Here is a 144,179-nt window from a genome sequence, read left to right as displayed (position 1 = left end):
GCGTGCTCAGCTCCCCCTGTACTCCCTGTTCACCCACGACTGCGTGGCCATGCACGCCCCCAACTCAACCATCACGTTTGCAGATGACACAGTAATAGGCTTAATTGCCGAGACAGCCTACAGGGAGAAGGTGAGGGCACTCGAAGTGTGGTGTCAGAAAAACGACCTCTCACTAAACTTCAAAAAAACAAAGGAGATGATCGTGGACTTCAGGATCATCCACATCCACATCGAAGGGATAGCAGAGGAGAAGGTGGAAAGTTTTAAGTTCCTCGACGTACACATCACAGACAAACTGAAAAAGGTGCAACAGCGCCTCTTCAACCTCAGGCGGCTGAGGAAATTTGGCTTGTCATCCAATACCCTGATAAACTTTTACAGATGCACAATCGAGAGCATCCTTTCAGGCTGTATCACAGCCTGGTATGGCAACTGCACCGGCCTCAACCGCAAGGCTCTCCAGAGGGTGGTGCGGTCTGCACAACGCATCACCGGGGCAAACTACCAGCCCTCCATGACACCTACAGCACCCGATGTCATAGGAAGGCCAAAAAGATCATCAAGGACAACAACCACCCGATTCACTGCCTGTTCACACCGCTACCATCCAGAAGGCGAGATCAGTACAGTTGCATCAAAGCTGGGACTGAGAGACTGAAAAACAGCATCTATCTCAAGTTCATCAGACTGCTAAACAGACATCATTAACTCAGAGAAGCTGCTGTCTACATTGAGACCCAATCACTGGCCACTCTAATAAATGGATCACTAGTCACTTTAAACAATGCCACTTTAAATAATGCCACTATAATAATGTTTTCATATCTTACATTACTCATATCACATGTATATACTGTATTTTATATAATCTATTGCACCTTGCCTATGCTGCTCGGTCATATACTTATACAGTGCCTTGCGAAAGTATTCGGCCCCCTTGAACTTTGCGACCTTTTGCCACATTTCAGGCTTCAAACATAAAGATATAAAACTGTATTTTTTTGTGAAGAATCAACAACAAGTGGGACACAATCATGAAGTGGAACGACATTTATTGGATATTTCAAACTGTTTTAACAAATCAAAAACTGAAAAATTGGGCGTGCAAAATTATTCAGCCCCTTTACTTTCAGTGCAGCAAACTCTCTCCAGAAGTTCAGTGAGGATCTCTGAATGATCCAATGTTGACCTAAATGACTAATGATGATAAATGCAATCCACCTGTGTGTAATCAAGTCTCCGTATAAATGCACCTGCACTGTGATAGTCTCAGTGGTCCGTTAAAAGCGCAGAGAGCATCATGAAGAACAAGGAACACACCAGGCAGGTCCGAGATACTGTTGTGAAGAAGTTTAAAGCCGGATTTGGATACAAAAAGATTTCCCAAGCTTTAAACATCCCAAGGAGCACTGTGCAAGCGATAATATTGAAATGGAAGGAGTATCAGACCACTGCAAATCTACCAAGACCTGGCCGTCCCTCTAAACTTTCAGCTCATACAAGGAGAAGACTGATCAGAGATGCAGCCAAGAGGCCCATGATCACTCTGGATGAACTGCAGAGATCTACAACTGAGGTGGGAGACTCTGTCCATAGGACAACAATCAGTCGTATATTGCACAAATCTGGCCTTTATGGAAGAGTGGCAAGAAGAAAGCCATTTCTTAAAGATATCCATAAAAAGTGTCATTTAAAGTTTGCCACACACCACCTGGGAGACACACCAAACGAAGAAGGTGCTCTGGTCAGATGAAACCAAAATTGAATGTTTGGCAACAATGCAAAATGTTATGTTTGGCGTAAAAGCAACACAGCCCATCACCCTGAACACACCATCCCCACTGTCAAACATGGTGGTGGCAGCATCATGGTTTGGGCCTGCTTTTCTTCAGCAGGGACAGGGAAGATGGTTAAAATTGATGGGAAGATGGATGGAGCCAAATACAGGACCATTCTGGAAGAAAACCTGATGGAGTCTGCAAAAGACCTGAGACTGGGACGGAGATTTGTCTTCCAACAAGACAATGATCCAAAACATAAAGCAAAATCTACAATGGAATGGTTCAAAAATAAATATATCCAGGTGTTAGAATGGCCAAGTCAAAGTCCAGACCTGAATCCAATCGAGAATCTGTGGAAAGAACTGAAAACTGCTGTTCACAAATGCTCTCCATCCAACCTCACTGAGCTTGAGCTGTTTTGCAAGGAGGAATGGGAAAGAATTTCAGTCTCTCGATGTGCAAAACTGATAGAGACATATCCCAAGCGACTTACAGCTGTAATCGCAGCAAAAGGTGGCGCTACAAAGTATTAACTTAAGGGGGCTGAATAATTTTGCACGCCCAATTTTTCAGTTTTTGATTTGTTAAAACAGTTTGAAATATCCAATAAATGTCGTTCCACTTCATGATTGTGTCCCACTTGTTGTTGATTCTTCACAAAAAAATACAGTTTTATATCTTTATGTTTGAAGCCTGAAATGTGGCAAAAGGTCGCAAAGTTCAAGGGGGCCGAATACTTTCGCAAGGCACTGTATGTACATATTCTCATTCACCCCTTTAGATTTGTGTGTATTAGGTAGTTGTTGGGGAATTGTTAGATTACTTGTTAGATATTGCTGCACTGTCGGAACTACAAGCACAAGCATTTCTCTACACTCGCATTAACATCTGCTAACGATGTGTATGTGACCAATAAAATTGGATTTGATTTGAATACAATTGTATTTTATGTGACAGATTGGTAAGAGCAAAAGTTACTCCTACACAGCATTCCCTCTTATTTGGCACCATTCCCATATGACTACTACTGGAAAGCTGTTTTGATTTGGGATTCATCCGTTGTGGCACCACATTACTGTATATAGAAGCTACTCAATGGGGTACGATTGGTCTTAGACACGGTAATCATGAGTGAGTGAGTGACTGCGTGAGTGACTGCGTAAGTGAGTGAGTGAGTGAGTAAGTGAGCGATTGACCGACTGACTGAACTAAAAGAAGATGGCCCAGAGGTATGTGTCTGTGGTGGCTAGGCAGCTCAGACAGACAGAGCTGTGCAGTACTGGTCCCTGCCCACTGATGGACATCAGGAAGCCTAATTGGTTAATGGCTCCTATAAGCCAAGAGGTAGTCAGCCAGCATCCTCCTGCAATGTGAGAGCTGCTGCCTGCTTTGTCAATGGACATTTTCAGGCCATGTGGCAATGAGGATAGAGGACACCGATCTCGAACATCTATTGGTCAACTTCCTCAGAGTAATGCAGTGTCTGAAGTTGTAACTCTGAGGTAAAATATTCTCTCCTCCAATACCGCTTTTGAAGATATTGAGAGCTGCAAATTCACAGGGTACTTTTGTGATATTAAGTAAGGACTGTGAAATGTTGAACCTTTAAACAAACCGTTCCTGCTGCCTTACTTCTATCATGACTAGAATTTGCAAACACCTGGTTGTTTTGCACTGTCATATAAACGGAGCACTGATGCCATTAACGTTTCTAAAGGGCCCACAGGGCCTACATTTGGCATGGGACACTGAACCCTGTCCAAATGTCAGAATAGGACAACAGCTGTGTGAGGAAATTAGCTCGGAGGCTAACATTTGTAATACCTTCATACTTAGGAGGAAGAGAAACCAAAACACACAAAGACCGATGTTATCAACAAGACCGATGTAATCTTACAGTAAATCAAACTGCAAAGCCGCCTTCCATTACAGAGTTAAACATTGCTGTAAAGCTGACCAGCACCAAACTGTCGTCATGAGAAATGCTTAAATGACAAACATAAATCCAAAACCATTTTTTTTATATATAAGATGATCCACGCCATCCTGTTGATAAACAAGTTAAGCACACAGTTGTCTCCTGATGCCTACACACCAGAGAGAGCCCCCCCCCAGGCCCCCACCCCCCTAAACAGATGCTGCACCTCGAGAGGCTCTCTCTGGGCTCTGGGAGACAGCAGCTGTTCCCCTGGCCCAATAAGATGGGTGCATTTGAAATTGATAGATCATTATTTATTTACACTGCAATATTGTCTTTGGTGGAGCTAATCAATTCTCCAAGCCATTCTTCCTACACTCTCCTAGCTCAGCATTATTGGTTACCTCAACATTCCTTTCAGGTTATTTTAGGGTTAGGATTAGCAGTTCCCTGTCTATTTCTATACACTTCCCATCGTAATTAAACAATCCTTGTATTTTTACAATAAGCAGTCCCTCAACATCCATCCATTGTCCAAAACTTCATAGGCATTGTATTAACCCTCGTGTCACAGGTGACACGAGTCGACTTTTCTCTCTACTTGGGGGGTTTTCATGATCTGGTTTCATTCCAGACACGCTACCCCTCAACTGTGAAGGAAAGGCTCCATGTTGGTGCAATAAGGAAAGGCTCCATGTTGGTGCAATAAGGAAGGGCTCCATGTTGGTGCAATAAGGAAGGGCTCCATTGGTGCAATAAGGAAGGGCTCCATGTTGGTGCAATAAGGAAGGGCTCCATGTTGGTGCAATAAGGAAGGGCTCCATGTTGGTGCAATAAGGAAGGGCTCCATGTTGGTGCATGTGTTGGTGCAATAAGGAAGGGCTCCATGTTGGTGCAATAAGGAAGTGCTCCATGTTGGTGCAATAAGGAAGGGCTCCATGTTGGTGCAATAAGGAAGGGCTCCATGTTCGTGAAATAAAGAAGGGATCCATGTTGGGGCAATAAAGAAGGGATCCATGTTGGTGCAATAAGAAAGGGCTCCATGTTGGTGCAATAAGGAAGGGATCCATGTTGGGGCAATAAAGAAGGGATCCATGTTGGTGCAATAAGGAAGGGCTCCATGTTGGTGCAATAAGGAAGGGCTCCATGTTGGGGCAATAAGGAAGGGATCCATGTTGGTGCAATAAGGAAGAGCTCTATGTTGGGGTGATAAGGAAGGGATCCATGTTGGTGCAATAAGGAAGGGCTCCATGTTGGTGCAATAAGGAAGGGCTCTATGTTGGGGCAATAAGGAAGGGCTCCATGTTGGTGCAATAAGGAAGGGCTCTATGTTGGGGCAATAAGGAAGGGCTCTATGTTGGGGGCGATAAGGAAGGGCTCCATGTTGGTGCAAAAATAAGGAAGGGCTCCATGTTGGTGCAATAAGGAAGGGCTCCATGTTGGAAGGGCTCCATGTTGGAACAAAAAGAAGGGCTCCATGTTGGTGTAAGGAAGGGCTCCATGTTGGTGCAATAAGGAAGGGCTCCATGTTGGAACAATAAAGAAGGGCTCCATGTTGGTGCAATAAGGAAGGGCTCCATGTTGGTGCAATAAGGAAGGGCTCCATGTTGGTGCAATAAGGAAGGGCTCTATGTTCATGAAATACGGAAGGGCTCCATGATGGGGCAATAAGGAAGGGATCCATGTTGTTGGGCAATAAGGAAGGGGGGGGTGATCCATGTTGGGGTCCAATAAGGAAGGGCTCCATGTTGGGGCAATAAGGAAGGGCTCCATGTTGGTGCAATAAGGAAGGGCTCCATGTTGGTGCAATAAGGAAGGGCTCCATGTTGGTGCAATAAGGAAGGGCTCCATGTTGGTGCAATAAGGAAGGGCTCCATGTTGGTGTTGGAACAATAAGGAAGGGCTCCATGTTGGTGCAATAAGGAAGGGCTCCATGTTGGTGCAATAAGGAAGGGCTCCATGTTGGTGCAATAAGGAAGGGCTCCATGTTGGTGCAATAAGGAAGGGCTCCATGTTGGTGGAAGGGCAATAAGGAAGGGCTCTATGTTGGGGCAATAAGGAAGGGCTCCATGTTGGTGCAATAAGGAAGGGCTCCATGTTGGTGCAATAAGGAAGGGCTCTATGTTGGTGCAAGGGCTCCATGTTGGTGCAATAAGGAAGGGCTCTACTGTTGGTGCAGGAAGGGCTCCATGTTGGTGCAATAAGGAAGGGCTCCATGTTGGTGCAATAAGGAAGGGCTCCATGTTGGTGCAATAAGGAAGGGCTCCATGTTGGTGCAATAAGGAAGGGCTCCATGTTGGGCAATCCATGTTGGTGCAATAAGGAAGGGCTCCATGTTGGTGCATGTTGGTGCAATAAGGAAGGGCTCCATGTTGGTGCAGGAAGGGCTCCATGTTGGTGCAATAAGGAAGGGCTCCATGTTGGTGCAATAAGGAAGGGCTCCATGTTGGTGCAATAAGGAAGGGCTCCATGTTGGTGCAATAAGGAAGGGCTCCATGTTGGTGCAATAAGGAAGGGCTCCATGTTGGTGCACAAGGAAGGGCTCCATGTTGGTGCAATGAAGGGCTCCATGTTGGTGCAATAAGGAAGGGCTCCATGTTGGTGCAATAAGGAAGGACTCTATGTTGGCGCAATAAGGAAGGGCTCCATGTTGGGGCAATAAGGAAGAGCTCTATGTTGGGGCAATAAGGAAGAGCTCTATGTTGGGGCAATATTTGGAAATATTTAGGACTAACATCATTCCAAAACTAACTGCAGCTCTTTGTTAAGCGTTACACTCATTTCAGTCGCTGTAGTAGCTGACGTGCACAGCGTTGAGTCATCCGCATACATAGACACATTGGCCTTACTCAAAGCCAGTGGCATGTCGTTGGTCCTGTGTGTGACCCCCACAGGACCAAACTGAAGAGGCACATGCCCCTGTGTCCCCCACAGGACCAATCTGAAGAGGCACATGCCCCCTGTGCCCCCTATGGGCATGATGCCTCTGCTGCCCGCATGTATTATCCTGTTTTCCATCATTGAGCTGTAGCCTTAATTTATGGCCCTGCACTTCCTAGTAGCCGCTTCCTTATTGCCCCATCATGGAGCCCTTCCTTATTGCGCCATCATGGAGCCCTTCCTTATTGCCCCATCATGGAGCCCTTCCTTATTGCGCCATCATGGAGCCCTTCCTTATTGCGCCATCATGGAGCCCTTCCTTATTGCGCCATCATGGAGCCCTTCCTTATTGCGCCATCATGGAGCCCTTCCTTATTGCCCCATCATGGAGCCCTTCCTTATTGCGCCATCATGGAGCCCTTCCTTATGCACCAACATGGAGCCCTTCCTTATTGCACCAACATGGAGCCCTTCCTTATTGCGCCATCATGGAGCCCTTCCTTATTGCACCAACATGGAGCCCTTCCTTATTGCATCATCATGGAGCCCTTCCTTATTGCCCCATCATGGAGCCCTTCCTTATTGCACTTTAAATCCATTTGACCAAATTTCTATCAGCATGTTAAATGTGCAACCAGAGGGAAAAAAACTTTGGACCACCTTTACTCCACACACAGAGACGCATACAAAGCTCTCCCTCACCCTCCATTTGGCAAACTTGACCATATTTCTATCCTCCTGATTCCTGCTTACAAGCAAAATTAAAGCAGGAAGCACCAGTGACTAGATCAATAAAAAAAATTGGTCAGATGAAGCAGATGCTAAGCTACAGGACTGTTTTGCTAGCACAGACTGGAATATGTTCCGGGATTCCTCAGATGGCATTGAGGAGTACACCACATCTGTCATTGGCTTCATCAATAAGTGTATCGATGACGTTGTCCCCAGAGTGACCGTACATACATATGTTGAGGATCAGCGTGGGGGACGTGTTGTTACCTACCCTTACCACCTGGGGGTGGGCCTTCAGGAAGTCCAGGATCCAGTTGAAGAGGGAGGTGTTTAGTCCCAGGATCCTTAGCTTAGTGATGAGCTTTGTGGACACTATGGTGTTGAACGCTGAGCTGTAGTCAGTGAACAGCATTTTCACAAAGGTGTTCCTTTTGTCCAGGTGGGAAAGGGCAGTGTGGAGTGCGATTGAGATGGACTCATCTGTGGATCTGTCGCAGCGGTATCCGAATTGGAGTGGTTCTAGGGATGATGGTGTTGATGTGTGCCATGAACAGCCTTTCAAAGCACTTCATGGCTACTGAAGTGAGTGCTACTGGGTGGTAGTCATTTAGGCAGGTTACCTCCTCTTTCTTGGGCACAGGGACTATGTTGGTCTTCATGTAGGTATCACAGACTCGGTCATGGAATGGTTGAAAATGTCAGTGAATACACTTGCTAGTTGGTCCGCGCATGCTCTGAGTACACGTCCTGGTAATCTGTCTGGCCCCGCGGCCTTGTGAATGTTGACCTGTTTAAAGGTCTTGCTCACATTGGTTACGGAGAGCGTGATGACACAGTTGTCCGAAATGACTGCTTTAAAACAACCATGGTAATGTGTGTTTACCTCCTGTGTGTGTAACTCTTGTGAGGCTGCCTTATTCCCCTCTGACTGAGGGCAAAGTCGTTGAGTCACAGACCAGCAAAAATGGTGAGTTGTCTGTTACAGAACTCATAGGGCACAAAGGTTTTCATGTCATTGTGTGTCGTTATTGAGGACATGGAGGGGGATATTGTGTACTCTGTTGAAAAGGCCTTCTTACAGACATTGCTTAAAAATGTATTTTACTTTGTTGCTTTGTTTTGCTTAGAATGGCAAATAGAGCTACAACAGACATTCTCTGTTGGCATCTGTGTCATGTAAAGAAACCAAACAAGTGTAAAAGAAAAAATGTACAAGATATGTACAAGACCTTATAGAGAACATTGACATGTAATTTACATTTACAAACAAATCAATAATATTTTTAGCATAATTTAATCATTTCTCATCATAAAAAAATGTATGTTGAATGTGACTACTACAGTGGGCATCGATCACTATTAAAAATGTTCTGCCTGTACTGTGACAGTCAGAGAGATGTGGAGCCCAAACATGGAATCCACAGTGACCCCAAGAGGAAGGAATGCAGAAGGAGAGTGTAACGGGATTCTTCTGTTGAAGGAGAGGCGGACCAAAACGCAGCGTGGTTATTGTGATACATCTTTAATAAAGATGAAAATAGAACAATATACAAAAAACAAGAAAACGTGAAAAACCAAAAACAGCTCTATCTGGTGTAACAAACACAGACAGGAACAATCACCCACAAAACCCCAACACCAAACAGGCTACCTAAATATGGTTCCCAATCAGAGACAATGACTAACACCTGCCTCTGATTGAGAACCATATCAGGCCAAACACAGAAACAGACAAACTAGACACACAACATAGAATGCCCACTCAGATCACACCCTGACCAAACAAAATATAGAAACATACAAAGCAAATTATGGTCAGGGTGTGACAGAGAGGCTGGTGTATAGTATATCACTGTAGAGACAGGCCTCTCTCTCTCGCTCTCTCTCGCTCTCTCTCTCTCTCTCTCTCAAAATGCAGAGAAATTAATTTGCTGCTGTATGTAAATATCCAACCTTATATTGACACATATACAAAGATAATAAATTATTTATTTCCAATAATATAATTGCAAAGAAATGCAATGCATTTGTGGAATGATTAATTGTCACATACATCATGTTGCTCAAAATTAAACTGGTGCATTTTCATCCTTTATATTGTTAGGATAAAAATGACTTTTCTCAATGTCCTTCACTGCTAAATGAAAAGGCATCTCTAAATGGGCAACATTTAGAAATCATATTTGACATTGGTTTTGAACAGAGAACTGCAGAAAGTACAATTTCAAAGATCTCTGTTTTTGGCACAAGTCTGTTCCAGCCCAGCATCTGTTGACTCAAAAATAATTTTGGGATCAAAAGGAGTTTTAAAGTAAAAATGTTTATGTAAATCACAGGGGCTTCTGAGTGATGGAGGAGCACAACACATTGGCGTCAGGTTTCAAACAGTGCTGTTGATAGCATCTGAATTGTACTGTACCTCTGACAATAACACACATTTCAGAAGTGAAAAAGTGAAACCTAAAGTATCAATAAGATCAGTCATCCATAAAGTCATCCATAATTGAAGCATTTATCAAAATAAATAGTAGGTTTTTTAAAACATTGTTCAAATATGTAGTGGGCATTTTCTCAATACCTGCTTGTTTTCAAAAATCTTCAGAAGATTTTATTCAGAAGCGGTTATTCAAATTGGGTACATAGACATATCATCACATAATTTGTTGTGATAATTACTCAGAGCTTTCCTTTATCAGAGAGAGCAACTACTGGATTGTAATCTGTTACAAACAATGCTGCTAACATTCACTCATTTGTCACATAATGAGGCCATTATGTGCATTTAAAGATGTAATGTATTTTTGATTAAATACTGTGAATCATTACTGTTTTTTGAACTCTATTAGTAACACCAATTAGTTTACTGGGACGAATTTAGGAATGTAAATGTCCAGACTGGATTTCCACTACAACCTCAACACAAGTAACCTGTTATTTGGTATTTATGTACATATGGAGCATCTGTAAGACATAACATCATACCACTTCGAAAATTCATGAAATACCTCTCAATAGGCCCATGTTAACTTTGGGGCCCCTATATCTTTGTTCGTGTGATTGTAGTCACAAACGGATTCTCTTGTTCTCCCGATTTACGGTCCTGCATGGGTAATCACTGCCCTGGCACTCGGTGCAACTTTTTACGTTGCTTACAAAACTGGATGCTCTAATGAAATGTCTCGAAATTGACTGAAGTTTGAACCTCCATATATAATACAGTATATAATGTTTTATAACGTGTTTATCATCTATAAGGTTCTCACCAAGTCTTAGAATATCTTGCCTATAAGATATAACCTAAACTCACATCAAAGGAGACATGCAACTTCAGCATAATGTTGTTCGTCTTTAAATGAAGTTATAGTGTTGTACAATATAACATATATTACAAATAGGAATACAAAGTAGCCTATTCGTTTGTAATTACATTAGGCTAATTATTGACGTGAGAGTGGACGTATTCGACATCAAATCAAGACATGGTTATTGTATGTCCCTGAGACACACTGTAATGAACAGAGACTTGGGCCATTAATTGTATGTGAATGAACCTGCTGATAGTTTAGCATAGTTTAGCCGACTATACTCCGTGATTTACTATGGAGTCGAATGCATCTGGCGTGGGCGGAAGGGTAATCCGACTTCACATAAAATTAAGTTTAGATGTATTTTTTTAAGCTACTGATTTCAGGTAGTTTTTCTTTGGTTGCTGACATTAGTAGTTTTTTTAAATGAAAAAGTACATTTTATGTGATGTCGGAGCTCCAGTCCGCACTCGCTAGTCACAGCACAACTCCAACGTAAATCATAAAGTTGAGTTTAGTCGGCTAAGCATTGTCTCATGATAGGACTATAGACATAGGAATACTATGATAGGCTAACCTATTCATCATGACATTATGCATAAACTATTTAATATTCTTGCAAAATCTATAGGCTATCCCATGGCAATAGGAAAATTACTAAAGCCAGAAAAAATTGCCTAGAAAGAAAATCACTTTATTCAAACCAATGAATGAACAATTGATTGTGCTACCTTGATGCATTCTGCTCGCTTCCAACGGAGTTATTTTACGCGTGAATTGCCTTATATTCGCAGACCTTTTCGTTGCAGTCCTCATTTTGTACCCGGTGACAAAAGTTTTATTTCAACAATATGAAGGTAGTGCACCTGTTCTTCCTCTCTATTGGTCGAAGCATGACTACAGTACCCACGAAACCCTGCGCTCAGCCTCTCGCTCACTCTGTGCTCTGCGCCAGTCTGTTCAGGGAACCAGTTCGCTTGGCCTTTTTTCTGCCTTCTCACTGTTGCCTGGTGTCAACCTACACCCAGTAGACATATCCCTCCCTCTTCAACGACTGCTTCCAATTTGCCTTCACTTTTCTTATCACAAGCACTATTGGCTTTTGCGCTGTCAGTCAGACGCCTCTACCGTAGCTGGAGTTTAGTAGCAACAGCTCGGAAACATCTGGCTGCCGCAGCCCTTCTCTCTCCGCTCGCTCGGTCCGTCTTTCCTGCCACTGCAGGTTGTTATGGACATTTGTTGAAAGTCAATCTAGTTATTTTTCAGTCTCAATAGGATTTGACGAAGGACGCAGGAAGACATTGGAGCTTGTTGTCTGTAAGTGCCTTTAATACCACAGTCCGAAAGGGTGATGAAAGGAGGTTAAAGAATGAAAGAGGAAAAAGTAATAATCCTTTCTAGCGACTGTTGTGTTCACATAATAGTTGCTATGTTAGCTCCTTCGTAGTGCCTGTCGGCATTGCATCGGGGCCTGCTACAGAACTGATATAGCCTACTACTGATCGAACGTGTACTTTTTTTTGTTAACCACCTTGGCTAGCTAGCTTGATTGCGTTAGTGTGTGCGCTCGAGAGATATTGTATTTGTAGTCTGGCGAATGTTCTGTTGTGTTGCTCGCGACAGTCTTCCATTCTGGAACCAGCAGCGCAGAGAAATGTTGGTAGCCAGACCCTGGAGGAGTAGCCTACAGAGGTTGACAGATACATTGATCATTTGCTTGTATCGGTAGTAGTGTGTCATGTCCGGTCTCAAGAAGTTTATGGAAGTAATGGCTCATTTATGACAGTTGTTTCCTGGCATTTGATCTTTTTGTAGACTAGGCTAATCCAAAGAAAGGCAATGGCAATGATACAATGTATATATTTGGATTAAGTGTTATGTGTTGCAAATTGTAATATTAATGTTGTAACATTGTTACCAATTACCCAAACACACTCTAGGGCTATTTAATGATACATGATATCCTTTTTTTTGTGTGTGAAAGGAATAGACTGTTCTGTGAAAGCCTCGGATCCTGAATCGGTAATATAGGCTAATTATTTAGGTGCAACTCCAATTTTTCCATTTGCGTGCAGCGTCACTGATTTGAAGGTAATGCAAAGATATATATGAATAACATAAGATATCTGGCCATAGGTTTGTTCTATAAGCCTACATATGGCCTATATATTCGTGTGTTTCTCCTCTTTCTAAAGTATAGGCTACACTCATTAGCATAAATTGCAATTCATTCCTAAAGGTTTTGATCTTGTACATTTTCATAACAAAACTTGAGAATTATATTACATCACTGAAGCTGGAGTCTTATATCTCCCGCACTAACTTAAAGCATCAGCTGTCAGAGCACCTTTCCGATCATTGCACCTGTACATAGCCCATCTGTACATAGCCCATCTGTAAATAGCCCATTCACCTACCTCATCCCCATATTGTTTTTTTGTTTTTTGCTCCTTTGCACCCCAGTATCTTTACTTGCACATTCATCTTCTGCACATCTATCACTCCAGTATTTAATTGCTAAATTGTTATTATTTTGCCCCTAATCTTACTACATTTGCACACACTGTATATAGATTTTTCTATTGTGTTATTGGCTGTACGTTTGTGTATGTTTGTGTAACTCTGTGTTGTTTGTGTCGCACTGCTTTGCTTTATCTTGGCCAGGTCGCAGTTGTAAATGAGAACTTGTTCTCAACTGGCCTACCTGGTTAAATAAAGGTGAAATAAAAAATAAAATACATTTAAGAAATGCCCCTTATGTCAACAGGAACATGTTGAATGTCTTGAATGTAAAGTTCACATCTATATAGGCTACACAAAAAAATGTTAATATATGATCAAATCAAATCAAAGTTTATTTGTCACGTGTGCCAAATACAACAGGTGTAGTAGACCTTACAGTGAAATGCTGACTTGCTAACCAATAGTGCAAAAAAGGTGTTACGTGAACAATAGGTAAGTAAAGAAATAAAACAACAGTAAAAAGACAGGCTATATACAGTAGCGAGGCTATAAAAGTAGTGAGGCTACATACAGACACCGGTTAGTCAGGCTGATTGAGGTAGTATGTACATGTAGATATGGTTAAAGTGACTATGCATATATGATGAACAGAGAGTAGCAGTAGCATAGAAGAGGGGGTGGTGGGTGGTGGGACACAATGCAGAGAGCCCGGTTAGCCAATGTACGGGAGCACTGGTTAGTCAGGCTGATTGAGGTAGTATGTACATGTAGATATAGTTAAAGTGACTATGCATATATGATAAACAGATAGTAGCAGCAGCGTAAAAGGGGGGTTGGGTGGTGGGACACAATGCAGATAGCCCGGTTAGCCAATGCAGATAGCCCGGTTAGCCAATGTACGGGAGCAGTCTATTGTTATTGTTTATTATTGTTATTGTTTCATATGAATAATAATGTGCTGCATATAGATGTGTGGCTGTGATCCATTCACATGGCAGATAAATGAATTCCTTGTGGAAAAAAAATACCCACTGAAATATTCACACGAAAGAGTGGAATACTTTCACAAAAGAAAGCAGAAGCTGTAGTCAGTTTTAGGCAGCCCATTAAGGAATAGTGTAGTTTTTGTTTCATTTAGAATATCACTCATGAGGTCAATACGATTGTTCCCATTGTTATTTTCTACATTTTTCTGTCAGTTGTCCAAAGGGTTAGGGAAATGATTTACGGTAATGGCAAGGGCAGTGAACCGTACAAAAGTTGAAAACAATATCAGCTGCGTGGATCTGTCAGTTGAAAATGTGCTGTGCTAGCATTTGTTTATGGTTACTGGAAGGAGAGCGGGCGGCAAAAAAAAAACACACAAAAACTTGAGGGTATTTAAATTCATTGCGCAGGAAACTAGGTTAGAACAAAAGTGTTGGTTTTCACACAGACCTATTTTCTTAAGTTATCCTTTAGAGTGAAGAGGTAGGGGGAAGTTGTCTAGTTTTCCACCCAAGCACCTCAATACATGTACCCCCTTTTTTTAGAGAGAGGAGAAAAAAAGAAACAAAGTTGTATAAAGGAGAGGCTGGTGGCAGAGTGTAGAGGAGTAGCATATGGCTGTAAAAGGAGCACAGCTGGAGGTAGCATTTCCATCTGAACATGATGTCAGAGCAGCTGACAGGCTGCCATCCCCCAGTCTTTTATTCTAATGCACAGACTGGGAGTTAGTGTGTGTGCGGATCTGTGTTCAGGAGGAGGTATCTCATTCCCCTCCAACATCTCCTCCGCTTTGCATCTGTCTTCCACAGTTTGCATTTTTTTTTTCTCCTACCCCCTCATTGTTTCTGCAAAAAAGCTGCAGCCGGCCCAGCTTTTCTACTACAGTGGACTTAATCAAGTTGATGCATACTGCAGGTACTGTGGGAAGGGGTCCGGGGCCCTGGGAGGGTTTTATTTTGTATGAGTAGCTCTGGCTTTTCCAGGGCTTTTCCCAGGGTCAGGCTACTTTTAGTCAGAGCTCTATGGAATAGGAAGTGAAGGATTTAGTCTACATGTTGTGTATGTGTACAGTAGTTGTTTACTGTAGCTAAGCAGGGGACTGGTGTAGTCAGGAAGAGCTTTCCTAGTTTTTCTCTGGTTTGTAGTGAGCAAGTTGGGCTTGGAGTTGAATGTTTGTTGAAATGATTGTCATTTGTTTCAACCAAAATACATTTCTTAATTTGTGTTTAACTAATGATTAAATGCAATTTAACATGTATTTATTGTCTGGTAAACCCAGTATTCATTTATCAGATCTGATCCAACAGATAACTGCTACTATCAAAATTGTACATCTTAATACTCATAAAGTTATTCTGGTTAAAACATCCACAAACAATGTAAAAAAATAAAATACAAATCTATAGGGTAATTTTTACTAAGAATAATTCAACCTTTCAAATCTAAATTTTGGGGCGGCAGGTAGCCTAGTGGTTAGAGCGTTGGGCCAGTAACCGAAAGGTTGCTGGATCGGATCCCGGATCCCAGAGCTGTCGTTCTGCCTCTGAATAAGGCAGTTAACTCACTGTTCCTCGGTAGGCCGTCATTGTAAATGAGAATTTGTTCTTAACTGACTTTCCTAGTTAAATAAAGGTTCAATAAACAATACAAAATAACTGTCTTTGAAATGACTTGAAAGCCTGATGTCCTCTTTCCCTGGCTTGTGTTCATTTTTTCTGTTGGTGGTGACTAATTTAGAAGTTGCAGATTTGAGCTGCCTGAATTGGCTAGACAGCTGTAATCGCACTCCTCCTAGTCTTAATCTCTTTATCTGGGCAGCAGCTGCCATATGGCCACAGTCAGCTGGATCAGATGTTTGTAAGCCTCCTTCTCCGTCCCTCTCTGTCCTGACAGACCCCTAATTTGATCGCTGCTACCTTGTGAGTTGTCCTACTATCTTTATTTTTAGCCATCTTAAGGATTAGGATGGCTGTAGACTACAGGGCACTTAAAGTGATTGTACTGTAAATCTTCAGTGCCGTTCTCTTTAGGGAGGATGTGCGGTTTCTAGAAAGATTTGAGGTGGGGGGAGCGTGGGGTGGTGGGAGTTGCCTGGGGGGTTGGACATCCCTGACCCTGTAAGCCTCCCATTAAGGAAAATCTGAACTCTGCTCCAGTGAGGGTTATCACACACTTGTTCACTCACATTCAAAAGGGTTTATTTAACTACTTAATGTTCAGGCTCATGTATTATTTCAGGCAAAAAAAAGATACTTGGTTTACAGGTGTGATCTTTTTTTTTTTCATTCAAAAGTATGAATCTCTATTATTCAAGTTTACTTAATGAAATGCTTTTCTGGAATAGGACTCTCTTTTTAGCAAATATAAATAGCAGTTGGAGTTGACAATAAAAGGCCTTTTGTAATTACCAACAAGACAACCTGTTTTTCAAACTCTTCAATTCCACGTGTACAGTCGTTATTCTCAGTATACTTACAGTAGGCCTTTGGAATCGGTAGCTTGTGTATGTGAGGATTGCATGTGTACCTGAAATCCTGTTACCTAAAGAGTCTGGCCAGGCCAATGTGGGTTATTAAAAATAACCTCACTAGGAGCTGGGAGAGTAAAGCGTGGAAGCAGTTCAGTTAGCAGGCGGGCGGGGAGACATCTGTGTGACCAGGAGGTTAGCTGCTGAAGCCTCTCTGTGATCATGTGGAGCAGCCATTGGTCGCAGTCTAGAGCAACACCTCTCCCAAATATCGTCCGGAAACATTTAGGTTTATGGAGCAATTAGACTCTACCTATTTTTATTTGGTGTTTGTGTGTCTGAACGTTGGAGTTTGTTGGTGGTAAAACATGTTAGCAGAATCTAAAAAGGAAAATGTGTCTTTGGTGATGTTTTAGTGACAGTTTTGTAAATGTATTTTAAAATGTCAAGGATTTCTTGTGTAGGCACATTTTTGTTCTCTTTTGGGTGAGTGAGAGAGAGGGTGAGTGAGAGAGAGGGTGAGTGAGTGAGAGGGTGAGTGAGTGAGTGAGTGAGTGAGAGAGAGGGTGAGTGAGAGAGAGGGTGAGTGAGAGAGAGGGTGAGTGAGAGAGAGGGTGAGTGAGAGAGAGGGTGAGTGAGAGAGAGGGTGAGTGAGTGAGAGAGAGGGTGAGTGAGTGAGAGAAAGAGGGTGAGTGAGTGAGAGAGCGGGTGAGTGAGTGAGAGAGAGGGTGAGTGAGTGAGTGGGTGAGTAGGTGAGAGGGTGAGTGAGTGAGTGAGTGAGTGAGTGAGTGAGTGAGAGGGTGGGTGAGTGAATGAGTGAGTGAGAGAGAGGGTGAGTGCGAGAGAGGGTGAATGAGTGAGTGAGTGGGTGAGTGAGAGAGTGGGTGGGTGGGTGGGTGAGTAAGAGAGAGTGGGTGAGTGAGTGAGTGAGTGAGTGAGTGAGTGAGTGAGTGAGTGAGTGAGTGAGAGAGAGGGTGAGTGAGTGAGAGAGTGGGTGAGTTAGTGAGAGAGTGGGTGGGTGAGTAAGAGAGAGTGGGTGAGTAAGAGAGAGTGTGAGTGAGAGAGTGGGTGGGTGGGTGAGTAAGTGAGAGAGTGAGTGAGAGAGTGGGTGGGTGGGTGAGTAAGTGAGAGAGTGGGTGAGTGCATGAGGTGAGAGAGTGGGTGAGTGGATCCAGACAGATTGTCTACAAGCTAAAACAAAAATAATGTACCTCTAACATCTTCTAAAATAATGTACCTCTAACATCTTCTAAAATAATGTACCTCTAACATCTTCTAAAATAATGTGCCTCTAACATCTGCTGTCTGTCCTAGGTTATGAAGACATCATGGAGTTCCCAGACCACAGCAGACATTTGCTACAGTGTCTGAGTGAGCAGAGGCATCAGGGTTTCCTTTGTGATTCCACTGTGCTGGTCGGCGATGCCCAGTTCCGGGCCCATCGAGCAGTGCTGGCTTCATGCAGCATGTACTTCCATCTCTTTTACAAGGACCAGCTGGACAAAAGGGACATTGTTCATCTGAACAGCGACATTGTTACAGCCCCGGCGTTCGCTCTCCTGCTGGAGTTCATGTACGAGGGGAAGCTCCAGTTCAAAGCCCTGCCCGTGGAGGACGTGCTGGCTGCTGCCAGCTTCCTCCACATGTACCACATTGTCAAGGTCTGCAAGAAGAAGCTGAAGCACAAAGCCACTGCGGAGGCAGACAGCACCAAGAAGGAGGAGGACGCTTCCAGCTGCTCTGACAAACTAGAGAGCTTCTCCGAGGGCAGCACGGGCCAACCAGCCACAGCTGACCTATTGCCCAGTGACGATGAGGACCTGGAGTCCAAGCAGGACCCCAGTAGCCTGTGGATAAGGCTACCCACTGACCGGGCTGGCACCCCGGCCACTGCCACCAGCCCAGGGGAAGATGACGCCCATGGCAGTCCCCCCAAGCTGCAATCCCCAACTGGCAGCCCCAGCAGCTCTATAGGCTCCCTGTCCCGGAGGTCTGTGGGCTCCCGTGGCTCCCGCAGAGTGTCGTCTGATGCAGACTGTGTCCTGGACTTGTCTGTGAAGTCCAGCCTGACTGGGCCCAGCGAGGCCTTGTCCAATAACCCTTACTTCTGTGATGTGGTGATGCCAGATAGCCTGCAGGGCACCCTGGTCCAAGTGAAGCAGGAGAAGAACACGGGCTCAGACCATGAGGACCTGGTGAGTGGTGACTACGAGATGGACCACAGTGGGCCCAAAGCCACCCCTCCCAGAACCAACGGAGGTCTGAACCACCACTTGGTCAGCAGCCATGCTCACAGACGCCTGGAGGCCCACCTGTCAGCCCTGCGTGATGCCACCCTGGCCAGTGAACTGGAGCGTGACGACAAGGTCAGCAATAATGACATGCTGGGCGGAGAGAGTGAGAGGGCCCAGGTTGAGACGGCCAGCATCGACAGCACCCTGCTGCCCTACGTGTCCAATATGCTGAACGCCCCTCACACTCAGATCTTCATGTGCCCGCTGTGCAACAAGGTGTTTCCCAGTCCGCACATCCTCCAGATCCACCTCAGCACACACTTTCGCGAGCAGGAAGGCGTGCGCGCCAAGCCCGCCAGCGACATCAACGTGCCCACCTGCTCCATCTGCGGCAAGACGTTCTCCTGCATGTACACCCTGAAGCGCCACGAGCGGACTCACTCTGGAGAGAAGCCGTACACATGCACCACGTGCGGTAAGAGCTTCCAGTACTCTCACAACCTGAGCCGGCACGCCGTGGTGCACACCCGAGAGAAGCCGCACGCCTGCAAGTGGTGTGAGCGGCGCTTCACCCAGTCCGGAGACCTGTACCGCCACATCCGCAAGTTCCACTGCGAACTGGTCAACTCGCTCTCTGTAAAGAGTGAAGGCCTCAACCTCCCCAACCTCCACAGGGACTGGGCCATAGAGGATAGTTCTCAAGAACTGTGGAAGTGAAGCCTGCTGAAATAATCAGGACTCCTTTGTTTTTAAGCTAAATGAGAGAGGTGTCAGTGAAGGTTGGGCAGAGAGGTAAGGGAGTTGGAGCACGGGTTGTGGGTAAGAGAGGGTTCTGATTTAGTCATGTTTCTTTTACGTACATTACAAAATCTGGTTAAATGGCACTTTATTAGAACATGAAGATGTTACTACTGTTTTCAGTTCCAGTCCCTTGTTCTGTTCTAATCTTTTATTTGTTCAGATTTAGTTCAATATAAAAAAACATGGGCGCTGGTATCAACAGCCAGTGTTATGTCATCTTCTTGTGTATAGTTACACTCCTTAATCTAAGGCACACCTTCAACGACAACCATATGAAGTGTTCAGGTAACACACTGATGTTGAAGATTATTAGAATACACTAAACGGGTACTGCTCAACAATTTATACCAGTACACATATGTGTGTGTGTATTAATATGTGTGTATATAGTGCACTATATTTTTATTATCAAATTTCATTGGTGTGTGTGTGCGTTTGCGTGTGTGTGTGTGTGTGTTTAAGGAAACTGGAAAGAGGTCTGCTCTAACAAGCTTCTGCTCCTTAAGCTCTTGACTGTTGAAAGAAGACATATGGCACTCATGCAATGTACAGCTTCCTTTTTCACATGAATTCAAGTATTTTCTAAAATTATACAATTTCTTAAATCTATCTGCTGCCTTTAAACATCCCTTTAATTTCATTTGGCTGTATCCTATAGGTTTCTGTAGTGATTATGGATTTATTTTTGGAAAATGGGATCTGATATTGCATGAAGTCCAACCTGTATATTTGAAATGTGAATTACTGTTTAACTGTACACTGTAATTGAGCAAATATAGAACAGACTATGTGAATATCCAAGGGTGCAGTCGGTTAAGAAACCCGGAATATTCCAGTTATGGAAAATGCATGAATATGATTTATCTTACATTTTCTTGTTGTTTTTTTTGTTATTTTTTTTGGGGGGGGGGGTGTATTCTAAATTAACTTATTTCATTCTTAAGTAGTTTATTTATTTTCTTTGCTCCTTTTGAGAGTCTGTCGGGACTCCTTTGAAATGTTCTTCTGGGCTGTGAAGATATTGTGTCAATGCACTGGTCTTGGGTTTGAGTTTGTGTAACGGAATGTGAGGTGAAGTTTGTCTTCAGACTGACAGAGGTGGCAGTGTGGGCTGAATGCCAGTAGTGACCTAACTAATCTACTGAAGATCTCCTCTACTGTGTTTGCCTCCCGCCCACACAGTACTTCATCACAGTCTACTCTGCTGCATGGTGGTCAAGGAGTTAAGGTTCCCAACTACTGTAGCTATATCCAGTTAACATTCTGCTTTGGTATTTTCTGCTTTCTCATCGACATTAAGTAAGCGTTGTGGGTAATTTATTTATATTTTTATTTGACACTTGTTTCTAACTGTGCGGCCAATGAGAAGGTTTCGCACTGATCTATGAGAGAGATGCTCACCTGCTCATACCTGAGTACTCCTGAAGGTTCTTTGTTTCAATAGTAAAGCCTGAGTACTCCTGAAGGTTATTTGTTTCAGTAGTAAAGCCTGAGTACTCCTGAAGGTTATTTGTTTCAATAGTAAAGCCTGAGTACTCCTGAAGGTTATTTGTTTCAATAGTAAAGCCTGAGTACTCCTGAAGGTTCTTTCTGTTTCAACAGTGAAGCCTGAGTACTCCTGGAGGTTCTTTCTGTTTCAACAGTAAAGCCTGAGTACTCCTGAAGGTTCTTTCTGTTTCAACAGTGAAGCCTGAGTACTCCTGAAGGTTATTTGTTTCAACAGTGAAGCCTGAGTACTCCTGAAGGTTCTTTCTGTTTCAACAGTAAAGCCTGAGTACTCCTGAAGGTTCTTTCTGTTTCAACAGTGAAGCCTGAGTACTCCTGAAGGTTCTTTCTGTTTCAACAGTGAAGCCTGAGTACTCCTGAAGGTTATTTGTTTCAACAGTGAAGCCTGAGTACTCCTGAAGGTTCTTTCTGTTTCAACAGTAAAGCCTGAGTACTCCTGAAGGTTCTTTCTGTTTCAACAGTGAAGCCTGAGTACTCCTGAAGGTTCTTTCTGTTTCAACAGTGAAGCCTGAGTACTCCTGAAGGTTCTTTCTGTTTCAACAGTGAAGCCTGAGTACTCCTGAAGGTTCTTTCTGTTTCAACAGTGAAGCCTGAGTACTCCTGAAGGTTCTTTCTGTTTCAACAGTGAAGCCTGAGTACTCCTGAAGGTTCTTTCTGTTTCAACAGTGAAGCCTGAGTACTCCTGGAGGTTCTTTCTGTTTTAAATGGTAAAAGCTGAAGAATCAGAGAGCAGTACTACACGCTCCTAATTTGAATGTCTGCGTGTATCTGTTTGAGTGCTCCTATGTACGTACTGTATGTATGTACACGTGCGTGTTTTCTACTGAAAGCGTAATCCTTACTTTTGAAGGGGGAGAATTGGCATGCTTGATTGCACCATTAAAGCTTATTTAACTGAGATTTATTGCTGAAAATATGCCTTTATGAAAATTACAGTTATAAATTATAGATTCACGAAATCATGGATACTATTACATTCAAGAGGAGATGTATTTAATCGTGAAATGATTGAGTTAACCTTAATATTATAATATCTCATTTTCATTTGAACTGTTCTTTATTTCAATATTTTATTTAGGATTTTTCACATTTTTAGGAATGTGAACATTCTGAGAAAAAATCTGCACTCAAAAAATGTTTGTGCACAAAAATCATGGAATCAATCAATCGAACAAAAGCAAAAGTTGAACTCTACACAAACTCAGTTGTTATTAGGATGGTTATGAATGTCTGCACATTGGCATGTCTGGCATGTCCACTCTGGTCCGGGGGTTTGGTTTGCTCTTCAGTGGACGTGGTGGTGGCAGCATCAGCTGGTGACATGGGTGCTCCTTGCCAACTGCACACACTCATGGCATTTTGCACAGTGGTAATTGATCTCTGCATCCATGGAAAATATATCATATGTGAGTTAGCTCTCTGTTTGAAGACTTATTTACAATTATTGCTGACTTCTTATTGTACTTGACCGCCTTAAACTACTGTAAACAGCTTGGTTTATTTTCACGTTATCTCTGGAACACTGAAAGTCTGTGTAACTGGACTCTCTATTGACCTTTTTGAAATGGAAAGGAAGCTGTGAAATGATCCAATAAGCATCTCCGTTTACATCAATCCAACTTTGGTTACTTGAAAACAGGAAAGGGCCAATGGGGGAAAAAACGTTCAAATGTAGACGACAATGAAGAGAGGGGAGGGGGGAAATAGAAAGAAATTGGTTGAAAAGGACAATCACTGTCTGAAAAATAAGCAGATTTTGATTCAAATATATTTGCTTCCCTGTGAGATTTGGTTTATTTTTCTGGATTTAAGCATTTAGCTTTGACAATCATAGTATGTTTTTTTTTTCTCAAGGGGAGTAAATTCTAAGGCTGTTTAGTTTTGTACTTTTTTGGTGTGCTGTTGTTGAAATTTTTAAATTGTGTGCAAACTGCAATAAATTATAAGAACCTTAAAACTCAACTCCAATGTAAATGTGTGTGTTTAATTTGTCACATAAAGAGTGAATAACATGGGTACCATTCAGTCGGCACAAAACTACCGCACATTTAGAGGATTAGTTAAATGCTTATTATACTTATTAATACAGCTTAGAGCCACAGTCATATTTTAACAGAAGGAAGATGTCATCTGCTGAAATTATTGTAATATACATTTTTTTCTTAATTTAATTTCATAAGTGTTTAAACCGACTGGACTTCTCAGAGGCCTGTATGTATTAGATACAAGCTCAATCAAATGTTACAATTACCAATGTTGGGGAAGCTACTCTGAAAATATAGTTTACCAAGCTACCTTTTACTTCACACTGGAGGAAGTTAAGCTACACTAAAGCTACACTTAAAAATATATAGTTTACCTAACTAAAGTTACTTTGAAAAAGTAGTTCACTACATCCAAATTACTTTGTGAAAAATTATCATCTGTAAATATCAGATTACAAATTGCAAGAACAGATATTAACATAATGTCTAATTTAGCCTATTAATCACACAAACAATGTTTCAAGTGAGAATTAGGAAGGTCTGATGCCAAAAAATAAAGTAAATTCTTGCCTACTTCACCCATATTTTATTTTTGCAAATAGTAGTGTGTAGTTCCAGTAGTTGGCTACACCACTACATGGTAAAACAGTAGTGTGTAGTTCCAGTATTTGGCTACACCGCTACATGGTAAAACAGTAGTGTGTAGTTCCAGTAGTTGGCTACACCACTACATGGTAAAACGGTAGTGTGTAGTTCCAGTAGTTGGCTACACCACTACATGGTAAAACGGTAGTGTGTAGTTCAGTAGTTGGCTAAACTACATGGTAAAACGTGTGTGTAGTTCCAGTAGTTGGCTACACCGCTACATGGTAAAACAGTAGTGTGTAGTTCCAGTAGTTGGCTACACCACTACATGGTAAAACAGTAGTGTGTAGTTCCAGTAGTTGGCTACACCGCTACATGGTAAAACAGTAGTGTGTAGTTCCAGTAGTTGGCTACACCACTAAATGGTAAAACGGTAGTGTGTAGTTCCAGTAGTTAGCTACACTGCTACATGGTAAAACAGTAATGTGTAGTTCCAGTAGTTGGCTACACCGCTACATGGTAAAACGGTAGTGTGTAGTTCCAGTAGTTAGCTAAACCGCTACATGGTAAAACAGTAGTGTGTAGTTCCAGTAGTTAGCTACACTGCTACATGGTAAAACAGTACTGTGTAGTTCCAGTAGTTGGCTACACCGCTACATGGTAAAACAGTAGTGTGTAGTTCCAGTAGTTGGCTACACTGCTACATGGTAAAACAGTAGTGTGTAGTTCCAGTAGTTGGCTATACCGCTACATGGTAAAACGGTAGTGTGTAGTTCCAGTAGTTGGCTACACCACTACATGGTAAAACGGTAGTGTGTAGTTCCAGTAGTTGGCTACACCGCTACATGGTAAAACGGTAGTGTGTAGTTCCAGTAGTTGGCTACACCACTACATGGTAAAACAGTAGTGTGTAGTTCCAGTAGTTGGCTACACCGCTACATGGTAAAACAGTAGTGTGTAGTTCCAGTAGTTGGCTACACCGCTACATGGTAAAACAGTAGTGTGTAGTTCCAGTAGTTGGCTACACCACTACATGGTAAAACAGTAGTGTGTAGTTCCAGTAGTTGGCTACACCACTACATGGCTAAAAGTAATTAACTACTGAAAACATAACCTTGACTTGAATTTAGTTAAACTACCACCAAGCTACTGCAAAATGTAGTTTAGTTACTTGTTGTTCACTGCTCCCCAACACTGACAATTACACACAACCCTAAGTGTGTATCATTTAATGCGATATATTAGCTATACTTACACATCTGAGTAATAGGAGCCCTTGTATCATGGCCAGTGTGTGGGCCCTAGTTGCATGGCCAGTATGCATGGCCAGTGTGTGTGTGGAGAGGCTGTGGATCTAGATTGGGCATATTCTAGCATTGCTCTTCAGAACTAACTATAGTGACTGTGATTCTGTACTTAGTGTATAATCATAATAGATATAGTGTTTTCATATCTTTCAGCAATGAAGGTAAGGGAAGCCTTGGCATCATTCATTTTTCTATGCCATGTTGTGTGTGTCTGTGTGTGTGGGGAGAGGCTGTGGATTGGGCCACTGTAGTTGCATGGCCAGTATGTGTGTGTGGGGAGAGGCTGTAGATTGGGCCACTGTAGTTGCATGGCCAGTATGTGTGTGTGGGGATAGGCTGTGGATCTAGATTGAGCCCCTGTATTTGCATGGCCAGTGTGTGTGTCAGGAGAGGCTCTAGATTGGAACACTGTAGTTGCATGGCCAGCATGTGTGGGTCAGGAGAGGTTGTGGATCTAGATTGGGCCCCTGTAGTTGCATGGCCAGTGTGTGTGTCAGGAGAGGCTCTAGATTGGGCCACTGTAGTTGCATGACCAGTATGTGTGTGTGGGGATAGGCTGTGGATCTAGATTGGGCCCCTGTAGTTGCATGGCCTGTATGTGTGTGTGGGAAGAGGCTGTGGATCTAGATTTGGCCCCTGTAGTTGCATAGCCAGTGTCTGTGTGTGTGTGTGTGGGGGGGGGCTGTTGATCTAGATTGGGCCCCTGTAGTTGCATGGCCAGTGTGTGTGTCAGGAGAGGCTCTAGATTGGGCCACTGTAGTTGCATGGCCAGTATGTGTGTGTATGGGATAGGCTGTGGATCTAGATTGAGCCCCTCTAGTTGCATTGCCAGTGTGTGTGTCAGGAGAGGCTCTAGATTGGGCCACTGTAGTTGCATGGCCAGTATGTGTGTGAATGTGGAGAGGCTGGGGATCTAGATTGAGCCCTTGTAGTTGCATGGCCAGTGTGTGTGTGTCAGGAGAGACCCTAGATTGGAACACTGTAGTTGCATGGCCAGTATGTGTGTGTCAGGAGAGGTTGTGGATCTAGATTGGGCCCCTGTAGTTGCATAGCCAGTAGTCTGTGTGCCAGTATGTGTGTCTGTGTGTGTGTGGGGGGGGCTGTGGATCTAGATTGGGCCCCTGTAGTTGCATGGCCAGTGTGTGTGTGTGGAGAGAGGCTGTGGATCTAGATTGGGCCCCTGTAGTTGCATGGCCAGTGTGTGTGTCAGGAGAGGCTCTAGATTGGGCCACTGTAGTTGCATGGCCAGTATGTGTGTGTGGGGATAGGCTGTGGATCTAGATTGGGCCCCTGTATTTGCATGGCCAGTGTGTGTGTCAGGAGAGGCTCTAGATTGGAACACTGTAGTTACATGGCCAGTATGTGTGTGTGGGGAGAGGCTGTGGATCTAGATTGAGCCCCTGTAGTTGCATGGCCAGTATGTGTGTGTGGGGAGAGGCTGTGGATCTAGATTGGGCCCCTGTAGTTGCATGGCCAGTGTGTGTGTCAGGAGAGGCTCTAGATTGGAACACTGTAGTTGCATGGCCAGTATGTGTGTGTGGGGATAGGCTGTGGATCTAGATTGGGCCCCTGTATTGTGCATGGCCAGTATATGTCTGTATGGGGAGAGGCTGCATGGCCAGTATGTGTCTGTATGGGGAGAGGCTGGGGATCTAGATTGAGCCCTTGTATTTGCATGGCCAGTGTGTGTGTGTCAGGAGAGGCTCTAGATTGGAACACTGTAGTTGCATGGCCAGTATGTGTGTGGAGAGAGGCTGTGGATCTAGATTGGGCCCCTGTAGTTGCATGGCCAGTGTGTGTGTCACGAGAGGCTCTAGATTGGGCCACTGTAGTTGGATGGCCAGTATGTGTGTGTGGGGAGAGGCTGTGGATCTAGATTGGGCCCCTGTAGTTGCATGGCCAGTGTGTGTGTCAGGAGAGGCTCTAGATTGGAACACTGTAGTTGCATGGCCAGTATGTGTGTGTATGGGATAGGCTGTGGATCTAGATTGAGCCCCTCTAGTTGCATTGCCAGTGTGTGTGTCAGGAGAGGCTCTAGATTGGGCCACTGTAGTTGCATGGCCAGTATGTGTGTGAATGTGGAGAGGCTGGGGATCTAGATTGAGCCCTTGTAGTTGCATGGCCAGTGTGTGTGTGTCAGGAGAGGCTCTAGATTGGAACACTGTAGTTGCATGGCCAGTATGTGTGTGGAGAGAGGCTGTGGATCTAGATTGGGCCCCTGTCGTTGCATGGCCAGTGTGTGTGTCAGGAGAGGCTCTAGATTGGGCCACTGTAGTTGCATGGCCAGTATGTGTGTGTGGGGAGAGGCTGTGGATCTAGATTGGGCCCCTGTAGTTGCATGGCCAGTGTGTGTGTCAGGAGAGGCTCTAGATTGGAACACTGTAGTTGCATGGCCAGTATGTGTGTGTGGGGAGAGGCTGTGGATCTAGATTGGGCCCCTGTAGATCCATGGCCAGTGTGCGTGTTAGGAGAGGCTCTAGATTGGAACACTGTAGTTGCATGGCCAGTATGTGTGTGTCAGGAGAGGTTGTGGATCTAGATTGGGCCCCTGTAGTTGCATGGCCAGTGTGTGTGAAGGGGGGGGCTGTGGATCTAAATTGGGGTGTGTTGCAGGGCCAGTGTGTGTGTTGCAGGGCCAGTGTGTGTGTGTGTGTGTGTGTGTGTGTGTGTGTGTATACATCTGGCTGGCTCAGGCATGGGCTGGAACTGAGAAAATGTGCAGCAGCTTGTCGAGAACCCCCCCCCCACAATACACACACACACTCACTCACACATCCTCCTGCCAAAGCTCCTCAAGTACAGTTTTCCAAGAAACAAATCAGCTTTATCTAATGTCTAGCTGTTCTGCAAACCTGGCCTTGCAGATGCATTAAGGACTGACCACAGTGAGAGTTATGCATTAGGGCATTACTACAGATGGTCATATGCTGTAAGCCACCCCCCTTCACCAGCAACACTTAACACCCCCATCTCCCAATCACTGGAATATTTCACAGGCATGATATTGTTTATGAAACATGTAAGTGTTTGTAACTCGTAGATGTATTCATGTTGACTATTCAGAGGCATCATAATAACTACATCCAGGCATCATAATATTATTTCTAAATATTCATTACACCTTTATTTTTACATCAGTTTTAACTATGTCCATTGCAATATTATCACATGTGCACCTTTTTCATTATTTCATTTATTGAATTCCACTCCTTAGACAGGAGCAATGACATCAAGTTGACACTATGGATTTTCTTTAAGTCCCAAAAATAGTCATTAGAAAGACAAAAATATCACCACTATTAATGACCCTAAGTAACTATGTATTGTTTGAAAGTGTCATGAAACATAATGAACCTTTACCTACTTCATTATTGCTAGCTACACTAGGCTCCTGAACATCTGCTTGAAGAATACAATTTGCTCTCAGATGGAGCTGGGTGTATTTAGGTCATTCATTTGTATCTGTCCTTTGTTTACGTAAGAAACAGGGACAAAATGGCAGCTGCAGAAACATTTCTCTGTGCCGAAGGGTAGTGGGCTCAACATGTTGGAATCGGCGACCAGCTTGTAGCTACAACACAGAAGTTTGTGTGAGCCAGTTCTCTACCAAGCTGTGAGCGCCTGGGCAGGGGAGAGACAATCACATGCTTCCACAAGGCCAGCTATGGCAGTGAAGTTACAAACATTCATACTGAATAGGACTGCACTAAGTGTCCTGCTTCATATGAAAAATGCATCCTAACACCCCCACAAACAAAAGGCTGATTTGCTTGAGATGACTGTTGCTGTTGAAGAATTAGAAGTCTTGCAGTACATTCTCAAGAAGCCATAGGGGATACTGTTGCATCAGACACACAAGTTAAGTATACCTTTGCAGAACAATTTTAATTCAGGTCAAATATCTAGAGAGCAAATATTCTACATAGGAGGTAATAAAAATGTCTAACCAATAACCACATAACTCTAAACTTGCTGATATTTCAATGCCAAACATTAAATGTTTGCAGTTGTGCAGTGGAATTAAAATGGATTGAATGAAGCATTAAGTCTGAAGAAAAAAGGGAGAAGTGTACAAGGGCAGAGCTTTTAAAAGGTTACGATAACAGACAGGAGGGAGGAATTTGTCTTTCTTTTGATTGTCTGCGTATTTAAAAAGCATCCCACCGTCAAGCACTCAGCATACAAAGACAGAAGGCTAGCAACAAGCACCTTGTCTCCACCCAGACAAAGCAGTTGTCTCGAACTTGAATGTCAGTGTCTCTGTTAGAGGGGCCCAGACCATACCCCTCACACACACACACCATACCCCTTGCACACACACACCATACCCCTCGCACACACACACCCTCCCCCAGGAACTTTTGGGGGGGCTTGTATGGTATGAGATCACACTCCCAACAGCTCTTTTGTGTGAGTCTTTCGGGGAGTGGGAAAAAATCATGTAGCTCCACAACTTAGAAAGACTGGGCTGTATGGATGGTAAGAGGAAAGAGTGGGCTGTATGGATGGTAAGAGGAAAGAGAGGGCTGTATGGATGGTAAGAAGAAAGAGTGGGCTGTATGGATGGTAAGAAGAAAGAGTGGGCTGTATGGATGGTAAGAGGAAAGAGAGGGCTCTATGGATGGTAAGAAGAAAGAGTGGGCTGTATGGATGGTAAGAGGAAAGAGAGGGCTGTATGGATGGTAAGAAGAAAGAGTGGGCTGTATGGATGGTAAGAGGAAAGAGTGGGCTGTATGGATGGTAAGAGGAAAGAGTGGGCTGTATGGATGGTAAGAGGAAAGAGTGGGCTGTATGGATGGTAAGAGGAAAGAGTGGGCTGTATGGATGGTGGGCTGTATGGATGGTAAAAGAAAGAGAGGGGCTGGATATGGATGGTAAAAAGAAAGAGTGGGCTGTATGGATGGTAAGAGGAAAGAGTGGGCTGTATGGATGGTAAGAAGAAAGAGTGGGCTGTATGGATGGTAAGAAGAAAGAGTGGGCTGTATGGATGGTAAGAGGAAAGAGTGGGCTGTATGGATGGTAAGAAGAAAGAGTGGGCTGTATGGATGGTAAGAAGAAAGAGTGGGCTGTATGGATGGTAAGAGGAAAGAGTAGGCTGTATGGATGGTAAGAGGAAAGAGTGGGCTGTATGGATGGTAAGAAGAAAGAGTGGGCTCTATGGATGGTAAGAGGAAAGAGTAGGCTATATGGATGGTAAGAAAAAGAAATGGATGGTAAGAGGCTGGGCTCTATGAATGGTAAGAAGAAAGAGTGGGCTCTATGGATGGTAAGAGGAAAGAGTGGGCTCTATGGATGGTAAGAGGAAAGAGTAGGCTGAATGGATGGTAAGAGGAAATGGTAAGAGGAAAGAGTAGGCTGAATGGATGGTAAGAGGAAAGAGTAGGCTCTATGGATGGTAAGAGGAAAGAGTAGGCTGAATGGATGGTAAGAGGAAAGAGTAGGCTCTATGGATGGTAAGAGGAAAGAGTAGGCTGAATGGATGGTAAGAGGAAAGAGTAGGCTGAATGGATGGTAAGAGGAAAGAGTAGGCTCTATGGATGGTAAGAGGAAAGAGTAGGCTGAATGGATGGTAAGAGGAAAGAGTAGGCTCTATGGATGGTAAGAGGAAAGAGTAGGCTGAATGGATGGTAAGAAGAAAGAGTGGGCTCTAAGAAAGAAGAGGATGGATGGTAAGAGGAAAGAGTGGGCTCTATGGATGGTAAGAAGAAAGAGTGGGCTCTATGGATGGTAAGAGGAAAGAGTGGGCTCTATGGATGGTAAGAGGAAAGAGTGGGCTCTATGGATGGTAAGAGGAAAGAGTGGGCTCTATGGATGGTAAGAGGAAAGAGTGGGCTCTATGGATGGTAAGAGGAAAGAGTGGGCTCTATGGATGGTAAGAGGCACGAGTGGGCTCTATGGATGGTAAGAGGAAAGAGTAGGCTGAATGGATGGTAAGAGGCAAGAGTGGGCAGTATGGAAGGTAAGAGGCACGAGTGGTCTTGTAATGACGATAAGACTAAAGAGTGGGCTGTATGGATGGTAAGAAGAAAGAGTGGGCTGTATGGATGGTAAGAGGAAAGAGTGGGCTGTATGGATGGTGAGAAGAAAGAGTGGGCTCTATGGATGGTAAGAGGAAAGAGTGGGCTCTGTGGATGGTAAGAGGAAAGAGTGGGCTCTATGGATGGTAAGAAGAAAGAGTGGGCTCTATGGATGGTAAGAGGAAAGAGTGGGCTCTATGGATGGTAAGAGGAAAGAGTGGGCTCTATGGATGGTAAGAGGAAAGAGTGGGCTCTATGGATGGTAAGAGGAAAGAGTAGGCTGAATGGATGGTAAGAGGCACGAGTGGTCTTGTAATGACGATAAGACTAAAGAGTGGGCTGTATGGATGGTAAGAGGTATGGAAGCCTGCTGTACAGATGACTATGACAGAGATAGAGTTAGTATCGAGACCTGCTGTACAGATGACTATGACAGAGAGAGAGTTAGTTAGCCATCGGTACAGCATGTTTCCATACTAACTCTCTCTCTCTGTCATAGCCATCGGTACAGCAGGTTTCCATACTAACTCTCTCTCTCTGTCATAGCCATCGGTACAGCAGGTTTCCATACTAACTCTCTCTCTCTGTCATAGTCATCGGTACAGCAGGTTTCCATACTAACTCTCTCTCTCTGTCATAGTCATCGGTACAGCAGGTTTCCATACTAACTCTCTCTCTGTCATAGCCACCGGTACGGTACAGCATGTTTCCATACTAACTTTCTCTCTCTCTCTGTCATAGTCATCGGTACAGCATGTTTCTATACTAACTGTTTCTAACTCTCTCTCTGTCATAGCCATCGGTACAGCATGTTTCCAGACTAACTCTCTCTCTCTCATAGTCATCGTCATAGCCATCGGTACAGCATGTTTCCATACTAACTCTCTCTCTGTCATAGTCATGTCATAGCCATCGGTACAGCAGGTTTCCATACTAACTCTCTCTCTCTGTCATAGCCATCGGTACAGCATGTTTCCAGACTAACTCTCTCTCTCTCTGTCATAGCCATCGGTACAGCATGTTTCCATACTAACTCTCTTTCTCTCTCTCTGTCATAGCCATCGGTACAGCAGGTTTCCATACTAACTCTCTCTCTCTGTCATAGCCATCGGTACAGCATTTCCATACTTTCTCAGACTAAGCTCTCTCTCTCTCTGTCATAGCCATCGGTACAGCATGTTTCCATACTAACTCTCTCTCTCTCTGTCATAGTCATCGGTACAGCATGTTTCCAGACATGTTTCCATACTAACTCTCTCTCTCTCTCTCTGTCATAGCCATCGGTACAGCATGTTTCCATACTAACTCTCTCTCTCTCTGTCATAGTCATCGGTACAGCATGTTTCTATACTAACTCTCTCTCTCTGTCATAGTCATCGGTACAGCAGGTTTCCATACTAACTCTCTCTCTCTGTCATAGCCATCGGTACAGCAGGTTTCCATACTAACTCTCTCTCTCTGTCATAGCCATCGGTACAGCAGGTTTCTATACTAACTCTCTCTCTGTCATAGTCATCGGTACAGCAGGTTTCCATACTAACTCTCTCTGTCATAGCCATCGGTACAGCAGGTTTCCATACTAACTCTCTCTCTCTCTGTCATAGTCATCGGTACAGCATGTTTCCATACTGTACCGATGAGTACAGTATTTAGACTCCATAGTAAACAGTAAGTAGTACAGTATTTAGACTCCGTAGTAAACAGTACATAATACAGTATTTAAACTCCGTAGTAAACAGTAAGTAGTACAGTATTTAGACTCATAAGTAAACAGTACATAATACAGTATTTAGACTCCGTAGTAAACAGTACGTAGTACAGTATTTAGACTCCATAGTAAACAGTACGTAATACAGTATTTAGACTCCTTAGTAAACAGTAAGTAGTACAGTATTTAGACTCATTAGTAAACAGTAAGTAATACAGTATTTAGACTCATTAGTAAACAGTACGTAGTACAGTATTTAGACTCCGTAGTAAACAGTCAGTAATACAGTATTTAGACTCAGGCCATACGTACGTCAATGTGGAGTAGGCAGACTATCTCTACCTAACCAATCAGAGCTGTTGTGTTGTGGACGCCCTTGGTGTTGAGGCACTGATTACTTCCAGATCGGTTCTGTGTGTGTGTGTGTGTGTAGAGAGGTTTGGACAGGCTGCCATGAGAAAGCCCCCCTGCACGCTTCAGTCTGTTCCAGACCGCTCCGGCACCTGCCTGCTGCAGAGGTGAGTCAGGAGGCAACACACACACACACACGGAGAAGAAGGCAACACCCCCACACAGAGCCACATGTGGGCGAGCCAAGACAGAGGGCGCCTCCAGGGAGCAGGCAGACAGCTGTGGGAGTTGAGGAATCCAACTTTCCTCCCAGTCGCATATTATTCACCATACCTTTACAGATCACTTAGGACTGGGACAATAATATTTTGTCCATGGCAAAAATGAAATCACGTAGCAGATCAAACCCTTTAGTCCTTTAAAAACCTGCTGTAATATATTGTGTGCTACAGCTTGATAAATAAATACATGTGACTCTGGATGACAACATAATGTCTGTTTCCAACATTAGGACTGCTTTCCTAAAGGAGTTAAATCCGCTTTGTGTTATGCTTCCTTGCCACACTACCAAGGAGTATTGCGATACTGGTATCATCCCGGCCCTAAAATCACTAGCAATGTGACAGCTACAGTAGGCAGGTGCATCTAAATTCCTTCATTATGGCCAAACAGTTCTATTTTTGTTTCATCAGACCAGAAGACATTTCTCCAAAAAGTACGATCTTTGTCCCCATGTGCAGTTGCAACCGTAGTCTGGCTTTTTTATGGCGGTTTAGGAGCAGTGGCTTCTTCCTTGCTGAGCGGACTTTCAGGTTATGTCGATATAGGACTCGTTTTACTGTGGATATAGATACTTTTGTACCTGTTTCCTCCAGCATCTTCACAAGGTCCTTTGCTGTTGCTCTGGGATTGATTTGCACTTTTCGCACCAAAGTACGTTCATCTCTAGGGGACAGAAGGCGTCTCCTTCCTGAGCAGTATGATGGCTGCGTGGTCCCATGGTGTTTATACTTGAGTACTATTGTTTGTACAGATGAACGTGGTATCTTCAGGTGTTTGGAAAGTGCTCCCAAGGATGAACCAGACTTGTGGGGGTCTACAATTTTTTTCTGAGGTCTTTGCTGATTCCTTTTGATCTTCCAATGATGTTAGGCAAAGAGGCACAGAGTTTGAAGGAGACCTTGAAATACATCCACAGGTACACCTCCAATTGACTCAAATTATGTAAATTAGCTTATCAGAAGCTTCTAAAGCCATGACATCATTTTCTGGAATTTTCCAAGCTGTTTAAAGGCACAGTAAACTTAGTCTATGTACACTTCTAACCGACTGGAATTGTGATAAGGTCAATTATAAGTGAAATAATCTTGTGATACAGTCAATTATAAGTGAAATAATCTGTCTGTAAACAATTGTTGAAAAAATTACTTGTGTCATGCACAAAGTAGATGTCCTAACCGACTTGCCAAAACTATAGTTTGTTAACAAGAAATGTGTGGAGTGGTTGAAAAACAAGTTTTAATGACTCCAACCTAAGTGTATGTAAACTTCCGACTTCAACTGTAGGTGTTCCTTTTGTCCAGGTGGGAAAGGGCAGTGTTGAGTGCAATAGAGATTGCATCATCTGTGGATCTGTTGAGGCGGTATGCAAATTGGAGTGGGTCTAGGGTTTTTGGAATAATGGTGTTGATCTGAGCCATGACCAGCCTTTCAAAGCACTTCATGGATACAGACGTGAGTGCTATGGGTCAGTAGTCATTTAGGCAGGTTACCTTAGTGTTCTTGGGCATCGGGACTATGGTGGTCTGCTTGAAACATGTTGGTATTACAGACTCAGTAAGGGACAGGTTGAAAATGTCAGTGAAGACACTTGCCAGTTGGTCAGGGCATGCTCGGAGTACACGTCCTGGTATTCCGTCTGGCCCTGTGGCCTTGTGAATGTTGACCTGTTTAAAGGTCTTACTCACATCGGCTTCGGAGAGCGTGACCACACAGTCGTCTGGAACACCGCCTGGTATGGCAACTGCACCGCCCGCAACCCAGAGGGTGGTGCACTCTGCCCAACGCATCATTACTGCTTTACTCAGACGTATATACTGTATTCCATTCTAATGTATTTTGTCAATGCCACTCCAGCATTGCTCATGCTAATAGTTATCTATTTCTTAATTCCATTTTTTTGCTTTTAGATTTGTGTGTATTTTTAGATACTGCTGCACTGTTGTGTGTGACCAATAAAATTAGATTTGATATTCAGACTGTAGCACTGTGATACACCGAACAGAGATACTTGGAGTGGTATATTCAGAGTGTAGCATGCTTGTGTGCGAGAAGTAAGCCCATAATTCCTGTAGCCTATGTATCCTTGCATAGTGTTTGAGCATGTGTGGATGCTGCCTGCGTGGTTCAAGCCTGGTTTAGCGCAGGAACAGGAGTGTCACTGTGTTCTCTCACCCTGAGATGCCAACCTCTCCACACCCTCCTAGCTCTGGAGTAGCAAGCCCCATCTGTCGCCTCCCTCTCTCCCCACCAACCTGCAGCAGTGCTGGGGTGGCCCCAGGCCCTCTCCCAGGATTAATGCTTGCATCCTGATCTGGGTTAGAGAGGGAGAGACATGGGTCCAGCCTGTGGGACCTGGCACAGGCAACACATTCTGCTGTCTTATTTAAGGCAACATAATACTATCAGTCGGATATCAAAGAGAGCTGTTGAAACGTGACATGGGGAGATTTGTCCAATATCAGGTTGCATTGGCATTGTGCAACACAGGTACTGTATGTCAAATCAAATTGTATTTGTCACATGCACCAAATGCTTACTTTACAAGCCCTTAACAAACAAAGCAGTTCAAGAAAGAGTTAAGAAAATATTCACTAAATAAAGTAAAACATTTAATAAAAACGAACAATAAAAGAACAAATACAAGGCTATATACAAAGGGTACCAGTACCAAGTCAATGTGCGGGGGTACAGGTTAGTTGAGGTAATTTGTACATGTAGGTTGGGGTAAAGTGACTATGCATAAATAATAAACAGTCCAGGTGGCCATATGATTAATTGTTCAGCAGGCTTATGGCTTGGGAGTAGAAGCTGTTAAGGAGCCTTTTGGACCTACACTTGGTGCTCCGGTACCTCTTCCCGTGTGGTAGCAGAGAGAACAGTCTATGACCATTTTTTGGGCCTTCCTCTGACACCGCCTAGTGTATACACTACTGTTCAAAAGTTGAGTCACTTAGAAATGTCCTCTTTTTTAAAAAGTGCATTTTTTGTCCATTAAAATAGCATCAAATTGATCAGAAATACAGTGTAAACATTGTTAATGTTGTAAATGAGCAGTGAGAGGCCCCGGTGCACAACTGAGCAAGAGGACAAGTACATTAGAGTGTCTAGTTTGAGAAACACACACCTCACAAGTCCTGAACTGGCAGCTTCATTAAATAGTACCTGCAAAATACCAGTCTCAACATCAACAGTGAAGAGGCGCCCCCGGGATGTTGGCCTCCCACTCTTTCTATTCTGGTTAGGGCCAGTTTGCGCTGTTCTATGAAGGGAGTAGTACACAGCGTTGTACGAGCTCTTCAGTTTCTTGGCAATTTCTCGCATGGAATAGCCTTCATTTCTCAGAACAAGAATAGACTGACGCGTTTCAGAAGAAAGTTCTTTGTTTCTGGACATTTTGAGCCTCTAATCGAACCCACAAATGCTGATGAACCAGATACTCAACTAGTCTAAAAAAGGGCAGTTTTATTCCTTCTTTAATCAGGACGACCGTTTTCAGCTGTGCTAACATAATTGCAAAATGGTTTTCTAATGATCAATTAGCCTTTTAAAATGATAAACTTGGATTAGCTAACACATCGTGCCATTGGAACACAGGAGTGATGATTGCTGATAATGGGCCTCTGTACGCCTATGTAGATATTCCATACAAAAATCTGCCGTTTCCAGCTACAATAGTCATTTACAATATGAACAATGTCTACACTATATTTCTGAATAATTTGATGTTATTTTAATGGACAAAAAAAATTGCTTTTCTTTCAAAAACAAGGACATTTCTAAGTGACCCCAAACTTTTGAACAACAGTGTACTGGGCCGTACGCGGTACCCTCTGTAGCACCTTGCGGTCAGAGGCTGAGCAGTTGCCATACCAGGCAGTGATGCAACCCGTCAGGATGCTCTCGATGGTGCAGCTGTATAACTTTTTGAGGATCTGGGGAACCATGGCAAATCTGTTCAGTCTCCTGAGATGGAAAAGGTGTTGTCGTGCCCTCTTCACAACTGTCTTGGTGTGTTTGGACCATGATAGTTTGTTGGTGATGTGGACACCAAGGAACTTGAAACTCTTGACCTGCTCCACTACAACCCCGTCAATGCATGTTGTCCATTAGGTCTTATACATGCTTTGTACATAGCATTCCATTGGAAGTGGAAGATATATATTGATATCACTGCAATAGTGTAAAATAAGAAATCAGAGCTGAACCTTCACCTCCTATAGGTAATGTTGACCTATTCAGACTCCTCTAGTTTAACTTACTATGCACTAGTGTTCACCGCTTGGGACAATTAGCATGTCTAACTAGACGCTTCTGGCAACAGATGTGCAAAGAGTCCTCTCAGGGAAACCATGCCATGGTAATGCCCCTTGGATCATCACTTACTAAACAAACAACTCCAACTCAGAACAGAAAAGTTGGAACCAAATCCCATGCCTCAGTCTTAGTCTCTCTGTTACACCTGCACAACTGTGATGTGGAAGCCCCAGAGGAGTGTTTTTTCCTACAGAAGGTCAACTCTGAGCAGGCTGGACAGCATCTATCATGATGTGAGGAGGAACGGGGCACTGTAGCCGACTGTGTGAGTTAACGACGGCCCCCTTTCCCTGAACACATCTGCACATTGCATTATCATTAGAGCTCCCACATCTCTCAGGATCACTGACAAAGTGAACAATACCAACATTCAGCTGCAACCATATGGGGGAAGTAAAAAGAAACAAGTGTACTAGCATCTGTTTGGCAGTATTCAGAAGCTACGTTTCAAGATGAATTTCACTGTGTTAACTAAGTTTTTCTCCCCTCGAACCCCCTCTCTTTCTCTCTGACACTAAAATGTATTGCTAGGTGCACTCCATTCTGCTGTATCTTGCAATTACCAGCAGTCCCTTAATGTGGCATCTTAATGGGGCTGTGGGTTGTCTGCCGTCCCAGATGGTAGAACAAGGTGCTTTCCGCAACTCCCTCAGAGACTTTGAATCCAGCTGGATTAAGTTTTTCCTCGAGATCAGCACTGGAATTCTACCTTTTGGCTGTGATTAGCTGTAAGCCCAGTCTTTAGTCTCTTTCTACCTCTTGGCTGTGATTAGCTGTAAACCCAGCCTTTAGTCTCTTTCTACCTCTTGGCTGTGATTAGCTGTAAACCCAGCCTTTAGTCTCTTTCTACCTCTTGGCTGTGATTAGCTGTAAACCCAGCCCTCTTTCTACCTCTTGGCTGTGATTAGCTGTAAACCCAGCCTTTAGTCTCTTTCTACCTCTTGGCTGTGATTAGCTGTAAACCCAGCCTTTAGTCTCTTTCTACCTCTTGGCTGTGATTAGCTGTAAACCCAGCCTTTAGTCTCTTTCTACCTCTTGGCTGTGATTAGCTGTAAACCCAGCCTTTAGTCTCTTTCTACCTCTTGGCTGTGATTAGCTGTAAACCCAGCCTTTAGTCTCTTTCTACCTCTTGGCTGTGATTAGCTGTAAACCCAGCCTTTAGTCTCTTTCTACCTCTTGGCTGTGATTAGCTGTAAACCCAGCCTTTAGTCTCTTTCTACCTCTTGGCTGTGATTAGCTGTGATTAGCTGTAAAAACCCAGCCGTTAGTCTTTTCTACCTCTTGGCTCTGTAAACCCAGCCTTTAGTCTCTTTCTACCTCTTGGCTGTGATTAGTAAACCCAGCCTTTAGTCTCTTTCTACCTCTTGGCTGTGATTAGCTGTAAACCCAGCCTTTAGTCTCTTTCTACCTCTTGGCTGTGATTAGCTGTAAACCCAGCCTTTAGTCTCTTTCTACCTCTTGGCTGTGATTAGCTGTAAACCCAGCCTTTAGTCTCTTTCTACCTCTTGGCTGTGATTAGCTGTAAACCCAGCCTTTAGTCTCTTTCTACCTCTTGGCTGTGATTAGCTGTAAACCCAGCCTTTAGTCTCTTTCTACCTCTTGGCTGTGATTAGCTGTAAACCCAGCCTTTAGTCTCTTTCTACCTGTGATTAGCTGTAAACCCAGCCTTTAGTCTCTTTCTACCTCTTGGCTGTGATTAGCTGTAAACCCAGCCGTTAGTCTCTTTCTACCTCTTGGCTGTGATTAGCTGTAAACCCAGCCTTTAGTCTCTTTCTACCTCTTGGCTGTGATTAGCTGTAAACCCAGCCTTTAGTCTCTTTCTACCTCTTGGCTGTGATTAGCTGTAAACCCAGCCTTTAGTCCTTTGGCTGTGATTAGTGTAAACCCAGCCTTTAGTCTCTTTCTACCTCTTGGCTGTGATTAGCTGTAAACCCAGCCTTTAGTCTCTTTCTACCTCTTGGCTGTGATTAGCTGTAAACCCAGCCTTTAGTCTCTTTCTACCTCTTGGCTGTGATTAGCTGTAAACCCAGCCTTTAGTCTCTTTCTACCTCTTGGCTGTGATTAGCTGTAAACCCAGCCTTTAGTCTCTTTCTACCTCTTGGCTGTGATTAGCTGTAAACCCAGCCTTTAGTCTCTTTCTACCTCTTGGCTGTGATTAGCTGTAAACCCAGCCGTTAGTCTCTTTCTACCTCTTGGCTGTGATTAGCTGTAAACCCAGCCTTTAGTCTCTTTCTACCTCTTGGCTGTGATTAGCTGTAAACCCAGCCTTTAGTCTCTTTCTACCTCTTGGCTGTGATTAGCTGTAAACCCAGCCGTTAGTCTCTTTCTACCTCTTGGCTGTGATTAGCTGTAAACCCAGCCTTTAGTCTCTTTCTACCTTTTCTCTGATGGCATACTATACGGACTAAATTAAAAGACTTCAATAATGCCTTGAAAAACAGCCAAAAGAAGATTAGAGGTCACCTTCATAGTTGTTTAGGATGTTTGAGGGATTTTGAACAAGGTGTGAATGGGGATTATGTGAAGAGAAATATACTGAGAGTCAAGTGTTATGGAAGGAGAATTTTCACACTATAAACTGATAAAGACTATTATTGGCAGTGGAATTCAGGCCTTTATATTACCTTTAACCCAAGCGTTACTGTACATCCACTCTGCTGATTAACTTCACATTGACAGATTATTATATATATATATTTTTTTACAATGTTTGTGGAGATATGCTCTGAAGGTCGACAGACCGAAAGGTCGACTGATCGAAAGCTTAGCCTCTATTAAAAGAGAAGTGTGCAGTTTCTCCCCCCCCCCAAAGAATTACAATAATTCAAACTATTGGAACAAAATAATCATTGTACTAAATGTGATGATATTACATGGTAAATTCAGACTATTGGGTGTTACATCTCCCCCTGTCCCACAATATCAATATGTCCTCCAAGCCTTCTAAAGTTCCAATGTTCTCCAAGCCTCATAATGTTCCAAAATGTCCTCCAAGCCTCCAAATGTTCCAAAATGTCCTCCAAGCCTCCAAATGTTCCAAAATGTCCGCCAAGCCTCCTAATGTTACAAAATGTCCTCCAAGCCTTCTAAAGTTCCAATGTTCTCCAAGCCTCATAATGTTCCAAAATGTCCTCCAAGCCTCCAAATGTTCCAAAATGTCCTCCAAGCCTCCAAATGTTCCAAAATGTCCTCCAAGCCTCCAAATGTTCCAAAATGTCCTCCAAGCCTCCAAATGTTCCAAAATGTCCTCCAAGCCTCCTAATGTTACAAAATGTCTCCAAGCCTTCTAAAGTTCCGATGTTCTCCAAGCCTCATAATGTTACAAAATGTCCTCCAAGCCTCCAAATGTTCCAAAATGTCCTCCAAGCCTCCTAATGTTACAAAATGTCTTCCAAGCCTTCTAAAGTTCCAATGTTCTCCAAGCCTCCTAATGTTACAAAATGTCCTCCAAGCCTCCTAATGTTACAAAATGTCCTCCAAGCCTTCTAAAGTTCCAATGTTCTCCAAGCCTCCTAATGTTACAAAATGTCTTCCAAGCCTTCTAAAGTTCCAATGTTCTCCAAGCCTCATAATGTTCCAAAATGTCCTCCAAGCCTCCTAATGTTACAAAATGTCCTCCAAGCCTCAAAATAATGTTACAAAATGTCTTCAAATGTTACAAAATGTCTTCTAAAGTTCCAATGTTCTCCAAGCCTCCTAATGTTACAAAATGTCCTCCAAGCCTCCTAATGTTACAAAATGTCCTCCAAGCCTCTAAAGTTCCAATGTTACAAAATGTCTTCCAAGCCTTCTAAAGTTCCAATGTTCTCCAAGCCTCATAATGTTCCAAAATGTCCTCCAAGCCTCCTAATGTTACAAAATGTCCTCCAAGCCTCATAATGTTACAAAATGTCTTCCAAGCCTTCTAAAGTTCCAATGTTCTCCAAGCCTCCTAATGTTACAAAATGTCCTCCAAGCCTCATAATGTTACAAAATGTCCTCCAAGCCTTCTAATGTTACAAAATGTCCTCCAAGCCTTCTAAAGTTCCAATGTTCTCCAAGCCTCCTAATGTTACAAAATGTCCCCAAGCCTTCTAAAGTTCCAATGTTCTCCAAGCCTCATAATGTTACAAAATGTCCTCCAAGCCTCATAATGTTACAAAATGTCCTCCAAGCCTCATAATGTTACTAAAAAGTTCCAATGTTCTCCAAGCCTCATAATGTTACAAAATGTCCTCCAAGCCTCCTAATGTTACAAAATGTCTTCCAAGCCTTCTAAAGTTCCAATGTTCTCCAAGCCTCATAATGTTACAAAATGTCCTCCAAGCCTCCTAATGTTACAAAATGTCCTCCAAGCCTCATAATGTTACAAAATGTCCTCCAAGCCTTCTAAAGTTCCAATGTTCTCCAAGCCTCCTAATGTTTCAAAATGTCCTCCAAGCCTTCTAAAGTTCCAATGTTCTCCAAGCCTCATAATGTTACAAAATGTCCTCCAAGCCTCATGTTACAAAATGTCCTCCAAGCCTCATAATGTTACAAAATGTCCTCCAAGCCTCATAATGTTACAAAATGTCCTCCAAGCCTCATAATGTTACAAAATGTCTTCCAAGCCTCCTAATGTTACAAAATGTTTTCCAAGCCTTCTAAAGTTCCAATGTTCTCCAAGCCTCATAATGTTACAAAATGTCCTCCAAGCCTTCTAAAGTTCCAATGTTCTCCAAGCCTCATAATGTTACAAAATGTCCTCCAAGCCTTCTAAAGTTCCAATGTTCTCCAAGCCTCCTAATGTTACAAAATGTCCTCCAAGCCTCATAATGTTACAAAATGTCTTCCAAGCCTTCTAAAGTTCCAATGTCCTCCAAGCCTTCTAAAGTTCCAATGTTCTCCAAGCCTCCTAATGTTACAAAATGTCCTCCAAGCCTTCTAAAGTTCCAATGTTCTCCAAGCCTCCTAATGTTACAAAATGTCCTCCAAGCCTTCTAAAGTTCCAATGTTCTCCAAGCCTTCTAAAGTTCCAATGTCCTCCAAGCCTTCTAATGTTACAAAATGTCCTCCAAGCCTTCTAAAGTTCCAATGTTCTCCAAGCCTCATAATGTTACAAAATTTCCTCCAAGCCTTCTAAAGTTCCAATGTTCTCCAAGCCTCATAATGTTAATGTTACAAAAAAAATGTTAATGTTAATTTTACAAAAAATGTTAATGTTACAAAATGTCCTCCAAGCCTCATAATGTTACAAAATGTCCTCCAAGCCTCATAATGTTACAAAATGTCCTCCAAGCCTTCTAAAGTTCCAATGTTCTCCAAGCCTCATAATGTTACAAAATGTCCTCCAAGCCTCCTAATGTTACAAAATGTCCTCCAAGCCTCATAATGTTACAAAATGTCCTCCAAGCCTCCTACTGTTACAAAATGTCCTCCAAGCCTCATAATGTTACAAAATGTCCTCCAAGCCTCCTACTGTAACAAAATGTCCTCCAAGCCTCAAAGTAATGTTACAAAATGTCCTCCAAGCCTTCTAAAGTTCCAATGTTCTCCAAGCCTCAAATGTTCCAAAATGTCCTCCAAGCCTTCTAAAGTTCCAATGTTCTCCAAGCCTCATAATGTTACAAAATGTCCTCCAAGCCTTCTGAAGTTCCAATGTTCTCCAAGCCTCCTAATGTTTCAAAATGTCCTCCAAGCCTTCTAAAGTTCCAATGTTCTCCAAGCCTCATAATGTTACAAAATGTCCTCCAAGCCTCATAATGTTACAAAATGTCCTCCAAGCCTCATAATGTTACAAAATGTCCTCCAAGCCTCATAATGTTACAAAATGTCTTCCAAGCCTCCTAATGTTACAAAATGTCTTCCAAGCCTTCTAAAGTTCCAATGTTCTCCAAGCCTCATAATGTTACAAAATGTCCTCCAAGCCTTCTAAAGTTCCAATGTTCTCCAAGCCTCATAATGTTACAAAATGTCCTCCAAGCCTTCTAAAGTTCCAATGTTCTCCAAGCCTCCTAATGTTACAAAATGTCCTCCAAGCCTCATAATGTTACAAAATGTCTTCCAAGCCTTCTAAAGTTCCAATGTTCTCCAAGCCTCCTAATGTTACAAAATGTCCTCCAAGCCTCATAATGTTAGTTACAAAATGTCCTCCAAGCCTCATAATGTTACAAAATGTCTTCCAAGCCTCCTAATGTTACAAAATGTCTTCCAAGCCTTCTAAAGTTCCAATGTTCTCCAAGCCTCATAATGTTACAAAATGTCCTCCAAGCCTTCTAAAGTTCCAATGTTCTCCAAGCCTCATAATGTTACAAAATGTCCTCCAAGCCTTCTAAAGTTCCAATGTTCTCCAAGCCTCATAATGTTACAAAATGTCCTCCAAGCCTTCTAAAGTTCCAATGTTCTCCAAGCCTCCTAATGTTACAAAATGTCCTCCAAGCCTCATAATGTTACAAAATGTCTTCCAAGCCTTCTAAAGTTCCAATGTCCTCCAAGCCTTCTAAAGTTCCAATGTTCTCCAAGCCTCCTAATGTTACAAAATGTCCTCCAAGCCTTCTAAAGTTCCAATGTTCTCCAAGCCTCCTAATGTTACAAAATGTCCTCCAAGCCTTCTAAAGTTCCAATGTTCTCCAAGCCTTCTAAAGTTCCAATGTCCTCCAAGCCTTCTAATGTTACAAAATGTCCTCCAAGCCTTCTAAAGTTCCAATGTTCTCCAAGCCTCCTAATGTTACAAAATGTCCTCCAAGCCTCATAATGTTACAAAATGTCCTCCAAGCCTCATAATGTTACAAAATGTCCTCCAAGCCTTCTAAAGTTCCAATGTTCTCCAAGCCTCATAATGTTACAAAATGTCCGCCAAGCCTCCTAATGTTACAAAATGTCCTCCAAGCCTCATAATGTTACAAAATGTCCTCCAAGCCTCATAATGTTACAAAATGTCCTCCAAGCCTTCTAAAGTTCCAATGTTCTCCAAGCCTCATAATGTTACAAAATGTCCTCCAAGCCTCATAATGTTACAAAATGTCCTCCAAGCCTTCTAAAGTTCCAATGTTCTCCAAGCCTCATAATGTTACAAAATGTCCGCCAAGCCTCCTAATGTTACAAAATGTCCTCCAAGCCTCATAATGTTACAAAATGTCCGCCAAGCCTCCTAATGTTACAAAATGTCCTCCAAGCCTCATAATGTTACAAAATGTCCTCCAAGCCTCCTACTGTTACAAAATGTCCTCCAAGCCTCATAATGTTACAAAATGTCCTCCAAGCCTCCTACTGTAACAAAATGTCCTCCAAGCCTCATAATGTTACAAAATGTCCTCCAAGCCTCCTACTGTAACAAAATGTCCTCCAAGCCTCCTAACATTCCAAAATGGACTTCCAAAGACTTTGGCAATTTGTTTTCCCCAAACACCCTGCCATGGTGTCAAGTCAAACACCCTGCCATGGTGTCAAGTCAAACACCCTGCCATGGTGTCAAGTCAAACACCCTGCCATGGTGTCAAGTCAAACACCCTTCCATGGTGTCAAGTCAAACACCCTGCCATGGTGTCAAGTCAAACACCCTGCCATGGTGTCAAGTCAAACACCCTGCCATGGTGTCAAGTCAAACACCCTTCCATGGTGTCAAGTCAAACACCCTGCCATGGTGTCAAGTCAAACACCCTGCCATGGTGTCAAGTCAAACACCCTGCCATGGTGTCAAGTCAAACACCCTGCCATGGTGTCAAGTCAAACACCCTGCCATGGTGTCAAGTCAAACACCCTGCCATGGTGTCAAGTCAAACACCCTGCCATGGTGTCAAGTCAAACACCCTGCCATGGTGTCAAGTCAAACACCCTGCCATGGTGTCAAGTCAAACACCCTTCCATGGTGTCAAGTCAAACACCCTGCCATGGTGTCAAGTCAAACACCCTTCCATGGTGTCAAGTCAAACACCCTGCCATGGTGTCAAGTCAAACACCCTGCCATGGTGTCAAGTCAAACACCCTGCCATGGTGTCAAGTCAAACACCCTGCCATGGTGTCAAGTCAAACACCCTGCCATGGTGTCAAGTCAAACACCCTTCCATGGTGTCAAGTCAAACACCCTGCCATGGTGTCAAGTCAAACACCCTTCCATGGTGTCAAGTCAAACACCCTTCCATGGTGTCAAGTCAAACACCCTGCCATGGTGTCAAGTCAAACACCCTGCCATGGTGTCAAGTCAAACACCCTGCCATGGTGTCAAGTCAAACACCCTTCCATGGTGTCAAGTCAAACACCCTTCCATGGTGTCAAGTCAAACACCCTGCCATGGTGTCAAGTCAAACACCCTGCCATGGTGTCAAGTCAAACACCCTTCCATGGTGTCAAGTCAAACACCCTTCCATGGTGTCAAGTCAAACACCCTGCCATGGTGTCAAGTCAAACACCCTGCCATGGTGTCAAGTCAAACACCCTGCCATGGTGTCAAGTCAAACACCCTGCCATGGTGTCAAGTCAAACACCCTTCCATGGTGTCAAGTCAAACACCCTGCCATGGTGTCAAGTCAAACACCCTGCCATGGTGTCAAGTCAAACACCCTTCCATGGTGTCAAGTCAAACACCCTGCCATGGTGTCAAGTCAAACACCCTGCCATGGTGTCAAGTCAAGTCAACTGTCTAAGTATCTTCTGTAGGTCATGCTGATAAGCCACCCAGCTCTTTTCAACCCCATGCCCAAACAGGGCTGTCCCTCCTGGGCAAATCAAATATTTAAATTAACAACAGCCCAGGCGCCATAAAGCTGATGGGTGGTGACACTACATCTGTCAGGGTGGGGGAGGGGTGTGTGGTTGCAGCAGCTGCCGGAACGAGTCTGGACACTACTGGCGACGACACTTGTCCGTTCTGGAGACACAGGGCCGGCAAATGTCCATCCACATGCATCTACAGTCTAACAGCCATGTTGCTACTGTTACTCAAGACTGTTTCTGGCCAATGAAAACCACCACTGAGTCACAATATATGGAGATTAGAGGGGCAAGGCACTAATTGTAAATCAATCTGGATAACAGCAACATTTTGGGAAAAACTGATTTTTGTTCTGAATCTGTAATGTTGTTTGTTTGTTGTACAGTTTGTTTTATTTACCATAAAATGTATATATTCAATTTACCCGAGTGGCGCAGCGGTCTAAGGCATTGCATTGCAGAGCTTGAGGCGTCACTACAGACCCGGGTTACAATCCCAAGGTGTGTCACAGCCGGCCGTGACCGGAAGACCCATGAAGTGGCGCCTAATTGGCCCATCGTCGTACGGAGTTAAGGGAGGGTTTGGCCGGCCGTGATGTCCGTGTCCCATCACGCTCTAGCAACTCCTTGTGGTGGGCCGGGCGCCTGCAAGCTGAGGCTTGGCAGAGTCGTGTTTCGGAGGATGCATGGCTCTCGACCTTCACCTCACAGTCCGTAGGGGAGTTGCAGCAACGGAATAAGACTGTAACTACCAATTGGATATCATGAAATTGGGGAGAAGAGGGGGTAAAATATACACTCACGTAGTATATATTGACTTCAGAGATTGCATCAGGTAGTGTTTCAAAGCTACTGTTGTCCTGTCCACATACATAGAGATGGAAAGCCCATGATCATTACCTATGTATCTGTCTCATTATCATCCACACAAAACAAACAGATACACACATTTAATGACTAATGGAAACTTCAAGTCACAAAAACTCAAAAAGAACGTTTTCACTCCCAGGCCGTTTGCCCTTGTGTTTACTGTCTGAGACCCTGCTGAGACCCAAGCTGAGACCCTGCCCGGACCCTAGCCGAGACCCTGCTGAGAACCTACTGTAGCCGAGACCCTGCTGAGACCCTACTGTAGCTGAGAACCTGCTGAGACTCTGCTGAGACCCCAGCTGAGACCCCAGATGAGACTCTGCTGAGACTCTGCTGAGACCCCAACTGAGACCTCAGATGAGACTCTGCTGAGACCCTAGCTGAGACCCTGCTGAGACCCTATTGTAGCTGAAACCCTGCTGAGACCCTACTGTAGCTGATAACCTATCTGAGACCCTAGCTGTGACCCTGCTGAGAACCTGCTGAGACCCTAGCTGAGACCCTGCTGAGACCCTACTGTAGCTGAGAACCTGCTGAGACCCTGCTGAGACCCCAGCTGAGACCCCGATTAGACACTGCTGTAGCTGAGAACCTGCTGAGACCCCAGCTGAGACTCTGCTAAGACCCTAGCTGAAACCCTGCTGTGGCCCTAGCTGAGACCCTGCTGAGACCCAGCTGAGACCCTAGCTGAGACCCTAGCTGAGACCCTAGCTGAGACCTTGATGAGACCCTGCCTGGAACCTAGCTGAGACCCCAGCTGAGACCCTGCTGAGACCCTGTTGAGACCCTAGCTGAGACCCTGTTGAGACCCTGTTGAGACCCTAGCTGAGACCCTGCTGAGACCCCAGCTGAGACTCTGCTGAGAACCTGCTGAGACCCTAGCTGAGACCCTGCTGAGACCCTACTGTAGCTGTGACCCTGCTGAGACCCCAGCTGAGACCCTGCTGAGAACCTGCTGAGACCCTAGCTGAGACCCTGCTGAGACCCTACTGTAGCTGAGAACCTGCTGAGACCCTGCTGAGATCCCAGCTGAGACCCTGCTGAGACCCTGTTGAGACCCTAGCTGAGACACTGTTGAGACCCTGTTGAGACCCTGTTGAGACCCTAGCTGAGACCCTGTTGAGACCCTAGCTGAGACCCTAGCTGAGACCCTGTTGAGACCCTAGCTGAGACCCTAGTTGAGACCCTAGCTGAGACCCTACTCTTGCTGAGACCCAAGCTGAGACCCTGCTGAGGCCCTAGCTGAGACCCTGCTGAGACCCTGCTGAGGACCGAGCTGAGACCCCAGCTGAGACCGCGCTGAGACTCTGCAGAGACCGTAGCTGAGACCCCACTTAGACCCTACTGTAGCGGAGAACCTGCTGAGACCCCAGCTGAGACCCTGCTGAGACTCCAGCTGAGACCCTGCTTAGACCCTGCTGAGAAACTGCTGAGACCCTAGCTGAGACCCTAGCTGAGACCCTGCTGAGAACTTAGCTGAGACCCTGCTGAGACCCCAATTGAGACCCTCCTGAGACCCTAATTGAGACCCTAGCTGAGACCCTAGCTGAGACCCCAGCTGAGACCCCAGCTGAGACCCTAGCTGAGACCCTTTGATACCCTGTTGAGACCCTTGCTGAGACCCTGCTGAGAACCTGCTGAGACCCCTGCTGAGACCCTTTGAGACCCTGTTGAGGCCCTAGCTGAGACCCAAGCTGAGAACCTACTGTAACTAAGAACATGCTGTTGCTGAGAACCTGCTGTAGCTGAGACCATTTGAGACCCTGTTGAAACCCTGTTGAGGCCCTAGCTGAGACCCTGTTGAGGCCCTAGCTGAGACCCTGCTGAGGCCCCAGCTGAGACCCTAGCAGAGACCCTGCTGAGGCCCTAGATGAGACCCTGCTGAGACCCCAGCTGAGACCCTACTATAGCTGAGACCCCAGCTGAGACCCTAGCTGAGACCCAAGCAGAGACCCAAGCAGAGACCCTGTTGAGACTCTGCTGAGACCCTGCTGAGACCCTACTGTAGCTGAGAACCTGCTGTAGTTTAGAACCTGCTGAGACCCTGCTGAGAGCATAGCTGAGACCCTGCTAATACCCCAGCTGAGACCCTGCTGAGACACTAGCTGAGACCCTGCTTAGACCCTACTGTAACTGAGACCCCAGCTGAGGCCCGAGCTGAAACCCTAGCTGAGACCCCAGCTGAGACCGTGCTGAGAATCTGCTGAGACCCTAGCTGAGACCGTGCTGAGACTATGCTGAGACCCTAGCTGAGACCCTGCTGAGGCCCTAGCTGAGACCCTGCTGAGACCGTGCTGAGAACCCAGCTGAGACACTGCTGAGACCCCAGCAGAACCTGAACCCCTGCTGAGACCCTTGCTGAGACCCTGCTGAGAACCTGCTGAGACCCCTGCTGAGAACCTACTGTAACTGAGAACATGCTGTAGCTGAGAACCTGCTGTAGCTGAGACCATTTGAGACCCTGTTGAAACCCTGTTGAGGCCCTAGCTGAGACCCTGCTGAGACCCTGCTGAGGCCCGAGCTGAGACCCCAGCTGAGACCGCGCTGAGACTCTGCTGAGACCGTAGCTGAGACCCCGCTTAGACCCTACTGTAGCGGAGAGAACCTGCTGAGACCCCAGCTGAGACCCTGCTGAGACTCCAGCTGAGACCCTGCTTAGACCCTGCTTAGAAACTGCTGAGACCCCAGCTGAGACCCTAGCTGAGACCCTGCTGAGAACTTAGCTGAGACCCTGCTGAGACCCCAATTGAGACCCCAGCTGAGACCCTAGCTGAGACCCTTTGAGACCCCAGCTGACCCTAGCTGTTGAGACCCTTGCTGAGACCCTGCTGAGAACCTGCTGAGACCCCTGCTGAGACCCTTTGAGACCCTGTTGAGGCCCTAGCTGAGACCCAAGCTGAGAACCTACTGTAACTAAGAACATGCTGTTGCTGAGAACCTGCTGTAGCTGAGACCATTTGAGACCCTGTTGAAACCCTGTTGAGGCCCTAGCTGAGACCCTGTTGAGGCCCTAGCTGAGACCCTGCTGAGGCCCCAGCTGAGACCCTGTTGAGGCCCTAGCTGAGACCCAAGCTGAGAACCTACTGTAACTGAGAACATGCTGTAGCTGAGAACCTGCTGTAGCTGAGACCATTTGAGACCCTGTTGAAACCCTGTTGAGGCCCTAGCTGAGACCCTGCTGAGACCCTGCTGAGGCCCTAGCTGAGACCCTGCTGAGACCCTGCTGAGGACCGAGCTGAGACCCCAGCTGAGACCGCGCTGAGACTCTGCAGAGACCGTAGCTGAGACCCCACTTAGACCCTACTGTAGCGGAGAACCTGCTGAGACCCCAGCTGAGACCCTGCTGAGACTCCAGCTGAGACCCTGCTTAGACCCTGCTTAGAAACTGCTGAGACCCCAGCTGAGACCCTAGCTGAGACCCTGCTGAGAACTTAGCTGAGACCCTGCTGAGACCCCAATTGAGACCCTCCTGAGACCCTAATTGAGACCCTAGCTGAGACCCTAGCTGAAACCCCAGCTGAGACCCCAGCTGAGACCCTAGCTGAGACCCTTTGATACCCTGTTGAGACCCTTGCTGAGACCCTGCTGAGAACCTGCTGAGACCCCTGCTGAGACCCTTTGAGACCCTGTTGAGGCCCTAGCTGAGACCCAAGCTGAGAACCTACTGTAACTAAGAACATGCTGTTGCTGAGAACCTGCTGTAGCTGAGACCATTTGAGACCCTGTTGAAACCCTGTTGAGGCCCTAGCTGAGACCCTGTTGAGGCCCTAGCTGAGACCCTGCTGAGGCCCCAGCTGAGACCCTGTTGAGACCCTAGCAGAGACCCTGCTGAGGCCCTAGCTGAGACCCTGCTGAGACCCTAGCTGAGACCCTAGCTGAGACCCCAGCTGAGACCCTACTATAGCTGAGACCCCAGCTGAGACCCTAGCTGATACCCTGCTGAGACCCCAGCTGAGTTCCTAGCTGAGACCCTAGCTGAGACCCCAGCTGAGACCGTGCTGAGAATCTGCTGAGACCCTAGCTGAGACCGTGCTGAGACTATGCTGAGACCCTAGCTGAGACCCCGCTTAGACCCTAGCTGAGACCCCGCTTAGACCCTGCTGTAGCCCTAGCTGAGGAGAGCGGAGCTGCTGAGACCCCAGCTGAGACTCTGCTGAGACCCTAGCTGAGACCCTGCTGAGGCCCTAGCTGAGACCCTGCTGAGACCGTGCTGAGAACCCAGCTGAGACCCTTTGAGACCCTGTTGAGGCCCTAGCTGAGACCCAAGCTGAGAACCTACTGTAACTGAGAACATGCTGTAGCTGAGAACCTGCTGTAGCTGAGACCATTTGAGACCCTGTTGAAACCCTGTTGAGGCCCTAGCTGAGACCCTGCTGAGACCCTGCTGAGGCCCGAGCTGAGACCCCAGCTGAGACCGCGCTGAGACTCTGCTGAGACCGTAGCTGAGACCCCGCTTAGACCCTACTGTAGCGGAGAACCTGCTGAGACCCCAAGACCCTTGAGACCCTCCTGAGACCCTAGATGAGACCCTAGCTGAGACCCCAGCTGAGACCCTAGCTGAGACCCCAGCTGAGACCCTAGCTGAGACCCTTTGATACCCTGTTGAGACCCTTGCTGAGACCCTGCTGAGAACCTGCTGAGACCCCTGCTGAGAACCTACTGTAACTGAGAACATGCTGTAGCTGAGAACCTGCTGTAGCTGAGACCATTTGAGACCCTGTTGAAACCCTGTTGAGGCCCTAGCTGAGACCCTGCTGAGACCCTGCTGAGGCCCCAGCTGAGACCCTGTTGAGACTCTAACAGAGACCCTGCTGAGGCCCTAGCTGAGACCCTGCTGAGACCCTAGCTGAGACCCTAGCTGAGACCCCAGCTGAGACCCTACTATAGCTGAGACCCCAGCTGAGACCCTATCTGATACCCTGCTGAGACCCCAGCTGAGTTCCTAGCTGAGACCCAAGCAGAGACCCAAGCAGAGACCCTGTTGAGACTCTGCTGAGACCCTGCTGAGACCCTACTGTAGCTGAGAACCTGCTGTAGTTTAGAACCTGCTGAGACCCTGCTGAGAGCATAGCTGAGACCCTGCTAATACCCCAGCTGAGACCCTGCTGAGACACTAGCTGAGACCCTGCTTAGACCCTACTGTAACTGAGACCCCAGCTGAGGCCCGAGCTGAGACCCTAGCTGAGACCGTGCTGAGAATCTGCTGAGACCCTAGCTGAGACCGTGCTGAGACTATGCTGAGACCCTAGCTGAGACCCCTGAGACCCTTAGACCCTAGCTGAGACCCCGCTTAGACCCTGCTGTAGCGGAGAACCTGCTGAGACCCCAGCTGAGACTCTGCTGAGACCCTAGCTGAGACCCTGCTGAGGCCCTAGCTAAGACCCTGCTGAGACCGTGCTGAGAACCCAGCTGAGACACTGCTGAGACCCCAGCTGAGAACCTGCTGAGACCCCTGCTGAGACCCCTGCTGAGACCCTTTGAGACCCTGTTGAGGCCCTAGCTGAGACCCAAGCTGAGAACCTACTGTAACTGAGAACATGCTGTAGCTGAGAACCTGCTGTAGCTGAGACCATTTGAGACCCTGTTGAAACCCTGTTGAGGCCCTAGCTGAGACCCTGCTGAGACCCTGCTGAGGCCCGAGCTGAGACCCCAGCTGAGACCGCGCTGAGACTCTGCTGAGACCGTAGCTGAGACCCCACTTAGACCCTACTGTAGCGGAGAACCTGCTGAGACCCCAGCTGAGACCCTGCTGAGACCGCTGAGACTCTGCTGAGACCGTAGCTGAGACCCCGCTTAGACCCTACTGTAGCTGAGAACCTGCTGAGACCCTGCTGAGACCCCAGCTGAGACCCCGATTAGACCCTGCTGTAGCTGAGAACCTGCTGAGACCCCAGCTGAGACTCTGCTAAGACCCTAGCTGAAACCCTGCTGTGGCCCTAGCTGAGACCCTGCTGAGACCCAGCTGAGACCCTAGCTGAGACCCTAGCTGAGACCCTAGCTGAGACCATGATGAGACCCTGCCTGGAACCTAGCTGAGACCCTGCTGAGACCCCAGCTGAGACCCTGCTGAGACCCTGTTGAGACCCTAGCTGAGACCCTGTTGAGACCCTGTTGAGACCCTAGCTGAGACCCTGCTGAGACCCCAGCTGAGACTCTGCTGAGACCCTAGCTGAGACCCTGCTGAGACCCTACTGTAGCTGTGACCCTGCTGAGACCCCAGCTGAGACCCTGCTGAGAACCTGCTGAGACCCTAGCTGAGACCCCAGCTGAGACCGTGCTGAGACTCTGCTGAGAGCATAGCTGAGACCCTGCTAATACCCCAGCTGAGACCCTGCTGAGACACTAGCTGAGACCCTGCTTAGACCCTACTGTATCTGAGACCCCAGCTGAGGCCCGAGCTGAGACCCTAGCTGAGACCTCAGCTGAGACCGTGCTGAGACTCTGCTGAAACCCTAGCTGAGACCGTGCTGAGACTATGCTGAGACCCCGCTTAGACCCTGCTGTAGCGGAGAACCTGCTGAGACCCCAGCTGCTGAGACCCTGCTGAGGCCCTAGCTGAGACCCTGCTGAGGCCCTAGCTGAGACCCTGCTGAGGCCCTAGCTGAGACCCTGGCTGAGACCCTGCTGAGGCCCTAGCTGAGACCCTGCTGAGGCCCTAGCTGTGACCCTGCTGAGACCCCAGCTGAGACCCTAGCTGAGACCCTGCTCAGACTCTAGCTGAGACCCTGCCGAGACCCTAGATGAGACCCTGCTGAGACCCTGCTGAGGCCCTAGCTGAGACCCTGCTGAGGCCCTAGCTGAGACCCCAGCTGAGACCCTGCTGAGACCCTAGCTGAGACTCTGCTGAGACCCTACTGTAGCTGAGAACCTACTGAGACTGAGACCCCAGCTGAGACCCTGCGCTGAGACCCCAGCTGAGACCTTGCTGAGACCCATACTCCCCCCTTCATACGTCCAACCAACTAACTCTTTCAACCCAGTCTGAGCAACAACCACTACTACTACCCCCTCGTAAATTCCCCCTTCCACCACACCTCACCCTAGCCAGACCAACCCCTCCTCTGACCGACCCCATCTGCTGCCTCCCTACCCCCATCAGTGAGATTCAGGGATCAGGCAGGCATTGGCCTAGGCCCCCCCTTGGTGAACAGCTGCTGGGCTTCTCAGGCCAATGGAAGGTGCAGAGGAAGGGGAGGGCAGAGACAGCAACACAGTAGACAGTCACAGCATCAGCCTCACATCTGCTCTAATGAGGCTGTTATGGGTCACCTGGCAGGTCTGGTATGGCCCAGGCTGCAGGGCTACCAGCTTGCCCAATCGCCGCCCCGGCAATGGCTCATTTATGACCTAGCTTCCCAATCCGTGTGCTGACCAGAGCACCCGGCCAGAGAGAGAGACCCCTATGTGTGCATTCAGAGCAGGGGAGTTGGGTAAGTTACTATCTAAATGTAATCTATTAGTTACTAGTTACCTGTCCAAAATTGTAATCAGTAACGTAATTTCGGATTCCCCAAACTCAGTAACCTAATCTGATTTCTTTCCCCTTAAGATCCATTAGAAGAAGATAAAAAGGATCCATCAAATGCATTTGGTGTGTCATCAGACTCTTAAACAGTCACCACTAGCCGGCCTTTGCCCAGTACCCTGCGTTGAACATTAGTCACTGTCACTAGTCAGCTAACACCCGGTACTCTACCCTGCACCTTAGAGACTGCTGCCCTATGGACATAGTCATTAAACACTGGTCACTTTAATAATGTTTACATACTGTTTTACCCACTTACATTTTAGTCATAAAGCAAAAGCTCTTATCTAGAACGACTTATAGTAGTGAGTGCATACATTTATTCATACTGGTCCCCCATGGGAATCAAACCCACAACCCTGGCGTTGCAAGCACAATACTCTAACTGAGCTACAACTGAGCTGTTGTGACCACTTCATATGTATACAGTGCCTTCGTAAAGTATTCAGACCCCTTCACTTTTTACACATTTTTTTAGGCTACACACAATATCCCATAAAGAAATATTTCTCAAATAAAAAAGGAAATACTACATTTAGATAAGTATTCAGAACCTTTACTCGGTACTTTGTTGTCGGTACAAGTCTTCTTGGGTTTAATGCTACAAGCTTGGCAAACCTCTGTTTGGGGAGTTTCTCCCATTGTTCTCTGCAGATCCTCTCAAGCTCTGTCAGGATGGATGTCAATCAGGTTTAAGTCCGGGCTCTAGCTGTGCCACTCAAGCACATTCAAAGACTTGTCCCGAAGCCACTCCTGCTTTGTCTTGGCTGTGTGCTCAGGGTCGTTGTCCTGTTGGAAGGTGAACCTTTGCCCCGGTCTGAGGTCCTGAGCACTCTGGAGCAGGTTTTCATCAAGGCTCTCTGTACTTTGCAGTTTATCTTTGCCTCGATCCTGGCTAGTCTGTCAGTCCCTCCCACTGAAAAACAGCCCCACAGCATGATGCTGCCACCACCATGCTTCACCGTAGGGAATGTGTCAGGTTTCTGTAGACGTGTCACTTGACATTCAGGCCAATAGTTAAATATTGGTTTCATCAGACCAGATAATCTTGTTTCTCATGGTCTGAGAGTCTTTACGTGCCTTTTGGCAAACTCCAAGTGGGCTGTCATGTGCCTTTTACTGAAGAGTGGCTTCTGTCTGGCCACTCTACCATAAAGGCCTGATTGGTAGAGTGCTGCAGAGATGGTTGTCCTTCTGGAAGGTTCTCCCATCTCCACAGAGGAACTCAGGAGCTCTGTCACAGTGACCATTGGGTTCTTGTTCACCTCCCTGACCAAGGCCCTTCTCCCCCGATTGCTCAGTTTGGCCGGTCGGCCAGCTCTAGGAAGAGTCTTGGTGGTTCAAAACTTCTTCCATTTAAGAATGATGGAGGCCCCTGTGTTCTTGGGGACCTTCAATGCTGCATAAATGTTTTAGTACCCTTCCCCAGATCTGTGCCTTGACACAATCCTGTCTCAGAGCTCTACAGACAATTCCTTCGACCTCATGGCTTGGTTTTTGCTATGACTTGCACTGTCAACTGTGGGACCTTATATAGGCAGGTGTGTGGCTTTCCAAATCATGTCCAATCAATTGAATTTACCACAGGTGGACTCCAATCAAGTTGTAGAAACATCTCAAGGGTGATCAATGGAAACAAGATGCACCAGAGCTCAATCTTGAGTCTCATAGCAAAGGGTCTGAATAATTATGTAAATCAGGTATTTCTGTTCTTACATTTTTATAAATTTGCAAAAATGTCTAAATACCTGTCTTCACTTTGTCATTGTGGGGTATTTTGTGTAGATTGCTGAGGATTTTTATTAATTTAATCAAATTTAGAATAGGCTGTTGCATAACAGTCAAGGGGTCTGAATACTTTCCGAAGGCACTGTATATTGTATTCTAGTCATGTTAGGTGTTACAGCACTGTTGGAGCTAGAAACACAAGCATTTCCCTGCACCTGCGAAAACATCTGCAAATCTGTGTACGCAACCAATAAACGTTGATCATAGGTGTCTCTGACTTGAGGTCAGACTTGCTCAGGTGAAACAAACTTAAACATTTTGCCAACATCCTTTCTGAATTTAAAAGTAATTAAATAAGTAATCATCTAGTTATTCAAAAGTATCTGTAATCTGATGACAATATTTTAGCTGGTAACCTAACTGATTTGTTTTTTTGTAATCAAATGACATGTAACTGATTTCATGTAATCAATTACTCCCCAACCCTGCTCCTGGATGGGTGTGCTTTTTACATCAAGGGGATGTGGTGGGAATGGATGTAGTCCAAAGTGTGGAGGTCATAACCTCAAACCACATTCAAGTAGGAGCTGTCTACTCTACAGTACATCCCCAATGCTTCTACCGTGTCCTGTGTGTCCAGGCTGCAGGTGAGAGGCATGCCTGGTTCCTGCAGCACTTATTTGGATGTCTATAGAATTTCCTTTCCTCTCTAGTATAATACAGTGGTTGCTGGCAAACAGAGGCCATACAAGAGGATTTAAATATGAAGGGCAAACAAAGTGGAGAGCCCTGGACAGTGGCCACAACACTGAGGTTAGACGCAAATACTTAACATCCAAACCGGAAAGAGAAGCAACAGCCTTGGCCAGGCCACTGTGTGATGTGGTCTACCTGGGACTGCTCATACAATCCAGCTGCTTGTTTTATGAAGGGGATACATACATGCTTGTCAAGTGGCATTTGGTATATTTGTGGGCAATGATCAGCTGTTCTTATCTATTTCCCTGGAATCACAAACAATGGTTGGAGTTTCATCATCCTTCAGCTTCAACCATGACTGGAATAAATGTGGTTTTACTTAGATGTAGTCAACTATCAGAGGAAGCTTGGTAAAACAAGGGAAATGAGCCAGGAGTCATAAGGTCGACTAAATACACTGGACAAAAAAAAAGGTATTTGGTAGGTATTCAGACCCCTTAACTTTTTCCATATTTTTTACATTACAGCCTAAACTGCATTAAATAAAACATTCTCAGCAATCTACACACAATACCCTATAATGGCGGCTTCGGGACAAGTCTCAATGTCCCTGAGTCTCAATGTCCCTGAGTGGCCCACCCAGAGCCAGGACTTAAACCTGATCGAACATCTCTGGAGAGACCTGAAAATAGCTGTAGAGCGACACTCCCATCCATCCAACCTGACAGAGCTTGAGAGGATCTGCAGGGAAGAATCTCTCCGAATAGAGGTGCCAACCTTGTGGCACCATACCCAAGAAGACTCGAGGCTGTAAATACTGCCAAAGGTACTTCAAAAGTATTGAGTAAAGTTTCTGAATACTTACGTAAATGTCCCTTCATTTTTTACATTTTTATAAATTTGCTTTGTCATTATGGGGTAGTGTGTAGATTGATGAGGGGGAAAAACAATTTAATCAGTTTTAGAAATGGCTGTAACATAACAAAATGTGGAAAATTCAAGGGGTCTGAATACATTCCAAATGCATTGTAAACACAACACTTTAAAATAAAAGATCCCAGAAATGTCCATAAAAGCTAATCTCTCATATTTTGTGCAATTAGTTTTCATCCCCATTAGTGAGCATTTCTCATTTCCAAACTAATTCATCCACCTGACAGGTGTGGCATATCAATAATCTGATTAAACAGCATGATCATTATACAGGTGCACCTTGTGCTGGGGACAAAAGTCCACTAAATTTTGCAGTTATCACAATGCCACAGATGTCTCAAGTTGAGGGGCCATGCAATTGGCATGCTGCCTGCAGAAATGTACACCAGAGCTGTTGCCAGAGAATGTTCATTTCTCTAACATAAGCCGCCTCGAATGTTGTTTTAGAGAATTTGGCAGTACGTCCAAGCAGCCTCACAACCACAGACCACGTGTAACCACGCCAGCTTAGGAGCTCTACATCCATTTTCCTCACCTGCGGGACAGTCAGACGAGCCACCCAGACAGCTTATGAAACTCTGGGTTTGCAAAACCCAAGAATTTCTGCACAAATGTCAGAAACAGTCTCAGGGAAGCTCGTCTGCATGCTCGTCGTCCTCACCAGTGTCTTGAACGGACCTTAGTGGACAAATGCTCACGTTCGATGGCCGTTAGCATGCCCGAGAAGTGTGCTCATCACAGATTAATTACTATTTCAACTGTACTGGGCAGATGGCAGACAGCGTGTGTGGGCCAGCGGTTTGCTGATGTCAATGTTGTGAACAGAGTGCCCCATGGTGGCGGTGGGGCTATGGTACGGGCAGGCATACGCTTTGAATGCAGATACCATTTGATCCTTAGGCCCATTGTTGTGCCATTAATCCGCCGCCATCACCTCATGTTTCAGCATGATAATGCCCAGCTCCATGTTGCAAGGATCTGTACACAATTCCTTGAAGCTGAAAATGTTCAAATTCTGTGGTCTGCACACTCAGATATGTCACCCATTGAGCCTGTTTGGGAAGCTCTGGAACAACATGTACAGCAGTGTGTTCCAGTTTATGCCAATATCCAGTAATGTCGCACAGCCATTGTGGGACAACAGTCATATGCCACAAACAGTCTGATCAACAAAATCATTTGTTTTCCCAGTCATGTGAAATCCATAAAGAACAAATTTATTTATATTGACTGATTTCCTTATATAAACTGAGTCAATTCTTAGAAATTGTTGCATGTATCTTTTTGTTCAGAGTAGTATTTTAATTCTCAGCCAGTACCATGTATTCCTAGCCGTAACAATGAGTATTCAAAGGTAAACAACTCCCTCTGGTGGCCCTGTAACAAAGTACACAGGCAAATCTAACAATGAATGTAGTTGTGTTAAGATAGCTAGGTGAGACAGATAGCTTGGCGGATTCTGACCCTGGTGGTGGTGGGGGGGTACCATGAGAGTTAAGCTGCTCTTCAAAGACAGTTGAGAAAGAGAAAACATTTGACCCCCCTAGAACAGACATCGATGAATTTGAAATGTAAAAAAAAAAAACAGATGTTTCTCATGTTTAATTTATTAGTTTAGCAACACATTGCAGAACTGAAAGTAGGTAAATAGTTTCAAAACAAAAGACCAAATATGTTAACATATGTGCAATGTTCAAATGAAAACAGGATAAAAAGTGGAGTTAGATTAAAACCTAGTCATCAAGCCAAATAATGTTTCTTTTAAAATGGCACTAATTATTATTACTGAGTTTAGTGACTTTGGAAGGTAGTGCTGGGAAGAAAACACACTGTACAGCAAACATCTAACAAAATCTGGATTTTTCACCTGGATCAGGATCCACTGTACTCTACATTTCATCCCTTTGTCTCAAAGCATCAAAAACTCATTTTGCACCCCACACATTTGTTTTTGGCTGAAGGAGGCTCGTTGTCAATTCATTTTACACATTGCTCCTCAAAGCCTAATTAACTGACAAAGTTGTTTGGATCCAACTCAAACAACAATGTTAAGCATGCCATGTTGAGCTGATGTGGTGGGATAGAGAACACAATACTAAGCCACCTTCAAGACACTACACAGAGAGGGTAAGACCTGGACCCTGTTTTGACTATTTATAAAATACACCCTTCCTTCCTTGAGGACATCAAAGTAGTGTAGGTGAAAGCTTTGGTGTAGCCTTCTTTTGACCTATCCACTCCAGACGAGCCTCAGGGTAGAAAAGAAAGATGCCTGAATACCTCTGACATACAAGGCCCAGGTTAACATTTAAGGCCACTAAAATAACATATCTTAAAATCCACATGGAACAATGAAAACAGACTTTACCAGTGAACATAAGCTAAGCGATCACCGTTTTCAGTAGAGCAGTTATGCAAGAATGTACCCGACACTAACTAAAGTGCATTCGGAAAGTATTCAGACGCCTCAACATTGTTACTTTAAAGCCCTATTCTAAAAACTGATTTATAGGTGTGTCTCCCCCCCTCATCAAGCTACACAATGCCCCATAATGACAAAGCAACAGGTTTAGAATTGTAAATATTACATTTACATAAGTATTCAGGCCCTTTACTCAGTACTTTGTTGAAGCACCTTTGGCAGCCATTACAGCCTCGAGTCTTCTTGGGTTTGATGCTACAAGGTTGGCACCATTCTTCTCTGCAGATCCTCTCAAGCCATGTTAGGTTGGATGGGGAGTGTCGTTGCAGTTATTTTTAGGTCTCGCCAGAGATGTTTGATCGGGTTCAAGTCCAGGCCACTCAAGGACATTGAGACTTGTCCCGAAGCCACTCCTGCATTGTCTTGGCTGTGGGCTTAGAGTCGTTGTACTGTTGGAAGGTGAACCTTCACCCCAGTCTGAGGTCCTGAGCACGCGTTAATCAAGGACATCTGTACTTTGCTCCGTTCAACTTTCCCTCGATCCTGACTAGTCTCCCACTCCCTGCTGCTGAGAACATCTTCACAGCATGATGCTGCCACCACCATGCTTCACCCTAGGGATGGTGCCAGGTTTCCTCCAGACGTGACGCTTGGCATTCAGGCCAAAGAGTTCAATCTTGGTTTCATCAGACCAGATAATCTTGTTTCTCATGGTCTGAGAGTCCTTTAGGTGCCTTTTGGCAAACGCCAAGCGGGTGGTCATGTGAATTTAACTGAAGAGTAGCTTCCGCTTGGCCACTCTACCAGAAAGGCCTGGTTGGTGGAGTGCTGCAGAGATGGTTGTCCTTCTGGAAAGTACACCCATCTCCACAGAGAAACTCTGGAGCTCTGTCAGAGTGACCATCGGATTCTCGGTCACCTCCCTGACCAAGGTCCTTCTCCACCGATTGCCCAGTTTGGCTGGGCAGCCAGCTCTAGGAAGAGTCTTGGTGGTTTCCAAACTTCTTCCATTTAAGAACAATGGAGGCCACTGTTCTTGGGACCTTAAATGATGCAAATCTGTGCCTCGACACAATCCTGTCTCGAGCTCTACGGCCAATTCCTTCAACCTCATGGCTTGGTTTTTGCACTGACAACTGTGGGACCTTAGACAGGCGTGTGCACCTTTCCAAATCATGTCCAATCAATTGAATTTACCACAGGTACAATCAAGTTGTAGAAACATCTCAGGGGTGATCAATGGAAACAGGATGCACGTGAGCTCAATTTGGAGTCTCATAGCAAAGGGTCTGAACACTTATGTAGAGAAGGTATTTATTTTGTATAAATGTGCAAAATTTCTAATAACCTGTTTTCACGTAGTCATTATGGGGTATTGTGTGTAGATTGAGGAAAACATTGAATTTAATCCTTATTAGAATAAGGCTGTAACAAACAAAAAAAACATTCCTGTGGAAAAGGGGTCTGACACTAGTCTGACACATCCACATATAAAAAAAGAGAAAGCACTCCACCACCAATGTAGAAAGCCCTTTCACAGCAGTCTACACCCATCTCTGTAGAGACCTGCAGATAAAGGCAAACTCATTTTTTAGCAATGTCCCATTCTACATGAATAGGCACCTCATATACAGGGTTGAACTTGAACACATGCCTCTCCCCATAACTATTTTTATTTCATAATTGAGCCATTGAGGTTTATATATTCAATCCATATGTAAACAGGCAAGATCATTTAATGTCTTTCATTTTAAATATTTAGATAGTTCTATTTCAATCACTAATATACAAACGGGAAACACGTGTTAGTGTTCACTGAGTCAGGAGACAATCTGCTGTCTAATACACTACATCTGCAGAAACACCCACACGTCTAATAGTAGCAGAACAGAATCAACCATACCTAGCCCTAGAAATAAAATATACACTGATATGATCGTGTAGAAGTCCTGAGACTAGAGTTTAGCATATCTACATCGTGTTTGCGTTGGAGCTTAAATTTAGGATTGCATTCATGAGTCATTTCAAATGTGGAGTTTGATAGCAAGATGACCCATCAACATGCTAACTGACCTAAACTGCTCACTGTTTAGTAGTACAACTTTTTACTGCTTTGAAATTAGACATTTCTAGTCAACTGGGGAAATGAAGAGGTTGTTTGATTGCGACACCTCCAAAAGGCCCATTTAAGATTGTAATGGAACCTAAATATATTTTCTTGCATAATGGCTTCGTTCCAGTTATGTTGCAGGGAACAAGGTCTTTGTAACAACAAACAGATTCTACATTTTCTGCAATTTGAATACAGAGACTGGTATTGTCAGGGACCGTTGTCCATGCAGAACACATGGAATCTGTAGTTGCTAGAGGGCCGTTTCATGGCCATGGGCTCATGCTAGGTATAAAGAATACATCTACACAAACGGGCACAAGTGACTTCATCACAGTACAGCCACAAAATATCTGTTAATGAATCAACCAAGTTCCACTGCAGCTCTGTACACATGGTCATACTGAACAGTCTGACATTGGCTTGTAGACGGGTCAATGACTGTCACACATCTGGATCAGAGGTTGGAATGTGGGGATATTGAATGGATAGGAGTGTGTATGTAGTGCATGTGCAAGTGTGGCAGAAGAGCAGATCCAGAAAGGCCAGAAGAGGGGGCTTTCTCACAAGCCATACATGGGGAGTAACAGGTGTAGGCTGGCAAGCAACTGAAGTGTACTTCCATCTTAACAACCAGAGGGGCAATTTTGAAGAGTCTCCAATGGGGGGTGGGGGTCATGCAGCATAGACCACCTTCCCAGGCCACAGGCCCCTGGAACCAGGCAGCCATCCGGAGGTAGGGAGAGGGGACTGAGGGTGTGATCTGGAGGAGAAGGTCTTAAAAGATCTGGATCATGGACTCCCGAGATTTTCCGACTCCAATCCATTTCACTGCAGGTGAAGAGGAGTTATTGAAAAGCTTTATCAATAAAAACACCAAATGTCCCCAGATATACCTATGACCTCTACAACTGGACATGAAGGTGGTAAGGAGGGGGTTCTTACCGGGCACACCGAGGTGCTCCTCAATGTAGCGGACATATTTCTGGGCGTTCTCTGGCAGCTCATCGAACGTTCTGATGGCAGAGGTGTCACTGTTCCAACCTGGCAGGGTGGCATACTGAACCTCAACACTTTGTAAGACTTCCTGGTTGGCTGGGGAGAGGTGGGGACAATGTCAGACCATAAACGTCTTAAGATCAGACTTGGTGGCAGCTGAGCAGGGTATTGGCAGGTAGCCTAGCGGTTAGAGCGTAGGGCCAGTGACCGAAAGGTTACTAGTTCAAATACCCGAGCTGACAAGGTGAAAAATCAGTCTGTGCGCTCTTGAGCAAGGCACTTATCCCTAATTGGTTCCAGGAGCACCATATATTAAGCAAGTTGAGACTAAACTGCTTGGATTAACCCTGGATTGTAAACAGTCATGGTCAAAACATATTGATAGTAGCTAAGATGGGAAGAGGCATGTCCATAATAAATGCACAGCTCTGCCTTCTTAACACTATCAACAAGGCAGGCCCTACATGCCCTAGTTGTCACACCTGGACTACTTTTCAGTCATGTGGTCAGGTGCCACAAAGAGGGACTAAGGAAAATTGCATTTGGCTCAGAATGTGTTCTTAACTGACTTGCCTGGTTAAATAAAGGTTAAAAAAAAGAAAAAAAAAGGGAAGCACGGCTGGCCCTTGGATGTACACAGAGCTAACAATAATATGCATGTCAATCTCTCCTGGCTCAAAGCGGAAGAGAGATTCACAAAAACAACTAGTGATGAAGTCAGAGGTATTGACATGTCGAAAGCACCGAGGTGTCTTTAAACTACTAGCACACAGCGCCGACACCCAGCATACCCCACAAGACATGCCACCCGAGGTCTCTTCACAGTCCCCAAGTCCAGAACAGACTATGGGAGGTGCACAGTACTACAAATAGCCATGACTACATGGAACTCTATTCCACATCAGGTAACTGATGCAAGCAGCATAATCAGATTGAACAAAAATTACAATACGCCTTATGGAACCTCGTGGACTGTGAAGAGACACACATGATAAGACACGCAATCTACACACACACACACATATATATAGTGATTGTAGATGTGATAGTAGAGTAGTGGCCTGAGACAACACAATGTGTTGTGAAATGTAATGTATTAAATGTGTTAACTGCCTTAATGTTGCTGGACCCAGGGAAGAGTAGCTGCTGATTTGGCAGGAACTACATGGGGATCCTTATTAAATACAAATACTACTATGGCCGACCATGTAAAACACATTTCACATTTATGTGACAATAAAGCATTGTTTTTTGGGGGAATAATGCAATTAGGTATATAATATGCCCCCTTATCTGGTTCACTTCATCCAGCCTACCTGGAAAATTAGGTATATTTTCACCATCCACAGAGTATGACACACCAACTTTGATCTCAGGGAGCACATCCAAGATGTCTAGCTTGGTGAGAGCTAAGCTGAACAGGAGGACAACAGAACATTGGGAGGTTAGCAGGCATGTTACCAACACCCAAATGCAGGATCTGTACAACGCTGATAAGGTCTATTCAAGTATACTGAGACCGTAGGTAAAAAGCGGGAGATGTGGTGATGGACAGTACAGAGTTGAGGGACTCACGCAGTGAAGCCGTTAATCATGTGGGCATATTTGATGAGCACGAGGTCCAGCCAACCGCATCTCCTTTTACGGCCCGTGGTCACACCCACTTCTTTTCCCCTCGTCTGCAGGAGCTCCCCAACGTCCTTCAAGAAGGAAAGACGCACTCAATAATCACTTTAAGATCACTAACAACGTAAACCATGGCGATGTCAAGTCTTAAAATGTCGCCATTCTCTGTCCTGTCCAGGTGAAGAAACGGGTAGTTCCGTTATTCTATGGATTATTTCACAAGCTCCACCAGAGGGAGCTGTTTAACAACCAACTATCGTTCCCAAAACTGTTTGAAACCCACACAGTCGCATGTCTCTGCCTGTGATGTTCTCAGAACACACACTGGATTTCAGAACTCTGATGACTCAATCAGCAACTATGCCATACCCCCCCACATTGACACTACAGTCTACTCACACTGGATACAGAGAGCAGGAAACACAGCCATGTGAACCAATATGACTGTAGCCTGCAGCGGTCAAAGACATTAAGGCCTGGCTTCCCTCAAGGTAGACAGGCTGACATTCTTACATTGAACTGCTCAGAGGGAAAGGCTCCGATGCCAACCCGGGTGGTATAGGCCTTGACCACGCCGTACACCTCACCCACGTTCTGCGGCGGCATGCCTAGGCCCGTGCACACCCCGCCTACTGTGCAGTTAGACGAGGTCACGAAAGGGTACGTTCCTGAAACCAACATGCCAAAGGGATACAACACCATCTTATTTCCTTCGGTCTTCCTCAGATAAGACATGACAATGCATTGGTGCTGCAGTCAAGTTACAGCAGATGATTATCATAGCACAATGACTGTATTAACATACAGTACCAGTATTATCTACATTGCCAAATAGTGAAGACATCAAAACTTTGAAACAGATGGAATCAAGTGGTAACCAAAACAAAAAGTGTTAAACAAATCAAAAATGTATTTTATATTTGAGATTCTTCAAAGTAGCCACCCTTTTTGCCCTGACAGCGTTGCACACTCTTGGCATGCGCTCAACCAGCTTCACCTGGAATGCTTTGTCAGTCTTGAAGGAGTTCCCACATATGTGGAGCACTTGTTGACTGCTTTTCCCTCACACTGTGGTCTAACTCATCCCAACTGGGTTGAGGTCAGGTGATTGTGGAGGCCAGGTCATCAGATGCAGCACTCCATCACTCTCCTTCTTGATCAAATAGCCCTTACACAGCCTGGAGGTGTGTTGGGTCATTGTCCTGTTGAAAAACAAATGATAGCCTCACAATGCGCAAACCAGATGGGAAGGTGTATCGCTGCAGAATGCTGTGGTAGTCATGCTGGTTAAGTATCCCTTGAATTCTAAATAAATCCCAGTGTCACCAGCAAAGCACCCCCACACCGCCTCCTCCAAGCTTCACGGTGGGAACCACACATGCAGAGATCATCCGTTCACCTACTTCGCGTCTCACAAAAACACGGCGGTTAGAACCAAAACTCAAATTTGTACTCATTGGACCAAAAGGACAGATTTCCACTGGACTAAATGTCCATTGCACGTGTTTCCTGGCCCAAGCAAGTCTTTTTTTTCTTATTGGTATATGTGCTTTAGTAGTGGTTTCTTGGCAGCAATTCAACCATGAAGGCCTGATTTGCACAGTCTCCTCTGAACAGTTGATGTTGAGATGTGTTTGTTACTAGAACTCTATGCAATTTCTGAGGCTGGTAACTCTAATGAACGTATCCTCTCCAGCAGAGGTAACTGGGTCTTCCATTCCTGTGGTGGTCCTCATGAGAGACAGTTTCATCATAGTGCTTGGTTTTACTTGAAATTTTCCAGATTGACTGATCTTCATGTTTTAAATGAATGATGGACTGTCATTTATTTGTTTATTTGAGCTGTTCTTGCCATAATATGGACTTGGTCTTTTACCAAACAGGGATATCGTCAGTATACCACCCCTACCTTGTCACAACAACTGATTGGCGCAAATGCATTAAGGAAAGAAATTCTGCAAATTCACAAGGTACACCTGTTCATTGAAATGCATTCCAGGTGACTACCTTATGAAGCTAGTTGAGAGAATGCCCAGAGTGTGCAAAGCTATCATCAAGGCAAAGGGTGGCTATTTGAAGAATCTCAAATATATTTGATTTGTTTAAGCTTTCTTGGTTACTACACAATTCCATGTGTTATTTAATAGTTGATGTCTTCACTATTATTCTACAATGTAGAAAATAGTCAAAATAAACACTCTTGAATGAGTAGGTGTGTCCAAACTTTTGACTGGTACTATAGCTTGTAATACAAGTAAAGGAAACTAAATGCTTCAGTCTTAACATGACATGCAAACAATCTCCCTGTCAGATGTGCTTAAACAGAGGTGGATTTTCCAGTCCAAATTAGTGGGCCTTTCAGATCAGAGGGGTTGAGTAATCCCACCCATAAATGTCTGCACAGGTGCAAAAACAAAAAACATTCTCCTTTATGCAAAACATTAGCAAAGCCATATGATACCTCCTTTCACCTACTACCATTGTGTCAAGGAAAAAGAAAATGGTGACCGTCAGTAAATAGCAACCCTCTCCTTCAGCAGTTGTGTTTATGGACTATGGCATGCTTTGTGACAGAAATATCTGAAAGTGACACTAGACAGCATAGCTCAGAGTCATGCACGGTATAAGAGTGCTCTCTGGTGTTCGGAGCAGTGAACAGGTTGTTCCAATCCTTATGACAGCTCCGATACAACTGTTTCAGTAGAGTTAACTCACCAGTAAAAACGGCTTGAATTTCCAGCCCACTTCTTGAAGACCATCCGTTTGTTAGCTTGATCAGTTCAATGGGGGTTAATTGGCAATTGACACAGTGAAAGGGGTTAATTGACATTATGACAGTGGGGGATACTCACCAAAGTCAATATCTAAGAGGGCAGCGTTGGCTCCTTCTACCAGGATCTTTTTGGGAGGTCCATGTAGGGCCTCGTACATGTAGAAGACGCCATCTTTCACCATATGCTTTAACTTCTCCACGTAATCCTGGACAAGAACACCACACACACGTAACCCTAAAAATACACTGAAATGTAGGAAGGACATAATGTATCCAGTGATCTGTTTATTCAACTGATATGGAGGACCTGATTCTGACCTTCAACTTGCACAACTCTCCATCGATGTCAATCTCCAGGGTCGGGTACATAGACTGATACTGCGAGGCTAAGACTTTAAATCTACAGAGGATAGACATCAATACAGTTCTATTTGAATCTTACCAGAGCTAGTTGTACTCTGACTAACAGGAGGATAGCCATTATTGGCCATATGAGGACAAGGCCACACCCTCACCTTTCAGAGAACTGCGTGAAGTCAGACATGAGGTCACATATCCGGAGGCCGCTGCGGGCTGCTTTGGCTGAGTACACTGGGCCAATCCCCTTTTTCGTTGTTCCGAGGCTGGGTGTGGAATACAGGGAACAATACAGAGTCCTTCAACATGTATTTGTGTGTGACTGTGTAAGGTCAGACGTGATGGAGTTGTAGGGAAGTAGCTACTATTCTAAGTAGTGTTTATGGGTCTGGAACATCGCCTGCTGCTGACTGAAACAATGGCGCTGCCGTGAGGGTTGGAGAGCATCATCACAGTCACATGGTGCTGCTAGGGGATGTCTGGTGACGTAACGTCCCTGGTCTGATGTGGGGATGACTTCTCATGTGAGAAAGACCCTATCAGTGAGGATATAAGTGGTCTTCTGGAGCAGAGACAGGGTATCATGAGTACGAAACCCTCCAGCAAGACAGAAAAATAACAGGTCCACCACGAGACTCCTGGAACAAGTCATGCTGTTACTGCAGGAGATCTAATCTAAGCATCTGTTCTCCGAGGTAAGAGTGAAGTTGTAAAGCCTTGTGGAATTTCAACACCATAACTGGTAATATAAGCCTATATAAGCCTGTTTTACACAAGAACTCAAAATCAGGACAGTGTGCTTATTTTGATCCTGAACAAAAGCTTAAAATGCCCTGTATATCAGAGTGCTGTCCTGTATCTAAGCTGTCCTTCCTAACCTCTTCTCAGAACCAGATTGGGTGTCTCTATCACATGACTAACAGGTAACAGTAGTAACCTGCAATAGCTACATTAGTGTAGGATTTGTTTGCTATTCCTGAATATGGAATAAACCCCAGACTACAGTATGAGAGAAATTTGGCTAATCACAGCCAATTCTTTCAGGCAGAACGAACAAGGCAAAACTGTTAAAACCGCTCCACAACACCGGTGCAGAGAACAATGTTGGGATATTTCATATTTGACATCTTTGGAGACTTCAGTCAGTTGAGGTTGTTCCAGTACTTATGGTAGCTAGACTTTATGCTGAAAAGGTTTATACTGCGTATCAGTCATAGGAAGGGAATCTTGTTTTTCAGCTCTGCTTCAAGCTGGAGCCAGTTATGGTTGTTTCATCTTACAAGGCTGGACGCATGGAAGGGCTAATATACTACACATTCAACCCCCCAAAATGATGTTTTACAGCACTGCTGCAAGCTGAACCATTACTGAGCCATAAACCAGGAGAATGACAGGTGGCGGGGTTCTTACTTCTTGCCCGCTTGCTCTTGTCTCTGCTGCTCTTGCACACCGTCGACCGCTTGATGGAAATCAAACACTGTGGGAGGAGGTAGAGAAGGGCAAACTCACAATCCTGGTCACCTCACCCCCGCTTCTCTGCTCCTCACTAAAACCTAGCGTAGTATCCCAATTACCTCCCCGGAAGTGTTCCCTTGTGCACTCGACACCCATTTAAAAAGGCATTGGATTGGTTGGAGATCCACAACAGTTCTAACATCAATCCTTCATTTTAAAATCCATGAAGGGAAGTGAGCAGTAGTGTCTGTTGCTCTCTTCCAGTCAGAAATGGCCCCTGTGAGAAAGAGGGGTCATATGATAGATTTCTTTTGCCCAATTCCCTTTTTTTTGCTTAGTAGAGCCTTCGCAAGGCCGCTTTTGGGACTACAGTATCGTATAAATTCAGCATTTTCTCCATTTAGTTTCAGGTTTTTCGCCCTCACAACTCACTTTTTTGATAGAAAAACTCATTTGGATTTCTAAGTACACAGCAATGCTTAAACCACATCAGGAGATTACTTTTGAGGTCTGAGGGAATTTCTTTTTTTGCTTAGTTACCCTTTAATTCCACTGTGCACCAGCAAGAGGCTGTTTTTAGGGGTGTTTTGTAGCACACGTGATGGTAGTTTGCAAAACAAATATTTACTGAACAGATAAAAATAATGATATCATTCTGCCAGGTAAGCATAGGCTAATTTGTAGTTAATATTTCATTGAGAAGGTTTTTAGGAAAGCCTTTCCAGCTACCAGAAGACTTTATTAACATCGTCGCTAACGGCTACACAACGTGGTAAACAAGCCCACTGCACATAGACAGGGAATTCTCATGGTCTCTTCAGAAAGTTGCAGGAAATACAAATCACTGATTCATTTGTTCATGTCTTATGATAAACTTGGGCAAACTAATACATGTTCAATAAATTTAGTGGATTCCCTACTATGCATTTCAGAATTTTGTTGGGCCCTATAGTCCCTAAAGCTAAGGCACTACTGAGCAAAAACGGTTTATAAGTGGGGTCCTTTTTGGGGAATTTCTTGCTGCGCTGACTGGACAGTTTGGCACTTCTGACACTGAGCACACGGACAAAACATCTAAAGGCTCTCTGAACAACAAGTCTAGTGGAGTAGAGTTTACCACTTAAAGGGTAAACCAAACAGGCTCAAAGGACAGATAATGCAACAAACAATTGTCATTTCTGTGTGTAAAAAACTAATTTCCCTTTTCCCTCCACACCTCTTTATAGAATAAAATGGACCAAGGTTGGGCTAAGGGGGGGGAGAAGACTGAATAATGTAGCCTAATAAAAGTCTAAGAGTCTAAGACATTCTGCTTTTCACAACAAAAAAGCTTAAGTCAGAGTGAACAAGATTTATGTAACATTTGATTTAAAACAGGTCTTCGGAGTGCGTCTTTGGTCAAATCAACCCCTCCTTATAGCTACTTTGGGAAAAAATCAACTTACCATGACTGATATGTGGTTGTCCCACCTAGCCATCTTAAGAATGCACTAAGTCACTCTGGATAAGAGAATCTGCTAAATGACTCTATGTACAAAATACAAAAGGTTCCTTAAACAGCTAAGCTAATCAATTGGCCACCTTCACCCTCCCCCAAATAACAGAAACATGTTCTCCATGAAAGCCTCCAAGTCACACAGCATTGTTGGATCTCTTCTGGGCAGCAGCTTTGCACAGACTCTGGCAGTGGTATTCACTAACTAAGAGCCCAACTTTTGAATAAAAAATTTAAAAAGTAACTAGGCAAGCCAGATAAGAACAAATTCTTATTTACAATGACGGCCTACCCCGGACGGCGCTGGGCCAATTGTGTGCCGGCCCCTATGGGATAAAGTATGATAAGCTCTGCTTTTCAAAATCTGACAATTGGAATGCATTTATGATGAAAATAAAAACATTGACAGAAAAGAGATAAAGCTGACTCATTATTCCCATGAACTGTAGTCCTGTAACGTTCTATATAGTAGAGTATAGAGCAGGGGTGTCAAACATTGTGAGGGGATCCAATCCAGGCCAGCAAGTGGAACAAACTCAAGATACTTTAAAATGACTAAAACCAAATAAAAACTGTGTAGAAATGGACCCACATTCATACAGTTTATTGACTGTATCTAGCTAATAAATCACTGAAATGAAAGCTAGACAGTCAGGGAGCATAGAAAATTCCCAAAATGATGGCATGGAATGGATGGACAGCAATGAAATAACACATTCAGTCCAGTCCTCCAAACGTCGTTGAAGACCGAATGCGGCCCCCGGGACAACATTAGTTTGACACCTTTAGTATAGAGTATGGGGCTCCCGAGTGGCACAGTGGTCTAAGACACTGCATCTCAGTGCAAGAGGCATCACTGCAGTACCTGGTTCAAATCCAGGCTGCATCATGGCAGAGTCCCATAGGGCAGCACACAATTGGCCCGGTATTGTCAGTGTTTGGCTGGGGTAGGCAGTCATTGTAAATAAGAATTTGTTCTTAACTGACTAGCCTAGTTTAAAAAAACATGTTTTATTTTTTTTAATAAATAGAGCTTATAATGCAGCTGAAGTTGTAATGTAAAGGCCCTTAAAGAAAAGCCTGAGGCAGGGCTTACCAATGTGTGCTCGGTCTGAAATGATCAGCCTCTTGTCCCAGCCCACCAAACCTGAAAACACACAAGACATCTGACAGTAGCACCTTTAAGCAATACGGCAATCTTCCAGGCATCAGAGTATAAGGGAATATTAAAACAGGATAGCTCCTTCATACTCACTTTTGCCTTTGCGCATATTCTTCTCAGCCTCCTCAAAGAGGCCAGGCAGGTGGATCACTACCCCATTACCTGCGGAACAGACACAGGCAACATGGAAGATGTGGAGAAAGTGATGCATCAGTAACCAAACAGGGAAGTCAACAAAAGTACTTTCCCATGAAGAGCTAAATACACATACTTAGTCAATAAAAGTTGATCTTAGAAAAACAGGTCTGCTCTTCCACTGAGCAATCATTAAGGCCACACGTTAAATAAATGAGGAGCGTGCCATAATAACCTTTTCTGCACATAGAAAGTCTTATTCAAGATGACTTTTTCCTCATGGCAAACAGTGCTCCGAATTCTTTTTTGCCCTCTGAAAGCCTGCCTGTAGAGTTCAACTAGAGAGCAATAGTAGGGAGTGTGCAAGTTAACATTCTATATGTTCAACTGCTGACGAGTCATGGTTAAGAGCCAGAGGACATCTTTGTTACGTGTCACCAAAATAGACTAGACCAGTGGTCACCAACCTTTGAGTCAATATGCATGCAGAAACCTACTGCTCTGATTTTTTATTAACATGACTAAAAAAAACGTAAGCCTACGCATCATTAACCAATTAAAAACAATACTGCAGCAATGAGGTTTGTGCAGTACGCTATAGACCAATGCATTATCACCACATACTGGCTTTGCATGAATTTACCTGCCAATGCATTGTTGTTCGGGACATTAAAAAAAATAGATATTTCAAAATGATGACACTGGTAATAGATCCATTGTTGTATTACTTGTGAGGCACATCTGAGTGAGCATACATTGAACATATCTGGCGTTTATTTTACTGGGCTGATGGTGCGTGCATCTGATGGTCAGTCTCAGCGGAGGGAGAGAGCAGCAGATTGAGGGTCCGTCTCGCAACATCCCTCCGCTCTCCCTTCCCTCCACTGACCAAAAAGGGACACAGTCTTCCAGCTGATGGTGAAACTCTAGTCGCACCACATTATTTCTGTCTCATGCACAAATTCATGTTGTTACGCCCATGAACAGAGTTTTGGATTCAGGGTTAAACTTGGAACATTGTTATACTGAAAAGTATAGGAACATTATGGCACCCCTCATGTCTCTTTTGTAACTAATGAAGTTTGGGAGGGGCTGAGTGCAGGGGAAACAATTGCATGTGACAGTACTGAAGGGGAGAAACCATTGAAGGCTCATATCACTTAGTTCCCTGCTTAGCAAGAATGATGGTATGAATACCACCACGGGGGAAGCCATGTCTGTGTTACAGTTGTATCGACCCTTTGGGAAGGATTAAACTTGGTTAAGCTTCTCTAGCGTTCGTGAGTTAGTTAGACAAAATTAGAACCTAACAAGAGAAAGTGAAATATTCCTCAATATAAATAAAGACCCACGCCACTAACAACGCAAACCTTTCAATACAATTTCCTACTCATTCATTACTGCTGCACTGCATGTTGTAGCGCTGAGTGGAAATAGGAAGAACACACATTTTATGGCTTATAAAAGTGTTGAATACAAAGTGTTGACAGAGCTGAGAAAGAACTTGAACATGAATTCAGTCATAAAAACAGCAGCTCTTTGCTGTATTTGTTGACAGTCTCTACTCATGGCTTTAAACCTTTTGAAATATCAGTATCAATTTTGTCATGGATTTCTTTATTGCCTGCTACGTCACTGCAGACATCTGACTGGCCAGTGGTCGCATAGTGCACTTGATTTCCTCTCCAGGCCCATCAGGAAGGCAGAGTTTGTACTTTCAGACACATGAAATGGCAACAGTTTGCCTACCCGGCACAGCTATATATATATATATTACACTTATATTACACCCGGCACTTATATATATATATATATATATAGGTGACCATTGGACTAGACAGTCAGCCCATTAGCGAAATGTTACTGCAGATAAAATGTGACCTGTAGCAATGGGACCTGTGGCTCCCAGTCAAGTCAAACACATTGTGTGGCATTAGAATATAATACAGATTGGCTATATTTGGGGAGAAGTCATTCATTTTAGCTGCTAGCATATGAAAGTGTGGATGCAAACTGCACAGGAGATTCAATAAACAGAAAGCTGTATGAACAAAAGACTAGAGAACTAACCATAGTAAACCATTAGCATTTCTTCATAGCTCAATTCTTGTGAAATCAGCCATTTGTCCTGTTCAGTCCTCAGTCCAGTAAATAGGGGACCAGAGGCGGAGTTCTACTCACCAATGAAAGCAGTAACCTTAGGGTTGATAATGCCGCTGGGTAGAAGGTGGAAGTCATACTCGACAGAGTCCACCACCACCGTGTGTCCTGCATTGTTACCACCCTGCAGAGAGGGACAGAGGGAGAGTCAGAAAGACAAGACATCCAACATTATGAAACAAATCACCACACCACCATAAGCAATGTGAAAGGCCTTGCTTTTCACGACTCAATATTGGACATACAGCAGAAGCACGTCAACCTTTCACCCATATTTGTACCATTTGATAATAGTACAGATAATGTGGTTTGGCCTCTAGTCTCCGACCCTGGAACTCAGACTCAGATATCAGAAGAGCCCATTCAGACACTGACAACCTAGCGCCCATTGACGATAATAAAACTGGCCAGAAGATGCTAAGAGGCCCGATGCATGCTCTAAACATTAACATGCATCGCTTATGGTAGGGTTTCAAAAACATAAGAAAAGTATCTTTCATATCAGCGAGAATGAATTGTCACAAACAAAAAAATTGTAAAATTATTACACACCTTTATATGGTTCCCACACAGCCATATTACATTGATTCTAGAGCCAATTGGCCTCTAAATAGAACATACAGTGCATTCGGAACATATTCTCACCCCTTTAAAATTTCAGTTACGTTACAAACTTACCCTAAAATGGATTAAATCGGACCTCCTGATTTGCGCAGCAGTCTAAGGCACTGCATTGCTTAAGGCGTCACTAGAGACCCGGGTTCAATCCCAGGATGTGTCACAACAATCCGTGACTCCCATAGGGCAGTGCACAATTGGACCAGCATCGTCCGGGTTGGGGAGGGTTTCATTGGCATACGGGGGGAGAAGCAAGGTTTGGTGGGTCATGTTTGAGGAAGCATGACCTGCCTCTCGAGCCCGTTGGAAAGTTGCAGCGATAAGATCGAGGTAAAATACAAAAAAAAAAGTTCAAGCAAAAACCGGGTGTAGATTTCTTTTGCAAATGTATTGCAAATAAAATAAATACCTAATTTACATAAGTAATCAGACCCTTTGCTATGAGACTCCAAATTGAGCTCAGGCACTTCCTGTTTCCATTAATCCTTGAGATGCTTCTACAACTTGGAGTACACCTGTGGTAAATTAAACTGATTGGGGAAGGGTACCAAAACATTTCTGCAGCATTGAAGGTCCTGAAGAACAGTGGCATGCATCATTCTTAAATGGAAGAAGTTTGAAACCACCAAGACTCTTCCTAGAGCTGGACGCCCAGTCAAACTGGGCAATCGGGGGAGAAGGTCCTTGGTCATGAAGGTGACCAAGAACCAGATGGTCAATCTGACAGAGCTCCTCTGTGGAGATGGGAGAATCTTCCAAAAAGGACACCGGCGCTACAGGACCACCAATCAGGCCTTTATGGTAGAGTGGCCAGACGGAAGCTACTCCTCAGTAAAAGGCACATGGCATCACGCTCGAGAGTTTGCCAAAAAGGCACCTAAAGACTGACATTGAGAAAGAAGATTCTCTGGTCTGATGAAACCAAGATTGAACTCTTTGGCCTGAATGCCAAGTGTCACATCTGGAGGAAACCTGGCACCATCCCTACAGTGAAGCATGGTGGTGGCAGAATCATGCAGTGGGGCTGTTTTTCAGCGGCGGGATTGGGAGACTAGTCAGGATCAAGGCAAAGATGAACAGAGCAAAGTACTGAGAGGTCCTTGATGAAAACCTGCTCCAGAGCACTCTGGACCTCAGAAGGTGAACCTCCACCCCAGTCTAACAGGACAATGACCTTAAGCACACAGCCAAGACAACGCAGGAGTGGGTTCGGGACAAGTCTGACTATCCTTGAGTGGCCCAGCCAGAGACGGGACTTGAACATCTCTGGCGAGATCTGACAATAGCTGAGCTCCCCATCCAACCTGAGAGCTTGAGAGGACCTGCAGAGAAGTATGGGAGAAACTCCCAAATACAGGTGTGCCAAGCTTGAAGCGTCATATCCAAGAAGACTCGAGTATGTAATTGCTACAAAAGGCACTTCAGCAAAGTACTGAGTAAAGAGCCTGAATTATGTAAATGTCATGTTTATTTTTTTTAATAAATTTGCAAAAATGTCTAAAAACCTGTTTTTGCTTTGTCATTATGGGGTATTGTGTGTAGATTAAGTTGTTTTCCTCTAATCAATCTTAGAAATCGTAGTAACCTAACAAAATGTGGAAAACGGCAACGGGTCTGAATACTTTCTGAATGCACTGCATCTACCGCAATTACCTTATGATCTATCCTGATGCCTAGTCACTTTACCATGCTTTCATGTGCATATCTACCTTAAATACCTCAACCCTGCACATTGATCTGGTACTCCCTGCATGCACCGTGCATAAAACATGCTCTTTCAATGACAGCTTTCACCTGGTAAGTCTATGATCCCCTATTGATATCACTTGTAGATGAAGCACAGGAGACTGATTAAAAATCCTTCATTAACCTTTGAGACATGATTGTGTATATGTGCAATTCAGAGGGTGAATGGTCAAGAGAACACATTTAAGTTCCTTTGAAAGGGGTACGGTAGTAGGTGCCAGGCACACCGGTTTGTGTCACAGTTCACACTCAGTTTCCTGTGTGTATCACGTAAGGAACGCTGTCGACACCTTGTAGAGTCCACGCCTCGACGAATTGAGGCCATTCGAAGGGCCAAAGGTCACAACTCAATATTAGGAAGGCGTTCTTAAAAACTTCCAAGGATTGGACCCTTTCAATTTGCACCTAAAATGACATACCCAAATCCAACTGCCTGTAGCCCAGGACTTCAAGCAAGGATATGCATAATTCTATATACAAATGGAAAGGAAATATTTAAAAAATATATATATAAAAAAAACACTGGAAGTTTGTGGAAATGTGAAATATAGGGGAACATAACATTAGATCTGGTAAAATATACAGGGATGGGTGTTCAAAAATTAGAACCCAGTTCCTACATTTGAATATAACAATGTATTTCATCAACCAAAACTATGCTACATTTTATCTCTGGGACCCTGAGAATGACAAATCAGAGCAAGAGTAAGTAAATTCACCTTCAGAAGTGAATGTATCAAACCAGTTGCCATGGTAAGTTTGTTGTGCACTCTTCAAACAGCATGGTATGTTTTCACTGTAATAGCTACTGTAAATTGGACAGTGCAGTTAGATAAACAAGAATTGTTTAACAAATCAAGGCTATGCCATTGCACAGCCTTCTACAAGCAAGTGCCACACGGCTGAGGTTACTACCCTTTTGAAGATTGTGCTCCATGATATAATTTAAATAGTTGATATTACTGTTTCAATAAATTAATCTTAAAATGGCACATCCGTGATGTATGCTAAATTGCCTCATTATTTACGTTATCTGTAACGGTTATCATAAATTAGGCATTGATGCTCAAAGTTGGCATATAGATAAACATGTTTAAAATATGTACCGGTGCTGCCCTTGTTCTAGCATTTTTTTTTTTTTACAGCTTTATGTTTTACATTGAGTACTTGGCAGAAAAAAAATGGTAGTACCAGAACAGTCAAAAAAGCTCAAATACCTATCCCTATCATAAGCTTCCTAGGGCTGCCTGAATAAATAATTAACTTAGGTTGTTTAATAGCTCATAATGGCAGTGGAGGAAAGGGTACCATGTCGTGCAGCCCTAATAACAGCTACGTTAGGTGTTTACCATTCACATCGATGGGGTTGTAATAGAGAGCATCGAGAGCTTCAAGTTCCTTCTTGTCCACATTACTAAGGACCTATCATTATCTAAACACACCAACATAGTCTTGAAGAAGGCAAGAAGGTCTCTTCCCCCTCAGGAAGCTGAAAAGATTTGGCATGGGGCCTTAGATCCTCAAAGTTATACAGCTGCATCCCTGGTGTGTATGGCAACTGCTTGAACCATTCATCAAGTGGCTACCCGGACTATTAGCATTGACGCCCTTTGTTTTTTGCACAGATTCTCTTGAAGCTACCTCGTACCTCTGCACATTGACTCAGTACCGGTACTCCTTGTATATAGCCTCATTGTGATTGTATTGTGTTACCATTTCCTTTCTTTGACTCTGCATTGTTGGGAAAGGGCTCATAAGTAAGAATGTCATGTTTAATTCAGAGCATGTGACTTTGTCAAAGTAAAACTGAAAACAGTCTGAATTCAGGCTACACAAGGTCGACGCCATGGTTGTGGTAATCACTCAACCCATAGGCTTAGCTAGGTGGCTTGCCAATATATAGTATCTTTATTGACAGCCAAATCTAACTTGCATAGACATGATTAAACTTGTCAGATGCATCAACTGCTGTCTTCAGACATTCCATCATGCTTTTGATACTTCAACGGCAAGTGAGAAGGTACATAAAAAGCACTTGCTCGCATATACAGTACTAGGAGTTTGAATCACCTTGCAATGCCAGACTGTACCAACAAGACATGGTAAGACCAGGCTCTGGTATTAGGGTTGTGTAATATGAATGTATATTGAACAAAATATAAACATGCAACAATTGCAAATATTTTGTTACGTTATAAGAACTGTAAGGAAATCAGTAAATTTAAATAAAATTAGGCCCCACAAATGGGCTTTATTACATACAGAAATACACCCCCACATCTGTGGCATTGTGTTGTGTGACAAAACAGCACATTTTAGAGAGGGCTCTTATTGTCCACAGCACAGGGTGTGTAATGATCATGCTGCTTCTTGATATGCCACAGCCATCAGGTGGATGGATTATCTTGGCAAAAGAGTAATGCTCACTAACAGGAATGTAAACAAATTTGTGCACAGAATGAGAAAAATAAGCTTTTGTACATATGGGACATTTTGGGAACCTTTTATTTCAACTCATGAAACATGGGACCAGCACTTCACATGACGCATTTATATTTGTGTTCAGTGTAGCTAGCTGGCTATTAGGGATGGGGGGGTCGTTAGTTACATATCGATTTCTTTATGATATATCGTTTTGACAACGAAATATGTTTGCACTAGTTGACTGCACAAGAAATCATTTTTTCGACATATTTTTAAAATAGGGAGCCAATTTGTTTTCAGCTCTTAATTCCATGACTGATCAAAACTCGTTCTCATGGCTCTCTTGTCCCTTCCCAGCGCTATGATGCTTTAGAATTCAATGTGACATTAGCAATACAGTGCAGAGTTAAATTGTCAATGCTGAAGGTCTATTGGGTTGCTCGAGTAGCTAACCACACCAATTTAATTAATGTTAGTTTACCAATTGGGTCATTCATGAAACCATTAAAATACCATGGCAGTAATGATTTTAAATCTAAAACATGTAATTTAGTACTATAACAAAACATAAAGATAAGTGTCCTCTACCTTGCACAAAGAGTAATTTCAACATAGGAATGTATTATTTTTGGTAAAAATAAATGGATGTTCTACTTGATGTCATTTGAAAACAAATTAACTGAATATTCATGTATGATAATGAAAACAAATATTGGAAAAATTAAGTGTCTGAACATTTTTGAAGGACTTTACACGCCGATAATTTTAAATAAAGTTTGATTTTGAATGAAGCAACACAACTGCCAGTACCTTCAAGATGGCTACCAGGTAAGCAGATCTCTATATTTCTCCAGTTAAAACCTTTTAAGGTATAGGGGGCAGCATTTTCACTTTTGGATAAATAGCGTGCCCAATTTCAACTTCCTGCTACTCATGCCAGGAATATAAGATATGCATATTATTAGTAGATGTGGATAGAAAACACTGAAGTTTCTAAAACTGTTTGAATCATGTCTGTGAGTATAACAGAACTTATGTAGCAGGCACAACCCCGAGGACTAACTGTTCATAATTTTTTTAATTTTTTTTGCCTCCAACTGCTCCCTCAGTTGTCTTTGCCAAGGGATATTAGATAGGAACCATTTTTCAGTTCCTACCACTTCCACTGGATGTCAGTCGTTGGAAATTGGTTGAGGTTATTCATTTGTGCAACAAAGAAGAAGCACACAGTAGAAGACAGACACACAGTAAGCCATTCAGTCTAGTATAGGATGACATTTCCATAACAGTAAGATTTTCCCCATGTTTTGGTACATGCTCATTTCATGCTTCCTTTCCATTTCAGATATCAAAAACAAAAGCAATATTGTAAAATCAAGAAAACTCTAGATCTGACAAAGCAACGTGAAAAGAAAAAGCAGTGCCGGGAAATTCAAAGGTATCACAGAAGAAGATGATAGACTTCAACATGTTCAAGAAGCAAAATTAAAATTAAGAAGTTCAAAATCATCAAGAAGACACAGCCTCCAAGAGAACAGCCATTCTCACCTCAGCAGGTGAATGGCCCTGCCATCAACTCCTAAAATAAGAGACATCTCTACAGATACCAGGACCAATGAAGACATCTAACCCAAAGGAATCACCCAAAAAGAGGAACAGAAGAAAGAAAACTATCAAAATTGAGGTCAGTTGCACTACACAGAAGAGAATCTGCTGAAGAGGACCAAAGAGATGTTCAACCTAAAGACTTGAGATGGCCAAGAGGAAGCAGGTAATTGTCAACATGGAAGGCAGAGGTCCAGAAGAAAACTACAAAGTCAGTGAAAATTACTCAATAACAGCCAGAGAAGACTAATGCACAAACTTGTTAGCCACTTCCTTCATCAAGATGAAGTCTCCACTGTAATAAATGGGAAATCCAGAGATAGTCGGAGAAAGGGCCAGATATTCCATAAGAGAGCCCTAACAGACACTATGGTAAATCTTCAGAAGATGTGTGTCCGAGAATCCAAGGAACAACCTTTCCAAGGCTCAATTCTTTAAACTTGAGCCATTTTGGATTGGCCAGCGAAGAGTCAGACAGAGAAACATGTGCTTGCAAACGCATGAAAAGTTTGGCTTTACTTTAAAGAAGCTGCACCAGCTTGGGGTCATAGGAACATCATCCCCAAGGGACACTGTACAGGCCTGTGTGTGTAGTGACAATGACATGTGCTGTTAATGTTTTTGTTTAGCTTCTTTATTTTTAGCATATGTACTTTTGAAGCACTGCAAAATTAAATTGATTGAACTTGAATCCATGATTGTGCCAATATTCTCTCATTTATTTCCTACATTAAATGTTATGTTTTTAACCATACCTCAGTCATAAATACTTATTCTCATTACCGAAATCAACATAATTTTACATACGTTTTTGAAATTACCACAACGGGTGATACTTTTATGAAAGTAAAAATAGTGGTTCTCTTTTAAATACAGGCTTGCCACCATTTTGAAATATATGTCAGGTTTCAATGGAATATGAAAAATATTAGGTGTTAGATTGCGGAAGGTGTTGTAGTAATGAGATCAGTCAAAATCAACAACAAAAAATATTTAAAAATATATATTATTTCAGAGTTAAGTAACTGTGCATGACTTAATAAAATAGGTCTTGACGTTCAGACCATTGCGGTAGATTTTTAAGGACTTGTTTTGGAAAATATGTTCAAAAATGTGTTACATTTTCAGTAAATGTTGTAAAAATTAATGCTCAAACACTTCAGACCTTGTTATTAGTGCATAAAAGGGAAATTGGTTGATGCAAGTATTTTTTAAGATGTCTTATTTGAAATCTTTGAAACCAAGGTTTCGTGAGAATCACCCAATTACAAAAACAGATTTAGCTAACTAACCAGCCAACACTAGCCTAAGCGGCTAACTAGCAACGCAAGTTGCACAAACACACAAGTTCACGAGCTAGTGTTTGCTAGTTAATACGTTTTGGAATTACAACAAAAACAGATTTAGCTAACGTTAGTTAAACAACACCAGAGAGGGATAAGAATCTCTGGCACTACAATTAAGCCTTTGGGGCTAGTTTTTTTGCAACACACTGACTGTCACAACCTTGGCTCGCTAACTTGTTAGCTTAGTTATATAACTAGCTAGGTAATGTTAGCTACATTATTTACAATTACATGTCCTTCAGCAAGCTTATTAGCTAGCATACGTTTAGCCCATTCAGACGGTAAAGTGGCTCTGTAATTTACCTGGCATCTGCAAACAATATCGGCGTCCTGAGCGAGCAGGTCCACAACTTTCCCTTTGCCCTCGTCGCCCCATTGAGCCCCTAGCACTACAGTCACCCTGTTGCCAACATTTGGTCTGGCCACGTGTGGCTCTGTACTAGTGCTATGGGCTGCACCGTTTTGCGCAGCATCTTTTCTCCGGCTCTCCGACATGTCCGTCTCGTTCTTCGCTGCAGTCTGGCTTTGGTAGTAGTGGTTTACAAACCAGCCCTGCGCGCGGTCTGAAATACAGTTTATTTTAAACCGACACGCCCACTAGCTCCATTAATCGACAACAACAGCCAGGGTGTGAGGGGATTGGATTAATGCTCCGGCCCTGCGTTGTCCCCGACACATCGAGATGGAAGTGTATTCCATCTAGCCACAAGCATACAAACATCATAACACCGGACAACAGCATTTGATTTGTCGTATGGGATATGTGGGGGCCATAATGTTTGGGAGCCAAATTAACGTATATTTTAGGTGAACAGAGAAAAAAATATCAGGCTCCCCAAAAAACTGAATGCCCATCACTATATTATTTGTATTTGGTAAATATCCGATACAATGTGATTCGTCTCAGATCTGCACAAATACAGAATGATTTCTAACGTTCCATAAACTCCATCACGTGACTGCATAATATGGTGTGTTTGAAAAATTCCCTGTGGAGTGCCAAAGTGCTCTCTCCGCGTTCGCAAAATCTGACGTTGTCAGATTGTCCGTTTGAAAAATCTAGAGCTTTCGCTCTAGGAGCGTTCAGAGCGCACACCGGAAGCTCTGGCCGATGAGTAGGGTTGATCCGAGCGTTCTGACCTCACAACAGCAGTCAAACTCCCAAGCTAACTGGTTAAATTGGCTAGCTACTTCCAGACACAAATGAGATAACACCTCACTCTGACCATTTTACTCGCCTTAGCAGAGCTGGTTAGACTGTTTTCATGTTATCTAAAGCGTTGGAGACTGTAACTGATGCTGGCAATAATTTCATAACGTTTTTTTCCCCCGACGTTAACGTACACAGGTCACATTTGACGGGTGTTGTGTATTTGTAAATCCATCTGTGTTATTCTGTGCTCTGGCACACTCAGATGAGGGCGCTCTGAAATCGGAATAGATAGACTCAGAGTGAATTTACGAAAGCACCCATAATTAGTTTGGCTGTCTGGAACGCAGCCACAACGCACAAAAAAAGAGCGAGCCAAATTCTTTTATCCGCCTCTTTGAGCTTGCAAGTGGCTAAATATCAAGCTAGACAGGATGAGGGGGTTACCTTTTTTTCTGTCACTCCTTGTACTTCTGAAAATCGAATTAATCGTTGGAGTATGGAGGTAATTAAACTAACTACCCATTCTTCCCAAAATAAATGATCCAGCTAGATAACATGGGCGAAAGTTATTAGCAAGTTCACGTAGCCTCTTCGTATCTTTTTAGCAAGCTAACTAAGCTTACAAAAAGGGGAGTATCAAGTAGATAACAATGTGTTCATGTAAATATAATACATTCATTTATTTTATAGATACAATAATATTTTGGAGGATGAAAACTTATTTACACTACAAAATGCGGTAAGTACTCTTAACTTCTAACTATTAGCAAAGACACTAGCTAACGCTAATGCTGGCTAGCTATATAGCCAACAGGATACTAGATTGGTTCCACTAACAATTAATTAAAACAATTCAGGTGCATGGGAAGAATATGCATATGTTTGGAAGGAATATATATTTGATTATTGTTAAATATATCAAATTAGTTACACACTCTTTTCATATTATAACCCCAAGTATAAGGTTGTAATAGCTACTCAGACTTCAGTGTGTTTAAAACTAGTTTTATATTTAGGTTTTCCTCAAGTATGATGGATCTGACTTTGTTGAATGGGAGTATCCAGAGTGTTGTAATGTCAACAACAAAAGGTAAAGGAAAAATATGATGAAACAGTCACACTACATCTGCAGATGCCAAATGGTATGTAATTATTGAACAATAGTTTACAGTTCCTCATTGGTTTTAAAGGATACCTTCATTGGCTTGACTTCTATCTGGTACTATTGTTTTTATTGTGAACTCCACCTAGCTCCCCAAATGCCATCATGAAATGCACTTCTCCTGGTTTCCAAATGGTAAAGCCATTGGTGTCTGTAAGTAGCTTCTTCATTTTAACTGAATATTAACAAAAAATGTAACTGAATGTTAACAAAAAAATATTTATTTGTAATACTTTCTATTGCATGATTTGAACAGTCACCAGAGGAAGAAGAGGCACGATATCTTTTCATCAGTGATTCATTTTTCAGTTTTATCTGGTATGCTGTAGTGCCTATTGACAGGTAAAATACTATTCTCTGTATTTTTGTAGAATATGGATTCTAGCTTTTGTGTGTTTTAATAATGACCGTTTTAAATTGTTCTCCTTTAGAGGTTCAGCAGAAACAAGCTCCAAGGTAAAATGTATTTTACAACACAAAGATTTAGTAATGAATGGCAGCTTAACAGGAAGATTATTAACCTTTTCAGCAATGTAAATGGTCTGTTTTTATATCAGCAAGTGAGAATGTGGATCATTGATCCAGAGCAAGCAGACCCTGCTGAAATTAACAACACTGCACTTGTACCCTCAACGGTGAGACCAGTTCTGGCATCGTCATCTCTGTCAGAAATTCATAAAAAAGTATCTAAATTGTACCTATGATTTTCAGTTGCATTCTTGTCCCTCAGCAATCCAGATATATCACTAAGCACTTCTACAATAACGGACAGTACCCAGTGATCAAGTTAAAATCTAAGCAGACTCACTTGGGGCATTTCCAGAAAGATGGGTAAGCATACCACCCTAAGCCATATCATAAAAAACTAATTCTGACGTACAAATAATACACAATATATACCCTCTACTATAGGTACTGGGAAGCAGTCATCCCTGGTGATGAAAGATTCAACGATTTTCACATTTATGGTCAGCCAATCAGTTTCCAGCATCGCTTTGTCATAGACGGTCAGCACACATTCTACTGGCCAGAACCTGCAGAGCCCAATGGGGAGAGGGAGGTGTCTTTGCGTCTGGCCCCAGGAAGCCCTTTATCCCTGGTGTGGGGCACCTGTGAGCTCTACCGCGGCCTGCTCCTCTCCGACACAGGCACCCTCATAACCAAGAATGCTTTCCTCACCTCTGAGGAGCTGAAGGTGGACCCAGGAACTTTACCTGTCCCTCCCGAGGGATATTTCACTGTGGACCAAGCTGCTCTTCTTGAGGACGGCATCATATTTAGAATAGATGGCGCCCTCTACTGGAGGGACAACCAGGATCGTGTGCTGACAGAACATCCTCAACTTCCCACAAGTGGAGTGATGGGCCTCTATCAAAGAACGTGCTGCGCTAGTAACTACCCTGTTCAGGTAAGCATCAGCTCATCCTAAAGGGATTCAATGTGGTTAAATGTGAAAATTGAATTAAATATGAAAATCAAAGGTGTAGTCCTTCCATCTCCACATTTAATCACTTGTAAATAACATAGGTTTAGTCCAAATAAGACAAGTCATATATTGTTTCTCAGTGCATTTTCTTCTGCGTTTTCAGGATGTGGAACTGAGCTCTTTAATTGTGTGGAAAGAAAATTTGTTGCTTGTGGGTCCAAAGAAATTTAAAAACCCGGGTAGGGAGAATTTCCTAAAAATTGTGTTGAAGGTTCCTCCAAGAGTCACCTATTTAACAGCATCATTCGGTTCCCACCCGGCCTCCCTGGCCACTCTGGTGATGTACTCCGTCCCAGGCGCTATCTCACGCAACTTCCTCACCAGTTACAATGAACTGGTCCCTAGTTGGATAACCAGCACATTCATGACCAAGTTTAAGCTGAAGGACATCCCTAAAGGTCCATTTGAAATGCGCTTCCTGGAATCAGCCGATGCATCCCTGCTGCTGTGGAACAAAGAGACCATCCTCTATAGCTTTCACAATGACAACGAGTGGGGCGAGATCAGACCCTTCAACGCATCACATCTCAGTGCTGCAGCCTTTGGCAGTAAGATTCACCAAGTGACCTTGGGTAAGATCTGAATCTTTTTGGTCAATTCAAAGACCTGCTGTGATTCTATTGGACTAAGTTGTATAATTGTTTTTTTATTTAAACTACACTAAACAAAAATATAAATGCAACATGCAACAATTTCAAAGATTTGACTGAGTTTGTTCATATAAGGAAATCAGTCAATTAAAATGAATTAATCAGGCCCTAATCTATGGATTTCTCATGCCTGGGTGTACAGATATGCATCTGTTGGTCACATATGTTTTAACAAAAGGTAGGGGGGTGGATCAGAAAACCAGTCAGTATCTGGTATGACCACCATTTGCCTCATGCAGCGCAACACATCTTCGCATAGAGTTGATCAGGCTGTTGATTGTGACCTGTGGAATGTTGTCCCACTCCTCTTCAATGGCTGCGCGAAGTTGCTGGATATTTGCGGGAACTGGAACATGACACATGTGCTTCGCGAGGCTGCAGAAAGGTTTGCAGCATGGAGAAGGTCATTTTCGCTGTCTGGGTTCCCTGCCCTGTTCGACCAAAGCCCTGATTGTTACTGGGAACTCCATGCTAAAAATGCTGAATGGAGACACATTGTCAATATTATTGGATTCCTTGGTCAGTTGAATGTGAAATAATTAGCTGGAAAGTGGAAGCTAGGTGCTGGCAATTTCTTAGCTAAGCTGTCTAGCAAAGGGATTAGCTTTGTAATTAGATAGCTAGCTAACTGGCTTGACTGTTTATGATCTTCTGTTTGTACCACTGCACGGTAAAGCAACACTCCAGTTAAAAATATTGAACGCATGCGGAACACAGAACGCACTGCAGCCTAGTGCAGCATCTCCAACGCATCGTTGCGGACAGCCCCATTAACAATGATTGACCTCCGTCAGAACGTAAAGAGTTTGACATGACATGAGGCTGGAGGCGGCTTTTGGTAGAGAAATTAACATTTCATTCTCTGGCAACAGCTCTGGTGGACATTCCTGCAGAGGATTCCAATTGCACCCTGACTCAAAACGTGCGTGTGTGCATTGTGTTGTGTGACAAAACTGCACATTTTAGAGTGACCTTATATTGTCCCCAGCACAAGGTGCACCTGTGTAATGATCATGCTGTTTAATCAGCTTCTTGATATGCCACACCTGTCAGGTGGAAGGATTATCATGGCAAAGGAGAAACAGATTTTTGTACGGAAAATATTTTAGAAATAAGCTTTTTGTGCTTATGGAACATTTCTGTGATCTTTATTTCAGCTCATGAAAGATGGGACCAACACTTAACATGTTGCGTTTATATTTTTATTCAGTATAGATGGTAATTTTCCATGAAGAAAAATTGCTTTAGTATTAGTATTTTTGTGGTAGTGGAAGAACTGGTGAATGGAGGGATGAAAGGAGGTTAAGTTGGACTGATTGGTGTGATAAAGGAATATGGATGTGTCGTGTCTTTGGCTATGCCGGATTAAGTGATATGACATGCTATTCTATAAAATCCTTTCTCTGTAATTAATATTACCCGATTGCGCTAATCATGTAAATGTAATTAACTAGAAAGTCGGGCACCACAAAATAATATGTATAGAGCTGTTATCTTCCGAATAAACTCTTAAAGACCTAGTAATATTTTACATCAATAGCAGTCAATATTAATCGTCATCTTATTTCAGTCTCATCTGAAAGTAGTAAATTATTGGTTATCTTCACGAACCCTGGCTAACAAGTTGAATCAGCAATACAAAATTGGGTTTAATTATTTATTTACTAAATACCTAACTAATCACATAGAATTACATATACACAGAATGAATCATACATTGATTACAAATTGTTAGAAAGGAAAACTTCCCTAGTGGACGGAACAGATGTGACAGCTGCTTACACAAAGAACGGGGGTTGGGTTTGAGTGAAAGAGCGGGAAGACTGAAGAACAAAGGGAGAAGTGATGTCTCTATCGGGCCGTAGGCAGCTACTCTATCGTAAATACAGAATCTTATGCATTCTAAATTACCGCCCATTTGGAAAAGGAAAATGCAATGAATATTTACTCTGAGCTGCGCTTCGGTATGTTGGTCGTAGATGGAAGGCCGTGTTGCCCAACAGAGTCCTTTGTCCTTTGAAGAGTGTCTCTGGTGGTGAATTGGATACGTTGTAGTGTCGTCGTTGTGCGGTAGACGGGATACTCTGTCTGTCCTCTCCTAGCCCACGTTTACAGCGGCCACTGCTAACTCAACGGTTAGGAGGTATCACTTCTGTAGCGAATAAGAGTTCAAAGTTTATACCATTCACAACCAAAGCTCACGCTGAAGTTGGCTTCGTTCTGTAGTTATTATCTGAATCCTTCTTTTTATTTTAATTTTAAATTTACCCCCTTTTCTCCCCAATTCCGTGGTATACAATTGTTAGTAGTTACTATCTTGTCTCATCGCTACAACGCCCTTACAGGCTCGGGAGAGACGAAGGTCGAAAGCCATGTGTCCTCCGAAACACAACCCAACCAAGCCGCACTGCTTCTTAACACAGCGCGCATCCAACCCGGAAGCCAGCCGCACCAATGTGTCGGAGGAAACGCAGTGCACCTGGCGACCTGTTTAGCGTGCACTGCGCCCGGCCCGCCACAGGAGTCGCTGGTGGGCGATGAGGCAAGGATATCCCTACCGGTCGAACCCTCTCTAACCCGGACGACGCTAGGCCAATTGTGCGTCGCCCCATGGACCTCCCGGTCGCGGCCGGCTGCGACAGAGCCTGGGCGCGAACCCGGAGTCTCTGGTGGCCCAGCTAGCACTGCAAATTATCTGAATCCTTCTGACATCGGATCGTCATCCTAATGTACCCGGAACAGGAGGTTACATTTTCGTCAAGGGCTTATATAGTAGTTATTGGTAGTAGTTATGGCTGTTTCCATTTCAGATTTGAACATCAGAGAAGTAGACCAAGGTGTCATACATACCCTCTAATTTTATGTCTACGGTGTGTTGTCAGGAAAAGTGAAGGTCACTGATTTGAGTCAAAAGTCACTGTTTACTCATTGTGTCATGCTTAGAATATGCTCCCCCATTGTTATCACTTGAAAGTTCTGGAAAGTTCCATGGTAGTTAATTCAACAGTAATGAACGACTCCAGGGCAGGCGGTGGTTCCTGGTGGAGAGCCAGACGCGATCACCATGATGGAACATGGGAGGCTATCTGCGGTGGCGTTCCGCCTGTTCCTTCTGGCAACATTCCAAACCTCTGTGCCCCGACTCTGGGATTTTTTTGGAGTCGAGTCCCCACTACTATTCAACACTAAAATAGTTGATGTGGTTACTAAAACAGCAGTACCTCTTGATTGGTAGTAGATATTTCTGCTCATATTTCCAGATTTGAATAGCACAGAAGTAAACAAAGATGTCGTACCCTTTAACTTTTTGTCTAACTAGTTGAGAAAGTGATCAAAACGGCAGTTGTTTGAAAACAATTAGACAAAGTTGTTGATGCGGTCACTAAAACAGTTGTATCGTTAGCTCTGTACAATATATTTCTGTTCCGATTCCAGATTTGATTAGCAGAGAAGTAGACCAAGTAGTTTAGTTAAAAGTTGTGAGGAAAAGTTGTTGATGCGGTTACAATTGTTTTTATATCTTTTGTCATGTAGAAGATAATTCTGTTCCCGATTCCAAATTTGAATAGCAGAGAAGTAGACCAAGATGTCATACCCTCTAGGTTTTTGTCTAGCTTGTTGGGAAAGTGGTCAAAGTAGCTGATTTGTGTAAAAAGTCACATTGTTTACAGTGAATGTTGGAAGTCATGATGTCACAATGGGGAGCTTTAGAATGTTGAAAAAATCTTTTTACAGTGAATGAAGATTGTAAAATATTTAAAAAAGATATCAAAACATTAAATGAAAGCACTATTCCAGACCATTTTACAAGTTTTGAAGTTTGAACAGTGTTTTTAGCTTAAACTGTGTAAGATGTCACATATATGCCGGGTGTCAGGAAGCAGGTGCAGAAGGTGAGTTTAATAATGAAGAATGCAGATAAACAAAAAATGAGAAGTGTACGGAATGTGAATGTGATCAAGGTGATGATGAAGTCCAGGTTTGCGTAATGATGGGGAGCAGGTGTGCGTAATGATGGTTGCCAGGACCGGTGGTTCGTAGCCCGGCGACGCCGAGTGCTGGAGAGGGTGAGCGGAAGTAGGCTTGACATAAGATGAGTAGCGTGCAGAATGATAATAATAACTATATGGTAATTGTACATATGGTAGTACAATTGCTGGAACTTGCATTACTTATTTAAAAATATTTTTGTAGAAATGGTAGAAGTTTTACTTTACTATTTAATTAAAGCAAAGCAGTTTTAAACTATGTTAAGTTTTGAAAAACGTTATAGTAGTGGTAGTGTCTGCAGTAGTAAAGGTGGGGACTAGATATAGTTGGAAAAAGTAGGTAGATGAAAAGTTAGGATAGCCTGAACATATGTAAGTTGGTTTGGTGTCTCTTGCTTGAATGGTTCAAGAGTTAGGGAAAGGGGATACCTAGTCAGTTGTACAATTGAATGCCTTCAACTAAAATGTCTCTTCCGCATTTAACACAACCCTTCTGAATCAGAGAGGTGCGGGGGGCTGCCTTAAATCGACATACACGTCCCCGCGCCCGAGGAACAGCGGGTTAACTGCCTTGCTCAGGGACAACAGATTTTTTTACCTTGTCAGCTCAGGGAGCCCAAAGCTCTAACCACTAGGCTACCTAATGTTGGTGTTATTTAATGCAAATGTACAGTGCATTCGGAAAGTATTCAGACCCCTTGACTTTTTCCACATTTTGTTACGTTACATACAGCCTTATTCTAAAATGGATTAAATTGTTTTTCCCTCCTCGGTCTACACACAATAGCCCATAATGACAAAGCAAAAACAGCAAATAAAAATAATAACTGAAATATCACATTAACATAAGTATTCAGACCATTTACTCAGTTCTTTGTTGAAGCACCTTTGCCAGCGATTACAGCCTTGAGTCTTCTTGGGTATGACGCTACAAGCTTGGCACACCTGTATTTGGAGAGTTTGCACAGATACTTTCAGATTTCTCCAGAGATGTTCTATTGTGTTCAAGTCCAGGCTCTGGCTGGGTCACTCAAGGACATTCAGAGACATGTCCCAAAGCCAATCCTGCATTGTCTTGGCTGTGTGCTTAGGGTTGTTGTCCTGTTGGAAGGTGAACCTTCGCCCCAATCTGAAGTCCTGAGCGCTCTGAAGCAGGTTTTCATCAAGGATCTCTCTGTACATGCTGCCACCACCATGTTTCACTGTAGGGATGGTGCCAAGTTTTTTCCAGACGTGAAGCACGACAATCAGGCCAAAGAGTTCAATCTTGGTTTCGTCAGAGTCCTTTAGGTGGCTTTTGGCAAACATCAAGCTGGCTGTCGTGTGCCTTTTTTCTGAGGAGTGGTTTCCCGACTGCCCACTCTACCATAAAGGCTTGATTGGTGGAGTGCTGCAGAGATGGTTGTCCTTCTGGAATGTTCTCCCATCTCCACAGAAGAACTCTGAAGCTGTCAGAATGACAATCGGGTTCTTAGTCACTTCCCTGACCAAGACCCTTCTCCCCTGATTGCTCAGTTTGGCCGGGCGGCAAGCTGTAGGAGGAGTCTTTGTGGTTCCAAACGTCTTCCATTTAAGATTGAAGGAGGCCGCGGTGTGGTCTCGCATTGTCATTATGGGGTAGATTGATAAGGAAACAACATTAATTTAATAAATGTTATAATACGGCCATAACGGAACAAAAAAAATGAAAAGGTCAAGGGGTTTGAATTTCCAAATGCACTGTATATAGTTACAGTTGATAAAAGTTGTAAAGATTTTGAAGTTAGGATAACCTGAACCTGTGAAAGTTGGCTTGGTGTCCCTAGCTTGAACGGTTCAAGAATTACTGTTGACTTCTTGTTTACAAATGTATGCACATTTTATTTAGTTATAGTTTATAAATGTCTTAAAGAATTTGATAGCCTGAATGTTTTAAAGTTGGTCTTGTAGCTTAATTGGCCAATGAGCAGGACCATTTTGAATTGCTACCTCTGTATTCCTATGGTTCTCATTCAAACCCATCTTAATTTATGCACATTTAATGGTTATAGTTCAAAAATGATATATACTGTAGTATCAAAAGTCTTTTGACAACAAGCAATCTAAGTAGGGTCAGTCTAAACATCTCACCGTTGATTTGGAGTTAATAGCTTAAGCGGAGAAAGTGAAAGAGGAGATGGGTCTCAATTGTTTTTCATTTGTAACATTCTAGTCTATTGAACTGCATTGCAATTGAATGCATTGGTATCCATTGCAATGGCTCGATTTGTGCTGCTCAATGATGCGATACGAGAGTGCTCTTAGCTGATGTTAGCTACAGTACATGCTTTTCGACACTGAACTCTTGACAAACAGCTGTAACCTTTTTATCTACCTTTGTGTGAGTATCCATAGCAAGAGTTCTGTTTGAGCTGCCCAATGAGTACGGTTACATGTACACAATAATGAGATTATTGTGGATAGTCAGATTTATAAGAAGAACGATTTCCCTAATAATCGTGTTTGCATGGACACATCTGAAATCAGGCTACCTAATGCCACTAACACAACGTCTACATGGAACCCAAAAAACAGTTCTACTTGAAACCAAAAGGGTTCTCCTATGGGGAGAACCCGTTTACGTTCCAGATAGCACCTTTTTTTTCTAAAAGTGTAGTTGTACATTTTATTGGTGTGCATCTTCTTTTACTTTCTGCCTCAGATCACTCCTGGAATATGCTGGTGAAGATGGAGAACAATATCCTGTTCTACTGTAAAGTGGGCATGCACGAGGTGGTGCGCTTGCACAAGTGGATGGAGCCGGACAGTCGCATGGTCCTCTACCTCAACCAGAAAGAGCAGATCAACATGCTCACCCTGACACCTGAGGGGCTGCACGTCCAGAAGTACCCCATGATGATGGAGACTAAGAGCGCCATGAAGGGCAGCTACCATGACTGTCCCTTCATCTCCTTTGAGCACAGTATGAACACCATTTCCTATAACATGGATAAGGGAGACCAGATGGTTCTGTGGGCTCAGATAGTCTACCCAGAGGGAAAAGGTGTGCACGTGAAGTTCCTCAGCAACAATGCGGACCTGCTTTATATTGAGCAGAAGTCTCACTTTGAGGGTGTGAACAGTGTGGACACAGTGAACACGGTGAGGCTGTTACTGTATTGATTATGTCATATACAGTGCTGCTCTTTACAGATTTCCTTTCAACAGATTTGTAGCATGTTTTGTTCTGCTGAACTTTGCTAATGCTCAGTGAAATGGATACATGATGCGTTACCATGTCTACATTTCTAAAGACTTATTTGATGCTTTTATTTGATTTTTCAGACATTTATAATCAGCCAGAAAGTGGATTACAGTGATGCAACGAGTTACACACATTTGACGTCAGTCCTTTTTGTTTGTCAATTTGTGATTGATGTTCATTCAAAGGCTTAATTTATCAGTTTTGGGAATATATTCACATAAACTGTTAATTTACCTCACAGAAAAAAAACAAGTGGCATTGTTACCCTGGAACTAGTACCCAACCAGATTGGCAACACTTGTAATTTGCCAATGAGTCGGGTAACAATTTTTCAAACATATTCAACAGTTACTGCATCTATATTTTACTGTAGCACATTGTTATTTACCAACTCTCATATTGTTGACAGATATCTCATTTTAATGTTGGCTGCCCACCAAATAGACATATCCGTGTTGCTAGGTAAGTGGAAACTATTCTGTATGATTTATATTCTCTAGACAGAGTTAGTGTGACGGTGGACTGATCTAGTCTTTAACTGATAAACGTTCATGCTTTTACCCAAAGTGACTTACAGTCATGCATGCATTTTACATATTGGTGATCCCGGGAATCAAAGCCACTATTCTGGCGTCACAAACACCATGCTCTACCCACTGAGCTACAAAGGACCACATTGTAGTGATGCCTTCTTGTTATTTCCAGGCCTTGGGGAATGCCTTGCGAGATGTACAGCCTCACCAACTACACCATTTTAGGGTAATCAAGAATGTTGAGGGACTGTATTGTCTCCTATTAGTATCAGTTCTCTGCATTCAAACATTCTCTTTCATCTTAGGTCTGTACTCAGAGATCCACAACAAGACGATATAGTAAGTAATTTAGTTTTCAGTTTTCAGAAATACACCGTAATAAATGTTCCTGTTTGCTAGTATAGATATGTACTGTAACTACTATAGCTAGTATTGCACCTGAGGCTAGAAATGGATATAGTTTGAGTATTAAAATGTGGACATTTTAGTGTTGTAGTTAAATGTGATGTTTAAAGTAAGTTATGTCATTTTTTATAAAAGTTCAATTGCCTTCATCATTGATTATGCATTTATTATTGTTATAGGTTGTGCATTACGACTGGGAGAAATTTGGATGTCTACTCAAAACGCACTATAAAAATCCATTTCTCCCAAGCATTGACCTGTAAGTCAAAAAAAGAAAATGATACATTAACAGGAATGACTAAAACTATCAGAGGAATTCTTATTGGTTCACATATTTCTATGTGTGATTACATTTTTTCAGGTATGATGGAGACAACTATGTTAGAAACGTCGATGCCAACTTCATAGTATGGGACAGATTTGGTCGGAAGGACTATTCTTTTAATGCAACCATGCGTCAGGTACAGTTTATACTCCTCTATCAAATAAGTGAACTTGGAGTGTGTTTGGGGTGGGTTTGAATTTTCCTTACCGGTATGCTCACTGGGGCTCCTTCAGGTTGCCTGTCTCCGTGAATCTCAGACCTGGATCTCCATGCTGACTGGGGGGAAAAGCCTGGAGGAGGCCTGGGGTCCGGAGGTACAGAGCTGTACTGTACTTATATACTGTAGTTCTCATGATCTGTATACATTTCTACCTGAATCCCAGAATGCCACAATGCCAGAAACGTTGTTCTATAAAGGTATATTCTTCTCCCCGTTCCAGAGCTACAGGACTTGTTTTAAGGTCAGCCCTGGCAAGTTGGGGAACCTGGACCAGCCTTATGAAATAATGAACAGAAGCTCCAAAAACTTTCTGACATTTTCCCAGGTGGACAGTGCTACCTATGTGTTTAATGTCAAGATACTGGACCCCAATTACAGGTGAATGACCACTGTCCAGGGTTGGGGTCAATTCCAATTTCATTTGAAATTCCAATTCAATTTGTGAATTCACTCATCAAGTGGAGAATTTATGTTGAATTAAATTCAAAATGTCAACAACCTTCAAGGTATGGAATTGGAATTAGACTGTTTGGACTGTTTGAATTAGTATTATAAAAACATTTAATCTATTGAATTGGAATTTGATATTTGTACATTTCCCAGTCAATGGAATTAATGGACTTAGTTTTAAAAGTTGACTGCAGGATTTTAAAAATATATAATTTCAAATTGCATTTACCGGTATATAATTCCAGTATAGCTAGGCTGAATGGTGGCATGATCAGCCTGAAACCCTGAGGGGAATTGAATTATAATTTGTGCAATTGTTGGGGGATAATGTTGAATTGGGAATAGAGTTGTGGGAATTTACCTGACATTGGAATTGAGAGGAATTTAATGATCTCTGAATTCAAAGACTGACCTGGAATTTGAATTTAATTCAATTGAATTTACAAGGAGAGAGAATTGAATTTGTGGAATGCATCCCAACCCTGCCACTGTCCTGTGGTTTCATTGGGACCCCCCAGTGGTTGCAGAACAAATAACTTACTCCATCCGCTTTGAACCGAAACAAACGCACACAAATCTAATTTTATTGGTCACACGCTCCAAATACAACTGGTGTAGACTTTACAGTATAATTCTTACTTATGAGCCCATTCCCAACAATGCAGAGTTAAAAAGTAAGACAAATATTTGCTTAATAAAGAAGGAAATAGTTACACCATAACAAGGCTATATACAAGGAGTACCAGGACTGAGTCAATGTGCAGGGGTACAAGGTAATTGAGGTAATACAGTATGTACACGTGTGTAGGGGTAAAAGTGACTAGGCCATCAGAATATACACGCAACATCCAGCAATTTCAAAGATTTTACTGAGTTACAGTTCAAGGAAATCAGTCAATTTAAATAAATTCATTATGCCTGAAACTATGGATTTCACATGACTGGGAATAGATATGCATCTGTTGGTCACAGAGACCTTAAAAAAAATTAGGGACGTGGATCAGAAAACCTTAGTATCTGGTGTGAACACATCTCCATCTAGAGTTGTCCAGGCTGTTGATTTGTGTCCTTTGTAATGTTGTCCCACTCCTCATCAATGTCTGTGCGAAGTTGCTGGATATTTTCGGGAAATGGAACACGGTGTCATACACAACGATCCAGAGCATCCCAAACATGCTCAATGGGTGACATGTTTGGCTAGTATGCAGGCCATGGAAGAACTGGGACATTTTCAGCTTATGGTAGAGAAATTAACATTCAATTCTGGCAACAGCTCTGGTGGACATTGCTGCAGTCAGCATGCCAATTGCACGTTCCCTCATCTTGACAACTGTGGCAATGTGTTGTGTGACAAAACTGTACATTTTAGAGTGGCCTTTTATTGTCCCCAGCACAAGGTGCACCTGTGTAATGATCATGTTTAATCAGCTTCTTGATATTCCCCACCTGTCAGGTGGATGGATTATCTTGGCAAAGTAGAAATTCTCACTAACGGATGTAAACAACTATGTTTGAGAGAAGTAAGCTTTTTGTGAGTATGGAACATTTCTGGGCTATTTTATTTCAGCTCGTGAAACAACACTTTACATGTTGTGTTTATTTTAGTTCAATGTAGAATAAACTGAGTAGCAGCAGCGTGTGTGAAAGTGTCTTATGTGAGTGTGGCGTCAATAAGCATGTGTGTGTTGGGAGTGTCAGTGTAGTATGTGAGTGTGTGGGTAGAGTCGAGTGACTGCATCAAGACAGTGCAAAATAATTAAGATAAATAATAAAGGGGGTCAGTGTAAATTGTCTGGGTAGCTATTTGATTAACTGTTCAGCGGTCTTACAGATTGGGGGTAGAAGCTGCTCAGGTGCGTTTTGGTCCCAGACTTGGCGCATCTGTACCGCTTGCCATGTGGTAGCAGAGAGAACAGTCTATTTTTAGGACCTTCCTCTTACACCACCTGGTATAGAGGTCCTGCATGGCAGGGAGTTCGACCCTAGGGAGGTACTGGGGCATACGCAGTACCCTCTGTAGCGCAATGCGTTTGGATGCCAAGCAGTTGCCATACCAAGCGTTGATGCAGCCAAAAAAGATGCTCTCAATGGTGCAGCTATAGAACTTTTTGAGGATCTCAGGGCCCATGACAAATCTTTTCAGCCTCCTGAGAGGGAAGAGATGTTGACGTGCCATCTTAACAACTGTTGGTGAGTTTGGACTATGATAGATAATAGTGATGTGGACACTGAGGAACTTGAAGCTCTCGACCCGCTCCACTATAGCCCCGTCAATGTAAATGGGGGCGTGTTTGGCCCTCAGTTTTCTGTAGTCCACAATCATTTCTTTGTCTTGCCCACGTTGAGGGAGAGGTTGTCCTGGCACCACACTGCCAGGTCTCTGACATCCTCCCTATAGGCTGCCTCATCATCATTGGTGATCAGGCTTACCACCGTTGTGTTGTCGGCAAACTTAATGATGGTGTTGGAATCTTAGATATGTTTTTGGTTGTTGAATCAATTAGATTAATCACATTTCAAGCTTCTCTTTCAAATTAACTTTATATCAGAATGTTTTGGCAAGTAAGCTGGCTAAGTCATTGATCCTGCTTTGTAGTATACACCTCAGAAATTTATTTAGGTGACATTGTTGAGTGGACTTGTGTGACTTACATGTGTCCATGCCTAGAAAGTCATTGGTCCCTGCTGATAATTTATTGTAGTAACAGGTGGCGGTCACAAGGTGGCAGCTGTCAAACACATTTTAACCTCATGTCTGTCGGTGCTTTTCAGCAGGTCCTGTTAATGTATTTTTCTATACCAAAGATTAAAATAAAATGGAACACTGTCTTCAACCAGCTTCATCTATTTTCTCTTCTCAGCTTCTGTGACCTTCATGCTGTGTTTGCAGTCCAGACCTATGGCATTACAATTCCGTAAGTTATGGGGCAGAGAAAATGGCTATGATAAATAACCTGACATATTGCTTTTCAGCATTGCTTAAATGTTCTAGGTCAATTGCGCACCAACTATCTTTGCATTCTTTTTCATTACAGGAAGTATCAGCATCTAACTACATATGTGGCCATTGTTTTTACCCTTTTCTCACTCTGTATACTGGGCTACAGTTACTGTCGATATGTGACTATTTTCAGGAATCTGCTGGCAACCAAAAGGCATAAATATGAATAGGTAATTCAAATACTTTCACTAAAAGTGGTTTTAGTTAAATATTACTGTTTGTAATTTTATGTTTAATGTCAGTTATGCATTTGAGTCATGTATTTTATAGATTGTTATGGTCTCCAACATGTCTCTGCAGTTAATGGAATTGAAATAAGATGTTTAAGAACCAATCCCAAAAGTAATGTTTAACTTTGAACTTTTTGTCTTGATTTCTTGGTGCTTTTTCAAAAATGGTATAATAAACCAAGGAGAATATAAACCAAAGCTGGGTAGTTATGTCTAACCTTCAGTTGTCATTCATTACAATTTTGCTAGATTAGATGGATTATTTAAAGCAATAGCTATTTGATGCAGTTCCTAGGCTGTCATTGAAAATAAGAATTTGTTCTTAAAACCAGTTATGCATTAGGGGGCGCTATTAAAAAATTTGGATGAAAAAATATCTTGTTTAAAACAGGAACGTTTGTCACGAAAAGATGCTCGACTATGCATATAATTGACAGCTTTGGAAAGGAAACACTCTGACGTTTCCAAAACTGAAAAGATTGTCTGTGAGTGCCACAGAACTGATGTTACAGGCGAAACCCAGATAAAAATCCAACCAGGAAGTGCCGCATTTTTTGAAACCGCCTCATTTCAATGACTCCTTATGGCTGTGAATGAGCTACGAATGAGCTTACGTTTTCCACGTATTCCAAGGTGTCTTTTTAGGCATTTCCATTGAAGAATGGCCGTAAGGGACCATATATAGCATGTGATCACATGGTGTCTCCCGCAGAAAATCTCACGTAAAATACTGAGGTAGCCATTTTTCCAATCGCTTCTTATGAGAAACCAATTGCCTCGATGGATATATTATCAAATATATATGTTAAAAACACCTTGAGGATGGATCCTAAACAACGTTTGCCGTGTTTGTCGATATTGTGGAGCAAATTTTGAAAAAAGTTTGGCGTTATAGTTGCAGCATTTTCCGGTCGATTTCTCAGCCAAGCATGATGAAGAAAAAAGGAACATTTGCTATCTAACTGGGAGTCTCCTGAGTGAAAGCATCCGAAGTTCTTCAAAGGTAAATGATTTAATTTGGTTGCTTTTCTTATTTTCGTGAAAATGTTGCCTGCTGCCAGCAGAGCTAGCATAGCATTATGCCATGATAAACTTACACAAATGCTTGTCTAGCGTTGGCTGTAACGCATATTTTGAAAATCTGAGATGACAGTGTTGTTAACAAAAGGCTAAGCTTGTGTTTGAATATATTTATTTCATTTGTGATTCTCAATAGGAAAAGTATTTATGTCCGCTGCGTCATGCAAATTCGTTTGAGGCTATGATTACGCTCCCGGATCCGGGATTGCTCGTCGCAAGAGGTTAACTGACTTGCCTAGTTAAAGGTTTAAAAAAAAAAATACCTTGAGACTTTTTTAATATTAGACATCTCGCACTAGCAGTTACTGACAAATAGACACACACCCCCTCCCCTCCCCTTACTAGATATAGCTGCTCTCTCCTGCCGATGCATGGAGAAACCAGCCAGTTTCCGTGTCGTTGTTTAGCCATGTCTTGGTGAAACATAAGATATTACAGTTATTAATGTCCTGTTTGGAAGGATATTCTTAAATCGTAGAATGTCCAGTTTGTTTTCCAATGATTACACGTTGGCCAATAATATGGAGGGTAGTGGTGGTTTACCTACTCGTCTGCGAATTCTCACAAGGCACCCGACCTCCTCCCCCTTTTTCTTCGTCTTTTCTTCACGCTAATGACGGGGATTTGGGCCTTGTCTCGACAAATCAGTATATCCTTCGCGTCAGACTCATTAAGATTGTTTTCTTTATGTTCTGATGTCCAGAAGCTCTTTTCTGTCATAAGAGACGGTATCAGCAACATTATATACAACATGAGTTACAAACAAAACTAAAAAACAAAACAAATAGCACAGTTGGTTAGGAGCCCGTAAAATGGCAGCCACCCCCTCCGGCGCCATTATCATTCAAAAAAATATATAATAATACAGTGGGGTAAAAAAGTATTTATTCAGCCACCAATTGTGCAAGTTCTCCCACTTAAAAAGATTAGAGAGGCCTGTCATTTTCATCATAGGTACACTTCAACTATGACAGACAAAATGAGAAGAAAAAATCCAGAAAATCACATTGTAGGATTTTTAATGAATTTATTTGCAAATGATGGTGGAAAATAAGTATTTGGTCAATAACTAAAGTTTATCTCTATACTTTGTCATTGCCAACAAAGGGTATATAACAGAGGTCAAACATCTTTCTGTAAGTCTTCACAAGGTTTTCACACACTGTTGCTGGTATTTTGGCCCATTCCTCCATGCAGATCTCCTCTAGAGCAGTGATATTTTGGGGCTGTTGCTGGGCAACACGGACTTTCAACTCCCTCCAAATATTTTCTATGGGGTTGAGATCTGGAGACTGGCTAGGCCACTCCAGGACCTTGAAATGCTTCTTACGAAGCCACTCCGTCATTGCCCGGGCGGTGTGTTTGGGATCAGTGTCATGCTGAAAGACCCAGCCACGTTTCATCTTCAATGCCCTTGCTGATGGAAGGAGGTTTTCACTCAAAATCTCACGATACATGGCCCCATTCATTCTTTCCTTTACACGGATCAGTCGTCCTGGTCCCTTTGCAGAAAAACAGCCCCAAGCATGATGTTTCCACCCCCATGTTTCACAGTAGGTATGGTGTTCTTTGGCTGCAACTCAGCATTCTTTGTCCTCCAAACACGACGAGTTGAGTTTTTACCAAAAAGTTATATTTTGGTTTTATCTGACCATATGACGTTCTCCCATTCTTCTTCTGGATCATCCAAATGCTCTCTAGCAAACTTCAGACGAGCCTGGACATGTACTGGCTTAAGGCAGGGGGACACGTCTGGCACTGCAGGATTTGAGTCCCTGGCGGCGTAGTGTGTTACTGATGGTAGGCTTTGTTACTTTGGTCCCAGCTCTCTGCAGGTCATTCACTAGGTCCCCCCGTGTGGTTCTGAGATTTTTGCTCACCGTTCTTGTGATCATTTTGACCCCACGGGGTGAGATCTTGCGTGGAGCCCCAGATCGAAGGAGATTATCAGTGGTCTTGTATGTCTTCCATTTCCTAATAATTGCTCCCACAGTTGATTTCTTCAAACCAAGCTGCTTACCTATTGCAGATTCAGTCTTCCCAGCCTGGTGCAAGTCTACAATTTTGTTTCTGGTGTCCTTTGACAGCTCTTTGGTCTTGGCCATAGTGGAGTTTGGAGTGTGACTGTTTGAGGTTGTGGATAGGTGTCTTTTATACTGATAACAAGTTCAAACAGGTGCCATTAATACAGGTAACGAGTGGAGGACAGAGGAGCCTCTTAAAGAAGAAGTTACAGCAAGAAATCTTGCTTGTTTGTAGGTGACCAAATACTTATTTTCCACCATAATTTGCAAATAAATTCATAAAAAATCCTACAATGTGATTTTCTGGATTTTTTTCCCCAATTTTTTTTTTGTCGTAGTTGAAGTGTACCTATGATGAAAATTACAGGCCTCTCTCATCTTTTTAAGTGGGAGAACTTGCACAATTGGTGGCTAACTAAATACTTTTTTGCCCCACTGTATATTTCGAGTCTCATTGAAAAGCGTCTAAATACTTATGTAAATAAGGTAATTCTGTTTTTAATACATTTGCAAAAGTGTATTCGAAACCTGTTTTCACTTTGTCATTATGGGGGTATTGTGCGTAGCTTGATGAGGAAAACATTTAATTTACTCAATTTTAGAATAAGGCTGTAACGTAACAAAATGTGAAAAAAGGGAAGGGGTCTGAATACTTCTCGAATGCATTGTATGTATATATATATATATATATATATAGATAACAATATAAGGCCTTTACCTTGACAGGCTCCAGGGTGGCAGAGAAGGCATGCTGCAGGGAACAGAAGGCCAGATGCCACATCTCCTCAGTGAAGACCGGGCCTACCGTCACCAACACATACCTGCCACAGGAAGAGACAAACACACTTGTCACCAACAGCTCAGTCATACACAATATGTGTGTGTCTGTGTGGTCACCTGATGCAGGAGCAGCCCACTCTAAAGATAGTCTCAGCAGATTCAGCCACGCAGGCCACCAGCAGCTTGAAGAGGTCCTTCGGCATCAGGTTGATCAGATGCTCATAGCCAATATCTATAGGAGCACAGAGATATGAAGGATATGGACAGAGGAACAACCAGGATCTGGGGCTGTCCCACTGGACAAAAACTGGTTGAATTGTTTTTCCATTATATCTTACCAAATAACATGAACATTCAATGTCTCCATCTAGAAATGTGATGATCATGACAATAGTATTACACACCCACAGAGAAAATAATGTAACCATCTCATTTACCTGACTTACCTAAACCTTTGACAAACTTGATAAAGCACATGATGTAGTCAGTTGCTGCGTTGGCGAACACCTGAATGTTGTCTGTGTTGATAAACACTTCAAAGACATCAAACACAGGTGCCTGAGACTTCCCTGCATTAGAGACGATGCAGAAAACAACCTCGATAAAGAGACAGGAACCTCCTTAGAGAGAGGAGACAAGGCTCCAACATAACTCCACAGACAACCCAGAGAAACAGTATGTGACAACAGAAATATGTTACCAGTGCAGTACATTAGGGAATACAATAATACACAGAAACATTGAGATGTAATAAACTCTAAGACTAGGCTGCCTGTCAGACATACATACCCATGGAGTATTCTCCTATCAGGTAGTCTTTCATGTTTGTCCCATGCATGGTCCTCAGGGCACTGAATAGAGGTCTCCAGCCAGGATCTGGATCTGAGCGGAACACATCTCTACCAGCTCCCCTATGGACGGGACCACCTGACGGACAAACAGTAGGACCTTAACTACCGGGTCAACTAATTATAAGAGGGTATTAAGGAGGCCTTGTGTGTGTGGGAGACAACTAACCTGATCCTGCACGTCCTCGTCACACAGCTCTAGCTGCATGATGTGTTGGAAGGGTCTGAAGAGTGCCTCGTTAAAGTGGAAGTGAGGAAGCTCTGCCCAGCTGGTCAGAACCTCCATCAGAACATCATGGATGAAGGACACAGCCTTCTGGGATACATGGCGCTCTTTGTGGCAGGCAGCCTCGGAAATGACAGAGATGAACAGAACTCAGGACAATATATGCCTAATTTATCCTGCAGAAAGAGTAACCTGTTATGCCACGCCAGATCAGTGATCGTGGAGGAGAGGACATAAGCAACCTACCTCCACCAGGTGTGTTTCTCCTACCCAGGTGTGGTGCTCCTACCTGTGTGTTGCTTCTACCCAGGTGTGGTGCTCCTACCTCCACCAGGTGTGTTTCTTCTACCCAGGTGTGGTGCTCCTACCTGTGTGTTGCTTCTACCCAGGTGTGGTGCTCCTGCCCGTGTGTTTCTCCTACCTGTGTGTTGTTCCTACCTCCACCAGGTGTGGTGCTCCTACCTGTGTGTTGTTCCTACCACCACCAGGTGTGGTGCTCCTACCCAGGTGTGGTGCTCCTACCTGTGTGTTTCTCCTACCCAGGTGTTGTGCTCCTACCTGTGTGTTTCTCCTACCCAGGTGTGGTGCTCCTACCTGTGTGTTTCTCCTACCCAGGTGTTGTGCTTCTACCTGTGTGTTTCTCCTACCCAGGTGTTGTGCTTCTACCTGTGTGTTTCTCCTACCCAGGTGTTGTGCTTCTACCTGTGTGTTTCTCCTACCCAGGTGTTGTGCTTCTACCTGTGTGTTTCTCCTACCCAGGTGTTGTGCTTCTACCTGTGTGTTTCTCCTACCCAGGTGTTGTGCTTCTGCCTGTGTGTTTCTCCTACCCAGGTGTTGTGCTCCTACCGGTGTGTTGTTCCTACCTCCACCAGGTGTGGTTCCTCACGATCCGCAGCATGGCTTCCCCCAGGCGGAACAGGTGCAGGGCGCTACACCTGTCCATGGTGGCCTTGGCCTCTCCTACAAAGACAAAGGCAACATGATGGTTCAATGCTCCTGTAAAAGGGAATTTTTCCATGAACATTGTGGATCAGACCTGTGTCTAACTTTTGATTACCACTTTTGGGACTGTTCCATTGTACTGGGCTAATTTGACCCAGGGTTTTGACCTGGGTCTGTTGGGAACGACAGTGTGTTGTGTTTGGTACCTGGCATGGCTAAGGAATAGTCTCCTGTCTCAGTGACTGATTCAAAGAGCTGGGACTGAGATGCCTTCCTCAGGTGGTGCAGGAAACCCACCAGGCCAACCAGGTTCAGCTTACAGATGGAGTCCTCAAATAACCTGCAAAAAAGGACACACAGTGAAGAGCAAATGATTGTCAATGTATTCTTCAAACAGCAGAAAGGAATCACCACAAGCCAATTGGAAATCTGTGGGACTATTAGGACAGTGGAACATCTGCTAGATAAAAGGGGTTTTATTATTTTCACTAAAAGAAGCCCAGTACCAGTCAAACGTTTGGACACACCTACTCATTTAAGGGCTTTTCTTTATTTTTACTATTTGCTACATTGTAGAATAATAGTGAAAACATAAACTATGAAATAACACATAAGGAATCATGTAGTAACCAAATAAGTGTTAAACAAATCAAAATATATTTTATATATTTCAAAGTAGCCACCCTTTGCCTTGATGACAGCTTGGCATTCTCTCAACCATCAGGCTATAGCTCATCCATCATGGCCTATGTACAGAAGAGAACATGCTGCATGACCATGTGACTCTTTGTACAATCAATAGTAGCAGTTCTGAGTTTACACATGCAGACAATCCTGATCTTTTGACAAATTAGATCACCTCTAAAAAAGATCTGAAATGAAGAGATCTTATGTGATTGGTCAAAAGACCAATTAGTGGAAAAATATCAGAATTGGCCTGCATGTGTAAATGCAGCAGTACTGGCCTGGGTCAAATACAGTCAAATACTTTCAAGTATTTGAGCTGCGCTTGATCCACACTTCCACCTGGTGGCTACTTTCTTTACATGGCCGGCTGTTTTGTTACTGACTTAAATTACAACATTTGTGACTCAGCCTAGTAGCATTCCTCAACAGCAACTACATTGTTTTATATTGCTATTTAGACATGAAAGTCAATTAAACAGAAATCACAATATGAAACCGAGTATGTGATTCAGAGACCGTGGACAAAACATTACAGTCCTGTAGCCTATAATACGGTACTGTGTAGATAGAGTGCAGACGGCCTTGGATGCACTGGTCCCCGTCATCAGGCTGTGGTCCAGGTCTTTCCCCCTGCTGCTGTCCCAAAGCAGCTCCTGGATGGACTGGGGCTGAATGACCGGCTGGCTGCTCAGGTCCAGCTTTCTGTCCGGACTGGCCTCGCCGCACAAATCTAGATCCTGCTGGGCTTGGGTGATGGTCATGGTGGCCTGGGAGCTTCCGTCGCTGAAATGGCTGTGCTCCAGAGAGCTGACATATTCACTAACCCTGGGTAGACAGAGACCGGTACGCTACTGTATTGTTCAGTGTTATTAACCTGTGGCTGCAACTGTATCAAGAATCCACTGTCCTACGCTGTCATGAATGCATCCGCTGTCCTACGCTGTCATGAATGCATCCGCTGTCCTACGCTGTCATGAATGCATCCGCTGTCCTATGCTGTCCTGAATGCATCCACTGTCCTACGCTGTCCTGAATGCATCCGCTGTCCTACGCTGTCATGAATGCATCCACTGTTCTACGCTGTCATGAATGCAATGCATCCACTGTCCTACGCTGAATCACTGTCCTGAATGCATCCACTGTCCTACACTGTCCTGAATGCATCCACTGTCCTGAATGCATCCACTGTCCTACGCTGTCCTGAATGCATCCACTGTCATGAATGCATCCACTGTTCTACGCTGTCATGAATGCATCCACTGTTCTACGCTGTCAAATGCATCCGCTGTCCTACGCTGTCCTGAATGCATCCGCTGTCCTACGCTGTCATGAATGCATCCACTGTTCTACGCTGTCATGAATGCATCCACTGTTCTACGCTGTCATGAATGCATCCACTGTCCTGAATGCATCCACTGTCCTACGCTGTCCTGAATGCATCCACTGTTCTACGCTGTCATGACTGTTCTATGCATCCACTGTCCTGTCCTGAATGCATCCACTGTCCTACGCTGAACTGTCCCACTGTCCTGAATGCATCCACTGTCCTACGCTGTCATGAATGCATCCACTGTTCTACGCTGTCATGAATGCATCCGCTGTCCTACGCTGTCCTGAATGCATCCGCTGTCCTACGCTGTCATGAATGCATCCACTGTTCTACGCTGTCATGAATGCATCCACTGTTCTACGCTGTCATGAATGCATCCGCTGTCCTGAATGCATCCACTGTCCTACGCTGTCCTGAATGCATCGACTGTCATGAATGCATCCACTGTTCTACGCTGTCATGAATGCATCCACTGTTCTACGCTGTCATGAATGCATCCACTGTTCTACGCTGTCATGAATGCATCCACTGTTCTACGCTGTCATGAATGCATCCGCTGTCCTGAATGCATCCACTGTCCTACGCTGTCCTGAATGCATCCACTGTCATGAATGCATCCACTGTTCTACGCTGTCATGAATGCATCCACTGTTCTACGCTGTCATGAATGCATCCACTGTCCTACGCTGTCCTGAATGCATCCACTGTCCTACGCTGTCCTGAATGCATCCACTGTTCTACGCTGTCATGAATGCATCCACTGTTCTACGCTGTCATGAATGCATCCGCTGTCCTGAATGCATCCACTGTCCTACGCTGTCCTGAATGCATCCACTGTCCTGAATGCATCCACTGTCCTACGCTGTCCTGAATGCATCCACTGTCATGAATGCATCCGCTGTTCTACGCTGTCATGAATGCATCCACTGTTCTACGCTGTCATGAATGCATCCACTGTTCTACGCTGTCATGAATGCATCCACTGTTCTACGCTGTCATGAATGCATCCACTGTTCTACGCTGTCATGAATGCATCTACTGTCCTACGCTGTCCTGAATGCATCCACTGTCCTACGCTGTCCTGAATGCATCCACTGTCCTACGCTGTCATGAATGCATCCACTGTCCTACACTGTCCTGAATGCATCCACTGTCCTACGCTGTCATGAATGCATCCACTGTCCTGAATGCATCCACTGTCCTGAATGCATCCACTGTCCTACGCTGTCATGAATGCATCCACTGTCCTACGCTGTCATGAATGCATCCACTGTTCTACGCTGTCATGAATCCATCCACTGTTCTACGCTGTCATGAATGCATCCACTGTTCTACGCTGTCATGAATGCATCCACTGTTCTACGCTGTCATGAATGCATCTACTGTCCTACACTGTCCTGAATGCATCCACTGTCTTACGCTGTCCTGAATGCATCCACTGTCCTACACTGTCATGAATGCATCCACTGTCCTGAATGCATCCACTGTCCTACGCTGTCATGAATGCATCCACTGTCCTGAATGCATCCAATGTCCTACGCTGTCATGAATGCATCCGCTGTCCTGCGCTGTCATGAATGCATCCAATGTCCTACGCTGTCATGAATGCATCCGCTGTCCTACGCTGTCATGAATGCATCCGATGTCCTACGCTGTCATGAATGCATCCGCTGTCCTACGCTGTCATGAATGCATCCGCTGTCCTACGCTGTCATGAATGCATCCGCTGTCCTACGCTGTCATGAATGCATCCGCTGTCCTACGCTGTCATGAATGCATCCGCTGTCCTACGCTGTCATGAATGCATCCGCTGTCCTACGCTGTCATGAATGCATCCGCTGTCCTACGCTGTCATGAATGCATCCGCTGTCCTACGCTGTCATGAATGCATCCGCTGTCCTACGCTGTCATGAATGCATCCGCTGTCATGAATGCATCCGCTGTCCTACGCTGTCATGAATGCATCCGCTGTCCTACGCTGTCATGAATGCATCTGCTGTCCTACGCTGTCATGAATGCATCCGCTGTCATGAATGTGTCCACTGTCATACGCTGTCATGAACACATCCAATATCAAAGCTGTCATGAACGCATCCGATGTCAAAGCTGTCATGAATGCCTGTCTCAGTATTTTCTGAGTTGTTATGGATAGGGTTTCTTCTTCTCTCTCTGCATCGCCTGCTCTGCCACAGCTTGGCTGTGTTACCTGAAGACGTGGGGCCAGCAGTCCTGGTTGTGGCTGCCCATTTCCAGGCCGACATTGAAGATGGCCTCCATGCAGAGCACATGGGCCGTGTGTAGCCGCACCCCCTGAGGACGTCCCATCTGCTCCAGTTTCTGCTCCACACGCTGCTTGACTGGGAACACACACAGGACCAGAACAGATCCCAGCACCACTCCAAAAAAAAATGTGACAATGGGATCTTTTCTGAAATAGAGTTGTTTTATCGTGTATCCTGTCTTGTGCAGTAATGACAAGTCCAAAGTAATTGTTTGTTTACTGTAGTTTTATAGTACAGTGGGTCTCTTAGTTTGAAACAGCCCATTGAACCGCTATGTACAGACAGCACAGTATGCTATGTGAGGGGCTGTAAGTACCTTGTGTGATGGCATCTCCAGACCCGCCCACCTGCCTCTCTTCCTTCTCCTCCTGCACACACGAGGCTGCTGCCATCTGGGCCAGAGCACAGGCACAATTGGCAGCCACACCTAGAGAATGCATGAATATTCATTAGATATGACAGTAAATAAGACAAGCTGGCCTGGCCAATAGCAGCATCTGCAGTCAAATGGAGAATCACAACACTTTATGGCCTTAATTCATATGGTATCTATTTTCAATAGCTACACAAATAGGCCAACTGCGTATTCAGGAATATGATTATCTTAAAACGTCTTTCTGGAAACATCTCTAAACCAGACGTGATCAAATTGTTTTTGTTTTCTTTCAAATACTTTGACCCAGCCTGCCTCGGATGTAAACACACTAGCTAATGGGTTTACTACATCCTTCCTGTTTAGGGATTCTAGTCAGTCAGGCAGGCATTATCTCTAGTCACCATGGTGTTGGGTCCTGTTACCTAGAGCACAGCTGAGCCCGGCTGCCTTGCGTAGTCCATCCAGGCTGAGACAGATGGTGTCTCTCTCCCTCTGGCTCTGCTCCTTCAGCCCCTCGGCCCCCAGCATGAAGGCCAGTCCCTTGGAGCTGCCCGCCATGCGCCCCGTCAGGGGGGTGGACAGGGTGGCCATCAGGTTCTTCCAGCAGCCCGTCAGGATGTAGCGGGCAAACACTATGCCTAAAGGTTGAGTAAGTGAGTCAGACCCTTATCTGTGCATTGAACCATGTATCAACCCATATGTATGAAACAGGATCAATGGGGGTTGAGTCAGACCCTTGAAGCTAGAATCTGTAGTTGAAACAATAACAAAGCGGCATCCTGCCTCCGTTTTGGTAAAAAGCTGATGGATGGGTCTGGAGATGCAAGGACTTACCATCCATGATATCTAAATTATAGTTTTAACCATATTTTGAGGCTATACAGTGTTTGTTTACATTTACGTAGTTTACAAACATTGGAGTAAAACATGCTTCTAGTTTGGGTATTGATGGTGTATAACAGTTGAACTAAGCTCATGAGGCATTTCTACGTTTTATTGGTCAAGAATACATCGGTATTCACTGAGCATACCAAACATTAGGAAGACCATCGTAATATTGAGTTGCACCCCCCTCCTTTTGCCCTCAGAACAGCCTCAATTCGTCAGGCATGGACTCTACAAGCTGTCGAAAGCATTCCACAGAGATGCTGGCTCATGTTGACTCCAATGCTTCCCACAGTTGTGTCAATTTGGCTGGATGTCCTTTGGGTGGTGGACCATTCTTGATACACATGGGAATCTGTTGAGTGTGAAAAACAGCAGCGTTGCAGTTCTTGACACACTCAAACCGGTGCGCCTAGCACCTACTACCATACCCCATTCAAAGGCACTCGCCCATTCACCTTCTGAATGGCACACATACACAATCCATGTCTCAAGGCTTAAAAATCCTTATTTAACCTGTCTCCTCCCCTTCATCTACACTGATTGAAGTGGATTTAACAAGTGACATCAATAAGGGATCATAGCTTTTATCTGGTCAGTCTGTCATGGAAAGAGCATGTTTTGTATAATCAGTGTATATCATTCATTTGTAAGTCAAAAAATGGATGTAGCAAATGCTGATTCTAGCTTTAAATACAGCATACAGTACATTCAACTGTGTACAGTAGACTATTGATCATAAAACAGTATGAATGGCTATATCGTAAAAATTAATGAAAACAGATATTTCCTTCTTGGTCTTAACGGTAATTTACAGTTAGGGTTAAGCATTAGGGTTAGCAGTGTCTAAGCTTTATGACTTTGTGGCTGTGCCAGTCTGCAGAGCTGCCTCCAGGGAAAGATTCATGACAACAAATGCCAATCTGTGGCCTCCTGAGTGGTGCAGTGGTCTAAGACACTGCATCACAGTGCTAACTGCGCCACTAGAGATGCTGGGTTCGAGTCCAGGCTCTGTCGCAGCCGGCTGTGACCGGGAGACCCATTGGGCGGCGCACAATTGGCCCAGCGTTGTCCGGGTTAGGGGAGGGTTTGGCCGGCAGGCTTTCTCTCCCGCTCTCTCTGTTTCTTGCTCTCTCTGTCTCGCTCTCTCTGTGTCTGTCTTTCTCGCTCCCTCTGTGTCTGTCTGTCTCGCTCCCTCTGTGTCTGTCTCGCTCCCTCTGTGTCTGTCTCGCTCTTTCTCGGTCTCTCTGGTCAGAGACAGACAGACACAGAGAGAGCAAGAGAGAAAGGCCAACACTCAGTCCCCCTTCAGCTGTGACAAGAGTGGCAGGTACTGACACCCCCAGGTACTGACACCTCCAGCTGTACTTTGAGTCGCTGATCACCACCAACGACGGGCACAGCTGCTTCCTGGGGGAAGAGGACAAGACATGTCACATGTTTTATATAGACAGATAATATAGCTAACACTTGAAGGGTACTTATTTTCTGAAGTGCTCAAGTACTGCTTATGAATGTGTTATGAAGACCATATGTAGGTACCCCATAAGTAAAGTGCTACCAATAATGTATGGTGGTTATAAGGAATAGGGAGGCAGGTGATCAACCAGGGAATTGTGACTGTTTATTCTGTATGTCAGCCATGGGCAGGCCTTACCAGATCAGGTCTGTGAAGCCTCTGTTCAGGTGCATGGTGGGAGGACAGCTGCTGAGAATGGACAGGATGCAATCTAGGTAGAGCAGCTGGTTCTCACTGTACAAACAAACAGACCATTAATCAGTGTCTCAGGCCATCCCAAATGGCACCCTATTCCCTGTCAAAAGCAGTGTACTATGTATGGAATGGGGTGGTGTTTGAGACGCAAGCCTCAGTGTCTCACCTTAATAAAAGCCAACCAAGGACAATCTCTATATAATATTGGTGTAAGACAAGGTAGGAAAAATAATTCTTCCGATGAGAGAGAAACAAACTAACAGTGCAGGGCTGTTAAATAATTTAAAGGCAATCCTACCAAACACTCAATTAGTATATGTAGACTTCTGACCCACTGGGAATGTGATGAAGTAAATAAAAGCTGAAATAAATCATTCTCTCGACTATTATTCTGACATTTCACATTCTTAAAATAAAGCGGTGATCCTAACTGACATAAGACAGGGGATTTTTACTAGGATTAAATATCCGGAATTGTGAAAAACTCAACTGTATGTATGCATATGTATATAGTATTCTGCATTGTTGGGAAGGGCAGCTATGTAAGCATTTCACTGTTAGTCTACATCTGTTATTTACATGTGACAATTAAGATTTGAATTGGTACAGTACATGCTGTCTCAGTTTGCCACAAATCACTGCATTGTACAGTACTGGGCATAGTATGGGGCATCCTGTAAACCATGCCACACAGCTAGACTAACTGGACTTCAACAGGTTCAGTTGGGGGCTGTTTGGAACTGGTGTAAATCATGTGGTTGTAGAAAATCAGAAGTTGGACAAAATGCGAGAACTGTGACAGGTCGCCCTTGCCATGTGCATGCCAATTCACAGTGCTGTGTAGATTTGCTGACAGATTGCTTTTGTGGCTTTCGTGATCATGCCACTTTTTGTACATGGTACTTTTTTAAACTGCAGATTGTTTTACAGCCTACTTTACTAGTAGCTGTAAGTGGCTGCACCTCGCATGTCTCTAGTTTACAAAGAGTTATTACTGTAAGATCAATGGGGTGTCATTCTTCTTCTGTTCCATACTACCCTGAGACCCTGTTGCTCCTCCACCCTCAGAGGCACTGGGCACATATATGACAAAATGAAAATAGCACTGTTGTCAAAGGACACAGTAAATACACTTCTAGCTCCATGTATTTCCAAGTGCTTTGCTGTGTTTGAAGTTATGTGGTCTGTTTTGACAGCAGTCACACAAAGCGTTGGGTTTGTTTTATGCAGATGGTTTCTGTTCCCTGGCTGATTGCCTGGCAGGACATCTGTATTTGTACCTGTAATGGGTGTTTTACAAGCCTTTGTGTAACGTGCATCGTCATAGGTGGAAGGAGGTGAGGACCAAGGTGCAGCGTGGTAAGTGTCCATATTCTTTAATAAAGTAATAGAACACTGAAACAATAAATACCACGACAAACGAACCGTCCTGAATGGTGCTGGAAAAACAATGAACAGAAAATAAACACCCACGAAACCCAGGTGGAAAAAGGCTACCTAAGTATGATTCTCAATCAGAGACAACTAACGACACCTACCGCTGATTGAGAACTATACTAGGCCGAACACAAAGGCCAACATAGAATAACAAACAGACTGCTCACCCCAACTCACGCCCTGACCATACTAAAACAAAGACAAAGCAAAGGAACTAATGTCAGAACGTGACACTTTGTCTCCTTACCCTACAGGTAATTCTCTGTATCACGTACTCCTCCACCTTAGAGATCAACAGAGACTCCATCCTGAGGATACTGTAGCTGAGGTAAGCCTGACGGAGGTATCCTGATATGCCAGGGAAGACAGGGAGCCCAGAGAAGATGGGGAGCCCGGGGGAAGACGGGGAACACGGGGAGGCCAGAGAGGCCAGGCAAGCTGCATGCCCCCTGAAACTCCAGGCAGGCTCAGTCAAATGCTCACAGTAATTTGTAAAAAACGACATGGGGTTCTCGTTACATTAATCAATATGAAAGTACAGCTCTCCATATATCCTCACAGGGTGTCTGTAGGTCTTTGGTGTGTCTCTCTGGACATGGGTTCCTGTGTTTCTTAGCTGTGCTCCTGGTTATCCATTATCAGCCCATAAAAATGTGTAATGTTGTGTTTAAGTGGATCTGGTCCCACTAGGCAGGTCTATCTCCTGTGTGCAGGCAGGAAAAAGTCCAGCACCCCATAACTCTGCTGTTGGACAGAGAGGGAGCTGTCAACGGCAGCTCATAACTAACTGGACCTAATGCACCCCTGGATCTAATGCATTCTCCTGCTCCGTCAATCTGACACCGGGAACAGAAGGTGTAAAAACATGTTGTTTTGGGGTTTTAATTTGAATGGAGATTACCCTCTGTATCCCTGCATGTTAACATCCATATAATGTATACCTCTTTTCTAACAAATTACAATGTCAACATTTTTACATGTAAAAATTATATTATCGTGGTTGTTTTATGATTTAATTCCAGTGATAAAACGTGTATGGCAGAAATTCATGAATGTTGTGTTCAGTGGATGGATGCTATTTCCTATCCTGCTCTATCCTGCTGTGTCACCTCTCTTCTTCATCCCTGGTACAGAGAGAGCCTTTCAGCCAGTGACCCAGAGTGTCGGTACAGAACGACTGAAAGTACCTAACTAATTCCTCCCTGTAACATTTAAAAACCAGCTCAAACAAGGTGCTCTTTCCTCATTTAATCTCGTTGGTCTGGTCACCATGGAAACTCCTCATTCAAGGTCACTGACATGACGTCGTGTCTGAAGTGGTCTTTCCACTACGTCAGCACCAGGCAGGGCGAGAGATGGAGAATTGGGTAATTATTATCAGATCTACTGGTCTGGGATCAGGATACAGTATTTGTCATTCACAGTACTAACAGGTGCATCTCTTTGGGATCATCACTTTCCCACTCCTTGAGATGTGACGTTGACTATGACTGTACTTCATGATGCAGTACCCCAAAGAGAACCCTTTCATTTCTATTTTGAGAACTATAGAGTTGATATTTGGAAGCTCATTTGAGGAACTGAAGTTGACTTCTGACCTTTGTCCCTGGAGCCCCGCTGAACTGGTTTGATTCTCCTTTAATTTATACAGTCTTCGGTCTGGGTGGTCATCTCATAATCGGACCAACCAAACTATTAAAATCTGCTTTTAGTCATAGCTGATTCATATCATGAAACACTGCTCAGGGTGGATTATAAATGAACGAGCATGACTCTTTGTTAACAGAACAGTAACGTTAATAATAGCAGTTGCCTTACACATTTTAATCTGCATGTTAATTACCAGAGCGACTGGGAGACTTATTTTAGATTGGATCCAGCAGATATGGTGTGAAAGATGAGATAGAACACTTCTCCACTCTGTTTGATCTCAGCTGCCTGATAACCTCTCTGAATGGTGACTTTCATTATACCAGTACTAAGGGAGAGGGTTAAGAGAATGTTCCGGTCATGCCTCTTTGGCTGGGCTTTGTGTGCATCATCCTCCATAGAACCCAGAGACAAGTTTTCAGAGGCTGTCATAATTCAATTAGCCACTGGGATGTCATCTAGATTGATACGCTGATTTATATAAGAGTGGGAGGTAATGAAAAGTGTAAGGTGACGGTAATGCAATTATGTCTGACTGACTCTTCAGGGCTTGGCATCTTATTTATGCTTCAATTCAGATTGTTGGTTGATGTATCACACATAGCTGTATTAAAGAAGATATTTTCATTCACTCCTGATGTCAGACTTTCTTCTGTCCAGCCAGCTTTGCCATGAAAGAGGCTTTACCTTTGTGTATCGTCATTGGGTGTTACAGTAAACCCCTGCTCTGTTGCAACGTGTGTGTGTGTATCCTGTCCTGCTGTCCTCCAGGTGTGTATCGAGACACACAGGTCCAGCTGTCACCAGCGCAGCATCAACACGGCCGTGAGGGCCACCCTCAGCCAGGTCTTGGGGGACCTCGCCCTGCAGCTCTGGCACAGACAGGTCAGCTACCCCAGGCACCTTTTGACCTCTCACATTCTCACCACTCAGAACAGATCAACAGCAAATCATATGGGATTGTCTGGGAGGGGGGGGCTTATATGAGATCTTGTAATCACCTCATTAAATGCATCCATAGAGTAGAAATACTGTGTTGAATACATTTTGGCTGACTAGTGCAGCTGTGATTACAATAATCACTAACAAGATCACAGTGAATATGCAGGGGAATGTATTGGATGCATAATCATATATGAAGCGATGTGCAGTGAAAATCTATAATGTGTGTCCTGCAGGGAGTGGATGGCGAGGACCCACCAGTGCCCACACACCAGCTCAGAGGTACTTTATAGCCCTGTTATATAGGAATAGCCTTCACTGCTCTTCGCATGCCAGGGGGAATATACCTCCGCAGGGATTATAATGTCCCTTTTATGAGGCAATGAGCACAGGGTGTTAGACATCACAAATATCTTACTGCAAGGCTGGGTGATTCACACCTCCAGAGTCCAATTCCAACAGTGGGAGAGGAGAGACCAGTAGTAGGGAACGATGCAGTGTCTATGCTGGCTTAACTGTTCTATGTCAGACCTGGGTCAAATACATTTTGCCAAACATTTGAGCTGCATTTGATTTAGTTTGGGCTGGAAAACGTAACAAAAGGAATAGTCCCAAAAGTTGAAACTCCAAGCTTGAAATTGCACATAGGTAGACTATATATAAGGTATGTTACCAGTTGCATTTGTTCTACTGAGTGAAATGTCTCGGTAATGGTTGTTGGCCTGTGTTTTTAGATGTGTCTCCCACAACACAGTCCCTGTGTGGGAACGTCGTGACTGTGCTACCATCTTCTGTGAGAAGCTGGAGGGGGTTGACCAGTAAGAATAATTCTTTATTCAGAGTTAAGGGTTGTAAGTAAGCATTTCACTGCAAAGTCTACACATGTTGTATTTGGCGCATGTGGCAAATAAAGTTTGATTTTCTACAAAAAAATGTATCCTGCTGCTCAGCCACTTTACCCCTGATTGTGTACATAGAACTACCTAATCTATCACTGATATCGTTATTGATATTGTTCTTGTACATACTCTATATTATTTTCTTTATTTTATCACTATTTCTGATATTGCTACTATGGAAGTAATCATTTCGCTGTACCATTTGCACCTTCTATAGAGACCCATCCACTTAGCTAGATGTGGCTAGGGGTTATAGCTTTTCTTTCACATGACCCATCAATTTAGACAAGTGTGTTTGGGTAAGCGTCATCTAATACTTATAAAATCATTTATTGGACACTTTCTATTTACCTTGAATTTTTCCTTAGTGTAGGTTACTACTTTTAGTCTTAATCTTTACTACACTACTCACTGTTTAGCACATGACCTCATGTGAATCCTTAAAGAGATGGGTGGGGCTGGCTTAAGAGGGTGTAAACAATGCTGAATGGGTGTAGACAAAGGAGAGCTTTCTAGTAGGTACCAAAACATTCAAAGGCCATTTTCTCAAAAGTGTATCAACTTTCAAAGCAGAATTAGTTCCCCAATGTTCCAAAAATGCAGTGTATGATATACCATTTTGTAGCCATGTGTTTCTGCTTTTATCCAATGTAAAAAACACAATTTCAAATGTTGCTACATAAGACCGAATCAAGGTGGATAGTCATAAATACACTCTTGATGATGTTTACTAACTTACCTGAGCCGAGATGGGGGAACCTTGGCTGATCCATTTTGTTTCTGAAGTGTTTCTGTAATCCTATTCAACACAAAAGTAACAGATTACAGGTAAAACAACAAAACACAATGGACTGGACTGGCCCCATGGTTCTCCGTCTGTCTGTAGAATAACATAGGACTGGACAGCAATCTGGTTCTTCAGTCGTTCTTTACAAAACAGTCTTTGTTGTGGTACAGTATCAGAAACTTAGGTCAGTTTGGTCGATGTTTTCTAGAAAAACAGGAAGTTCATAAAATGCCATCACCATAGGATGATATTCACATGTGGTGTGGTAGTGGATAAGTTCTCCTTGCCCTTTCCTTTATCCATGTGCAATATTGCATTAATCGCACCAGCATTCCTGCTGTCCATTGGAATGCAGCTGCAGGAAGGAGGGCAGCTGTCTGCCAGGCAACCCTGTGCTATCGTGTCACTCTAATTCCTCACAGAGAGGTGACAGGAGCCTTGCAAAGAGCAGGTTCCACCGTGGCGTGGACAACTACAGCACTCAGTAATGTACTTCACAACAACCTGGCATTTTGGTATTGCATGAAAGAAATTGTGGCTGTCAGTGATAGAGCTTGGCCTGAAATTCAAATGTGAATATGCAAATGTGCTCTGTACTAATGGGAAAACTGCTGTGCCATTATTGAATAGGCCTACCTGTCATATTCTGTGAATACAAGTTCCTAAGGGAGTCAATAATATGGCTCTGTGTAGGGCCTAAAGAATGTGCCCAGTGGGGTCAATAATATGGCTCTGTGTAGGCACTAAAGAATGTGCCCAGGGGTCAATAAATATGGCCCTGTGTAGGGTGTAAAAAATGTGCCCAGGGGTCAATAAATATTGCTCTGTGTAGGCACTAAAGAATGTGCCCAGGGGTCAATAAATATGTATCTGTATAGGACCTAAAGAATGTGCCCAGTGGGGTCAATAATATGGCTCTGTGTAGGGCCTAAAGAATGTGCCCAGGGGTCAATAAAAATGGCTCTGTAGGGCCTAAAGAATGTGCCCAGGGGTCAATAAATATGGCTCTGTATAGGGCCTAAAGAATGTGCCCAGTGGGGTCAATAATATGGCTCTGTGTAGGGCCTAAACAATCTGCCCAGGGGTCATGGAAAGTGCATTATATATTATTATCTCATACAACAATATTCATAAACATTATGATTGAAGCAACAGCTATTGCCCACCTGTCATTCATAAACATTATGGATTGACGCAACAGCTATTGCCCACCTGTCAATTGCATTCGGGACAATAGAAGTAGGGGACAGAGTGCTTTAATAATTGCACTGATCTGGGTGCTGTCAAATTTGCCATGGCACATAATGCTACGTTCGTTTCAGGAAGCCTGAAACACCGAATATTTGTCATCTTTAGCCTATCTTTGGACAGTTTTCGAATCTATGACAGGTGCAACATTGTCTGGTGTCTGTAGCAGCCTGTTATTATAGGCTACTCACCCCAGGCGAAGAGGCACGCATTCCGAATTGCTTAGTACTTATTTCCAGATGCGTCCTTTTGTAGCTTACTTAGTATTCCGTCCATGATGAGAAGAAGATGACAAAATTAGCCATTTTAAAATAAGTGCGATGGTCCAGTTCATGGGCGCAGCATCCCTATTCTCTTATCATTCACTCCCAGGCCATTGGTGTAAAACCGAACGTCAAATCCATGGAGATGAGACAAAGCGTTTATTTACAGCAGTTCCAGGGTTTTCAACCTGTTTTATATTGACGCGACTTGATCATTCTCATAATGAAACACCTGCATTCATCGACAAATGACATGCCTATCTTCCAAATGAGCTGTCTTTATTCGAGTATGTATGGCCCATATTCGTTCTTGGAAACTATGGCCATGGCACTCTCTTCTGGAACATTATAGGCCTATAAGTACAAATATTGTTTGGATGAATATAGTAGTATTTCAGAATAAACAATCTAGCCCGGAGCCTGAGGTCAATGTAGACATGTAAAACACGTCATTCTCCAGCCGACGGACTCAATGGAATCTGACTCCATGCATTAGATTTTTTCTCACTCCAGGAAAACGCACGAGCTTCTCTTGTCACTAGTTACCACAGACAAAAAGTTGTTTTTTAAAATATTTTTTTTGTATTAATTAAAAGTTAGGATTAGGCATAAGGTTAGCAGTGAGGTTAAGGTTAGGGTTTAAGGTATGTTTCGAATCTGATTTTAAGAAGTTTAGTCTTTTGTGGCTGTAGTAACTAGTGACGACCCCTAACAACGTGATGCAACACAGTAGCTGCGCGTGTCCAAAAACACTATTAAGAGGTAAGTCTACATTATTTGATTTTGGATACAATGGTGCGTGTACCAAATACATGTATTAACTCAACATTTGTGTAAGGTTGAGAAAGGCCTACAATATAATAATAAATCAAATCGTATTAGTCACATGCTCTGAATACAACATGTGTTGACCTTGAAGTAAAATGCTCACTTACGAGCCCCGAACCAACAATGCAGTTTCAAAAAATACGGATAAGAATAAGAGAAAAGTAACAAGTAATTAAAGAGCAGCAGTAAAAATAACAATATATACAGGGGGTGCCGGTACAGAGTCAGTGTGTGGGGGCATTGGTTAGTTGAGGTAGTATGTAGATCTAGGTAGAGTTCATTAAAGTGACTATGCATAGATGACAACAGAGAGTGGCAATGGTGGGGGTGGTGGTGGGGAGGGGCAATGCAAATAGTCTGGGTAGCCATTTGACGAGATGTTCAGGAGTCTCATGGCTTGGGGGTAGAAGCTGCTTTGAAGCCTCTTCAACCTAAACTTGGCACTTCGGTACCGCTTGCCATGTGGTAGCAGAGAGAACAGTCTATGACTACGGTGGCTGGAGTATTTGACCATTTTTAGGGCTTTCCTCTGACACCGCCTGGTATAGAGGTCCTGGATGGCAGGAAGCTTGGCCTCAGTGATGTACTGGGCCGTTCGCACTACCCTCTGTAGTGCCTTACGGTCAGAGGCCAAGCAGGTCAAGCAGTGATGCAACCATGCTCTCGATGGTGCAGCTGTAGAACCTTTTGAGGATCTGAGGACCCATGACAAATCTTTTCAGTCTCCTGAAGGGGAATAGGTTTTGTCGTGCTCACTTCACGGCTGTCATGTGTGCTTGGACCATGTTAGTTTGTTGGTGATGTGGACACCAAGGAACTTGAAGCTCTCAACCTGCTCCACTGCAGCCCCGTCGATGAGAATGGGACGTGCTCGGTCCCCTTTTTCCTGTAGTCCACAATTATCTCCTTTGTCTTGATCACGTTGAGGGTCGAGGTTGTTGTCCTGGCATCAGCCAGTTCTCTGACCTCCTCCTTATAGGCTGTCTCGTTGTTCTTGGTGATCAGGCCTACCACTGTTGTGTCATCGGGCAAATGTAATGATGGTGTTGGAGTCGTGCCTGGCCGTGCAGTCATGAGTGAACAGGGAGTACAGGAGGGGGCTGAGCACGCACCGCTGAGGGGCCCCTGTGTTGAGGATCAGCATGGCGGATGTGTTGTTACCTACCCTCACCACCTGGGGGCAAGCACGTCAGGATGTCCAGGATCCATTTGCAGAGGGAGGTGTTTAGTCCCAGGTTTCTTAGCTTATTGATAAACTTTGAGGGCACTATGGTGTTGAATGCTGAGGTGTTGTCAATGAATAGCACTCTCACATAGGTGTTCCTTTTGTCTAGGTGGGAAAGGGCAGTGTGGAGTGCAATATCAACTGCATCATCTGTGGATCTGTTGGGGTGGTATGCAAATTGGAGTGTGTCTCGGGTTTCTAGGATGATGGTGTTGATATGAGCCATGACCAAATGAAAATCAAATCACATTTATTTATATAGCCTTTCGTACATCAGCTGATATCACAAAGTGCTATACAGAAACCCAGCCTAAAACCCCAAACAGCAAGCAATGCAGGTGTAGAAGCACGGTGGCTAGGAAAAACTCCCTAGAAAGGCCAAAACCTAGGAAGAAACCTAGAGAGGAACCAGGCTATGAGGGGTGGCCAGTCCTCTTCTGCCTGTGCCGGGTGGAGATTATAACAGAACATGGCCAAGATGTTCAAATGTTCATAAATGACCAGCATGGTAAAATAATAATAATCACAGGCAGAACAGTTGAAACTGGAGCAGCAGCACGGCCAGGTACACTGGGGACAGCAAGGACTCATCATGCCAGGTAGTCCTGAGGCATGGTCCTAGGGCTCAGGTCCTCTGAGAGAGAGAAAGAAAGAGAGCATTAGAGAGAGCATACTTAAATTCAAACAGGACACCGGAAAAGACAGGAGAAGTACTCCAGATATAACAAACTGACCCTAGCCCCCGACACATAAACTACTGCAGCATAAATACTGGAGGCTTAGACAGGAGGGGTCAGGAGACACTGTGGCCCCATCCGATGATAGCCCCGGACTGGGCCAAACAGGAAGGATATAACCTCACCTACTTTGCAAAAGCACAGTCCCCACACCACTAGAGGGATATCTTCAACCACCAACTTACCATCCTGAGACAAGGCCGAGTATAGCCCACAAAGACCTCCGCCACGGCACAACCCAAGGGGGAGCGCCAACCCAGACAGGAAGATCACATCAGTGACTCAACACACTCATGTGACGCACCCCTCCTAGGGACGGCATGAAAGAGCACCAGTAAGCCAGTGACTCAGCCCCTGTAATAGGGTTAGAGGCAGAGAATCCGAGTGGAAAGAGGGGAACCAGCCAGGAAGAGACAGCAAGGGCGGTTCGTTGCTCCAGAGCCTTTCCGTTCACCTTCACACTCCTGGGCCAGACTATACTCAATCGTATGACCCACTGAAGAGATGAGTCTTCAGTAAAGACTTCAAGGTTGAGACCGAGTTTGCGTCTCTCACATGGGTAGACAGACCATTCCATAAAAATGGAGCTGTATAGGAGAAAGCCCTGCCTCCAGACCACCATAGTGGAGATCAGCTCACAGATCACTGCACCTGTTCATAGCTCATCTGTATACAGCCCATCTATCTACCTCATCCCCATACTGTATTTATTTATTTTGCTCCTTTTGCACCACAGTAGCTCTCCTTGCACATCCATCTTTTGCACATTTACCATTCCAGTGTTTAATTGCCGTATTGTAATTACTTCGCCACCATGGCCTATTTATTGTCTTAACTCCCTTATTTGACCTAATTTGCACTCACTGTATATAGACTTTGTTTTATTTTTTTCTACTGTATTATTCACTGTAAGTTTTGTTCATTCCATGTTGGTGTATGTGTATGTGTTGAACTGCTATGCTTTATCTTGGCCAGGTCGCAGTTGCAAATGAGAACTTGTTCTCAACTAGCCTACCTGGTTAAATAAAGGTGAAATTTTAAAAAAGCCACTGCCTGTTCACCCCGCTATCATCCAGAAGGCGAGGTCAGTACAGGTGCATCAAAGCAGGGAACAAGAGATGGAAAAACAGCTTCTATCTCAAGGCCATCAGATTGTTAAACAGCCACCACTAACATTGAGTGGCTGCTGCAAACAGACTGACTCAACTCCAGCCACTTTAATAATGGAAAAATTGATGTAAAAATGTATCACTAGCCACTTTAACCTCTAGTGGCACCCCATCCCGGATCCGGGAGTGTAATCATCGACTGACACTAATTAGCATAACGCAACGGACATAAATATTACTAGAAAATATTCCTATTCATGAAAATCACAAGTGAAATATATTGAGACACAGCTTAGCCTTTTGTTAATCACCCTGACATCTCAGATTTTCAAAATATGCTTTACAGCCAAAGCAAGACAAGCATTTGTGTAAGTTTATCGATAGCCTAGCATAGCATTATGTCCAGCTAGCAGCAGGTAACTTGGTCACAAATCAGAAAAGCAATCAAATTAAATCGTTTACCTTTGATGAGCTTCGGATGTTTTCACTCACGAGACTCCCAGTTAGATAGCCAATGTTCCTTTTTCCCCAAAATATTATTTTTGTAGGTGAAATAGCTCCGTTTGTTCTTCACGTTTGGCTGAGAAATCGACCGGATATTGCAGTCACGACAATGCCGAAAAATATTCCAAATTAGCTCCATAATATCGACAGAAACATGGCAAACGTTGTTTAGAATCAATCCTCAATGTGTTTTTCAAATATCTATTTGATAATATATCCACCACCGGGACAACTGGTTTTTCAGTAGGACCGATTGTAAAAATGGCTACCTCTGTATTTTACGCGAGAATCACTCTGAGAGCCATCAGGTGACCACTTACACAATGTAGCCGCTTACGGGTATTCTTCAACATAACGGCGTAAAACTACGTCACAATGCTGTAGACAACTTTTTCTACGTATTCTCCAAGGTATCTGGTTGATAGCCCATTCACTGCTCAATAGGGACGCATTGGAACGCAGAGCTTTCAAAACACGAGGCACTTCCAGATTGGATTTTTCTCAGGCTTTCGCCTGCAATATCAGTTCTGTTATACTCACAGACAATATTTTTACAGTTTTGGAAACTTTAGAGTGTTTTCTATCCTAAGCTGTCAATTATATGCATATTCTAGCATCTTGTCCTGACAAAATATCCCGTTTACTTTGGGAACGTTATTTTTCCAAAAATGAAAATACTGCCCCCTAGTCACAAGAGGTTTTTAAACAATGCCACTTAATATAATGTTTACATACCCTGCATTACTCATCTCATATGTGTATACTGTACCCTATACCATCTACTGCATCTTGCCTATTCCGTTCTGTACCGTCACTCATTCATATATCTTTATGTACATATTCTTCATCCCTTTACACTTGTGTGTATAAGGTAGTTGTTGTGTAATTGTTAGGTTAGATTACTCATTGGTTATTACTGCATTGTCTGAACTAGAAGCACAAGTGTTTCGCTACACTCGCATTAACATTGCTAACCATGTATATGTGACAAATACAATTTGATTTGATTAGATGACTACAGGAGGATTACGCAATGTAGCTGGCAAGAGCTGTTCTCAATGGAAGGTTTCTGAAATACACTCTCTCCAAGGCGAAGTGACCGTGAAAGATCATAGTCATCCATCTCGGTGGAAACGACTTGGAACACACAAAGGAGACAGCCCTGGTGCGTCAGACGACAGCAGACTTCGAGGTAGTCATCGGAATGTTCCCTGGGACAATGGTCGTCTACTTTGACATCACACAGTGGACTAGTTAGATGTTCCAGTGGAAGGAGGACATCAACAAGCACATAGAGATGTCCCAGTGCTCCGTGACAAGCGCATGCCCACAATCCGCCACTTTGCCATACATCAGTGTGGGCAGTGTAGTAGAACAGGGTTTCCCAAATTTGGTCCTGCCATGTAGTCTTCTGGACTTTGTACAAACAAGCTAACGTTAGCTAGTTATTTACCTAGCTAATCAAAATATCTGTTTGCATTGATTAACCTCAGTTTGAATACCACCATATAGCAAGCTATAGACAGTAGTCTAGGGCTTCGTTTCAAACTCAAAGTAGACCGCCCTCGGCCCTAAACCCTCAGCCCTTGAATGACGTTTTACAATGTCACATCCAAGTGTACCTTAAATGTCCCTTACCCAAGCTAGGGAGAGTGATGATCGCAGAGGCAACGACCTTGGTGGAAATCTTGAAGTTGAGCTTAAAAACAACCAACCTAAAGCTATTAATGTACCTAGTAAGCTAACATAGCTAGGTAGCCCACCTGCCATGTTGCTAGCTACAGTTACCCATAGCTGACTAGCTAGTTTTATAGTTTGGTAATTTATTCCAATACATTTCAGAATTGCCAAAAATATGTTTATGAATCTAGCAATGAGACTAAGCCAAGGAGGAGGAAAATGCAAAAGATAAAAGGTATGCAGCTATGTCATCTCTTCATGAGTATAATATTATGCATGTAATGAAATAGGCTAGTATAACACTTATTTGTTAGCCTATGTAGCTATGTTGCTTGCTATGCTATTACACACAGAGCGACAATATTCCGTTTTCTGTCCAACTAGCTGACATAACATTGGATATAATTTCAGTTTCATCATGATAATGTGTGCAGCCTGCAGCAAAACTATTACAACCTAACTAGCACGTTATTGATTTGGTTCACTTTCATTGAGGTGACATCATAAAGGTTTTCTGTGATTGTATTGACTAGGTCCTGAGCACAGTAAGATGAATTTCCAATGCTGTAGGTTAACTTAAAAGACATCTATATTATGTTGATATCTTGTATTTTGTGTGATATATTGAACCTTTTGGGGTGTTTTATGCCTAGAATTAGCCAAGGAGGTTGTATGATTAATTTGGTTCCTATTCTGAAAGTTTGATAAATTGTGCATAATGAGATGTATATTTTAAAGGTGCGACAAATGTATTTGGGGTGTCAGACTCATATACTGTATTTCAATGAAAATTCTGGGGCACTTCTGCAATATTTTGGAGCACACTCTGGCTCTGGCCAGATTGAGGAGCCATCTACCTCAGCTACACAGGCCTCTTCAGAAATTATCTTGGAGCTTTAGGATGAGGAGCCATCCACCTCCTCAGCCACACAGGTGTCTGAGCCTGAGGATGAAGACCCCCAGCAGGACTCTTCAGGTGTGTTTGTGCGCAATGAATCCAAGAGCTCTATTTGTGCCATGTGGGGCTCACACATTGTGGCTGATACTGGTAAAAGTTCTGTCGATGCCACACGTTACTTTGGCATCTTACACAAACTGTATACCTAGTTCTCAACCTCCACACAGCAATGGGCCATCCTGAAAAATCATATGGACATCCCTTTGAAGATGTGGACTGATAGGTGGGAGAATAAAGTTAAGAGTGTCGAGCCACTGAGGTATCAGGCAGCAGCGGTGAGAGAGGAACTGATTGAGGTGAGGGATCAAATCAAAGACCCTGTGATAAAGATTGAGGCCCAGTCCTTGTCAGAGGAGGTGGGATCATACCGCTTCAGCATCTGTACAGTGGTGTGGTGTGACATCTGGAGCCAGATCCAACATGTGAGCAAGCTGATGCAGTCTCCCAGTATGCATGTGGATGTTGCAGTCAGTCTTCTCAGAAAGACAGAGAGGTCTCAGCAACTAGAGGGCAACAGGCTTTATGACTGCACAAATGTAAGTCAAGGATATTTGCGAGGGTATAAATATAGATGCCGTTCTACAACAAAAAAGGCTGAGGTCCACAAAGCGGCACTTTTCATTCGAATCATTTGATGAGCCTTTGAGTGATGCCCTGAAGAAGCTGGAGGTGACATTTTTCAATGTCATTGTTGATGCTGCAACCTCAGCCCTACAGGAAAGATTTTCCACATTGGAAAATGTGGGAGATAAGTTTGGAGTGCTGTCAACCTTCCAAAGTCTCTCAAACGAGGAGCTGACAGAACAATGTGAGGCCCTTAGTATGACACTGCACTATAAAGAACACTCAGACATGAAAGACAGAGAGCTTGCACAGGATCTGAAGAACTTGCATGACTTGCCGTCAAAGACCATGAGCCTGTTTGAGGTGCTGAACTTTATACACGAAAGGGAGCTCTCAGAAATGTACCCAAATTTGTGGACTGCTCTCGGGAATTTGTCTTACTCTTCCAGTGACCGTAGCTGAAGCAGAGGAGCTTTTCAGAGCTGAAGCTCATCAAATCCTACCGGAGGTCCGCCATGTCACAGGAACGCCTTAGTAGCCTTGCTGTTATCAGTATTAACCATGCAATTGCTGGGCAGATTTTCTTACGATGATGTAATTAATGACTTTGCATCAAGGAAGGCAAGAAAGGTCAGGGTTTAGATGGCAGATGTGCAATTTAGTTTGGGTGTTTCTTGTTTGAAGTGTAATAATCAGGTTCTCTTCTCTATAAGTGTGTTACTCTATTTGTGTGCAATTTAGTTTTATCTGTGTATTTTCTGTTAGCAATAGGGTATTCATTTGATTATCTTATTTGTATTTTTATACTACAATTTGTTTCCATTTGTCTTTGTTACTTCTTTTTGTTATGAGTTATTTTTGTATATATGTATATAGTTTTAAATGTTATGATTATTTATGTGTTGGGGGGTTCATACAAGCTAGAACCGCCAGGTGTCACTCAGAGCCCATCCAGTGAGAAGACATATTCACTTAATGGCCTCTGTGTGACAGTAATGGAGTTACAGAGCGCTGCGTAATATGAAACAGAATAAAACAGAATTCTGCGGTCCAAACACTTGAGACACACCCTCGTCCACCTCGCCTTATGCCCTTGGGGGAATCCCAGTCACCATTAAGGGCCGTCCAAATTATTAGCCAAGCAAGGGAAGTTTGCAACGTAAGCCCCTCAGCACTTGTTTTTAGTCGAGTTTGCGAGTGTACTATTATGTTCATACTTCGGAGCCTGAAACTCACCATAATTCAATTCGCGACGATTGTACATCCGCTAAGAAAGGTCCGGCAAAAACTAAAACCTTAACGTCAATATATGGAGTCAACATAAAAGTGTAAATTAAGACGAATGTAAATAAGTTAGAAATGGTGCTACAAATGCAAACAACTGTCGTAAAAGTAATTATGTTTTTGTTTGGTTAGATTTTGGAAATTGTAGAAATAAAACATTTTAGTTCTTCACTAGTTCCAGCTAGGCAGGCTAACGTTATTTAGCTAATTAATTTGCTAGCTATCATACAGTAGGCATATATTAATAATTGTATATTTAATGTAAGTAGAAATGCAATCATAATTGACTGTAGCTCGTATAAAACACCCACAAACTACCGGTGGCTGAAAACACAATCATCGCGGGATGAACGAGTGACGAATTTCCGGACAAGTGCGGTCCATTTAAAAATCATACCTTCCTCCCTCGCCCTGCAAGTGTATACTCGTCAGGAGGGGCACTCGAGATAGGGGCATGAGAGGTCGTAACATTTCTAGCTGAGGAACAATTTGGGGGTTTTCTTACAAAGTTTATACATTTTAGGCTGCAGTTGCAACAAAACAAAACAAGATTTAGCCATACAATGAATACACCAACCAAGGTGCAACTTCCAAAAAGGCTGGGAAGCGAACCATCACTGAGCCAACTACAGGACAACATCGTCTGGGAGATGGATTATGCTGTTGGTAGATGTCAACCACATTCAATTCATTGTTGTGAATACTCATGCTACCAATAACAAGTCAAGTAACTATTTTATTTAGAGATATTAAGAGGAAAATAAGTAAAATTATGTCTACATTTCCGTTAGCCAAAGTAATGTGGGGTGGAGATTTTAATGCAGTATTACATGATAATCTAGATAGATGGCCTCCTAAGGATAGCAATTCTGATTGTGAGATAATGAGTATATGTCTAAGGTTAGGTGTTCTATAAATTTTTAGACATAAGATTATGTTTACATGGAGTACCAAAGATGTATCTATACAATCCGGTATTGATTTCTGGCTGATATCTGAAGATATGGTTGACAAAGTTGATACAGTCTCAATTGAACCATAGATTTTTAACAGACCACAAAGGGATTTCAATAAAGATAAATATGCTTGGTTTGCCAACAAAACAATGTTAAAGGTTACTGGAAATTTAACAAGACATTACTAGAGAATTAATTATTTAAGAAGGAAGTAGAAGGAATTATTGATAAATATTGGATCCGTGTGTGTGTGCGCGTTATGAATACGTTTGGAAGTTACTGGGAACTAATGAAATGTGATATAAGGGTATTGCCTATTTCAATGGGGAAAGAAATTGCTCGTGTAAAGAGAGAAAGAATATAACATCATAAAGGGAATATTGCATTATACAAAGAAAACTGATCGAACTCATCAGGAATTACTGGAGCTATCATCACTGCAAATGCAGTTAGACTGTATCTACGAGGAAAAGGCCCAGGGAGTGTTTGTAAGATCAAGACAAATGGATGGAAGAGGGAGAGAGAAATACAAAATATTCTTTAAATTAAGAAAAAAAGGGCAGGCGAAATGACTTCCGTATGTAAATTAATGATTAATAATACTCCCAATGAAAATCCAAAATAAATCTCTCAGCATGTTACCCAGTTTTAACAGAATCTGTATACATCAGCCCAGTCAACTTCCAATATGTATTATTTCTTAGACAATGCAGAAAACATTGCTAAGAAAATAGCGAATGATTTCTGTGATGAGTTTTCCGAAATTGAGATAAAATATTGTATTAAAAGCCTTAAAGACAATAGATCCCCTGGAAATTATGGTTTAACAAGTGAGTTCCATAAAACGTTCAGTGATCGATTGATTCCTTTCATTCTTGCTATGTTCCAAGAATCAATAGAAAAAGGGGAGTTACCGGCTTCCTTAAAGCAAGGTGTAATTGTTTTGATTCCCAAACCTAATAAGGATAGTCTTTATATAGACAATTGGAGGCCCATTAGCCTGTTGAATAATGATGGAAAGTTATTTTCCCTTGTATTTGCTAAGAGGTTGAAACAAGGCTTACATCATATAATTGATGAAAAACAATCTAGTTTTATGCATGGTCGACACATTAGTAATAACATCAGGTTGATCTTAGATATGATTGACTAGAATGACCTCATCCTTGATGATAGTTTTCTAATGTTTGTTGATTTTTATAAATCTTTTGACACTGTAGAATATAAGTTTATGTTCAAAGCAATGTGTTTTTTGGGGTTTGGTGACTTTTTTTTAAAGCAGTCCAAACTTTATATAGTGGTTGTACTGGCTCTGAAATTAGCTCACGGGACACTCCAAAGATTTGATATTGGGCGTGGCATTAGACAGGGCTGCCCAATTAGTCCATTTTTTTTTTATTGGTTACTCAAATTATGGCTCTTCATATCAAGAAAGGGAATTTAAGGTTTTTCAGCACTTGGCAATGAATTTAAACTATATCAACTAGCTTGATAATATCCACATATTTTTGAGACACAGGAATGAGGTTTCTAAAGCAGTTTCCTGTATTGAAGACTTCTCCTTAGTTTCAGGTTTGAAAATTAATATCAATAAGTCAGTCTTATTTCCACTCAAGGACTGTGTTTTACAGGAAGTATATGGTGTCCAAATTAAAGATAAGGTTACTTATCTTGGAATTGTTATATGCAAGGATGAAAAACAAAGGAGTGAGTTCAACTTTAACCCCATTATTGAGAAAACAAAGGAGAAATTGAACCTCTGGTTGCTGGTTGATGAGAGAGATTTCATTATATGGTCGGGTTTTATTGTCCAAAGTTGAATAGTTATCCAGATCGGTTTATGTCTCGTTATCACTTGACTTACCCCCTAAAATTGTAAATGACTTAGATCAGATTCTTTATAATTTATTTGGAGGAACAAGCCTCACTATCTACGGAAAGATCTTCTCAGTAAGTAATACCTAAGAACAAGGAGGTCTTGAGGTTTTAGATTTCAATACTCTAAATAATACTTTTAAAATAAATTGGATTAAGTATATTAAGAACCAGAACAGTATTTGGAATCTCTTCCCTAAGTATTTATTTGACTCTGGTGGTGGTTTGATGTCGATAAAATCCCAGTAAAATTGGCCAAATTCCATAAGCAGGCACTTTTAGCTTGGATGTTAGCCTATAAACATACTTCCTATGGAACAACAAAGATATGGGATTTAAAAATAAGTATGTTTTGTTCGTTACTGGTTTGAGAATAAAATTATTTTGTTTGGTCAGTTACTGAATGAGGATGGATGGACTCTCATATGGGGAATTTCTTGCTAAGTTTAGAATTCCAATAACCCTGAAAGAATATGCAATTGTTTTTGATGCGATTCCAAAGGGGGTTGTATTTCTTTTAAATTCCTCTGTGGCTGATGTAAGTAACATACATTTTAAATGAAAATATATTCATTGGCAATATTAACATCCTCAAAGATAAATGTAGTAATAAACAGATTATAAATATTGTTTGTGATACTACATTTCCCTCAGCAAGATTTTTTTGGTCAAATGTCTATGGTGATATAAAATGGGGGAAAGCATGGAAAATTCCTAACAAATATTGTGTCAGTAACAAGGTAAAGGAAGTTTCATTTAAATGTTACATATAATTTATCCTGTGAAACATGTTTTGCAAAGATTCAAGCTGAATCAAATAAAATAAAATGTATTTATATAGCCCTTCGTACATCAGCTGATATCTCAAAGTGCTGTACAGAAACCCAGCCTAAAACCCCAAACAGCAAGCAATGCAGGTGTAGAAGCACGGTGGCTAGGAAAAACTCCCTAGAAAGGCCAAAACCTAGGAAGAAACCTAGAGAGGAACCAGGCTATGTGGGGTGGCCAGTCCTCTTCTGGCTGTGCCGGGTGGAGATTATAACAGAACATGGCCAAGATGTTCAAATGTTCATAAATGACCAGCATGGTCGAATAATAATAAAGCAGAACAGTTGAAACTGGAGCAGCAGCACGGCCAGGTGGTCTGGGGACAGCAAGGAGTCATCATGTCAGGTAGTCTGGGGACAGCAGGGCATGGTCCTAGGGCTGGTCCTAGGTCCCTCCGAGAGAGAGAAAGAAAGAGAGAAGGAGAGAATTAGAGAACGCACACTTAGATTCACACAGGACACCGAATAGGATAGGAGAAGTACTCCAGATATAACAAACTGACCCTAGCCCCCCGACACATAAACTACTGCAGCATAAATACTGGAGGCTGAGACATTGACTGAATATTGACTAATTGTGGTTTAGAGAAAGAGACAATTTTTTTTACCTGTATTTATAGTTGATTTTTGGGGGGGATTGACATACAGAACTTTATTACATAGAAAACGGGACAGGTTGTACATTAATAGTTTTGATATAATGATTTATTTCAGAAATTCTGACATTGACAAAGATGTAGTATATTTAATTCAACTGCTATTAATATTAGGTACATTTCAAATTGAGAAATGCAAATGGTCTAATTCAAAACCTATTTGTTTCCCTTTATAAATGAATTTAAACAATATGGCACTACGTTAACAAAAATGAAAAACAAAAAGGCTATTAAAACTTGTATTATTATGATTTGTTTCTTTAGGATTCCTGGCAATGTAAATAGTTTTTATGTATGCTTGTTTGCATGTGACTATTCTTTTTGTTTGTTGATAATTGTAAATAAAATACAAATAGTTAATTTAAAACGGTGTATAATCGTCAGACGTTATGATACGTCATCAGAAGTGTCCACTTAAGGGCTGAGGGGGATAGGGTGTGTTTTTTAAGTGTTTGTATTGCGGCCACTGTCAATGGGTTGGGCTTGAGATGCTGGTTGGGTTGACTCTCGCCCCTTCGCCAAGCCTGACGAGAATGAGCCTGCATGCCATTCCAAGTCATTTAAACAGGGTTAGGCTACTGTGCATGGATTACGTTGCTAACTAGGGTGGGGCTTTCAGATTTGATCAGTAAAAAAGGTGTAGCCCACACAAACCCATACGGTATTTGGACGCCTGACCGCTTCTATCACCACTCTCTGTTCTGTTTTGTCGAATATGTTTCGCTGTGGAATTGCGTATCCAAGATGCAGGTGGATCGTACCACTTCTTTTGCTTTTTGCGATTATATTTGACATTATTGCAATTGCTGCTACTTCGGGGTGGGTTGAGGACAAGGACGCAAAGTCCCACTACGCAAGTATGTGGAGTCAATGCCGAGGTCGGAATGACAACTGGGAATGCAAATCTCTCATGGAATTCTGTAAGTATCATGTTGTAAAACCATCTATAAAGATTCACTTAACAGCCCTAATCATAGTGACAAGGAAAATAACACCATATTCATTATTTTACAATATAGCCTACTGTACTATAGTGTGTATGTATTCAGAATTAGATTTGGAGACTGCTCACAGTAAGGCTGATCTGGGGTGGGTGCTCACAGTAAGGCTGATCTGGGGTGGGTGCTCACAGTAAGGCTGATCTGGGGTGGGTGTAATTTGTGGAACGTTCCAACAGGAATCTGTTCCAAAGTACAAGGTTTGCCAACAAACAACACATACAAAGTAGCATGATCAGTTCACCAAGCTAACTAGCTGCCTGAAAAACGCAATTAAATAACCCACTCCCTACAACTTTGTATGTGTTTGTTGGCAACCTTGTTATTTATGAAGTTTTTGGAACAGATTCCTGTTGGAACGTTCCACAAATTATACCCGCTCTCTGATCAAGATCATAATAACTAATATTCAGCCTACACAGTACAAAAGGTATTCCACAGATGGCATTTCATTAGTTGTATATTGTTTGTTGGGCAAGTGCATGGGCCTACTTCATGAACAACCTATTTCTTTATTTCGGTCCACAATTCCTTTTACTTAAGTCAGCCTTCAACAAGCAAAGGAATGCTCTCCTGGGAGTTTTTCAATGTCAAAGTGGCAGCCAGTCAGAGTAAACTTCGAACAACACTTGATTTTCCCTGTTTCCCATTGTCTTTACCTCCTGTTTGTTGGTGTTTTCCTGCACATTTTACAGCTACTATAACATCTCAACTCATCATGGTAATCAGAAAATATTTCTGATCAAGCACATATCCACTCAGATCCTTTCTCATACTAAATTAAAATGTTGGCTGCTTTACATATATTGTAAGAATAGAAATCAAACGTCAGAGGCTGCGTCAAATTTTTAACATGTAACCAAGGTTCCAATTCCTAACAATAGTATATGATAGAACAAAAGAGAATAGAGGATTACCTTTGGATATTGGTATTAACAGGCAGGATGGATTCATATCAAGATGGCTTTCTCAGTCATGTTCTCAGGGGTATTTTTTAGAAGTGTGATGAGTGCCCCTACCAAGCTGGAGAGGTCCTGCTACAAACCATTGCCAGATAATCTGTGGTGAGAAAAAATATAGAGAAAATGCCTCGGTCTTCACTGGACACTGGTGAAAAATATCCATGTCTGGTACATTCGGAACATATGCTATTACTCAGGAAGTACTGCTTCAGTCAGTCAGTTAGGACAGCTATGTTGTCATTCAGTTAGCAGTCCGAATGGAGGAATAGTTTCAGATCTCAGTAAACAACATTGTTGATGTTATAAGGTGAGGAAAAGACAGTTACACTTATCCCAGTGTCCTTGCTTAGTCAGTGGGTTACTTACGCCAGTGTCCTTGCTCAGTCAGTGGGTTACTTACCCCAGTGTCCTTGCTCAGTCAGTGGGTTACTTACCCCAGTGTCCTTGCTCAGTCAGTGGGTTACTTACCCCAGTGTCCTTGCTCAGTCAGTGGGTTACTTACCCCAGTGTCTTAGCTCAGTCAGTGGGTTACTTACCCCAGTGTCCTAGCTCAGTCAGTGGGTTACTTACCCCAGTGTCTAGCTCAGTCAGTGGGTTACTTACCCCAGTGTCCTAGCTCAGTCAGTGGGTTACTTACCCCAGTGTCCTAGCTCAGTCAGTGGGTTACTTACCCCAGTGTCCTAGCTCAGTCAGTGGGTTACTTACCCCAGTGTCCTAGCTCAGTCAGTGGGTTACTTACCCCAGTGTCCTTGCTCAGTCAGTGGGTTGCTTACCCCAGTGTCCTTGCTCAGTCAGTGGGTTGCTTACCCCAGTGTCCTTGCTCAGTCAGTGGGTTGCTTACCCCAGTGTCCTTGCTCAGTCAGTGGGTTGCTTACCCCAGTGTCCTTGCTCAGTCAGTGGGTTGCTTACCCCAGTGTCCTTGCTCAGTTAGTGGGTTGCTTACCCCAGTGTCCTAGCTCAGTCAGTGGGTTACTTACCCCAGTGTCCTTGCTCAGTCAGTGGGTTACTTACCCCAGTGTCCTAGCTCAGTCAGTGGGTTACTTACATAAATGCAACCATTCATTTACCCTAAACTGTGGAATTGCATAGCCCAGTAGTGAACAAAACAAGCAGGTGGAATTGGAGAAATAAAATTGGTATAATTGTACCCTTCATTTTCATACCATAAAAAGTTAGTTCTTAACTAGTCAAATACAAATCAAGGAGAATGATATATTCCTTTTTATTATGCAGTGTATTTGGAGTCAGTGCTGCTGGTCCAAGGTTAACAATGTTTGGGTGAGTGCAGTTGGCTGTAATGTCGCTATCTGACTGGTGCCATCAAGATGAACTAGTATTGACATTACCACTGGAACATAACTTTGTTGTGATTAATCAACCTCAGCCGGATGTTGTCCATTCCAAGGGCCACTTACTGTCCCTTCCTGGGTGGGGAGATAGCATGGAGGGATTCTCTGGAATTACTGGTCTAATGTTGCATGGATGAAATGGGAGTAGTTTGTCTTCACAATCAAACCCGTGTGAACATTTTACATTTCTCTGTATATTGTGTAATAACACAGTAATTACTATTGTATCTACATTGTTTTAATATTGTCAGACTAATTTATTAATCACTCAATAATAGGAATTGCTTAATGAGGTTAAGCTTTTTGTGATTATTAGGCTATGTAAAGTTTTTGTTGCCAAATCAATGTGATGGAGCCTACCTAAAACTGCAAGCATACTTCTTTGCTTGGAGTCACATAACAAACTTGCTTATTTAAAATGCACAGTGCATGAATGACATCAACAATACTCAAACGTGCACCTGAACAAAACAGTGCCAAACTCAATTATAGAATCTCTACTTAATCGCTGTAGATGACGACTCGACTGATTCAATCGATTTAAGTTCAGACCCATACTTTTTCAAATGAACAACATTGGTTTGCCATTGGTTGTTTATTTTGAACTTGATTAGGAAAGACACAAGACAGATGTTCCCCTTCTGGAGAGTATTTAGACTCAGTTGTATTTGTGAGCTATCTTCGGCCCTGTGAGCTGTCCACATCACACTTTTTGAATTAGATTGAAGTACTCGCACTAACATTTTAAAGAGATCCTTTGCAACAGTCAAACAACTGTAACAGTCGGCTACTAATACACTAAAACTGTTCTCGACCATGGACTTGAGATCCAGAGAAGCACATCATTTTGAGTGTGAGAATATCTACATTTTCTGAACACAAGGGACATTATCCTTTCTCACGCCACCTCTCTGTACATCTGTTTTAATGTTTGAATGATACTCTTCAGTATGGCTTAGTTCACACAAAGTTAAACTTGTTAGACTAGGATCCTGTTGTCTGTTAGAGGCAAGCGAAGGCGTGACTGCAGTGCCTGAAGCTCAGGCGTAGGCTGCCTGCCATTTAATCCTGATGGTAGACAGAGAGTGAATAATTTAAGGTGTGAGCTCTGCATTTGCATGCAACAGATGTCAGTAACCTACCACCAGCAATGTGTTGAAATACGATGCAGTTGTGATACTGTAGAACAAAGGCTTCATTGCAATGCGGAGCAAACCTATCAGGATTCATTCATACATTTATTCTAATACACGGGTTTCATTGCAATATTTGTGTTGCGGCATGACAATGTACTAACCTCCTTACCTAATACAGGTGTAAATATTTGACTAAATTGGGCCTTCCTCTATTATACTTATGATAAATAGTTTATTCTATTCTACTGACATTTACTTTTTGTTCATGTTCTTATATTTTCTTCTTTCTTATTGTTGTTGCTTTGTCCAGCATGAACCTGCCAGTAGCCATTTCTTAGACGGTGTAAACCATGTGTTTCATGTACATGACATACGACTCTAATAAAACTTGGAACTTGAATGTTTATTTTTTAAATTAAATACAGAACTATCTAATAGACATAAATATTCACACCCCTGAGTCGTTAACTTGAATAAATGTGATTCTAAAGTTTCAATGTTACATGCACAAGGACAGTGAAATGCCTTTCTTACAAACTCAAAACCCAACCAGTAATCAATAACAATGTACTACTAGATGAAAAAAATAAAACGAGAAATAATAAGAAAAAATATGAAATACACAATTAAGTAAGTAAGAATAGCATACTATATACAGTAAATATTTAACAAGTTAGTTCCAATACCAGATTTACATGTGCAGGGATACTGGATTGCTATGTATAGGGGTAAGGTGACTAGGCAACAGAATATAAGATAAATAGTAGCACAGTTTGTATGTTTTTATTTTTTTTAATTTTTAATTTCACCTTTATTTAACCAGGTAGGCTAGTTGAGACCAAGTTCTCATTTGCAACTGCGACCTGGCCAAGATAAAGCATAGCAGTGTGAACAGACAACAACAGAGTTACACATGGAGTAAACAATAAACAAGTCAATAACATATTAGGAAAAAAAGAATCTATATACATTGTGTGCAAAAGGCATGAGGAGGTAGGCAATAAATAGGCCATAGGAGTGAATAATTACATTTTAGCAGATTAACACTGGAGTGATAAATGATCAGATGAACATGTGCAGGTAGAGATACTGGTGTACAAAAGAGCAGAAAAGTAAATAAAATAAAAACAGTATGGGGATGAGGTAGGTAAATTGGGTGGGCTATAAACCGATGTACTATGTACAGCTGCAGCGATTGTTTACCTGCTCAGATAGCAGATGTTTAAAGTTGGTGAGGGAGATAAGTCTCCCAACTTCAGAGATTTTTGCAATTCGTTCCAGTCGCAGGCAGCAGGGAACTGGAAGGAAAGGCGGCCAAATGAGGTGTTGGCTTTAGGGATGATCAGTGAGATACACCTGCTGGAGCGCGTGCTACGGGTGAGTGTTGCCATCGTGACCAGTGAACTGAGATAAGGCGGAGCTTTACCTAGCATAGACTTGACCTGGAGCCAGTGGGTCTGGCGACGAACATGTAGCGAGGGCCAGCCGACTAGAGCATACAGATCGCAGTGGTGGGTGGTAGGTATAAGGTGCTTTAGTAACAAAACGGATGGCACTGTGATAAACTGCATCCAGTTTGCTGAGTAGAATATTGGAAGCTATTTTGTAGATGACATCGCCAAAGTCGAGGATCGGTAGGACAGTCAGTTTTACTAGGTTAAGTTTTGCGGCGTGAGTGAAGGAGGCTTTGTTGCGGAATAGAAAGCTGACTCTAGATTTGATTTTGGATTGGAGATGTTTGATATGAGTCTGGAAGGCGAGTTTGCAGTCTAGCCAGACACCTAGGTACTTATAGATGTCCACATATTCTAGGTCGGAACCATCCAGGGTGGTGATGCTAGTTGGGCGTGCGGGTGCAGACAGCGAACGGTTGAAAAGCATGCATTTGGTTTAACTAGCATTTAAGAGTAGTTGGAGGCCGCGGAAGCAGTGTTGTGTGGCATTGAAGCTCGTTTGGAGGTTTGATAGCACAGTGTCCAAGGAAGGGCCAGAAGTATACAGAATGGTGTCGTCTGCGTAGAGGTGGATCAGGGAATCGCCCACAGCAAGAGCAACATCATTGATATATACAGAGAAAAGAGTCGGCCCAAGAATTGAACCCTGTGGTACCCCCATAGACTGCCAGAGGACCGGAAAACATGCCCTCCGATTTGACAGACTGAACTCTATCAGAGAAGTAGTTGGTGAACCTGGTGAGGCAGTCATTAGAAAAACAGAGACTACTGAGTCTGCCGATGAGAATATTTATTTTATTTCACCTTTATTTAACCAGGTAGGCTAGTTGAGAACAAGTTCTCATTTACAACTGCGACCTGGCCAAGATAAAGCATAGCAGTGTGAGCAGACAACACAGAGTTACACATGGAATAAACAATTAACAAGTCAATAACACAGTAGAAAACAAAGGGGGAGTCTATATACAATGTGTGCAAAAGGCATGAGGAGGTAGACGAATAGTTACAATTTTGCAGATTAACACTGGAGTGATAAATGATCAGATGGTCATGTACAGGTAGAGATATTGGTGTGCAAAAGAGCAGAAAAGTAAATAAATAAAAACAGTATGGGGATGAGGTAGGTGAAAATGGGTGGGCTATTTACCAATAGACTATGTACAGCTGCAGCGATCGGTTAGCTGCTCAGATAGCTGATGTTTGAAGTTGGTGAGGGAGATAAAAGTCTCCAACTTCAGCGATTTTTGCAATTCGTTCCAGTCACAGGCAGCAGAGTACTGGAACGAAAGGCGGCCAAATGAGGTGTTGGCTTTAGGGATGATCAGTGAGATACACCTGCTGGAGCGCGTGCTACGGATGGGTGTTGCCATCGTGACCAGTGAACTGAGATAAGGCGGAGCTTTACCTAGCATGGACTTGTAGATGACCTGGAGCCAGTGGTTCTGGCGACGAATATGTAGCGAGGGCCTACTGAAACTACTGAAATAAAAGGTCAATAAAGAATCAAGGTAAACTCGGTCCGTGTAGCTATTTTGTTAGCTATTTATCAGTCTTATTGTGTGGGGATAGAAGCTGTTCAAGCGCCTGTTGGTATAAGATTTCTGGGTAAGTCTCTAAGAATGCAAATGCATGCTTTTCAACCAATCGCTGCCCCCGCCCACCCGCCCGACTAGCATCACTACCCTGGTCGGTTCTGACTTAGAATATGTGGACAACTACAAATACCTACGTGTCTGGTTAGACTGTAAACTCTCCTTCCAGACTCATGTTAAACATGTTAAATCCAAAATTAAATCTAGATTCAGCTTCCTGTTTTGCAACAGCCTCTTTCACTCATGCTGCCAAACATACCCTCATAAAACGGACTATCCTACCGATCCTTGACTTTGGCGATGTCATTTACAAAATAGCCTCCAACACTCTACTCAGCAAATTGAATGCAGTCTATCATAGTGCCATCTGTTTTGTCACCAAATCCCTATATACTACCCACCACTGCAACCTGTATGCTCTCGTTGACTGGCCCTCTCTTCCTATTCTTGGCCAAACCCACTGGCTCCAGGTTATCTGTAAGTCTTTGCTAGGTAAAGCCCCGCCTTATCTCAGCTCACTGGTCACCATAGCAACACCCACCCCTAGCACGCGCTCCAGGAAGTATATTTCACTGGTCATCCCCAAAGCCAACTCCTCCTTTGGCCGCCTTCCAGTTCTCTGCTTCCAATGACAGTAACGAATTGCAAAAATCACTGAAGCTGGAGACATATCTCTCTCGCTAAGTTTAAGCATCAGCTGTCAGAGCAGCTTACCAATCACTGCACCTGTACACCGCCCATCTGTAAATAGCCCACCCAACTCTTTTGCACCCCAGTATCTCTACTTGTACATAATCATCTGCACGTCTCACTCCAGTGTTAATGCTAAATTGTAATTGTAAATGAGAACTTGTTCTCAACTGGCCTACCTGGATTGTTCAATACTTGCACATTCTTTTTAATATTCTTCAAGTTCTGTCAAGTTGGTTGTTGATCTTTGCCAGACAGACATTTTTAAAGTCTTGCCATGTATCTTCAGGAAGATTTTTAAGTCAAAATTGTATCTAGGCCACTCGGGAACATTCAATGTCATCTTGGTAAGCAACTCCAGTGAATATTTGGCCTTGTGTTTTAGGTTATTGTCCTACTGAAAGGTGAATTTGTCACACAATATATGTTGGAAGACTGACTGAACCAGGTTTTCCTTTAGGATTTTTCCTGTGCTTAACTCTATTCCATTTCTTTTTATCCTAAAAACACTCCCTGGTCCTTGCAGATGACAAGCATACCCATAACATGATGCAGCGACCACCATGCTTGAGAATATGAAGTGGTACTCAGTGAAGTGTTGTTGGATTTGCCCCAAAACATAACACTTTGTATTCAGGACATAAAGTTAATTTATTTGCAACTTTTTTTTAAATCTTTTTTTTTTGCTGTTTTACTGTAGTGCCTTATTGCAAACAGGATACATGTTTTGGAATATTTGTATTATGTACAAGCTTCTCTTCACTCTGTCATTTAGGTTATTTTGTGGAGTAACTACAATGTTGTTGATCCATCAGTTCTCTTATCACAACCATTGAACTTGTTTAAAAGTCACCATTGGGCTCACGGTAAAATCCCTGAATGGTTTCCTTCCTCTCCGGCAACTGAGTTAGGAAGGAAACCTTGTTCTTTGTAGTGACTGGGTGTATTGATACACCATCCAAAATGTAAGTAATAACTTCACCATGCTCCAAGGGATATTCAATGTCTGCTTTTTACATTTTTACCCATCTCCCATGTCTTTGTGGTTGAATCTGTGTTTGAAATTCTTTGATCGACTAACTGACCTTACAATTATCTGTATGTGTGGAGTACAGAGATGAGGTAGTCATTCAAAAACACTATTATTGCCAAACAACTTATTATGTGACTTGTTAAGCACATGTTTACTCCTGACACATGTTTACTTCCATTTTGACAAAATGGGGTATTGTGTGTAGGCCAGTGACACACAATCTCCAATTTAAATTCAGGCTGTAAAACAACAATATGTGAAATAAGTAAAGGGGTGTGACTACTTTCTGAAGGCACTGTACTAAACATTGCTTGTTGTCTTTTCAGCTTGGGCCCAGGCTGTGGCAGCTCTTATGATCATCGGCCTCATCATCCTTATCATAGCCTTCATCATCTCCTGTATCGCTCTCTGCTGCACCCTCAACATCAGCCTTCTGCCTGTCATTGGGGTCCTGCTCTTCATCACTGGTAAGAAACACAACACCTTTCTGTTCTTCTTGGGGTGGTTTCCCAGATTAATTTACTCCTGGACTAAAAAGCAATCTCCATTAAATGCTTTTTAGTCCAATATTAGGCGTCATCTGTGTCAGGGAAACAGCTCCCTTATGTTTTTGTACTTCAAGTGTCTGAGCTAATGGAGGAGAAGTTAGTTATTGAAGACGTAGTGAAATATTAACAACTGGCTTTCCTTTGTTAATTTGACCTGCCTCAATGTATTGCTCCAAACCTCATACTACAATTACTCTCATACTTTAGTGCTTCCTATGCTCCTCCACGTTCCGAGGGGGCTCAAGTAGCATGGCAACCATAGCTACTGTGAAGTTGGCGAGTCTTAAAGCTAGTCTTCTTATTTTAGCCGTTGCCAATGAGGAGAGGGAGTGGGAGTTGTTTGTGTCCCTACTCTGCTCTGAGGTTCAGGGAAGGGCTGAGAGAATGTTCTGCATCTGGCTGAGTCACAGCACTGATAGTGAGATAATAGGAACACTCCCCCTCCTCCCTATACCCCCCTTCTGCAGCTGCCACCCTAGTGTGAAACCTGATAGCCCAGCCCGGCCTATGCCTAGGGGAAAGAGAGACTACACAGTCACTCAGAATTACCCTGAAACTGTCTCAGACATAGCTGAATCGTAGAGGTGTCTGACTATAAAGCCGCTGTCCTCTCATGGGAATGTTTTCCCAGTGTTTAGAGTGAAGTAAATAAGTATTAGCATTTAGAACTAGTTCTGACTGGATCACCAGTATATGTGGATGTAAAGTAGTAACAGTAGTAATCATCGCTATGTGATCCATTGTTTGATCCCACTTTGTGATTCGCCATCCATACAGTGAATGTGTAAAATATCAACTTTACCTCACAGTACATCCACTTTATTATCCACCTTCTAATCTAGTTATCCACCTTCTAATCTAAATGACACATGCTCTAACTTGTTGTTACATCTAAGCCCTAGAGATTTAAGTTCACACACCCTCACGCTAGTTTTGGTAGACTCTCACACTTATGTGTCACTGTTCCACAGAGTCAGCCTCCTCCCCATCCATCACTGATGACCCTCTCTGTTCCTGAATGATCCACCACTGACAAATCTCTGTTCTGCCTGTTTCTCACCACAGTGGTCCTTCAGTTCATCGCCCTCATCATCTACCCAGTCAGGTTCAATGACCTGATCTTCGAGGGCCACTACGACTACACCTGGGCCTACGGCTTCGGCTGGGGGGCCACCATCCTCTGCATCGGCTGTGGGATCCTCTTCTGCTGCCTGCCTCGCTACGAGGATGAGCTCACGGGCCTCGCCAAGACCAAATACATATATACCTCAGCTTAGAGGAACCACGGACACCCCCAGGCTACATCTCAATAGTCTGAAGTGACTTCCCTTCTCCTTATCTCCTTCCCTTTTTCCCTTCTCATCTCCTCTTCTCTTCATCTCCTTCCCTTCATCTGCACTGAGGGAAACAACACAGGACAGTGAAAGCAATATAGTAGTCACCTACCAAGAATTTACTTTCACCTGCTCAGGTTCTTTCATATCAGCCAGATGAAGGAAAAGAAGCCCA

The 144,179-nt window shown here is 43.3% G+C and overlaps 4 protein-coding genes across 8 annotated transcripts in view; 3 read left to right on the top strand and 1 right to left on the bottom strand.

Annotated features, from left to right (window-relative positions):
- The first annotated feature begins 11,599 nt into the window (after window positions 1–11,599).
- On the top strand, window positions 11,600–23,036 carry LOC112234626 (zinc finger and BTB domain-containing protein 18). 3 transcript variants are annotated; one of them, XR_006084147.1, is made up of 3 exons: window positions 14,635–14,981; window positions 17,848–21,721; window positions 21,763–23,036. XR_006084147.1 is itself a non-coding variant. In XM_042327299.1 (2 exons), the coding sequence occupies exon 2, from the start codon at window positions 17,862–17,864 to the stop codon at window positions 19,482–19,484; it is 1,623 nt and encodes a 540-aa protein (XP_042183233.1). In that variant the 5' UTR covers window positions 11,600–11,933; window positions 17,848–17,861; the 3' UTR covers window positions 19,485–23,036. The 3 variants fall into 3 exon arrangements, 2 of the variants coding, with proteins under 2 accessions (XP_042183233.1, XP_042183230.1); XM_042327299.1 differs by lacking the exon at window positions 14,635–14,981 and adding an exon at window positions 11,600–11,933 and having other exon boundaries at window positions 17,848–23,036; XM_042327296.1 differs by having other exon boundaries at window positions 17,848–23,036.
- A 38,731-nt stretch (window positions 23,037–61,767) lies between these two features.
- On the bottom strand, window positions 61,768–83,124 carry LOC112234575 (adenylosuccinate synthetase isozyme 2). The gene is made up of 13 exons (XM_024402754.2): window positions 82,782–83,124; window positions 74,761–74,863; window positions 72,538–72,606; window positions 72,379–72,429; window positions 69,743–69,809; window positions 68,491–68,598; window positions 68,294–68,375; window positions 68,055–68,181; window positions 65,716–65,870; window positions 65,152–65,276; window positions 64,893–64,990; window positions 63,523–63,672; window positions 61,768–63,408 (listed from the first exon to the last, which is right to left on the bottom strand). Exons 1-13 carry the CDS (start codon window positions 82,971–82,973, stop codon window positions 63,356–63,358), a joined length of 1,380 nt encoding a protein of 459 aa, XP_024258522.1. The 5' UTR covers window positions 82,974–83,124; the 3' UTR covers window positions 61,768–63,355.
- Window positions 83,125–83,703: 579 nt separating this feature from the next.
- LOC112234624 (cation channel sperm-associated protein subunit epsilon) lies at window positions 83,704–99,503 on the top strand. Of its 3 annotated transcripts, XM_024402858.2 has the most exons (22): window positions 83,706–84,133; window positions 84,322–84,370; window positions 84,648–84,721; window positions 84,883–84,946; window positions 85,050–85,135; window positions 85,225–85,249; window positions 85,351–85,428; window positions 85,524–85,624; window positions 85,706–86,201; window positions 86,383–86,851; window positions 93,599–94,038; window positions 94,222–94,280; window positions 94,383–94,461; window positions 94,551–94,603; window positions 94,847–94,900; window positions 94,980–95,013; window positions 95,259–95,338; window positions 95,441–95,540; window positions 95,638–95,718; window positions 95,845–96,002; window positions 98,936–98,989; window positions 99,110–99,503. In XM_024402858.2, the coding sequence occupies exons 1-22, from the start codon at window positions 84,063–84,065 to the stop codon at window positions 99,243–99,245; spliced, it is 2,841 nt and encodes a 946-aa protein (XP_024258626.1). In that variant the 5' UTR covers window positions 83,706–84,062; the 3' UTR covers window positions 99,246–99,503. The 3 variants fall into 3 exon arrangements, with proteins under 3 accessions (XP_024258628.1, XP_024258626.1, XP_024258627.1); XM_024402860.2 differs by lacking the exon at window positions 95,845–96,002 and having other exon boundaries at window positions 83,704–84,133; window positions 99,110–99,205; XM_024402859.2 differs by lacking the exons at window positions 83,706–84,133; window positions 84,322–84,370 and having other exon boundaries at window positions 84,654–84,773.
- Window positions 99,504–133,385: 33,882 nt separating this feature from the next.
- Window positions 133,386–144,179, top strand: part of LOC112234623 (p53 apoptosis effector related to PMP-22) — a 12,202-nt gene continuing 1,408 nt past the window's right edge. The window contains exons 1-3 of the mRNA XM_024402857.2: window positions 133,386–133,828; window positions 142,449–142,589; window positions 143,736–144,179. The exon at window positions 143,736–144,179 is cut by the window's right edge and continues 1,408 nt beyond it. Of these exons, the coding sequence (XP_024258625.1) occupies window positions 133,624–133,828; window positions 142,449–142,589; window positions 143,736–143,947 (558 nt within the window). The 5' untranslated portion in view covers window positions 133,386–133,623 and the 3' untranslated portion in view covers window positions 143,948–144,179. The remainder of the gene's footprint in view (window positions 133,829–142,448; window positions 142,590–143,735) is intronic.

This window comes from Oncorhynchus tshawytscha, linkage group LG01 (genome assembly GCF_018296145.1).
Source record: "Oncorhynchus tshawytscha isolate Ot180627B linkage group LG01, Otsh_v2.0, whole genome shotgun sequence".
In the NCBI taxonomy this organism is placed as follows: domain Eukaryota; kingdom Metazoa; phylum Chordata; class Actinopteri; order Salmoniformes; family Salmonidae; genus Oncorhynchus; species Oncorhynchus tshawytscha.
Note: the sequence above shows the minus strand (reverse complement) of the source record. Positions and strands in the feature narration are given on the sequence as shown.

Excerpts from the sequence above, each read along its gene's own strand:
- LOC112234575 (XM_024402754.2), bottom strand. The coding sequence starts at position 82,973 with ATGTCGGAGAGCCGGAGAAAAGATGCTGCGCAAAACGGTGCAGCCCAT. Across the intron at positions 68,376-68,490 it reads TTCACGCAGTTCTCTGAAAG|ATTTAAAGTCTTAGCCTCGC; the intron begins GTGAGGGTGTGG and ends TATCCTCTGTAG. Across the intron at positions 63,409-63,522 it reads GGAGCACCTCGGTGTGCCCG|TGAAATGGATTGGAGTCGGA; the intron begins GTAAGAACCCCC and ends CTTCACCTGCAG.
- LOC112234624 (XM_024402858.2), top strand. The coding sequence starts at position 84,063 with ATGAGGGGGTTACCTTTTTTTCTGTCACTCCTTGTACTTCTGAAAATC. Across the intron at positions 84,134-84,321 it reads TTAATCGTTGGAGTATGGAG|ATACAATAATATTTTGGAGG; the intron begins GTAATTAAACTA and ends TTTATTTTATAG. Across the intron at positions 85,250-85,350 it reads CAGCAGAAACAAGCTCCAAG|CAAGTGAGAATGTGGATCAT; the intron begins GTAAAATGTATT and ends TTTTTATATCAG.